At 37.9% G+C, this 144,179-nt stretch overlaps 1 protein-coding gene across 2 annotated transcripts; it reads right to left on the bottom strand.

The window, feature by feature from the left end:
- Positions 1 to 35,358: 35,358 nt before the first annotated feature.
- LOC149283296 (collagen alpha-1(XI) chain-like) lies at positions 35,359 to 118,981 on the bottom strand. Of its 2 annotated transcripts, XM_089497743.1 has the most exons (67): positions 118,873 to 118,981; positions 105,451 to 105,618; positions 103,605 to 103,818; positions 99,528 to 99,690; positions 94,777 to 94,905; positions 90,229 to 90,345; positions 89,061 to 89,147; positions 86,658 to 86,927; positions 85,953 to 86,015; positions 85,310 to 85,351; positions 85,116 to 85,178; positions 84,428 to 84,502; positions 83,786 to 83,869; positions 83,338 to 83,394; positions 79,624 to 79,677; positions 79,446 to 79,499; positions 78,910 to 78,963; positions 77,999 to 78,052; positions 77,327 to 77,380; positions 76,763 to 76,807; positions 76,456 to 76,509; positions 76,011 to 76,055; positions 73,508 to 73,561; positions 72,747 to 72,791; positions 72,311 to 72,364; positions 71,556 to 71,600; positions 70,779 to 70,832; positions 69,964 to 70,008; positions 68,010 to 68,063; positions 67,278 to 67,385; positions 66,618 to 66,671; positions 65,330 to 65,383; positions 64,782 to 64,826; positions 64,627 to 64,680; positions 64,360 to 64,404; positions 63,558 to 63,611; positions 63,390 to 63,443; positions 60,393 to 60,446; positions 59,954 to 60,061; positions 59,532 to 59,621; positions 57,963 to 58,016; positions 57,214 to 57,321; positions 55,742 to 55,849; positions 54,567 to 54,620; positions 54,248 to 54,301; positions 53,253 to 53,360; positions 51,300 to 51,353; positions 50,453 to 50,506; positions 50,317 to 50,370; positions 45,841 to 45,894; positions 45,372 to 45,479; positions 45,230 to 45,283; positions 45,037 to 45,090; positions 44,468 to 44,521; positions 43,858 to 43,911; positions 43,637 to 43,744; positions 43,409 to 43,462; positions 42,401 to 42,454; positions 41,682 to 41,789; positions 41,345 to 41,398; positions 40,948 to 40,983; positions 40,570 to 40,623; positions 40,092 to 40,341; positions 39,448 to 39,560; positions 38,792 to 38,860; positions 38,023 to 38,256; positions 35,359 to 35,505 (listed from the first exon to the last, which is right to left on the bottom strand). In XM_089497743.1, exons 1-67 carry the CDS (start codon positions 118,979 to 118,981, stop codon positions 35,359 to 35,361), a joined length of 5,433 nt encoding a protein of 1,810 aa, XP_089353869.1. The 2 variants fall into 2 exon arrangements, with proteins under 2 accessions (XP_089353869.1, XP_089353870.1); XM_089497744.1 differs by lacking the exons at positions 86,658 to 86,927; positions 89,061 to 89,147.
- Positions 118,982 to 144,179: the final 25,198 nt, after the last annotated feature.

The raw sequence follows: 144,179 nt of genomic DNA, 5'->3' as shown, positions 1-144,179 counted from the left end.
GACCAGCAACAAAAAAAAGTGCCCCCTTGAGCCCTTTGATCACTAAACAAAACTTTTTTTTAATAAAAAAGTTTTTTTTTAAAAACACTGGAGGGCACCTAAACGCAGGACATACCGTATTTGCTCGATTATAAGACGACCCTGATTATAAGACGACCCCCCAAAATCTGAATATTAACTTAGGAAAAAAAGAAAAAGCCTGAATATAAGACGACCCTAAAGGAAAAAAGTTTTACCAGTAAATGTTAATTCATGTAAACTATTTTTTTTAATAAAAGCTATGATTGAGAAAAATATTTTTTTTGTTTTTATTTCTTGTATTTTCCAACCTGTCCCCCAGTTACGCACATCTGCCCCCAGGCTTGCCACTCCAATATGGCACTGTGGCCCATGATATGCCTTTTAACCCTCTATATGCCACTGTGCCCCATGGTATGCCTTTTGACCCCCTATGTGCCACTCTGCCTCCAGAAATGCCTTATACCCCTATATGCCACTCTGCCTCCAGAAATGCCTTATACCCCTATATCCCATTCTGGCATTTAGGGGGTTAAAATGCATATTATGGGGCAGAGTGGCATATAGGGAGGTATAAGGCATTTCAGGAGGCAGAGTGGCATTAAGGGAGTTAAAAGGCATTGTATAGAGCACTCTGCCTCCAGAAATGCCTTATACCCCTATATGCCACTCTGGCATTTAGGGGGTTAAAATGCATATTATGGGGCAGAGTGGCATATAGGTGTATAAGGCATTTCAGGAGGCAGAGTGCTCTATTAAATGCCCCCTTAACGCCACTCCAGAAATGCCCTATGCCCCCATTTAACACACACACACACACACACACACACCCTATACCCCCATTTAACTAACACACACACACACACACACTCTCCCCTCCCCTCCCCTCTCAGCCCTCTCTTACCGGTGCTTCCAGCCGGGGCAGCGGGTTGACGTCGCCTTCTGCTGCAGCCGGAAGGAGGTGGAGTTGGCAGCGGGGGTTTGTATCCGTCCGTCGCGTATACTTTCCCCGGCTGTCAGAGATCAGAGTTCCCCGCACCGGTGCGGGGAACTCTGATCTCTGACAGTCGGGGAAGGTTTGCGCGACGGACGCAGACAACCCCCGCTGCTAGCCACACCTCCTTCCGGCTGCAGCGGACGTTGTCTACGCGAATCGCGTAGACGTCAACCCGCTGCCCCGGCAATACAGCAGGAAGCACCGGTAAGTGTGTGTATGATGGGGGGGGGGGTGAGACAGGAGGATCCAGGTCCCCTGCAGCGGTGCGGGGGATCTGGATCTTAGTCTCCTAATCAGACTCTATTTGAGGTCTGATTAGAAGACGACCCCGATTAGAAGACGAGGGGTATTTTTCAGAGCATTTGCTCTGAAAAAAACCTCGTCTTATAATCGAGCAAATACGGTACTATTACACCCTGCTTCTTCAAAGGTAAGGTACCTCAGGATGTAATAGTACGCCCAGCATTGCAAAAGGTTTAAATCACTTATATTTCTTTAAAATATATATTCATCCTTGTTTGTTATAATGTCCCATTATAGATCTGGATGTAGGGATTCTGGTTTTCTACAAGCTGCATCAATTAATGGATACTTTTTTTTAATTTAACACCGTTTCAATTAATGGATACTTAACTCTACAGAGACCCCATATTATCTATTTACTGTAAAACCTTGACTGTTTCCCCCTATACTTTAATTTTTTTAATAAAAATAAATCTCATTTGTTTTTTTATATGAATTCTAGTAACGAACATTTCTGCCTAAAAATAGTTTGTAATACCATTAGAAAAGAATTATGTCCATGAGCAAAAGACTGCATCTTATTATAATGCTCTGAAATATACCGTATATTATTTTCCAGGAATCGTACAAGCGAGAACGTAAAAAATCTATATGTTTGACATTTTTACCTACTGCACGCATTGTGTTGAGTGTCTCTTGCATCTGCGTGAAATCCTCTAATGGATGGTTTGGTATCATTCTGAAGTCACACTTCACATCTTTGGCCTTTATCATTCCTTGCTGGTTTACACAGAGCAATTAGGAGTGAGCAGTAGTTTTTATAATCTCACAGGGGTAATTTGTAATGAGCTGCTCAGAGAATCGGGAGCCTCGTTGTTTGCGTGAACGCAGCATTAATAAACAAAGCAATGAGATGACCCACAGCTTCTATGCATAGAGCAGGGCAAATGTGTCATATATACTGCAAAATTTATGCTGAAAGGTTAGTTAAACCCTACTGTGCAAACAATCTGATTACACACCGCTGATTAGTATAATTTGTTTCTAATCAGTAATATCACTGTAATGCAGAGGAGACATGCCCGCCCCTAAACAATATTGTACACTCCCAACTAAAATGCTGTAAAACTCTTTATCCCCAAATCCATCTGTAATATTCTTGCTTCTCAGAGTACTTCTGAAAAAGTGTCCACCCTCTCCCCCTCTTCTTAAATCAGGGGAGAGGGTAAGTGATCTGTGGTTCTGCCTTTTTTTGGCCTGGCCAATAAAGCTGGAGAAGAGGACAAGAGAGAAGAAGGAAGACAGAAGAAAAGAAGAAGTGGAGTTGCAGGAAAGAAGACAGAAACGCAGAAGAGGTCAGCTGAGAAGGTAGGGAGACATTGAGAGCGAGAGAAAGAGTAAATAAGTGTGAGAGAGAGTATGAGTGTGTTCGGATCACTATATAATGATAGGAGTCATGCTGTACCCCCATATGTGTCTGGATCACTATATAATGAAGGGAGTTATGCTTTACCACTGTCTGTGTTTTGCTCACTATATAATGATAGGAGTTATACAGTACCCCTGCTAGTGTCTGGATCACAATATGATGGGAGTTATGCTGTACCACCTTCTGTATCTGGCTTCTTATATCATGAGGAGAATTGTGGTTTACCACTGTCAGACTCAGTATAGAATAATGGGTGTTATGCTGTACCACCTTCAATATCTGGCTTCTTATATCATGAGGAGAATTGTGGTTTACCACTGTCAGACTCAGTATAGAATAATGGGTGTTATGCTGTACCACCTTCAGTATTTGGCTAACTATTTAATGTTGAGAGTTGTGCTTTACCACTGTAATTGTCGGACACCAACGGGCGCATGTAAGAAACTCTGCACGCTTTATGGGTGAAGAAGTTAGTCGAGGATCGGTAGTCATCCTGAGCAGAGCAGCATTATAGGATATGTGGAAGACTCCCTTACGAAAAAAATTACTGCAGTTTTTTGGACATGAAAAAACTGCAATACTGCACTTTTACTGCAGTATTACTGCACATTTACTGCACTTTTACTGCATTTGTACTTCACTGTACTGCACTTTTACTGCAGTATTACTGCACATTTGCTGCACTTTTTTTTTATATTGCAAACCTACAGTTGTACTTCAATGTACTGCAGCTTTATCGCATTTGTACTTCCGTACAAAAATAACTGCAGTAAAACTGCAGTACAGTGAAGTACAAATGCAGTAAAACTGCAGTAAATGTGCAGTAATACTGCAGTAAAAGTGCAGTATTGCCGTTTTTTCATGTCCAAAAAACTGCAGTATTACTTCAGAAAAACTGCAGTAATTTTTTCGTAAGGGACCAGTTGAGAAAGTGAGCAGAGAGAGTTTTGTAAATACTTGTGCATGTATATATATATATATATATATATATATAATCTTATAATTAGTTTTTCATTAACTGTGCACACTTCCTGTTATTTTTTTGCAGTTTTGTATAAAAATATTTGGCTTAATTTTAGACATAGTATGCTTCCAAGTATAACATGTATGCTAAATTTAGAATTACAGTAACAGCAAATCTTTTCATGTGGCCTCTTTATTTGCATAGGATATGCATCCACTGAGAAATGTCTTAGTAACTGAAAAAACGGTCTATGAATATTATAAAACTAGTCCTGTCCTTACCCAGTTAAATGTAATGGAAGAAATGACTCAGGTGAATTTTAGCACCTCTTCCAAGTTAATGGCACTTCTGCGGAAACAGATATGAATATTTATTAAATATAAATTGGCAACTAAGAAAAAGGTTGGTACGTCTGATGCGACAGACATCAATTGTTAAACCCATACTTGTTGGGAGAGGCCGGTTGTACACAGATATTATGTGAACAGAGATGTGCTGAAATGCTTCTCGGCCTATATTTTGTAGCTAGGCTTTTTGTTATTGAAAAAAAAACCCACAAATGTCTACGGGAACGATTCATCACTAATCCCCCTTTAGCACAGATTTTATTTTCGGCAGAACAATGTGTAAATAAAATAAAATATCCTGTTAGATTAAAAGAGGGATACAATCATGAACACAATTTACATACCTATAGTAGAGCATTAACCAGTACTATGCCATATTATATTTATCAAAATGTTTTGATTATATTTATCAAAATACCAGTTTAAAAATACCTATTTAATTTTGTGTATAATCTATGGGAGTAACAATGTATCTACAGTATATACTGTATGATTCAGCTACAGGTTTCGCATATATTGATTCCACTCTATTATATTGCTTAATGTTTTTGTTTTTTTTAATTGTATTTCATCCATTTTTCTACTTTGTGGTGGGAAGCCTGCCATTTTGATCAGTTTGAAAGGCATTCATATATATTCATAAAAACACAACATAATATTTGTCTTAAGATGACATTTGTAAAATTGATTTCATGTGAGAAAGCCCCTGGAAAGTGAGCATGATTTAATAAAACAGCTCCAGACCTTTTCAGGATGTTAATGGATGTTATGGCATCTAAAATAATCACAAAATGAATTTGCCAAAGGAAATCCAATGGACTGTAATGCAATGGCTAAGCAAAGATTTGCTTGGATATCAGGGAAAAGATTTAAATTATGGAATCATGGATTACTACTCTTTTCTTCTATGCAAGACAAGGCGCTTTATTATCTACCCTAATGTTCATATGTTCTGATCTTTTGTAGTCTTCCATATTTAAAGACTAATAAGTATGAAAACCTATGATATCCCCCTGCCATCCTCATTGGTAAGGAACAAATATGGCAGCAAATAATGTTTTTTTGTTTTTTTTGTGACAAGACTGTGAGTAAATACTTCTAGACTATCTCCTCTTTTGCTGGATGAGTACCTTATTTTTATCCAGGATCATACAAATTTGAGGCTATAGTAATAGAAGTAACTGGTTCATACCGTGGGCTTGTCAGCTAAAGGCTAGCTGTCCTCTTCACTATGCCAATGACTTGCTTCTCAATCATGACTTCTTTCTTCTTGCATCTTCAGGATTTCACCTTTACTGCACTTATTCCTGGGCACATCCCGTTCTGTCTCCTCGTTTGTCTTAGTTATTGTATCTTATTATGTTCACTGAAAACCCACCTGTAACGGGTTCACCAAGAGAGCTGTAGTAACTCCCAGGGATCACTCGCATGTATCCTCCTGTTGTCCCCAGAATCACTTCCAGCACCACCGCTCCTAAATCAACATCCTCAGGTGACCACGCAGTAAAATCAATGAAATCCATGGTCACTGGGGCATACTGTTGCACATGGTCAAACAACTCTTGATATGCCTGTTCCAGTTCCCATTCTTGTGTGACCAAATAATCCAGGTCAGCCCACAGCTCAGGCATGTATGGGATATCCTACTCCCTTCGCTCCTGGACGTCTTCCTCCCGACACTCCGATGCACTACCGAAGTCGGGATCCTTTTCTATAATTTCCAATAATAATCCCGGGCCGCCGAAGCCATAGCCTTCTGTAGGACCTTTATCCTCCAGCCCCAGGCACAGCTGTGCTGCGTACCACCGCAGAGCCCGATATCCATCATCCAACCTCAGCTCTGTCTGGACCAGCACCTCCAGCTCAGTCACCCATTCCTCTTTGGGCTGCTTCCCCAAGAACGGCATCCGCAACTTCCGCTGGAGCGAAAACCTTTCCTCAAAGGTTGGGAGGCTTTTCCCCTTGTACTTAATTTCCAAGTGGAGAACCTCCCTCCAGAGCTTCAGGCGGGTGCAATTCCTCTGGATCAGCTCTGCGTAGCTGACTTCCATTCTCTTTCCTGGAGATAGATCCCGGTGCAAATGAAGTGTCCCTCAGACTAGGAGGCAATCCCGCCGCTTGCCACCAATGTAACGGGTTCACCAAGAGAGCTGTAGTAACTCCCAGAGATCACCCACATGTATCCTCCTGTTGTCCCCGGAATCACTTCCAGCACCAGCCAGCATGTGCACCTTGGAACCCTGCTATGTGTACCCAATAAGTAGACACAACTACCTTGAACTGAGTACAGCAGGAATGAACAGTTTATTGTTGTAAAACATAGACTCATATAGCCACAGAACTTCATTAACATAAATTAACAGATACATGTATTCAACCCAACCTTTAATCCCCAGTCAGCAATCCTATTGATGGGATTAATTAAACAATGGAGTTCCTGCCTGTTTGGCAGCTAGGCTGGAGCCATCTCTGAGTACCTTGGGGCCCTGTATGACAGGTCATTCTGTCACACCACCTCTTCAGAGAAGCACACAACAAAGCCACCTAATACCCACAACCTGCATTCGAAAACACATCATCTGTTCTCTTATATCTTTAAGCTCTCCAGGCAATTGACTACTCCGTAGTGCACTCACTAAAGTCAATCAAATTTAAATGTTATTGATAACTTTCTGTTCTCCCCATTTATATCAGTACTATGGAAGATTCTCATATCTTGCAATTAAATCACAATTCTACATAAAACTAATAGCTTCATATGACCATCTTCTGAATCCCATTGCATTCCTGCATAGTATCTTTCCATGCAGACCTTTTTTGATCCAATTTCTTATATATACAGTAAATTAAAAGTATGTCTGTGTGGCAAAATTGGCTTCTTTTAGTGTATTTATAGAATATAGTTGTAGTCTCACCCTGAATGAATTGCCCTCTTCCAAATATACTTCTTATAACTGCACTAGAATATCACAATTCCATCTATCTTGTATTTTATACTTTCCTACTAAACATCTACTTGTCTAAATAAACCATCTCTTAGAAGCTTATGGAACCTCTCTGTAAAATCCCCCATAGTCACCATAGTACCTCAGTGTGCTATTCTCCATTACGTTAAGGATTTTAGATGTACAGATTTACCCAGAAAGGTAATCCTGATGTGTAATTAGAAGCAGAGTAATCAATTGCAACCACATTATCATTCAATTTAACAATCCATTTCTTTCTCTTGAATTTATAGCTGCTCATAAATAGTCTGTTTGCTCCCAACCTATTATACTTCACAAATGCAAATAACTGTCTCACAACATTAAAAATGAGCTGTTTTGAATGGCACTGGCCGGCATGTAACACATGGGCAGTTATGAGAGATGGGTTTGCTAGCATCGGATGTAGGTTCTATTAATTCTGTTACTGAGTTTATGGGAGGCTAAGAAACAGAGCATGGTGACGAATCTATGTATTTATATCAAATGAAATGAAGTGCATTGTAGGTCTTGTACGTCAATCATATGTGTAAAAGTCACTGGTTATTTCCAAAACTTACCAATGGCAAGTGCGTTGAAGATGAGACTCAAACCAAGAGGGCTAGATGTTAGCGGCCAACAGTCCGCTTGTCAAATTATAAAGCATACATGTACAGAACATATTGGTACGTAAAATCACTGGCACCTTGTGATGTTTTGCCAATAATAATTGATTTAAGAGTTATTTAGTGTTAATTCCCCTGAACGATGAAAATGGACCAGAAGTAATAGACCTAACACTTGATCAGGAAAGAAGAGAACACAAACAAAAGTCTGATGTAATCAATCTGAGTGAGGAGGATTAGGATGAAGAAATACAGCCTTTTGTGAGAAGCAACCTACTAACCAATGTGTGTCGTCACACCACCATCATCTCGAAGGCCCAGAGAGGGCAAGAAGACAGTGGCATGTGGAAGCTTCAGCAAGGTGCATAGTTAGAAGCCGTTCCCCGGTATGATCCCTTGTGAATCCTGTGGCTCTGGTGGATGAGACTCATACACTGCCACCCCGTTCCCAAGTTAGCATGGTGTTTCCAGGGGCAAATGGGAACAGTCTATTATGCAATGAACCTAGCAGGATAATTAAGAGGTGGATAATAGGGGAACAGGAAACACCTGAAACCTGCAGCATTTGCCTGACTGACCATGAGCTGCCCCCTCTTGGCAACCAAAATTACCATCACATGCAGGAGAGGCAAGAACCCACAAAGTTGATGAATAAGTCAGCATTGATCTCAAGTTTATTCTCAGGACCCCAAATAAAACATCCTGGTCCTACCAAGCATTTGTCACCAAGCTCTGTTTTGTGTACTCATCATTAACAGATGTATGCTTTCTTTAGCCAATAATTAATGCAATCAGAATCACCACCAATAAGAGAAAAAAATATACACATATGTGACAGCAAAACTGTTAATAAATAGTATGTCCACTTACTGTAATAAAATGTATTTTACACTGAAATCCAAAAACACTCAGTAACAAAGTTGTCCATGATTAAAATTTCGATCTCACTTTGGGTAAAAACTCTCTGGGAATGGTGATCATGGTCTCAGTCAAGTAATTTCTGTGCTTTTTTCAAAAACAGACTGCATCATTATAGTAACTAGAGTAATGCTCCTGCTAATTAGGCCATACAATTTGATGATAAAATAAACCAGACATTTTCTTTATAGACATAATTCCAAATCTTAAAATCATTGCATACAGATATCTAAAAATTATCACCAAAACCTCCTATTAATGCTCATACCATACATTATATGCTATACAAAAAGACACTTTTTTCCCTGTGATAATGCTTAAATATATATGTATTTTTAAAATGCGTAGCTATTTTTTCAATATTTTTATTCAATGGATGCCTTATTCCCATTTAATTCTTGGCTGCGGAAAGAAACAATTGTTTTTGTGATCTATCACAAACTTACACAAAATTCAGTTCATCAGATCATCGTGTTTAGGGGCTCTTTCAGATGAGTGCTAACTATCTTCTCCCAAAATAAAGACATTAATGTTTTTCTAGACAGAATCTAATCACCAGAGCAGAAAACTGTTTATCTACAATTGATTAAATATTGGAGACTGAATACTGGTTGCAGGGTTAATGATCTGTCCAGTATAATGGAAGAGCAAGATCTTAAAGTCATCTGAAACTCTGTGCAACTTGGTATGGATTTTGAACTAGCATGTAGTAAACTATTGAGTGTTAATGTTCAGAGCGCTAGAGCTCTCAACCTACTGTTTAATAAGTCATAGGGCCCATACGGCCTTGCTGATTTTAATGAACCATCGCCACTGTACCGTATGTAAGATGCAAACCTAAGATAATTTAAAGTGCCTGTCCTCGCCTAAAAGATAAATTGATCCTCATTTGTTATAACATCCTCTTACACGTCTAGATATAGCGATACTTGTTTTCTACAAACTGCATCAATCAATGGATACTTAATACATATTACATCTCTTACAGATATTAATGAGGACTTCCATCCAACGGAAATATCTACTTTTTCTGTAAAATATCCACTGCAAAACATTCACTGATTTCCCCCCATACTTGGCAGTATATTTCTTTTTTTTTTTTTGTAAAAGTAGATCTCATTTATTTTTTATTTGAATTATAATAACATACATCTCTGCCCAAAAATTGGTTTGTAATACCATTAGCAACCACTTCTGTCCTTGAGTTGAAGTCTGCATTTTATCAAGATCTGAAATATATATTATTTTCCTGGAATTGATAAAAGTAAGAAGGTAAAAATCCATCTGTTTGACATTTTTAACTACTGCACGCATCGGGTTGAGTGTCACTTGGGTCTTCGTGAAATCCAGATTGATCTCATGGATGGTTTGGTATCATTCTGAAGTCACACTTCACATCTTTGGCCTTTATCATTCCTTGCTGGTTTACACAGAGCAATTAGGAGTGAGCAGTAGTTTTAATAATCTCACAGGGGTAATTTGTAATGAGCTGCTCAGAGAATCGGGAGCCTCGTTGTTTGCGTGAACGCAGCATTAATAAACAAAGCAATGAGATGAGCCAAAGCTTCTATGCATAGAGCAGGGCAAATGTGTCGTCTATACTGCAAATTAACAAAACTTATGCTGAAAGGTTAGTTAAACCCTACTGTGCAAACAATCTGATTCCATACCACTAATTATACTAATTTCATTCTTACGACAATTAATTTCACTGTAATGCAACGCTTAACTTATTTAAATCTTGCAGAATTATGCTTTGTTTTTCTCTAGAAACATTAAATTTGGATAGACTGTTTACAGCAGTGGAAATAATATTAGGTTCTTACAAAAGCTATAACCCGTTGCTAGTATTACCTTCCTTTTCGCAAAAAAAAAAAAAAGCTTTTAAAGTGATATCATTTGTTTGCTCGTAAGTCATAGCCATACCTGGACCACTTGTCCGGGTCACCATGGAGCAAATTAAATCCTACATTGTAAACCTCTAGATGAGGTAGTAGCGGGGATGACACCACTGGTATATTTGTATATATATATAAATGGATAATTCCTGGCACTGCCAATGAGATAGCTGTGACAGTGATAAGTGAGTGGCTTACAGCAAGGATTCAGAAAAACAATACATCAGCATTAAAGAGCAACATAACGACGCTGCAGTCAATACAGAAACCAGCCCAAGAAGACAAAACTTGGCAAATGACCAAATGATTATCATACATACAGGGTGACCTATAACAGAATTGGAGTTTTTTTAGATTTGCGAAGCTGATAACCCAATGCAACAATATAATGCTTCATTATATTACAATAGGCGGGCAGTGAAAATGTAACAGTGACATTACAATTGTGATAATTGACAATGTTATTGACAACACTTTAGAATTTCTGGAACAAACTTGCAGTTGGCTAACTTCCAAATACCCCTAAAACCACCAGTATTAGCATTCTTATACCACTGAGTTGTTGACTGAAATCTCATTACTCGAGTTAAAGTTACTCTAAAGTTAAGCTCATCTACTAGTCAATTACGGTATTTATATGCTTGTGCCCTTGGTAAAACCAGAGATATGAAATGGGAGTCTCAATTTATTTTATCAATTTATTCACTTTGAGTAATAAGATGGGACAACCGAAGCCATATGTCTGCTGGGAGTCCAAAAAACTTGTTGCTTACACATCTGTCAAGCTACCACTGGCATTCTCTGGTTTAGATAGAATGCACAATCCTTGAAATCATATTTGTTTCTTTAGCAAGTAACAATCCATTTAATGTTCCTTATCTGAAAGAAGAACCAATTTGTGTTTCGCAAACTAAGATACACCACCGTCTGCTCCAGGAAAGCCTTGAAGGTCATTGAACAGATGCTTATTTGTCAACTGCGTAGTAATCACTATTTGTGGGCTGCTGCGTTTTATATGCTTGGGTTGATAATTTGATATTAGCTTGGGTTTGCCTAAAATCTTCTGGTTATCACAGCCTTTGGGGTGAATGGCATTGGATTCTGCCCTCTCATTGCCCTATTCTCCTTTCTTGATGCCCACTCATAAATTAAGGTGTGTAAATAAAATGTTAGTCTTTATGCCTTTATTACTTAATCGTCTATGAACAGGTGAAAAAATCTTGTAAAACCCTGTCTTTAGTCAAACTTATAATCTCCCGACTCTCACTTTCCATATGAAGTAGGAGGGGAAGGGCTCCAGAAGATCAACCACAGGTCTCAACTTTACTCCAGACTGGATCTGAGTGTGTTAACATATACACAGCTCACACAAATACATCCACGCATGGCACACACACTCTTCAGACGCAGGCAAGAAAATTAGAATTCACTGAGGGGGAACTAAATTAAGAAATGTCTAGAATAGCATGTGTTGTACTGATAATACCCTGGTAGAATTATGGATTGCCCATGGTCCTGAAAAGTGATAAAGGTGTACGTCAACATTCTAATATGTAATAATAAAGGGGGATATTGCATTATGGTATACAGTCATAGACACACATTTTATGGAATCCTATTAAATCCAAGAGCACTTTTCAAACGCTGATCTTTTGATGTTCAGTAAATAATACCATTAAACTCTGAAAGGGCCTCATCAGGGAAGGCATGAAATGGCACATCACTCTGAAATGAAATCCGAGACAATCCGACTTCAGAAACACGATAAAAATAGATAGAAACAGATATAAATCTGCAGATCTAGACTGAGGCGCAGAATTTCACGGTCATTTTGTGGTTGCCTGCTAGATTTCAGTACCATTTTAAGGTTTGAAATTTTCAAGTATTGTCACGGGGCCAGCTTTATACAAGGCACAATGATAATCAGGCTCCGGGGTCTGTAATTAAAGGGAGATATCTATTTATACCACGGAAATGGAATAGCGGATCTTAAGTCTCCAAATAGCAAGTAGCGCTACTGTGCAAAAAAAAAAAAAGAAAAAAAATTTAATACGACAAAGACATGAGAATGAAATTTAGTCTGTATTGTATATAGTATATGGAACATTACTAATCATTCCATATACTAAACCTGAAACTAAAATACCTCACTTGTAATATACATGTATATTATAAAAATACAGTATATATTACCAAGATATGGTTAGCGCCTTTCAGCAGAATCAAGTCCAGCCTTTGCTAAATTGGCTCATTCCATACTAAATAGAGTCCTGGAATGAAATGTTTTTTGTCTTATCATAGGCTTCATGATTATATAAATGTGCGCACCTTTTCCGCATTGCAGCTAATCCTCTGTAGTAAGGGAGAGTGTGTGTAAAGCCATGCAGGTATAACTGTATGTCATACCTCCCAAGTGTACAATTTCTATGGGACAGTCTTTATTTTCAGGCATTTTCCTGCTGAGCAGCCCAGCTGTCCCACTTTTGTGACAGTGAGCACTTATTCGACAAATTATCCTGCTGAAGAGCCGGATAATTGCACATTCACATACAGATTCATGTTCACACACTTATGCATACACATTCATGCATACAGACACTTATACATACACATTCATGCTTACATACACTTATACATAGACATGCTCACATAACTACAAACATACATACTGTACATAGTTGCTCCATCCCTTCCACCCGCTCCCCCCTTACCTCATCTGCAGCTTTAAGTCTGCTGCTCACACATGATGTAACATGACCCCTCTGGTCTGCCCGCGCTGGTTCAAAATTATCGTGTGGTCCAGGTCTGATTGGCCCTTTTTGAACAATTTTGAACCAGCACGAGGAGACAGAAGCAACTCTTAGGGGCAACTCAGCACTGATTTAATGTGTAAGAACCCAGACCCAGGAGAGTGTTGGCAAGTAGAACTAGGCAGCAATTCCTTCCTGGGCTGCTCTGATTTGAGAATTGTGGGCCAATGCCAAAAGTTTTCACCATATCGTGCCACCAGGGAGTGCAGAGTAGGCATTTAAACAACATTTACACCCCGACTGTATCCTTTATGTGCTACTATTATGCAGTACATATGTATTAGACAAGACTGGATTGTGCATATTGAGCATTGTTGCTCTGTTTTTTGCCACTATTATTGGGGCTGAATGGTGCCCTCCCCTGCCCAGACCTTGCAATACATGTTTGTGCTTGTTTAAATTAAGTAAATAGCTCACATTACAAAGCTTTAAGTGGTTCCAAAAATATTTCTGTTAAAGGCCAAATAAAAGGCCAAATAAAATCCAGCTTCTGTTACTCATTCCCCTTCATGCTGTCTCTGTACCCTCTCCTCGCCTCTATCTCTTTTCCGTAATGCCCGTATGTAACCCATTTCTGCCTCTTCTCATATATATATCTGTATAATGTGGATTCTGTCCACAGTGCCTGTCTCCTCTTTCTATGGATCTCTCCTCCACTACTAATGTTCTTTCCCTACAAATTATACTCTCCCACCAGCCTCAACAAATACTATCTAAGGTCCTTTTTTTCCCGCTAAGAAATCAAAACTATATTCAGCTTTCTCCTGCTCGTACATTGATTTTTCAATGAACAATAGCACCGAGATTACAAAAAAGACTGAAGATTGCAGCAAACTGGTGAGATTTTGTATTTCTTCAGTTTTTCAGTTTTTTTCTCTTTGTAATATGTAGCATCCTGAAGGAGAGATGCCTATAGCGTGCTCTATAAGAGGGGCTGCAGGCTGTGATAAATGGGGTACTGCTGACAAGGATAGGAGGGGTGCAAATGCCCAAATTAAACCCTTGGAGAGCTTAAAGCCCTCTTATTATTTCTATTGTTCACAAAGCCAGCCTATGAAAAAAAAAATGTACAGATGTCTGAATAGACCAGCTGAAAAGACTGAACAATCATATAATTTTAGTTTTGTATTCAATGTTTGTTTCTTGTGGCTAGCACAATCCTATGAATAGAGCCGAGTGTAACTTTACTGGAAAAAATAAACATAGAACAAAAATTTAAGCAAAATTATTTACATTGAAGGTGAAAAGTAGGTAAACGCATCCATTTTATTCTTCAGTAAAGCCATTCTCTGTGAGTCTATTGAGTTTAATTTACCTGTGCACCTAGCCTTCCACTATATCACCTAACATGGCTCTGGTTATTGGGAGAGGGAATTAGGGAGATTTTCCAGGTTATATAGAAAAGTGTCCCGTAGCTGAGTATTTAACCATTTAAGAGAACAGCTAGATAAATGACAGATACAATTTCATATTGCATGATATAAAGTAATGCATTTAGATTAGTTAGACATACATATGCTAATCGTGAGCTAAATGTGGTCAAGAAGATCATCACTTGAAAAAAAGATTTGGGGTCATTTTCCTCACCAAAAGTACCAATAAGCGCTACAAAATTAATAGAGGGAATGGAGGAATTTAAACTTGAGATTTAGCTAAATTGCATTTATTTACTCTAGAAAAGAGGCACCTAAGGGATGACCACGTGACAATTTACAAATACATTTGAAGCCTGTATGAGGCCCTTGCAGGAAATATCTTCACCCAACGGGCAGAACAGATGATGAGATGTTTATTAAGATTAGAGTCATGGTCATTCAGTGCAAGGACCTTAAAGCACTAGAATGCACCACCGATGGATCTGGTGACCACAAGTACCATGGAAGCTTTTCATATTAAACTGATTTGATTACAGTGGTACCATAATATAATACAAAAGTAAACAAAATGTTCCCTTCTGACCAAAATCAGGATGTGCTTAAGAGTTTTTTTGCCCTCATGATCAATATAAATAGAAAAGGTTGAATGCCTTTTTTTCAGCCTATGTGACTATGTATCTATGTAACCATTGTTTCACTACGATGCGTTGGAGTTTCTCTACATTGAAGTAAGAACTCTATGCTTGTCAAAGTCCTCTGCAGACTGGCTTTCAAGATTAAGAACCTCTTCAGCTATCTAATGTACCTGAGATACTGTGGAGCAGCTGTGTTGGCACGACTCAATAAGGATAATTCCTGCAAAGAAATAATGAATGCTGCGTGTATTATGGGTCTTTGGAATGAAACTATCAAGATCTCTGATTCTGTGTAGCATGAATAAGCTCCAGTTTGGGCACTTGTGATTCTTTGCTTTCTTAATATTGTTAGGTTTTGTATAAAAAATGATTTTACTCCAAAATTTGAATAGTCATCACAACAACTAATTAAATGGTCCAACCAGCACAAAACTTTAATTGGTTGCTGTACTGATAAGACCTCGTTCCAAGCGTGCCATTTTTATATGTGACCTCAATAAGTGTAGTGATATAAATGTATCTGCTGGAGTGAACATTCGTTGGTAACATTAAACATCACTAAAGTTCTATACTAAACATTTTTGTAGTTTGTCAATATCAGTAACTTCTGTTTCATTAACAGAAGTGTTTCACATGGTAATACTAAAAGGGGCACAATTAATTTTGCCCAAAGTGCCCGGGTCACTATGAATCATCTCCTGGATACAGCAAAATATGTACATACCTTGTAATTATTGCTCACCAAAGAGAATCTAATATTAGTAACTGCTGATTACATTAGAAGCACTTCATCATACAAATGATATGACTTATAATTGGCCTGGTCGATTGTAATCTCATCACGTATAGACTGTAAATTCATACCTGAAACCACACAATAGATTGACAAAGTATATGTTTTTATAGACTGCCATTTAGGGCATTCCAATGTGAATAATTATGTAGTTCAGTAAGATGGCTACAGATTAATTGCCGATGAGTCTTGTCACAAGTAAGAGAACATGCCAATTAATTACTTACTTCTGGTGAGTTATTTAATGCATACATTGCTGATTATCATATAGTAAGTTATCCCGCGATTCCTGACACTCTATGAGCCATTATATAGGTGATTAATTGTAGGTTGGCTATATTGGCATTATGAATCATTGAAGGCTTACTGACCCGAGTTGGTGTTTTTCGATGCACAGTGTTATGGATACTTGTGGAGTGAAGTTTATTCTATGTGTCCTCCATGGGTTACCTTATCTGGTCTGTAAAGCCACTGTATTTCAATGACCCAACAAATACCATGACATAAGTTATGGTGGGTAAAGGTGATGGAAAACCCTTCCACTAAAAATTAAGGGGTAGTAGAAGTATTATTAAACACTCATCTACAGGCACCAGACAAGCCAGAAGGCTTGCTGTTCCCTCAGAAATCTCATGGTGCTGCCACAACCACAAGGGATTCTGGGTAGGCTCATGTAAATAAAGTCAACAATTATCACCTTTTGCCTAAGTGGATATAGAGGCAAAAGGTGATAATTTTTGACCTTATTTACATGCGCCTACCCAGAATCCCTTGTGGTTGTGGTGTAACTCACTGGAATCGACTGATACTTCTGAGAAGGCCGGGTGCAGATGGATCTAGCAAGTAGTCAGGGTTGAGCTGATAGCGTTGCCAAAATATAATCAACATCAGTAATCTTGGTAGCAGGCAAGACCAATAATAGGTCACTGGCCACTGGTTAGATAGATATAAATAAGTAGTGCAATCAATTAGGCTTGGTAGGGGAAATGTGGTAACAGACGCCTGCCATCATTAGCTTCATAAATTAATCATCTTCTCGTGGCAGAAAAAAACCCAAGGGTTTTTTTCTTCCATTAATGAAAAAAACAGGTGCATAGGTGTAATTGTTTTATTACTTCTTTCACTTGGTTATGTATTATTTTTTCTCTACCTAGAATAAGATAGAGAGATGTTAATGGGTTTTATACAAGCGAATGGAAAAAGAGGCACAGTGGAAGCCGGATCTCATAATAACGTGTTCCCAGAACTGCATCTATTATCTGCATGCTGTAAATGGAACAGAGAAATAAAGGAAAAAAGTGATTCCAAGCTTACCAAAAGAATGTTGCAGTTCTGAGACATGTTTTATTTATTGCTAAATAACATTACGATTATTTTCATATTGCTTAATGCATCAAACTGATGCCTTTTCAGGTGAAAACAGCTTTCTACATACATATGGATGTCAATTAAGCCATAAATGTGATGATTTGTCTCTGCAACAATTTTATACAGTAAATCTCCAATTCTGTGCCTGTCAGTAGTGCAGGGGAACATTTTTTTTACTGGTAAAAGCACTGCATGTTTTTATTATCAATAGAAATTTAGATAGATTGATCTTTTTAATTTTTAATAATTGAAGGGAAGAATAGTAATAGTTATATTTCATTAATGTTTTATAACAATGTTATTAATGGTGATTCTACTTGTGCAAAGTGTGCTGTATTATATACAAATGTTGTCTGTACAATAGTAACATTAAAAAATAAATAAATGGTGGTCCCAATATTGTGCTATTGGAGACTGCATCATTAAATGGTGTAGATTATGCTTCCGAATATGAAAACACCCACAAATTTTCAGAATTGCTCAAATACACAATGTGCATATACACATTTCTTAAAGTACATGTTTCATGAATTGAACACTAGATCTAGAAATAAGAAATATTTCCAAATGAGGAAGTGACCATCAAATATAGTCTAAAGAATTGTGTTAATGATTTATTTGGCAAATTCTATTAATTATATGGAATCATGTTTTTATGCAACCACACATTACCGTATTTGCTCGATTATAAGACGACCCCGATTATAAGACGACCCCTCAAATTTTGGATCTTATTGGGGAAAAAAAGAAAAGGCCTGAATATAAGACGACCCTAATGGGAAAAAAATCAAAACCACTGTTTTTGTGTTTTTTTCTTTTTTCTTTCTCACCTGTCAGTGGGAATAGCAGATCTATATGTCCCATCAACATGTCCCATCAACATGTCCCATCAACATGTCCCATGCTCCTCAGTCACGCTTAAAGGGGTCTGGGAATCATGGGAAATGTAGTTCACTAGGTTGTGCCCCTAATTGAACCAGCTATGCAAATCATTCCTACCTGACAGTCTATGCTCCTCTTCACAAATTGTGAACAGGAGCACAGACTGTCAGGTAGGACTGATTTGCATAGAATCATAGGCACAAAACGTAAAAAACGAAGCTGGGTCAGGTGAGAACAGCGCGACCCACGTGACCCGCGCATCTGTTATGGTCACAGCTTCCGATTCGGCCGCATCGGAGGATGCTGAAGCCGCGGATTACGGAGGCAGCGGCTGCTGCCGCGGATTACGGAGGCGGAGGCGGCGGCTGCCGCGGATACGGAGTCGGCGGCTCCCGCGAATACAGAAACGGCGACGGCTGCCGCGAATACAGAAGCGGCGGCGGCTGCCGTGAATACAGAAGCGGCGGCGGCGGCGGCAGCTGCCGCGAATACAGAAGCGGCGGCGGTGGCTGCAGCTGATACGGCGGCGGCGGCTGCCGATGGAATTGTGAGGTATCGTGGGGGATGATCTGAGGCCTGATTACAAGACGACCTCGATTATAAGACGAGGTCGGTTTTTCAGAAGTTTTTTTCTGGAAAAAACCTTGTCTTATAATCGAGCAAATACGGTATTTAGTAATTCTTTTGACTTATCTCCATTTATATTGTTAAATAAAATCAACCCAGCGCATATAAACTGAACATTAGCACTCTATATGTTCGTCTTTCCTTTTGGTACGCAAATGTGTCTTTGTAAAGCCATTTACTACAGTGGGCCTGATCCATGTCGCAATGCTTGAAGTTATTCCACTGTAGAAACATCGGACCATGTTGACCAACAAAGAATTGGACACACTGACAAACTACCTAAAGACTCCACTACTCAGTCCTCTACACCCACAACATCCCAAAAAGGTATAATATATAATATTAGTAATCTGTTGTGAAGTTATTTTGGAACTGATCCATTCAGAAATCCCAAATTGGATTAATCTGTGCTCCAATTTTAATGTATTTTAGAACAGTACTCCATATTATACTACACTAAAAAAACATAAAAAATGTGTATAGTGAATTGCATTTTTATTTTAGCTAACCTTAAACTGACCATTACAATGTAGGGTAGCGTGAGTGAGTGCGTGAGTGAGAGTGAGAATTTATAAATACTGGGTACACATATATATATATATATATATACACATATATGTACACAGACCTCTTCCATGTGGGCCTCTTCATACAAAATCATTGTACAGTTCCTGCATAAAATAGTTAAACTTTTTTAATATAGAGTTTTTTTCCCAACTCGTTTGCAGCAACACCTAGCGAAGATTAACTCTGGGTGAAGGACAATCTTTTGAGAGTCAATGAAGGGAAAAATAGAGCCATCATTAGTACAAGGTGCTACATAATATAGTATATTTACCACATTTATAGAGTTTAAATAAGGTATATAGATCAGTTCGAGCTGGTGGATGAGTGATGGTTCTCCTCTGACAGATAAAGTAAGGTTTCATTAAACATTTCTCCGTCACAATGAAATTAGCCAGCAGGGATTAGAAATTTGGCACTAAACTGTAGCAAGGGAAAAATGAACTTGCATTACTTTTATGCAAATGATCTGATCTAGAATTGTAAAAACGATCAGAGTCATTATGTTTTCTGACAGCGGAGAGACGGAGCTTCTCATTAGGAGGACTGAGGCCTTTGCTTCGATCAGAGCTACTCTAACAGCACGGTGTGTGCAGAGGATGAGATACGGGGAGGGGAGCGACATTCTCTGGAACTCTTCCACGTCCTATTCTTAAAGAAATTCCTTTCTGAATTTCAGATGCACACTGATTATGGAACAGATTAAAGGGAATGTAATGAGAAATTTATCTTATCTCTTCATAAGAATTTTGCAAAAAAAATATATACAAATGCATTGAAATGTATGGCTCAGAGCAGATTTGCCATTAGATTTGGAAATAGGCATTTTATGATATTGATGAACAACTTCATGTCTCGTCAAACAGAACCAAGCAGAATTCAGACTTTACTAGAACTGGATATATGAAGTATTGTAATTCTCAGACACTTGTCCATGTCCTCTCTGAAATTCTGCTTGTTTACAATTTTATTTGTGGCTGCTGACCACCTCTTGGACATTACCATTACTAACATGTTCTACAACTACATTCACATATTCACAGGTAGCAGAAGGTACACTCTAGAGAAGCCCTGAAGGGGTTAAAATACCCCAAGGAAGGGCGACATGACTGTGGTTGGATGGGATATAAACCAACTGGTTAAGGGGTGAAAAGTTTAAGAGGCGTGTTGCTGGGCAAGGTGGGCTGGGCTCACTGAATGGCGGGAAGTCATGCTATTTATAGGAAAGTTGTCCCACCCTCTTTATATGTTACGTGTGGCGTGTTTTCAGTTTTTGCCCGGCATAGAGCACTAACAGGCCAGTTCTTGTATGGCCCTGATTTGGTGCACAAGCCTTAGGGCGTAAGTGCAGAACACTCCCTGGGCTTAGTGTTCCGGAGATAGCTGTTCGTAGCCACTGTGCCAGTGAGGATGCCAGTTGCTTCAGCAAAAAGTGTGGCAGCAGTACGCCTATGCCAGGATTGCTTGTTTAATAATGTTTATGTTTATTTTGTGCTTTTAAAAGCATCGTTATTTATGAGTAATGCATTATTTATTATATTTATGGTATAATACTGTGTTAGTATTTATTTAATATTTATTAATATTTATTCATTATTTATTGAATTTTATTAATTAAATGTTTGATGTGTCACGGTGGGTTGTAAATTGCCCTCCGTGACAATTTAATTTCCAGCAGAAAATAAAATATGTTAAATTATTATAATGTTGGGATATGTGTATTTATTTTATGGGGGGGGGTCCCTAGACAATTCATCAGCCAAGTCTGCGGCACATGTTAATGTGTTATGAAGCAAAATCATATTACACAGAATGAGCCTAGCGGGCAGTAAGGATCATGATCCAGTCTGGGAGGCCCTCAGATCTCCATGACTGACCCAGGTAGCTATTAAATAAATGGAGATATTTGCTGTAGCAGCACAAAGTACGTTGCAGCTCCCACATGGCCACCTCCGGGTGCTCTCCAAGCAAGACAGGCCCCGTGGACACTCTTCATCCCTCCTGCCGCACCCCTACAGGGGTCTCAGTTTGGGCTCTTGAAATGATGTGTGTGTGTATATGTATATGTATATATGATCATTGCATTTTAACTCCTTACAATGAATATCTTGATTTTTTAAGATAACATTTACTGAGCTGGCACGTGAAAAAAAAGAGATTTTTCAAAAGGTGAAATAAAAAGTGCTGTGTAAGTGAGATGTATCTAGTTTTTGCAAAGTTTCATTTCTTGGCCAGCCGTGAATATATGTAACTTTCAAAGGTTTCTTCTGTCACTTTCTTTGACTGATGGCTCATAAATCATAACATCAGATTCATGTTTTAACCCATATGGCTTGGCACTAGGCTTTTTTTATACGCACTCCATTTTTTCATTTCACATAAAGGGATATTTATGAATGTGACTCAGATTGTGACTATAGGGAGGGCAATGTGAAGGATTACCTTGTTGTTCCCAGTGCAATATATTTTTGGCTTTACTGCTACATTACGGACTTTACATTGGCGGTAAGGGAAGGTGAAAGAAAGAGAATAACAGTTAATGTAGAAAATGCAAACATCTGTTAAATCAATGCATTAAGACACATTGCCATTATTTTATATAATGGTTTGCTGTAAAGACACTTGACTTGTAACTGCATCCTTCAACTACATTGACATACAACTAGATCAGTAGATATGGGGGGAGAAGGCTGCTAATTATCTTTGTGCTAAACACATGTTATTAGGTTAGCTATAGAGCTCTCCAGAGCTTTTTTTGTTGCCCTACAGCTAGAGAAGGTACAAGCAGCATTGAGAGCTGATAAAATGCACCCATATTTTACACCATGAAGCTCTGTGACCCATGAGATCATGAGGAAAGTCAGGATTCCAGATGTTGTGGGACTACCATTCCCATAATACCAGGTTTTGCTAAGTTAAATGTCCACTGTGGATCATGGGAGTACTGATCGCCCAGGTTTTTGACAGTCAGGTTTTACGGCACTAGCAAAAGTGTGCAAGTATTACTAATATAAAAAAAATAATAAATAAAATGTATTTAAATAATAATAAAATCTGTCAAACATGATTTGTGAGGTTGTATAAAATGATATCCCTATACAATCCAATAATTGTTCCCCTTTAAAATCTCTGTATAGTCTCATAAAAGGTAGAGAAGCGTTGACACGTCAGAAGAAGTAGCATTGTTGGAGGTCAGAGGACAAGCCGTGGCGTTGGTCACTGTACTAATTCTTTCTGTGCTGGTATTTTGCTTTAGGGAGCAGTCACAGACGTTACTAGTGAGTGTGAAACCTCAGACTAGCGGTTTATGGACTATGACGTCCCTCGGAAGCCCAGAAAATGTCAGATCGGCAGCAGTAACAGAGATTGACAATAACTTCACCTTTCATAGCTCTAGTGCAAGTGTAGCTCTCAATAAAAACAAACCCCATCCACATTGCAATGAGAATTAGTATCCTTACTACACTACAGTAGACATAATTGAAATACATTATGTTGAAATATAGTGTACAATGATAGCTTAATTGAACAAATAAAACAGCATGCTTGTGTCTCATGTTCAAGTAGTATAATCTCACTTCAAACTAACATATGGGTATAGCAGAAATATGTACAATGCAACAGAAATCTAATTATCATGGCTGATCAAATGCATACTTGTATGAAATGCAAAGGACACATGTTTTGTCAAATTAGACACATGCTTAATAATGTCTCCATTAGACCATATACACATAAGTGCTAAATGGCATTTAGACGTGCGTCTTGTTATAATAGTTCGTCTATGTACTTATTGTTGGCAGATTACATGATAAACATTGAGAGTGGGGATTGTTATATTCAGGATGCGTTTGTAAAGATTTATTATCACGACATTAAAATCGTGAACAGATGGCATAGTAGTGAACATATCTGGATTTGGACTCTCCCTGCAGAGAATCTGGATGAGAAACTGACTGATGAATCATCATTGGAACCACAATGGAGAATGGCAGGGTTATAGACTGGTGCATATAGAGGGAGCTGTGTATAATCTGTATAACATTGTTTATTTGTTTTTTACTTTCGTTACACAACTAGATTTTTACTGCAATACACTGTGTTCATATTACAATTTAATGCCAATTTGTATTTCAATAAAGCTATCTGTTTCCCAATACATCTGTAAAAGCACTCCCCTAGAACACTGCAGTCTTTTCTGGTATTTGAAAGATTGTTTTTATGGTTTCTAACACTTTGGGATTATAATTTAGGGATTCTATGTGGCTGCTGAAAGGACTTGGCCAATGGAGCATTTTGCCGACATGCACTCAGCTGTTAGCAGGTGAGTGCATGCTGGCAGAGGAAGGCACAAGAGACACCGTTTGCTAGAGCATTTAAAGGACCATTTAAACATTGTGGATCAGGTATAAAATGCATATATCCTAAATCAGGTGTAAGCTAGGTGGTAGCATGAGACTCAGGTCCCTTTCATATACTTCTCTGGCCAATCCCCATCCATAAGTGGGGTTGAGACATTAGGATATATCTCTCCCCTTCTTCATTAAGCATATCTCCTAAGTGTCCCACTATAGGAGAGTGATTTATTAAACTCATACAAAAAGAGTTTGAGAACATCCCATCCAAGAACAGGTAGCTGCTCAGCATCCTGCCCTACGGTACGTCCTCACTCGGAAGTGTCTCAAATTTTAACTTCAGTCTAGAGCCGAGGGAACCGACAAGCCCAGACGTACGTTTTAGCCTTTATGGGCCTTGTCAGTTGAGTTGGTTCCGTAGGGCAGGCTATTAAGTGGCTGTCTGGTTATGGCTGGCATTGGCATGCTTCACCTTGGTTATTCAGATTACATGCAAGGCCAGTTTCACTGCACAGGAGGCAATGTTCTTACATAGCAACTGGAATATGACAGTTCATATTCTTGGCAGAATTCTCCAAAATCAGGACAGTTGACAAGGATTATTATATGAGACATAATATGCGTCCCCCTATATTATATATAATCTACATTTAACACACATATAGTGATCTAGCAAAGTGAGCTGCTCCTTCCATGGGCAGGCATATATAGAAAAGAAAATCTTCAAACAGAGGCCTAGCTCAATTTGAGCTCTTACTATACATAACTAATTCCCTTTCTAATCCAGGGGTAGTAAACTAACAAACCCAGCGCAATAAACATAGGTTTTCACCAACCTTTCGCACTTTCACACTCAGCACTGTCCCACTCCCAGCAGTTCCACTTCCATTCTCCTGTCTGTTCTGAGGTCTTCTAGTTAAAGCCCCAGCAGCTGCTAATTAGGCCAGGTGAAGGAGTACAGGCTATGGAGGATTCCTTCCTTCTTCTACCTTCCCATAGACTTTGTGTACGATACATATAAATATATGCTACAGACATAATTATATATGACTTTCCGTTGCTTACATCACAATTGACCATGTACAGTAGGTGGGCTTGGAAAGTAAACATAAGGGAATATAGACTAGAGGTAGTCTAAACCCTTCCAACAAAAAAAAACAAAACACCAGTTTTACACCTATTGTACTCCAAGTTCTGTAGTTCTTTTATTAGCTACACCAAACCAAGACTGTGCATCTATAAAGGACAATAGAAATAATGTTTTAGATAATAACCTTTAGCTCTGGCTACATGGAAGGAAGGAAAGGAAGAGACAATAAATCAACTGAAGGTGGAGGGACAATTAAGCAATGGAAAGAGATGTCCCTCAGCACCCCCCCCCCCCATTCTAGCCTACATCCATACATTCATCTTTGGCACTATAGAAGCAAGTGTCTTCACTGACTCTTTCAGCACCCAAATCTGTCTGACCCTCTTTCCTCCCCTAATGTCACATTTTTCTAGAAGCTCAGAATGTTTAGTGGGTCTCAGTGCTCTGCACCCCTAAAACTCATAAACTAAATAATGTATATAGACTGTAAAAGTGTGTTTATGAATTTAATGTCAAAATAAATGTAAGTTTTTTCTCTTAGGTAATTACCTATAAATAAGTTAAAGGTCTAAGTATAGTCCTGCCAAATATGAAGAACACTGTACTTAGAGGTAAGAGATGGATAAAGGCTGGGGCTCATGACAAGGCAAAGACAGAGATAAGAAGGTAATAGAGGATTGGGCAGGGCTCAAATTTAGTTAGGAATACAAATCCACAATCAACAGTCAAATTAACATAGAAGTATGCCCTATGTACACAAACTCATAAATACAATTGAATCCCCATGAGCAAGAGATGACACATGGAAGACACAGGTCGGCTACTTGCTCCCTAAGGGTGTTTTATTTCATTTTATTTAATAATAACTTAATAGTTCTCCTGGCTTTCACTGAATGTATGTGCAATATTATTAAGTGTCGGCCTGATACCATAGTTACTATTGTCTATTGACAGAGATGTATGCACACTTGGAATACTAGAGAAATTGTTTCCCCAAGTTTAGTTGGTAATATGCATGGAATCCCTTTTTGTAATTAATTCTCCTTTAGGTCACTTCTGAATGGGCTGATCTTGGTAAAGGTTTCATGAATTCAATTTTACTACACATTATGCAGGGCCAATCCAGCAAACGGTTCAGGCTTGGTATCCCATTGCTACAACTTTTATGTCCCTTAGAACCCCTTTCTGCTAATGGTGGAACCATCTGTTCTCCTACCTTCTAGATCTCTAGGCCACTAACTTCTATTAACCCCTTACTTCTATTACCCCTTCCCTTTGACCTCCTAATAGGGTGTAAGCGTGTGACAATAGAGCGCTCTTCTCCTTTTGTCTTACATTTTTCATGTTATTAGCAATATTGTATTTTGATAATTCTAATGTTGTTGTATCCCCCTTCACCCTAATAGCACTATGGAATCTGCTGGCTCTTTATATATAAAATGTTATTATAATAAAATGGGAAGGCTCATTGAGATTACATGCATAGTGAAGTTAGAGAGGTAAAATGTTCACAGACTTGTGGTTAGTGAATTCACTTCTGCATGTGACATGGGTAAAAAAAACAAATACAAAGCAGTTTTGGGAAAGTTTTTGTTCTTCTTGTTACATGAATACTTATTCCATGTAAGATAGTAATTTCTGACCAGTGTTGATGTGATACGATGTAAACGTGCTTTTGGGTAGCATGCCTTAATCCAGTAGTTGCCAGAAAGGATTACCACTGAATATCATTAAAGTCATTGTTGATTAATTCTCCTGCTGTCTTGTTCCTATAAGTTATGTAAATATTGCTATCTCTGAAAGTACAATTAGCTGAGGCTCAGGAACTGCAAATCTGTCCCCTTCAGCATCTGAGACATGAAATTCACCAGATTAAAAAAAGATGAACTGTATGACTTTGACCAACTAGCATGAAAGAGATGCCACATCAATGAAGATGGCGATTCAAATGCCTTACAGAGCATCTAGTGGTAGATGCATTTAAAACACACACATCTGCTCTTGCTCTCTCTCTCTTCCCTGAAAAGCTACCTCTATGCGACCCACCATACAATTTGGAATAATGTCAGTCCTCAGTTACTCTGTTTGCCGGTGGTGGAGCTTCATGAACAGGGCCGGCCTTTGGGGTGTGCGAGCTGTGCGGCTGTCCCATCACTAAGGCCAGGGTGCACGGCACCCAGGTTGAAGGAAGAGGAGGAGAGAGAGGGGGGCGCCGAGTGGTCGCACATGAAAAAGCGTGAGGCCTTGGTCGCAGGGCGGTGCTTCATGATGAGCGCCGGAATATGGTGTCATATCCTGACGCTTCCACCACAGGGCTTCACCAGGGTAAGTGAACTGGAAAGGGGGTAGATAGTGAGAAGGGGGAGGAGAGAGGGTAGATAGTGAGAAGGGAGAAGATAGGGAGTAGATAGTGAGTAGGGGGAGGAGAGGGGGTACATAGTGAGAAGGGGAAGAGATTGTGAGAAACAGAGGAGAGGGGGTAAATAGAGGGAGTACATCGTGAGAAGAGGAAGAGATAATAAGAAGGGGTAGTAAGAACATTGGAATAAAGAGTGAGAATGAGTAAGATAATGAATGAAGTAATGTGTGGATGAATTGTTTGAATGGATGAGAGAAAGAATGAATTAATGTGTGAATGAGTGAGAGAATGAATTGGTGTGTGGATGAATTGTGTCAATGAGTATGATAATAAATGAATTAATTTGTGGATGAATTGTGTGAATGAGTGAGAGTATAAATTAATGTGTGGCTACATTGTGTAAATGAGTGAGAGAACTAATTAATTAATGTGTGCGTGAATTGTGAGAATGAATTGTGAGAATGCATTTATGAAACTGTAAATAATTTGTGTGAATGAGTGAGAGAATTAATAATTGTGTGAAGGAATTGTGTAAATGAAAGAGTGAATGAGTGAGTGACTGTATACGTTTTTTGTGTGTATCATGGATTTGGGGAAAGGCAAAGATGGCACAAGCAGGTTGTTTGAGCTTTGGGGACCAAGATGGCACATGCAGGGTGTTTATGGGACAAAGATGGCACAGGACGGGCTGTTTGGGGACAAATATGTCTTATGCTCGGCTGTTTAGGGACAAAAATGGCTCACACTGGGCTGTTTGGGGACAAAGATGGCTCAGGTTGGGCTGCAATTTGTGTGTGTAATCTGGGTGCTAGTCAAGTTCTATGTGGACACCAGGTCTGGCCTTTGGGGTCTGCAACCTGTGATCTATTCCTGTAATTTAGGGCTTTCCATGTGTTTTTTTTATATCTATACCTTCAGTGCTGAGTTTACATGTGATCCCCAGTTGATCTATAAAAGCAAAGCTGGGTTTGTGTGTTATTCTGTTGGACTATACTTGCAATGTGTCAGGGTCCTACCTCACTCCCCCGTCGGCAGCACAGGTCTCCACCCGATGGTGGAGTCGCGGGACGCCCGGGACTTCGTCCGCGCACCACGCGGCCCCGTTGTACGCGACCGCGAGCCACGCGGTCGCGGCCTACTGCGGCCTACGGTAGGCCGTATCCCCGGACTCCAGTGCAGCGAATGCCGCACGGGAGAAACGCCACACGTGGAGTGATGGCGGGGAGGCGTGGCCGGCGTCTCCAATAATGAATTACTCCTGGTCAGGGGCGGGACGAGTAGTGATGGACAGTCACTACTCCATTGTACATACTGAGGAGGGGAGGAGCTGATTTCTAGAGGGCTATTTAAACCCACAGCTTCTAGGCCTCATTACTTGATTGTTCAAGTCTCTACCTACCCGTTTTGCTGATACCTGTGTTGAAACCTGTATGCTGTTACCTCTTTACTGGATTTACTGGACTTTTGACCTCGGCTTGTTATTGGACTTTGATATACCTCTCCTACCCTTGATCTTGGCTTGCTTAATGGACTTTGCTACACTTCACCTACCCTTGACCTCAGGATTGCTACACGGTACAGTTTATGCCTTTTTCTATTCTGTGGAATAAACTTGCTGATATTCCTGATATTGCCTGTTTTGACTCTATCACATATCTGGTGTCTCACTGCGCTACGCTCCAAACCCTGCATACCCTACACAATGCTATATTTCCATACATTATTATTGTATACCTGCACATATAGGATTTGTATGTCTTATTCAGGTGATCTATACAAGCAAGTGTTGTTTACATGTGTTGTTTATTTGATCTATACCTGAACTACAGGGGGGAGGAAAAGAGCCACGCGGTCGCGGCCTACTGCGGCCTACGGTAGGCCGTATCCCCGGACTCCAGTGCAGCGAATGCCGCACGGGAGAAACGCCACACGTGGAGTGATGGCGGGGAGGCGTGGCCGGCGTCTCCAATAATGAATTACTCCTGGTCAGGGGCGGGACGAGTAGTGATGGACAGTCACTACTCCATTGTACATACTGAGGAGGGGAGGAGCTGATTTCTAGAGGGCTATTTAAACCCACAGCTTCTAGGCCTCATTACTTGATTGTTCAAGTCTCTACCTACCCGTTTTGCTGATACCTGTGTTGAAACCTGTATGCTGTTACCTCTTTACTGGATTTACTGGACTTTTGACCTCGGCTTGTTATTGGACTTTGATATACCTCTCCTACCCTTGATCTTGGCTTGCTTAATGGACTTTGCTACACTTCACCTACCCTTGACCTCAGGATTGCTACACGGTACAGTTTATGCCTTTTTCTATTCTGTGGAATAAACTTGCTGATATTCCTGATATTGCCTGTTTTGACTCTATCACATATCTGGTGTCTCACTGCGCTACGCTCCAAACCCTGCATACCCTACACAATGCTATATTTCCATACATTATTATTGTATACCTGCACATATAGGATTTGTATGTCTTATTCAGGTGATCTATACAAGCAAGTGTTGTTTACATGTGTTGTTTATTTGATCTATACCTGAACTACAGGGGGGAGGAAAAGAGCCACGCGGTCGCGGCCTACTGCGGCCTACGGTAGGCCGTATCCCCGGACTCCAGTGCAGCGAATGCCGCACGGGAGAAACGCCACACGTGGAGTGATGGCGGGGAGGCGTGGCCGGCGTCTCCAATAATGAATTACTCCTGGTCAGGGGCGGGACGAGTAGTGATGGACAGTCACTACTCCATTGTACATACTGAGGAGGGGAGGAGCTGATTTCTAGAGGGCTATTTAAACCCACAGCTTCTAGGCCTCATTACTTGATTGTTCAAGTCTCTACCTACCCGTTTTGCTGATACCTGTGTTGAAACCTGTATGCTGTTACCTCTTTACTGGATTTACTGGACTTTTGACCTCGGCTTGTTATTGGACTTTGATATACCTCTCCTACCCTTGATCTTGGCTTGCTTAATGGACTTTGCTACACTTCACCTACCCTTGACCTCAGGATTGCTACACGGTACAGTTTATGCCTTTTTCTATTCTGTGGAATAAACTTGCTGATATTCCTGATATTGCCTGTTTTGACTCTATCACATATCTGGTGTCTCACTGCGCTACGCTCCAAACCCTGCATACCCTACACAATGCTATATTTCCATACATTATTATTGTATACCTGCACATATAGGATTTGTATGTCTTATTCAGGTGATCTATACAAGCAAGTGTTGTTTACATGTGTTGTTTATTTGATCTATACCTGAACTACAGGGGGGAGGAAAAGAGTGATGTGGCTTAGTGAATGAGGGGACAAAGGGACTCTGTACAGGTAAGAACTTTCAGAGTCACGATACTGTCAGAAGGAGGGAAGACTGCACTGACTTTCCCTTTCTTTTTTCCCTTTCTTTTTTGTCGAGAGAGGCCCAGAGAAGTAGTCCGCACATGGCACCTGAACGGCCCTGCTCATGAAACAATGTTTCTCACCCCTCAGCCTTCATGTTCATTTTATAAATAGGATGTAAAATCCTTCCCCATCCATTTTTATCATATCCTTCTAAATCATTAAACGTCTAGTCATTTTAATTTTTCCCACAGCCACTAAAACTGAAATTGTAGCCCCATTCCACTTACCTACACATCTCATCCTACAGGAATAAGCTGATACACAGTGGAGCAGAAGGCTTGAGATTTGTGTCTCTAATGACGCAGGGCTCGGCATGTAAAATGAAGGAATAAAACGTCCTTCAACAGAACTAATTTATTATCTCCCAATATGGACCAGTCTCTCTCTCAGAGTTTAAGCCTCTTCAGGCCATCAAAGCTACTTCCGTTCCATGCCTGCTAGCTATAAAACAAAATTAAAAAAATGTGAATAAACCTAGATGGTCAATTGTTTTACTATATTTCATTTATATAGTAACTAATTCTTACATTTCATGGTTTTAACTTCTGATGCCTATTGACAAGTGTTTTTTGAATACCTACAATGATTATTAAGACCTTTACTCAAGAATTACTATATTTGATGAAGGGAATTAGTTTGATATTGCACCATTCATTGTAGCCAAACCTTCGCCTATATCCATTTAAGAGAGCATAGAAAAATCCCTTGAAAAGCCTTTAGATTGTAAGCTCTTTGGAGACAAGCCTTCCGGCCCTGTGGCCTAAAGTCTGCATGCATAACTTGCTGTACCTCGTATAAAGTAATATTAGCTAGAAAAAGCTCAATACACTATTTTCTATAAATTCCACTAAAAATGAATACAGATCTTAAAAATATAAACTTTAACCATAGAAATGTTAAAGGTTAATATTAAATATTAAAGGCTTTCTTTACGGTTATTTTCTTTAGTAAATTACCCATTTTATAAATATACTTAATTTAGTTTTATTTACGATGGCATTATTAATGTGCTATATCACATTTGATTATTTCCTAGCTTTTATCATAATTTCAGATTGTATGTTTGTGTACTGGTTATGAATAAGAACATATGGAGTTCATTTAAGCCTGAAACCAGATTATTTTTCCCACATTTGTTTATTATTTGGTCGGAATGTGGATTGTGAATTTACCACAGAACAAGTGACTTGATCCATGTTAAAATGTCTGGCCACTACACGACCAGAGTTAGCATAATGTTTAGTTTGGTGGCTTTTCAACATTGTTTGGACTACAGAGCTAATCACCATGCTTGCAGTCTGACTAAAAGAGAACAATGAACTAATAACATACCAGCCAACACCATCTCTCTGCAGAAACGTCATAATTCAACATTTAAATAATCCCATTCCTCCTCTATTTAAATGGCCCAAATCTGATAATGACTGTTCATATATTAAACCACACAGACTGATGATCACTAGATCCCAAACTTTTACCTGCAGTAATATGGAGTAAAATGGAGTAATCTCCATTTGTGAACTAAATCTAATATGGCCTCTTTACGAGTTGGTTCCTCAACGATTTATTTTGAAGATAATCCCAGTAGGGAGTTTAAAATATCCGCACTCCGGGCCCAACCAGCTACTTCGTTTTTCGTGTTGACATCAGGAATGTTAATGTCACCCATGATTATAACTTCCCCTTCACTGTTATTTTAGCCATTTTCTCAATTAGTAGATTACCTAGCTCCCCTACTTGTCCTGGGGGTCTATAAATCACACCTACAAGAGTTACTATACCTTTATCAAATTGTAATGTAACCCAAACTGACTCTATATTCTCCTAAATTACTTGTGTTAAATTAGATTTTATGTTATCTTTCACATAAAGGGCCACCCCTCCCCCTTTCTTGCCCCCTTTGTCTTTTCTATACAAAGAGTACCCCAGTATTGATATGTCCCAGTCATTTTTCTCATTATACCATGTCTCAGTAACAGCCACTATATCAACATTCTCAGTTGCCACAACTGTTAAAAGTTCATGGATCTTATTCCCTAAACTGCGAGCATTTGTAGACATTGTAGACATTACCCTGTCCATCTTAATAATACAATACCCTAACACAACAACCTGCCTTGGCTTCCCTTCCTTCTGGATCCCCTCTACGCAAGATGAGCTGCTCTCCCTGATGTTAGTTGTCTGTGTAATCTAAATCGGAAGACCTCACTGGAGATTCCAATGATAACTTAATATTCTGGTGGTAAGACAATTTTATACTACCAACATAAACACTGATCCCTGGCCCAATTACCATGACACTACAGTAAAGTTTTTCAGTCAGGTTAAGGATCCCTCCTCCACCAGGTAGGTAGCCTTCTCCTGGCATCCGGGAAACCCAGGTTTGTCCATCAAACTTCCAGATTCATCACTCCAGAGAACACGCTTCCACTCCTCCAGTGTTCATGGACGGTCTGCTTTACACCAGCTGTTGCTTGTCAATGCACATAGCGATCTTTGGCTTGAAAACCCATTTCAGAACACTGTAGTGAGTGATGCTACAGAGGACAGGTGATTTTTACAAGCAATGAGCCTCAGCAATCACTCTGTGAGTGTAAGTGGTCTACCATGTAGTGGCTGAGTGCTTCCTCTTCACAATAAGAGCACTCACAGCAGACCGGGGCAAATCTAGCAGGGCAGAAATTTAAAAAAAACAAATGTTTGCCTAGGAAGATGGCATTTCTACCTATGTACTTGATTTTATACATTTGTCAGCAATTGGTATGGCTGAAACACCGACATTTTATAATGGTATATCATAATACACACATAAACATGGAATTTTGTGGCATTTAGTGCTCTCTGGAATTATTGTGGCCATCTAAACAGGCCGCATTGCGTAGCAGATGGCTAACTTGGTTTTGACATTAAAGCGATTATACCATAGAATAGAGTTTGATAATTAATGACAAACGTAGTAATAGGAATAAAAGTTGAGTTAATATTTTATGTGATCATTTAGAAATAAACAAAAAAGACGTTTAATGTAAACAGGATGTGAATTTATTGATAAAATCCTCATATCTTCTTTGCGTTGACAAACTTTGAGGAAAGGCGAGAAAATAAGACAAGATGGACCTTCGACAGCAAAAGAAAGACAAGTTTTAATCCTCTTCTCTGTTAATGAAATGTCACTGGGAAAATGAACTAGTGGGATCTGAGACCAATTAATTTAACAGTTTATTTATGAGAGTAACACACAATTTTCAAGTCTTACATATATTATGAAAATAATTACAAAAGAGATTTATTTTTATTTTATTTTATTAAAGTATCTTTATTTCCAGCTTAAACCAGAAAGGGGAGGAAAACCAGATGAAATTTAAAATCCCAATTAAAAAAGTTTGGTAGACAACTCATCTTACCTGTTTAATTACCAGTCCCTTTTAACCAGGTAGAATCACATGACCTAAACATTTGTGTGCATGGATCCATGTAAAACATTTTATTATGTATAAATATTGATGCCATAAAATGGTTTACACACAAATGCACAGACTTACAAAACATGTAGAAGTATATCTTGATAAAACTAGAAGGGCCTAGCGCTTCTCAATTATATCTGCGTTCTTAAAAACACGGATATAATACAACCACTCTTAAAAGTATCAGTAAACACCGAACAAATACATAAAGATCAGTTTTGAGTCCAATTTAATATTATGTGATTTGAAGATGCACAAACCTCAATGATACAGAAATTAAAATAAATTCACGTTTGACCATCGATTTTACACAGAATTGACAAACATCTAATACAGAAATATTCTTTTTAATACATATTTCCCCGACCACAAATAATAATTAAAAAAAAGAAGTTATTTTAGGTATATACATGCATGTCATGACATCCTGGAATGAGGTATTAGCACCATCAAATATTGCACCAAAATGGCATCATTTTTCAAAAACCTAGCACAGAAAAATTGGTAATTTAGACAATTTACCTACTTTGCTTTCCAGTTTGGCAACCTGAGGCTTAATTATATATAGATACTGTAAATATATATATATATATTTTCATTTGTTTAGCAACAGCAAATAAGAGAGGTCTTCCACATCAATATATACAAAGGGACTTTATTTGGAGTGAGAAAAATGGGGGTCGGTCCATGGGAATTACATTATTTTTCACAATACAGACACTGTATCCATTTCACACAGTGGGGAACCTTCCATGTTTCAATGATGTTATGAATAAGGCTCAAACCTTAGTCACATGCAAGTTTTGGAAAAAGGACATGCAAGCATTAAGTTAGGTACAAAGAAATGTAATATATGGAATATATCTGGTAGATCCATTCACAAGAATTTAATAGCACCTATGATGGACGAAGCTTGCTTTGCATATTTTTCCAGCACCAAAAAGTTTCACAAGGAAAGAAGGCACATCAGGCCCTACAGTATTGCATCTAAGTCCTTCATATTTTTTTGACAAATGCTTTCTCTGTTTAAGTCATGTGATTCTGCCTAGGTAACTCTATGTCTGTTTTCTTCCCCTATGCACCATCCATATTCAAAACTTGCATGTGGCCTACACGTCTTTCGAGGTATTCCCAAGCCTGACGTTTTTCTTTTAGAAAAAAAAAATATTTTTTTTTACACTTTTTTTTAATTATTTTTAAGCTGCTCGTCCGTGTGGGGGTCTCAACCTAAGAAACAGGTTGGCCCAACCTCAAATCCAAACTTTTGATTCTGGTCCCCAAAGTCACTGATCATCACATCTGCTATAGGCAGTTGGTCTATCTTCAGGGTGTTGATTTCAAGGACAGTCCGTGCATAGCCTTTCCTCAGCTGGAAGAGAGGGAATATGAATTTTAGTCTGCAGTATTACACAATAACAAAAATAAGTATTACAGCTGGATATGGGAAATATCGACAACTTATAAGTTTCTAGCATCATTACTATTTCTGGTTTCTGGGTCCATCTTCAAGTGACAGCAAAGTCAGAATTGACCTACTGAATGTAACATATCTAAAGAGCTTTATTGGAAACACTTAGTGTTTTTTTTTCTCTCACTAAACATCAATATCAGAAGTAAGAGCTGTGAGGTTTCTCCTAGAATTATTACCCTGCCTGAAATATAGACTTTTGACTACCTGTCGGTGCTCTCCTAACCTCTAGTGCACAGATAAATTAATACAAGGTATTATAACCTTAAAGGGAGCTGTGTAGCCTCACCAATGAAGAATGTATGTAAAAGTACTTTGTAAGAACTTTGATATGCATTTTTCAACCTGTAAAAAAATTACAGAGAAGCTGCAGTTCCAGAGCAGCCGTGCACAGTTCCCCTCTGAAAGCCTGTTTTTCGCTTGAAACAGCCAATCAGAATGAGAGAAGCAGGTCTATTGAAGTCAATGGGGCTTCTTTCTATGCATGTTAGCAGGGGTAGGGGGGTCTAACCAGCAATTCTGTTAAGCTGACATACATTAAAGTGACCACTCAGCTATCGCATGCATCCAAGTACATAGGATGGCTGGGCTGCTTATTTGAGCATTGACAGAATGCTTTTCATTCTTGTCTTCAAGTTTTAGAAAAGTGGTAAGTCCCACAGAGAGATACACAGTGTTTATCTTATTTTTATAATAATTATATTTCTTACTTAATTTTAATTTATTAAAGACCACATATCAACAGGGATGCCTTTAAATTTAAGGTATGTTTGTAAAGAATGTTTCTTTAAAAAAAGACATTCTTAATGGGCTGGTCAATCTTTATGCTGCTGTCAGTGGAAAGCGGTAGAAAAGCACAGCTCCGCACTGCTAAATGCTTATTATACGATTATAAAGCAGATGCAGCGCCTCTACACATAAAGCCGTAATGCCATTATTAGTCTCATATTAGCTACTACAGGCACATTTGGGCATAAATTGCCATACCATTGTTTAATAATAGACCCTGTAAAATAGTTAATGGCCCTTTATTTTTGCATTTGTGATTGCCAAATGATGTTTTTGCAGTCTATTAGTAAAGAATTTCAAGCCAAAGCAAAAACAGATAAAACGCAACAACTCCTGCAAAATAATTTCCTCCGCTTTTATGATATGTCTTTTAATTTTTTTATGGCGAGGCATCTGGTCTCATGAAAAAAGAATGCAGGCTATTGATGTTCAGTTATTTAAAGATTACATATTTAACAGTCTATATTATAATGATTTAAGGAAAAAAAGAAGGAAAACAAAAAGCCATTTTATCTAATACATGCTAAGCTAAGCAAAGCATGCCAAAGTATTGCATACTTTTCCCGAAAAATGTCCTCGTCTTTCTTTCAGTGGTCTTAACATTTGAAATATTCCCTGGCAATCCTTTACCCCGCATTAATGCAAATACCCTATGACTACATATTAGATTACAGAATACGTATGTCTCTGTTGGCTTGTGGATTATTGTATTGTGCATTATCTCCATCTTATTTCCACTAAAATTGTACTCTAGTAATAGAATAACAATTCTTCCACAAACTAGAATAGAAAAAACATTATGATATTGCTAAATATACACACTACTTTAGGAAATCCATTGGTCCTGCATTTCATGATACATACAGATAAAATCAGTTTAAAGGCGCTGTTCTACCTACCCACTGAGACTAACATTTTGAAACTAAATGCAGCGTTAGAAGCTTCATTCCTCGTACTGCTGAATGAACAAACCCTCCCCAAGTGTTATCAGCCTACTGAAACTTTGCCTTATTCAGAATATTTCATGGGAACACTTAATAGGCCGTTGTCTTACTTGGTAACCTGAAGATAAGACACTGAACTACAATGATCATGCTTACAGTACTTTGCATGTACTATTTCCTTGCTCTGGCACTCTATGATGCCAACATATCTTGGCTCCTTATGAAAGGTCCTCTCTATGAATGCTATCAGCTTTGTTGTTGATTGTGAAAATGTATTGATCGGTAAACACATTCGAAGTAGTCATGAATATGGCTATATCGGTACAGATCTCTAATTGCTTCAAGCTTGCCATAATACCTTTTACTGCTTCTGGAACTAATTAAACCAGAAAAGTCAAACAGAAGTAATTAGCTTGCCTAACTCACAGCTGGGATATCCGTGCGTCTCAGTCTGGAAAACATTCTCCAGTTTGAGGAATGAGAATAGATTAATCCAGCTCCTCAAGACTAAATATATAGTGTTTTTTTCATGATCTACGAATTTCATTCATTCAATAAAATCATATATAATCTTAATATTCTCAGTAAGAGTAGGGAAACATGTTGGTGTGCCATTTTTGTCATTGCATGGAATATACATTCTTGTTGTGTTGTTGACTTATTTATCATATTATTATACACTTACTGCACAGCCATCGTGAATTGCTCTGATGTACGGGCTGTTGTCGTAGGAAATTTCTTCATCATTAGATCCAAGGAACCTCAAGGCCTTGTCATAACTGTCGGTCACAGCATCGTGCCAAGCCACTGACTGGTGACAGCTGTAAGTGAAGTTTTGCCGAGCGGATGCACTGAGCAGTTTCAAGAAGGTCATCTGTACCTGATTGATTGAGTTACCCTCCACGTCCACATAAGAAAGCTGGTGAAAATACAAGATTGTTCCAAATGACTGTGTTGATACTTTGTATTATTATACGGCATGGTGATTACATTGTAAGAAATGATTATTCATACTTACACCTTGGAAATGTATAAACATGTTAAGTTGGAATTTGTTGGAAGAGATATTAATAAAATGTGTGACTATGTTATTGCCCTCACCACCCCATTTATTTCTTTCCTACAATCATATCTTACATTTTCTATAAAGTACTAAGAATAGGACAGCCATCAACACCCTTTTTCCACCTCGAGTCCCTTAATATTACCACCCAACGGTGCAAGTCAGGCTAGGGTTCATCAGCTATCACTATTCATGGAAGCAGCATCTTGTGGCTAAACTACAAGGATGGCTAAAATAACTAGAGTCATACAGCTCACCTACTGGTTTGAATGGGTGTCAATTAATATCTAGCTGGTGGACAAGTAAGAAAATGTGTCCTGTTTGAGAAAATGTGTGCTGTTTGAGAAAATGTGTGCTGTTTGAGAAAATGTGTGCTGTTCTTTTGACGTACCAGCTTGCCTCTCTTGAATTCACTGAACCAGGAGCCTGGTGTTTCTTTGGGCCAGGAAGAAATCCGGACCTGTTTTGAATAAGAGCACAGGAGACGAGTTAAAGAACGCCTGTTCTAGAATAAAGCACATATATGATATTCCGATATAGTGATGCTGCTGTGAATGTCTTTTCCATATACGCATGTGTCTGGCTATTTCAACAGGTCTGATAAATATACACGGTCATACTCTGTAATGCATTTTCCCATAAACCGGAGAAACATTAGGTGCTGTTTCATTACCTATCCCAAACGGTGCTGCACATAATGTTAAAAGTGCATTCACTTGTGAGCAGGTTATGATCAGTAAATAAATAACAAGAGTTGTCAGCTGTGATACTCATTCCAACCACATCCAATCATCTATAACAAATGGATGTCCTTATTTGCTGATGACTGATAAAAACTACATATACATCTAACACATATCACAATAATGTCATTGCCATCCCACTTTTCTAAATCACAGTGCCTAATTCTTTACAGAAATAATAACTGCCCCCAAACAGAAGGTCTTCCTTACAACCCTATGTCAGAGCAGATACCACATGCGAGGCACATTGATTCCATTAGCCCGGGGAAAACCATTCAGGTAACATAAGGTCTGTCTCACTCACTCCTTCAGATTTTTTGTCTGCATAAATACAAGTTTCTCCTCCAGCAGTGAAGTTACAGAAGACTTTGAATGAGTCTCCAGAGCATCCCTGGTTTGGATCGATCCAATATTCACCTGGAGGAAAAAGAGGCAGGTTATCAGACCTTTTCACTAAAGTTAAAGCCATAGAGAGAAAGAAATCCACAATCGTTTAACTTGTTTCGATCCTGTATATATCCTAGGTATGGAACTAGCTATGATCCTAAAGCCTTCATTTCCAGAGGTCAGATAACATATAGAATAATATCACTTGCATAGGTGGCACTGTAGCTAAGTGCAACTTCTTGTTAATGCCTAAAAGTAGCAAATTGAGTAGTCTCTCTCTCTAGTTTTTGCGCCTCAGGATGGGGATTATTTTATACATTGGCATAGTGAGTACTCTATGCACTGACCCCCAAGTGATAATTTTCAAAACATACACTGGATGTGTAATGTTAGCGGAGATAAGAAAATTGAGATTTGGTCGTTTTCTGATTGCAAAGCATTCCAGTGCTAGACAATTTATTTTAAAAGGTCTTTGTTGAACTAAAAGAGAAGGGTCCACAATTTTTCAGTTCAGATTATAACTTCTGCGTTCCTTAGTACAAAAAGATATGTTGTCCTTACCATCAGGGAACTCTGGGTGGCAGAGCTGTAGGTCCTTGCATGTCCTAGCTGGGTTGTTTTGAGTTCCCATGGGATACTTCATACGCTCAATGTCCTGCTTCAGAGAATTGAGAGATCCAAAGATCTCCTCCATTCCGTCAGTGTATTCTAAAATGTTGTCTCCAGCATCTGCCATCATGTCATCTGAGGATCTGCGGGTCTTCTTTGGTGTCTGGATGGGCAGTGGCTGAATGATTTCTCCAGGGGGACCCTGATAAAAGAAGCAAGTTAGGATGCTACATGACTACTGAGAAATATTTTAGAGGGACAGAGAGGTATCATCAAATAGGTTAAGCCATTATCTTACCTATATCTTATTTTAACATCTTACTAAAAGGGTGTATAAATCAGACTTACAATATAATTGTATTTTACTCCAGATTAAGTTTGTGTGTTTCCATAAATATGAAAAAATCTATTTATAATATTGAGTACTTACTGGTGGACCAGGGGGTCCAGGCACTCCGCTGTCTCCCTTCTGACCAGCTAGACCCTACAAAGAGGAAACGGAATTCACAAATTAATATAACATTAGTAAAAACCCAGAACAACTTTAATAACAGAAATGTTAAACAATATAGAAGTTAAGGGATCATTGAGACATAATGGTTTTGAGGAAGAAATATTGAGAAATCTGATGTGTGTAACATAGAACCAAAGATACAGTAGTAAAGAATGTAGCTGAAAGGGTGATGAAACAGCATGAACAACATACAAAGATGGAAAGGTCATAGTTTTGGGATGCTGGATGGAGTGGAAAGATTTAGGACACAGGGAAGCAATACATTAAGAAAGGACATAGATGCAGAATACTTACTGATGATCCCTTTGAACCTTTAGGACCTTGAGGACCCTACAAATGAACAATGGGTAAATCTCACTGTTATTGTTGAAAATGACAAGGCAGGAGATGGCATTCTTTTGGCAAGACCACCTCCTTTATACAGTTATACATAATAGTTACTAGTGGCTAGTAATTGTCACTCTATGGACAGACATACTGATTCCCCATGCTAATGCCAATTAGTGGAATGTACAATTTATATCTTTCTGTGCCACACAAAATAGCTTCTTTATTGTAGTTATACTTATACTACTCAGTTATATGTCTCCTAATACAAACATGGTTTGGAAAACTTTACTTACTGTATGTGAAACTGAACTTCAACTCACTGATGCATGCATAGTGTATAGAACAATCTTAATATACTTACAGGTAGACCAGGAGGTCCAGGGGGGCCTGAAGGACCAGCAGGGCCATTAACACCCTAGAGAAAAGACAATGATAACCATCAGAACATAGAAAAGACCTTGATACTAACAGCTGTTAAAAACAAAGGTGATCGCCATTCCAAGTATCAGACATCCACATGGACACCTGAACAGAATGTGCCACGTCTGTGTTTTTGGGATATTGCCTGTAACACATTATCATGTGCCAGAAACGTGTGAAGCATCTCGCTATCACAAAAGGAAGAGTGATCTTCTGTTCTCCACATGAACTCACAAAAAGAAAAAAACATATATGTGTTATAAGAACTTAATCCTTACGCCGTCTCCCTTGGGTCCAGCAGAACCTTGTGGGCCTGGAAGTCCTCTGTCTCCCTTTTCACCCTGCTCTCCAGGGGGACCAATTAGACCGATCAGACCTGGATGTCCCTATAAACCAGAAAGACACAGAAGTTAACACCAAGGATGCTGACATCCCCATAATAATATATTCACTGCAGCATGTTTCCTGTAAGACTGTTCTAGTTAAATGATCATTTACTTATAACTTCTTTTATTACTGTACTTCTTGTAACTCTTCCATTAGACCATGACGTCAGTATTCCTTGAATTTAAAACACCCCCTTATAGCTCAATATAAATCCCGGATAAGAATCCCTAATGCCTTTTCCATAACTATTCCTATCTTTCAAAGAGTGTTCATAACAATGCTCCTACTGCCGAACCTATTGTTTTTAATATAATGTCTGCTATCACAATGAAAATCACAATTCATATTTGGGCTTGCATTTGTTAGACTATGGTATTAATATGGCAACCCAGATCATTAACAAATGTGCCATAAATCCATCTACTGCTGTATATAACATCTCCAATGACTCCAGGCACCCTCACCCTATAAACACTCGCACCGCTCCTACAAACCCAATTTCAGTTGCGTTTTACCAAATATTAGCCTAATAAAACATTACATTTTCTTCCTACATGCAGATCAGTACTGGAAAAGGGAACTGTTGTTTCAAATCCCACAAGTACATTACCTTTTCACCCTTAGTACCAGGATCTCCTTTCAGACCTGGCAAGCCAGGAGGTCCCTGAATGAAAGAGACATTTAGAATTAAGATATACGCCTTTAATATCCCAGAAATCAACAGAATGTTCTCTTACTATAAATTCACGTAAAATCTGCAGTGCTTTCAATTTCTAGAGGGTAACCAACACTAGCCTCTAATGTAATGCAGTCAATTGTTCCAGGATCCTGCGATAAATCTAAAGCTGTGTATGGAATTTTCCTTTGCGGACACGTACGTTAATGACATAATGTATGTTAAGCAGTGCTGTTCACAGGGAAAGTGCCTATATTTTATTGCTCTGTCCTTCTAAGTGTTCTTCTAATAAATGTGAGTTGGACAAAGGGTGAAGGACACAATGACAAGTGGTGCTCTTTTTATGTTCATAATAGAAATAATTATGTTCATTATCTCAAAATTAAAGGAAAATTATCATAGAAACATAATCAATTTCCCAACATCAGGTAAACGCTAACTCCTTGGTAACAATGCGTGGTTGGTATGGGTACTGAAGTCTTGATGATCTGGTCAGATGTTGGCTTGCGTGTAAATAAGCATTTTAGCAAGATTGTGTTCTCATTCCCACGGTAATATAAGTAAGTATAAATAAAAGTAATATGGGACCTTTACATCACAACTGCATTTTGAACATCTATAAGGTACAGGCTCTGAATCTACATATCTCTGTGTTTATTTTTTATTCAAGTTCTTCATTTTTCAGAAAGGATGGTTGTTTTCAAAAATAGCTGAAGTGTCTTAGAATGTGAAAATATGTGGGATTATACGGGCATGTGGATTTAGCATTGCAGGAGTTATAGTATAGTCTTTCTCCTGCACCCGCCTTATGACACTTAATTCTGTAGGGTGGATAAGGACTAATTTTGATATTATTACACAAAGAAAGGACACTTTTTGTATTGCCACTACAGTAACGCTGTAGAGGTGGGCATGAAGGTCAGCTGCATGATGCAAACTTACCATTGGACCTGGAGGCCCATCTTGGCCAGGAGCACCTGGAAGGCCTTGTTCTCCCTACAAACATTAAAACAATAATTAGAGGAAAAATAAACTCAGCAGTCTATACGAGAACATTATTATACAACAGCATAATGTAGAAAGGTGTCATCTTGGCTAGACCTGGTTAAATATTAGCCCTTGTGGTAACAGGCAAATCGTGATCATACAGTGTCATTCATGTTTACTTACCACGGGACCGGGAATTCCTCTCAGACCTTCAGGACCTGGTTTTCCTGGAGGTCCCTGAGCTCCAACAGGACCTGTCTTCCCAGGTGGACCTTCTGCTCCAGGTTCACCCTGTAAGCAACCATAAAAACGTGAGTGAAGTCATGAATGTGGGGTCTCAGGTTTATCATAAGAATATCATCCAGGGGGAGGTTTGAGGCTTCCAATAGGTCAAGCGTACTCACCTTAGCGCCTTTCTCTCCTTGCCTTCCTTCTGCACCTTGTGCTCCAGGAGGACCCTGGGAAAATATAGACTTGTTTAAAATCACAGAAACAGATGACAGAAAATGATGTAAACACATGACAGTTTGATTTGATTCACTAAGATGTTAAGACAAAATAATTAAACAGACTGCGTACTAACACACCCATGTGATTTCAATTAACGCTTGGAAGCTAACCACTGTGTGAACACAGACACACACACCTATATAAACTTACACAAATATATACAGATCCATTCACGGTTACACGGTGGTCCCTATCTGTGATTTGCAGGTAATTACCTGCATTTGTGGCCAGTTACTTGCACTAGGTAAAGCTGAATCAATATCCCATTATACCATGCTATAATTATTCATCTGTGCACACTCTCATAGCAACAGCTGTTTAAATCTTGATCGAGCTGGGAATCAAGTTTTATTTTCATTGACATTAAAATCTATTTGCATTCCGGTTTATTTATGTAGATAAACAGCTTTTTTTTTTATTTAAACCTGTATTTTTAGCTCAGATAAATTTGGCTATAAGCTTTTACTTTAGCGATAAAACACAGTACAAGACAAAATAACTCACCCTCTTTCCAGGTGGGCCAGGGGGTCCAGCTTCTCCAGAGGGACCGGGTGGACCCTGTCATCAGAGAGGAACAATATTAAACTCAAATGAACAACAATCAACAATAAGTAATGTTCACGGAATTGGAGACTTGTCCATACAAAGAAGAGCCTACAACTCATAATCTTTTCCAGAAACAATTTACTTGGGTTTTATAATGCATTTAATGTTTTATCATTGAACATTATTGATATGACGTTATTCTCACAAATCGTTTATACAGAAAATAGCTTATTGTGAAAGATTTTACAGGATAAATGAAACGGCCAAGTTTACTAAAACTAGAGGCAATATTCTGAACCAGCTATTGGTGAGGAGCGAAAGGTAATTGTTGAATGTTCTTATTTTGGCCTAAAAAAAAAGGTGCCCTCCACTAATCAACATATTATAGCCATAAAAGCTAATTTTCTACATTCAAGGTACATAAATTGCAATAAAATGTAAAAAAAGAATAAGCTGTGAGACACTATTGTCTTTAGAAGCGTTATCATACATGTTGTATGCATCTAAATATTCAAATGCACACTTACGGGCTGTCCTGATTCACCATCTTCACCTTTGTCACCAGGACCGCCATCTTGACCCTATAAAGAAAACACAATGTATTTTTAGAATATCAGATCTTCACATGTATCAATGGATGCATACAGAAACATTATGTAATTGTAAATTATAGAAAAATGGACAGCCTTTAATATGTTCACAATATAATTTAGAACTTACACTTGGACCAGGTTCACCAGGAGGACCAGGGTCTCCGGGGAATCCAACAGGACCCTATAAAGTAGAAAATATTTTTTTAAATATGTAATTTACCAAAAGAAAAGAACACCTGACAACAAAGTATAACGATAAAAAAACTTACAGGATTTCCTTTGGGACCATCCTCTCCTGGTGGACCTTTAGGTCCAGCAGGTCCTGCAGCTCCTGGGGGTCCAGCCTCTCCTTTCTCACCCCTCTCACCTTTAGGACCCTGTGAAACAATAAGTATACATTACAAGATGAGCTGGCCATAACATGTTAGATCCTAAATTTGTGTTAATTTTTCATGGACAATGAAAACACTACACCGTGTTATATTCTAAAGCTTGAAAACGGATCCCCAAGCTTTCAAACTGCTATAGAGACATTGTTTATGTATGGAAAAAATAGCAACATTACTATAATCTATATAATGCATTTGTCCAAATCAAAACAGGGAAATAAAAAATGGGAAAAAAGCTTATAATATAAAGCTTAGATATCTTAAGCTTACAGAGATGTGGCTTATCATCACTGGGCAACAATCCAGATTTACAACCTGTCCCTGGAAATATGGAAGAAGCAAAACTTACGCCAACACCGACTTCTCCAGGGGGACCTGGGTTTCCAGCCTCTCCGGGTTCACCCTGCAAGAGAGAATGTGACACATTAGATTTTGTTTTTTTTAATAGATATGTATTTTTTAATGAAAATATTGCTTTCAACTCTTATGAGCAGAATACACGAAACCATGACTTGAACATCTTATTTTATGGCTTGGCTCATGCAGAGCTTTTATACAGAGATCAATACACATATGCACAATCCGCCAAGAGGCAGATACTCATAACAACTTACAATCTAAATGAAAAACAAAACAATGATCCACTTATGACTTAACATATTTAGTGCTTGAAGGTTGTTCAGTATAACATTTATTTGGCAATGTTAATGCAGGTTCCACAGCTGCAATTACAATTTGCAAAGCTTCTTAAAAAGGTTTACAGAATGTTTAAAAAAATATATAAAATTCACAATGTTCATTTTGGGAGTAAACATATCAAGGCTTCTATGCTGGGAGATTTAAATTTAAAATCCAAAGCACACACGAAATATTTTGTCATTATTTTTCTAGCTCAATGGACTGATCAATTCAGTGACATAATACTTGTATTGAAATAGTTTTTTTATCGCTGTGTGATATTAAAGCAAAGCATTATATACTATACCATCCATAGCCTATTTTAAAGGTGCAGTACCCCGTTTTTCACTTGGAAAACGAACACCAATCACAATTTTCTATAGCTACTACAATACTTCCACCGCCATTCTAACATCATCGGTTGAATGTACGAACCGGAAAGATCAGGAATTCATGCATACATCAAACCACTATTGTGTACATACACGAGCCCCTAATACATTTCTCCTGGGCTGTATTTTCAGAATTAGATGCCTGTATCTCTAAAGAGGTTAAATCATGAGCTATATAGTGCTCCTCAATATATAATTTCTATTATAAAAATGACAGCTCAAGTCACTACTAGCCTTAACAAAGCAGGTGTTTTTTTACGACACACTACATATTATAGTGGTTAAGTCGCTGATATTCACTTATCCTCTCATACTTCTACAATTGTAGATGTTACCATGTAGACCTCACTTATTTCTGCTCCCAACACAACCTGCAAATTGCATTTACTTTGTTCTGTGTCTCTGGACTCCATAACTTTTCTAGTAAAGTGTAAATGCCATTTTCATAGTGTGTTTCTCTGCTTCAAAGTTTGCAATTGTTTACATAAAGAGTACAGAGTTTAGTGGCATCCAGGGCAAATCTTCCGTTATTAATTACTCCCCTCCTCCTGTGACCTCTAATGAAGAGTGGGACATTTGAAGAAGAGTAATGGTGGAAATCCAGAGAAGTGTAGCTAAGGAAGATGCTCTTGATGGCATAAGACAGATTTATAGCATTTATACTACTAAAGTAAATGTGTAAAATGGACATGCCACTAAATTAAACAGTAAAATGCTGAAAAGGACAGATCCACTTTAACTTCTGTTCCATTTGTAGCCAGTATATTCAAGATAAAGACAAAGGATGTCCAGAAAATGGTTATATTCTTAGGGGTGAAAATGAGACTTAGGTTTCATTACTCCTATAATAAATTGATATCAAAGCACTGGCCTATTACAATATGGAGTGATATTTCATAGTCAGCACCGTCGGAAGTAAAAGGATATTGTTATTATAGTTTGTCTAGCTTTAGGTGCCCATCTCATAAAAACATTAAAGAGGACATGAAGTGAAAATCTTTTCTGTTCTGACTAGAGAAGTCCTCATCAATACAGATAGATCTTCAAACTGAACCACTCAAGCTATCACAAACAAATCTATCTACACACAAGGGTGCTAATCTAACATTTATCAACCTTACAAGTCTTCTGAAGAGAAAGGAGAGAATACTCAGCTAGAAAAATGCTATGGATCAGTTATGACATCTCATTTGTTCAGTTAAGTGCAAACCTACTGGCTGTCCCTGAGCAAAGGCTCGCTTATCCTTCTGATAAAGTAGCCCTGACCTACACCTGCATCAGCTTGAAAATCCTGTGAATCCAGAGCAGCACATTATCCATCAATGTATTCTAATCTCGTTAGGTAAATACCAACTGCTGTCTGGATGATAACCTTTAAAACAAAGAGGGATGGAAGAGGGAGAAGAAAAAGATGCGGTGGCGTAACAAATACAAGATGTGCGCCTGGATCTATAACTAATTAGTCTTATGCTGGGATGTTACAAATTGAGGCATAGACCAGGCAGCCAAATAAAGAGAAATGGAGTGCTCGGGACCTGATGGCACTCATTAGGTATCTGGAATAGTGGAGGGATCAAGTGGTTGGCATTGCTGGAACGTTTGCTTAACCTGTGCTCCACGTATCTAGACCATAAAACCATTCATGGAAATGTCATTGTTTTCGCAAATGCTAAGTTAATAGAAAAAATGATCAGGTATATTTTTTTCAGTAAATGCATTTGAGGCAGACTGAAAGGCAATGGATTATGTCTGATTTTATAGTTAAAATATGCCGATTAGTGGATGTGATTTATGAAGAAGTTCTATTCTTTCACTTACAATAAGGAGTTGGATAAACACCATTTAGTAAAAGTGATGTCCGCATTGACATTTTTGATCTTAATACTGATTTTTTTTCCATTGTTATTTTGTATAATCAAAAATTGGATCTTTTTATTGTGTAAAAAAAAAACCCATTAACATTTCATATATTAAATCTGTTCATTTATAAAAGGGTATTGAAGGGACATTTCCAATGCCGTTGCCTTGGTATCTCCACAAAAAGGTTGACTAACATCAAAATTATAGCGGAACAACGAAAATTGTCAGATAGAATCAGTATCAATTGCTTTATTATATGCCATGATTATATTTTTTATGTGATGAGTAAAGGGGATTTAAAATCCATTACAATCTCTGGTAACCTTAGACACTAGTCCTCAAATGGTAACCTTCAAGTATATTGTTGAGTTCAGGAATCTAGAATCTCATTGATGGAGATACAAGGGTAATGTATACAACACCAGGGATGACACACTAGACAACAAGTCATCACCTGATTCCCATTTCAAGTTCTGAATATGTTTATAAGAACTACCTGCACCAAAACCAAGAGGTACTACATCTAATCATAGTCCAACCACACAGTCATTGATTCTGACCGGAGTGTACCCCTTCCAAAAATGAATCCTCATCCTACAAGTATGATTAAAAGAACAGATAGATGGTGCAAAAACAATAGCGTGGACCATTTATATAAAAACTATCATAGCAACACTCACAAACCATTAAAGAGACACAAGTACTCAATAGCAGAATGATGGGGAGAATAGTAACGCCAGTCATCCATTGCCTCTGAAGACCAAAATATAGTAAGCAACATATGTAAAGCTGATATATATATAGCTTTTCTGTTCGATACTCATGTCCAGATACATATAAGTGCCACCTTTTGGTTTTGTTATTTTACATCTTAGTGCCATGTTTAGTGACACACAATCATTATTGTGTTTTATTTAGAGAAGTTATTTGACCTATATGCAAAACATGTCAGTCTTCCAAGAGCATTAATTCAAGTAATACAATTTGGAAGACAGAAAAGTACTTAGGATAAAATGTAATAACAGACTGCTTCCAGTCTTTGTTAATTCTTCAAGTCATAGCATGCTCTTTGGGTAATTGACGTGAGGTGTTTTGTTGTGTTCGATAGATTTGAAAACCCTTGTATACAAAATACAGAGATGTCTCATTGTGCATGCAGTTTTTGTGAATACAAAAGAAGAAGAGGAACAATCCATAAAAAATATTTCTATTTTGAGATTAAAAAAATAAAACCGCAGAGCTCCTGAGAGATAGGACGGCGCACTTCTTAAGAAAAGAAAATTCTGCATTTGCCTGATTTAAGAAGACAGCTGTTATTATATAATAAGTCTGTATGCAAACACGGCAGACAGAATCTTTTAATGTACAGAGACTCTAGAGAGATGGATAAAAGCACCGGCGACAGAGTGTTCTCACAATGCAAGCAACACCGAAGCAAGAAATGGATTTCTCTTATAATTCAGCTTGATAATATTCCTAATAAACTCTACTCTCTGTGTTAAGCCTTGCATTACTATATTTCACATAGAGTTCGGTCTTTGAATTTCCCCTAATGTTCCAACTCATAAAAACTAGTTTGATCTATAGCTCTTTGTAGCGTTAGTAGTTGTGATTATATCTCTACAGAGAATAACTGTAGTAATATGAGTGACATAAGTGTCTTAACTATTTTTTGTTGCAGGAAGTGTGTCAATTTGCAGTATTGTTGTGCAATACAGTCCTGACCCTCATACTCGGCCAAAATGGCTTTTGAAAGTCTGAAATTTGGAGATGGGTACAACTGAATGACCTATTTGGTTGTTAACTAATTCCAAAGCCTACAGTTGGATGGTGAGGAGCACTATCATGAAGAACTATTTATGGACAATTGTGTTAAATTGGCACTGCCGACTTACTTTGTCGCCAACACCACCAGGAGATCCAATAGACCCAGGAGGACCTTGGGGACCCTGGAAAGATAAATATAGTCAGAAAACTGGAGACAAAATGCAAGTGAGCCTCCCATGTAAATGCAAGATACATAATACTTACATCAGCACCATTAGGACCTTGAGGTCCTCTTGGACCAGGAGGACCAGGTGGACCCTGTTAAAACAAAGATGACTTTTGTTACAAGAGGAAGATAAAACTACCAGGTGCAGTACAGGGACCTAATGAACAAATAAATAATAATGCGTTTTGACAAAAAATACATATCGTAAACATTGAGAGAAGCAGGTTGAATGTGGGACATTAAACCGCATGTCTACCGTAACACCATTTTCTGAAATGTCTTTCATGTTTAGTATAGTGTCTATGTCTACCAAGGGACAAGAGGAACTGCTCACAAGTAAAATGTTCATGAAGTTTTTTTTTACCTCAATCAGATCAGTTATGGGAAAGAGAGGGGGTCATAAAGAAACTTCAGGGCTCATTAAATAGTTTCAGTCCCATTACTGTACATTTAGGAAGGGTATCTTTTAGAAGATAAAATATTTCTTATATCCTACTGCCATCGGTGAGATACATACAATATACCAGACATATAACTACATATTCAGAAGAGCGAGCATTAAAGAAAAGTTTCTGATTAGTAGGGTCCTAGATCAAAATGCTTCTTAGAACACAAAAGGCCACATGTTCTTCACTCAGACAAAACTAAAGAACAGCACAGTTGTGTTAAAATCATCTTAAAATAAATGTTAGAAGTGAAGTGAAGAAAGATGTGGTTTTGGGTAAAATTATGTATTATTTAAGTAGTGATAGGTCTTCATAAAAAAGATTCATTACAATGGAAAAAGTATGGGAATCAAGCACAATTTCAGAAACAAAAATGAATTATCCAATCTATGATTTTTTAATCCTTCTTTGTATCCAAGCTTTTATGTAATTTACTTACCATTGGACCAACATCACCATTTTCTCCTTTTTCACCTGGTGGTCCTGGAAGCCCCTGAAATCACATAAAATACATATGATTAAATAGTGATATGTAACTATGTAAGATAGTATTCATTAATGGGTAGACTCGTGGTTTCCCATTATGCTATGAGAAAGTTTATAAAGATTGTAACATTTAGCTCATTTAGCATGGCAGATTTTATTAATATATGGTGATGTGAGGTTTATGTCCAAATATGCATAACATATCAAGTCCATGTCCTTTCAAGTCCTACAGCACACAAATGGTTAATGCTATAAATAAGGAAAGGTCCCTGTTTTTCAGCAGGCTAGTGAGATAAATCATCTTTAGACTTTCTGCTTCCATCATTGGAAGCCTAAGACTAGGCTATAGCACCACGTTTCAGAGATGTTATGGAGGTGAGTGGGCATAGTTTGATGATGACTCCACTCCATCCATCTATACTTTATCAACCCATGGGTCTATGATCAGTCTACTTTCAGCCTCATACATTAGTTACTATTCTTATATGTTGTGAGGGCTACTTGTAGGTGTAAATCTTGCCTGTCATGTCTTCTGAGTACTATAAAAGAAAGTGTATGAGATAGAGGAAGAAAGGGTTTGAAATATTAAGTGTTTATTCCGAATTCATTTTATTTAAAATATTTAATAAACTGGGTGAATCTGATTATATAAAGTCTAGATCAGCCCTTTCGGTGTATAATCATCTAGTTATTAATGCATGCATTTTAGTTCAGATTAACTATAAGAATATCATTTTTCTGGGAGAATGTTGTCTGCTATACACAGCCCTTGTAGTGTGAGGACTGTTAATAATTTATACCCTGTTAGGCCAGCCTGATGAAATGTGAAGCTGCTACTGGCAATATGGAAAGGCCCATCATCATTCATCCTCTCTTACTGAAGACAGGGGACATTAATATGTATAGAAACATTCAAATGCCAATGTGTGCATCTGTGCTGTATGCAAAACAGCAGCGTGTGTAAAGTATCATAACTAGAGGACTCAAAGCCAGGTTTATAGTATGAAGCTGTGAACCCATAGCTGTCAACCTTCTGCAACCCCATGTCCTCATTGTCTAATGAGAGAGCCAGAGGTCCCTTCTTCACCCAATCTCTTTCCATGAGAGAAGATGAACACTTTTCCCTATTACCCTATGTAACTCTACATTGAGTCATCACGACATCTGAATTAAGTGAAATAAGTATTTACACTATATCCGGTTATAGGTTTTCTATGTAGTGCCTGTTAGTGAATGCAAGTTGGACTGAGCATATCGTGAGTGGGTTTAAATATAAATAATGAACATTGTGTGCATATGTTTTGAGAGGTATCCACTGTAACCCCTTCCCCAGATCAGTAACATCAGTGGCGTTCCAGGATAAGCACAGTGCCATAAGAATAATCCGTGCCAGCTGGCATCACACTGATCACTGAGCTGATAGCCTATTCATTCAGCCTGCCAGAGTCACTGACTGACACTCTGCCAGACTCATACCCTCAGATCTGAGCTCTGCCATCTCTTATGCATATGTTTCAACTGCTAAGGGCATGGAGCACCTCCTGTTTTCCTGTAGCATCTTCATCTGGTGTCGAGATGCTCGCATTAAAATGAATGGTGATGTATATCAACATACACGCATAACTAAAGACGCAAACACTGCATATATAAACTGTAGTATGTGTTTGAGTATGTAAAATCTCAAAAGGGTTACTCAATGCAAAATGCACAAACGTTATAAAGATTATAATAAAACAGTCACACCACGTTCTGGATGCTGTGGTACTTGCACAGAATGTATGGGACATATATATATATATATATATATATATATATATATATATATATATATGAGCTTTGTTTTGATATTAGCCAACAATTTCCCATCATCAAATGGAATAATGGAATGATTTTAGACATCACTTACTTGGAGACCAATTGGGCCAGGGGGGCCAGGAAATCCACGAGGACCCTCATCTCCCTTCTGACCAAACATTCCCTGCTGACCTCTGGGACCAGGCTCTCCATCCGAACCCTGTAAGAAAACACATAGGAAATTAAGATCTGAAACACATTAGCAGGTTAAATAATCCAGTAAGAATCTAATACAGCACCCATCACAAATACACCTTCAAGCTTCTGTTGTCATATGTAGGTGATGATTTACTAAGCTTGCAGTGATCAGAATAAGGACGGGATGGAATATGAATGAAATTGATCCCAGTGAGCACAGCACAGTGCTCTTAACTCACGCCAGTGAGTTATTGTATGTTATTGTAATGATGCAGCCCAATTAACCAAAGTAAACCATATTCAGCTGGATCTAGCGGTTAAACGCCTGAGACACAGCTGAACAGCCTAGTATGAGTGAGACTGAGTTCAGTGAGTGAACTGATAAGTTAGATAGCAGAGCCCATGGAAAATTAACCTACTTGGACACTTGTGGCTTCTGGTTACAGAAAGAGTAATTTTGCATATGTTAAAATATGTTTTATTAATATAATGATAATTTCATGATGAATCTGTAACACACTCCTCCTAGCTTTTCCTCTCTATCCTTTTTTTGAGCAATGAGGGCCTAAGCAGCTGCTTAATCTGCGTATATGGTGGCATCACCCAAAGATGTACCTTGCCTGGGAGCTTCATTAGGCCCGACCCAGGGCGGAGTAAGTTTACTATGGAGGCTATACCAGCTAAGGTACGGTGCTCCATCGTGTACATGGGCCTGTTACAACTGATATCTTTGATTTCCCCAAAAAGCCCATGGAACAGTGCTCTGCTGCTAGATGAATGCCAGGACTATCTGCGATGGATAGATTACTACCTCATGTCTTGACACACATACTACATATGCATGTGTCTAACGCCGTAAACCTTTGTCTGTATTTTGTAACTTCTCATAATGGATATTTAATCACTTACCGCTGGACCTGGTGCTCCAACTGGACCCTGTAGACCAGCTGGTCCTGGAGGACCCTAAAACAGAAGAGAAGAATATGTTTCATTTTCACTGGGAACTAATTTATAATACTGTATAATCTAAAGGGCAGAAGAAACATTTGGAAGCCAAAATAAAACATTACCCAGAAACATATCTTGCCTTTAGTTCTATGCAGGGATTGAGTAGGTTAAATGTTTCACTTTAAAGAGGCTCAAAGTGATGAAAGTGGACCTCTCGGGTTATTTAGGATAGCATAATATGCTGAAACCTAGCACCTTTTAAACATTTTTACACACTTACCTGTTCTCCCTTATCTCCCTTTCCTCCTTTCTGACCAGGCTCTCCAATTTCACCCTAAAACAAGAGAATAAGAACAATGATAAAATACATAAAAATAAAATCACAAGGTGATGATTTCTGGGAATTTCCCATAATCATAGTTAGGATGCAGCTAGAATTATGAGCATCGATTGCCCTTCATATGCTGACAGCTTAATCCTCACAGTGAATAACGTGGTACTCCTTGGGATTTGCAGAGAAACTCTTCAAGGTTTAAATAAATGAGACGGACTGAGAAGAATATGTGTGAGGTTGGCAAGAGCAGAGAAACAGAGAAAGTGGATTTACCATTGTCACAGATGCAGAGACAAATAAAGTAACCAAAGAATTAGCAACATAACCATTCATGGGAAAGAACATATGATGCCGGTCAGTAATTTTAAATGTATGAATAATACATTCAACTATATTTCAAATATAACATTCATGTAGGACATTCATGTGCCACCGGCTGCCCTCGAAAACCCTTAACATCAGATGCACTCAAAACATCTTCCTGTGCCCTATAGTGTCATTCCTATACACGCCATAAAGGCTTCCATACGCTCTCACATATACCCCAAACTTCTGCCCCCCACAAATGCTTCTACATTCAAAGCTTCCATGCAGAAGCACTGCTTCTCAGTGTACCATATACATTCATACCCATACAGCCTCATCACATACTATATTATTGGTAACTACAACTTTCCTGCACTTCACTATTATGTACAACAGTATGCTCTGTGCTTACACTACCTGATTCATCTCCAATACGATCAATACCACTGTTTGCTGAAACAATTAGCACTCTTTAACAAATTAGATATTTAACCTGACATTTGCGTAAAGCTTATTTCACCCATTAATACTCTTGGACTAATACTAATGCACTCAGCATCTTATCCACTCGGCGGTTAAAAATCTTGTATCCACACAACTCACATTTTTGGGGTATTTGTACAAATCACATGCTTCCACTACTCTCAATAATATAATGATATGCACTGTACTTCTCTCTAATGCAGCTTTCCTTCATAATATAACTGAGCAAATTCATTTGGTTCCTTGGAAGATCAGTACTGAGAGTTTAGATGAATGTGTTTATGGATCACAACCAGATCAGTGGTCCTATAGACCTACAAATATAGCCTTACCTTGTCACCATCTTCACCAGGTGGCCCTTGAGGACCAGCAGGTCCAGGAAGTCCAACAGGTCCTTGTACACCATCACGTCCAGCTGGCCCCTGAGGTCCTTTCTCACCCTGTGTTGGAGTAATAAGTGATCATCAGTGATTTTAAATACACTTAGTGATTACATTCCTTTTTTACATTGAATGATGAAGCTGGCTCACACCTGCCTGTTGTGTGTATCATAAACTGAACCATTATGAATCCTATTGACAACCTGGCAATTTGATAGGGCTGTTTATTGTACATGTTGACTAGGAACTTGGAGAGTTTGGTTTGAAATTGATTTGATGTCTACAAGCGTATAAATGTATCTTCTTATGCTTTGCAGTCTAAAATCAAAGCGTGATCTGTATTCCTTTATAAAGGGTTAAATACATCTATATATTGAAAGGAGTTAGACATTTTAGAAGCTGCCCTTGCTACAAATGTGTTTCATGGAAATCAATAAGTATTAACAAAATATGTGACTTTTGAGAAAAGGGGGGGTGTTAATGAGCCATTTTGTACTTGTTTTCTATAATGTGTCGGGGGGGGATAATGTGTATTTTTTACATCATTACAATGATGATCCTATTACCAATTTAGAGGCTACCAGTAAAACGTTCAATGTTGGAAACAATTCCAGCGTAACGAGGTCAATATACTTTTAAAGATAGACTTAAAAATCCGTACGCATCTTTTTGTTACACTGACAAACTCATATAAGATATCCGCCATTACACTGATGTATTCAGCGATCACCATATGATCTAGGAGTTCATTTAGTGTAATTACACTCTCTGTTCTTTGTAATACGAGATTGCATCATTCTGTCATTACAAGGAAAGGGCCAATAAAAAAACAACATTTAACATAATTAGTTATTTCAAGCCATACTATTAAAATAATCATGCTTTCCATAGAATGTATTGTCTATCACATTACCCATTTTAAGCAAAACTGACTGCAAGATATGGGCTTAGGACGAGACTGAAATTCTTTTGACCTTTTTACGCCACGAAGAGCCACCCTTTTTGAACAGTGTCCACAAAGGCCTATGACTGGTTCCTGCTACATATGTCAAGCCTGTGACTCCAAATAGTAACATAGTAACATAGTAACATAGTTCATAAGGTTGAAAAAAGACCAAAGTCCATCAAGTTCAACCTATATACATATTGTGTCCCTACTGTGTTGATCCAGAGGAAGGCAAAAAACCCTTATGAAGCAGATGCCAATTGCCCCATACCAGGGGGAAAATTCCTTCCCGACTCCAAATATGGCAATCAGAATAAATCCCTGGATCAACGTTCTGTCCCTATTAATCTAATATCCATAACTTGTAATATTATTGCTTTCAAGAAACACGTCCAGGCTCCTTTTGAACTCTTTTATTGAGTTTGCCATAACCACTTCCTCTGGCAGAGGATGAACGGAGGGTGACAGTTTAACTTACCGGAGCACCCTTCTCTCCCGCTGGCCCTGGTGGGCCCTGAGGACCAGGTCTTCCTGGCAAACCAATAGGCCCAGCAGCACCTGCTGCACCTCGTTCTCCCGCAGATCCCTGTTGTACACAAAAAAAACATGTCTGTTACTCATCACATACGGGGAAAAAGTAACAAGGGCATGGAACCCAGAGATATTATCACGCCAGTAGAGAGCCACTTTATCTTTACTATGAGGGCCACTAGAACAATAATCAAAAAGTAAATACAAAGCTAACCATGTAATGAAATATATTAATGCCATTACAAGATTAGCCTCAAAATGTACTTATTGGACAAGTTACATGTTGTATAATCTCTAGTTATACAATAGATATTGCAGGATACACCTTTAGACTATTAAAGTAGATCAATCATTTAAATCTTTGGGTGCATGCTACCAGACTACACACTTATCATAGCAATATGAATTTAGTTTATTTAAATACATTGTAACGTCATTTGTGGCGGTCTTGGAGCAAGATATAGTGTTACTTCACTAAACTTGTAAGCTTATTAAAGTAAAAGTCTCCTTTGGGTCCTTAGTTTGCGGAAGCCCACATTTCCTACTGCACTTCAGCCTAATTGTTTTACAAAAGGGCTGTTTAGTTATTGCAAAGTCTGGAGTGATTTTAACAGATTCATTGGATTATGGAAGGTTGTGGTATAAAAAATGACATCAGAGTGGAGGACAATGAATGTCCGCTGAGGATCTACTTACAAGAGGACCAGGTGGACCTTGTGGACCTTCTCCACCCTTCAAGCCTGCCGCACCCTGAGAAATAACAAGGTGATATTATAAACAAATTACAATATACATAACATATACAAAGCAGATGAGCCAAGAACACTGGCAAAGACAACACGTTTGGTGTCAATAGTGCTGTCAATCCTTATATCATGTATGTGTTTTTCTGGCATCTCAGGAATACAACTGTGAACACGTCCCAATATTTGCATTGATTGCATTCTGATTTTTTTATTGGTTGTAATAAGGCCTAAATGATTAAATGAAAGTGAAATAGAGAGTGGAGGATAATTAACAAAAACATCCACATTTCTTAGAAGGATTTTTATGGTGGATGTCTATGCATTTCGTTCATCTCAGCAAGTCATCAAGGATATAACAGTGACTTAAATATTAAAAAATTAAAAGTATCAACATATTCTATATATATAATGCATAGCTCTAATGCATTAAAAAACATAATATAGAAATAGAAAGTCATATTGGTATAAAGGGATAATAATCATTTTCTGTTGATATCATCTGTAGATGGGGACTTTCATCCCTTTTTATATTTAATTCACCAGTTAAATTAAAACTTTTACAAATGTACACTGCTTTAATGTAAAGATGAAGGGTTGTTTAATTAAATACATGTGATAGAGTCCCCAAGAGCCACATGGAGAACAATGCAACCAATCCTTAAATGTGACCCCACAACAAGCACGTTGATCATTTGGCCACAAATTGGATTGTCAGGCCAACTGACCATTTAAAATAATAATAATGTTTAAGCTGGAGTTCAAATAAAACAAAAAGAAACGCACAAAAGTGAGGCTGCTAAACACAATTTACCCTGCATTACTCTAAATAGTGAACATTTAATAAGACAAAGTATAAATAAAACTACAATATTAAATAATAGAATGACAATATAATAATTGTTTGCAAAAATGTTTGGATAAGATTGTCTACCTAGTACAATGACTAGCCTGGGAAACTGTGGTTACTGTTGTTATCGTGGTGGCTATTCTGACTGACGATTTTATGAATTACAATCTAACAACAGAAAAAGGTCTGCTATAATTCTGCCCCTGTGTAAACCGCTGCTAATCTATCTAAAGTAAAAGCCAGATAAATGAACAAGGTCCATAATCAGGGGTACATTTTCCTTAGAGAATCCACACTCTTGTTCAATGCTAAAAATAATTCACTGCTGGCTGACAATACAGAAACATATTGCCGGCCTCTTGGAGACAATGCGATGAAGATAAAGGCAGCAAACAAACGATACTGTCATTTTCTTTATACATAGATGTGTAATACTGACAATATCAACAAACATTTATGTTGTGGTTTCCACAGTGCCAGAAAGTTAAAATAACACGTGCCACGTGACATCTCTCTTATTTTTAGAGAAAGACAAAATTGGAAAAGTAATATGGAAAGTAATTAACTTAAAAGACACTGGACTGAGTTTAAAGAAGCTGCTTCACTTGAAAACCTTTTTCAACACTTCTGCTCTTGACACGAGACAGCCTTTCAGATGATTTTGAGTCTTACCGTAGCTCCAGGGAGGCCTCTCTCACCGGGGAATCCACGCAGACCTGGTGGGCCATCTTTCCCAGCAACACCTTGGGGACCTGGATCTCCCTGTAGAAGAATAGTGTGGTCTCATTATTCACCTTTGGATAAAATCTATTATATTGCAGAATTTTTACTACCTCAGACTGAAACATTTACCATTACCAATGGTGGCTAATATTAATATGATAGCTGAGAAATATGGGTTGTATAATAAGAGCAGAAGAAAAAGCTGCTAGCGTTATAAGCTATGATACACGTTCCACAAGACAACCAGTGGTAGGCAAAGCCAGTGTCAGGAGGAGCCTCACGATATAAATAGTTGTATAGATTAAGGTCTGAGTTCTTCTGACCTGGTTCACATACCACAGATCCATAATTTGCTTAAAGGGTATGCTTACCTTTGCACCCTCTTTCCCAGCTGCCCCTGGCAATCCTTGCTCTCCAGGGGGGCCTGGTGGCCCAGGGTGGCCTCTTTCTCCAATAGGACCAGTCTCTCCAGTTGGACCCTGAATGAGAAGAAGTCAAATTAGTATAATAAGACTGATAAACAATGAGATGTCACAGCATAGAAAACCTTCTGAAAATAAGAAAGGACAGTGAAGTGATGAGGGAAGAATAAGGGTAATGTGGGATGAAAAGGATATGAAGATGGGGAGATAAATAATACAAAGGATGGGGCAGCAAAAAGGTAAATGGCAAGATAAATTATAGCTGTAAGCAGATGCGACTGAAGTGGTGACATGTAGGATTTGAAGACTGATATAGGACTGTGAAATAAAAAAAGACTGACAGGAAAGTAGAATGGAAGTTAACGAGAAGAAGCGTAGGGACACTTACCTGAGGACCAACTACACCTCCGGGACCTGGGGGGCCAGTTTTTCCTTGGAAACCCTACAAATTTACCAATATAGTTAATTACTGTATAATGCAACACATAACAGTTCTAGACTTGTAATAACCAAGGATTTGGAGCAGGGAACCCTTCAGTTCCTAAAACAACCCACTTCTCATGAGCCAAATACAACAATTGACCCTCAACGTCTTGTCTATTTCGCCACGTCAGTAATGCTTGTCCCAGCATTAGTCTAACTTCTGCTTATACACAATTATTCATTTGGGTTTATTTACGTATGCGACTTGATATAATGTTCCCCGTGTGCCAGAGTAGATAGCAGTAAATCTCTATACAATCCTTGGCCGGCTCTGAAGGCTTACGGAGTGACATGTATGCATGCTCTTCTACTTACCGACTCTCCAACATAGTTAAAGTGCACACTAGCAAGCTGAAGCGGTTCTAGCTCGTGCCAAGCTGCATTAACACTTTCAGTGTGATGAACAGTGCAGCTCATGGTGTGAAAGGGTTAAACATAATTTTAAAAAGCATTAAATCCGCCTGGAAATAAGAGGTGAGGTTATAATGGCATGGAGGGGTGGGAGGGGGGGGGCACCCAATTCCGGAGGATGATGGATGATGTCTGCGTGAGGAGGGCAAAGCTATTCGTTAGTGTTAGAAAGCAATCAAACTAAGTCAATTAACTGGGTGCAGCATAATGAAGAAGCATAAAACCATTTCTCATTATATCGGTGAAGATTGGGCTACAAACACGATGCAACAACTTCCATTATTCTCCAGGAGACAAAATATTGACATTAGTCTTGATACCCACAGAAAGCTGTCTAAATATATTGCTACCTCTTAAAAAAAGATCTACAATTTTTTTGGTATAAATAGTTGAGGTGGAATGCCACATTAAAAACGACACAGAAATTTCCTTAATTTTGACCATTCCACCTAATACTGTCCAGTATTAAAATAAGGGGACAAGTCTTGTATGGCTCAGCTCTCTCCAACTTCATGAAATATATGTGTCTAATAAACCTGGGCTCACTTGTATATACATATAAAGCGGTGATTATTAAACCCTGCTCTGATAATGGACATTTTATAACCACAAGGATGGTGTTACTACATAAATTGATTTAAACGGGCCTGTAATCGACTTGTTAGGAAGGTTTTTTTTATGGGAAGGACAACCTCTACTAAAAGCAAGTTGTAAAATAAGTAACATATATCTCCAACGCTGCAACATGAAAAACAAAAACGCTTCTTAAGAAAGGAAATATATCACACTTTACATCTAGGTAGTACAACTGTGCGCTTCCAGCAAATACGCTAGCTCCAATCACCTCTGCAAACCAACTGCTGGCTGTGAGTGATAGGAGGTGTATTGTAATGACAGGTCTCCCCTATGAAAGTTCCCTGGCGGAAAGGAGTGCATGTGCTGGTCTTAAATCATATATGCTACGGGGTAATCTCATCAGGTTGAGCCCCCCCCATCTGTTATTATAGTAGATGACCTTTCTGCAATTGCAAATGAGCGAACCAAATTATGCTTGAGAGCCACACTGGTTTTACTAGGAATTCGTTGTACCATTTCGAATGAGTGGAAAGCAGTACAAGTGATTACATGATGCATAAAATACCTAATCAGACAATTCAAGCAGAGCAATTTATTTAGTGTTCCAAAATTGGAATTTCGGATGGTCCATTTAAACCTCAACACCTATGAACTCATCACATCCGCACACCGTTCATTGACAAGTGCAGGCAGGTAGCATATAAGAGTCATAGACGGCAAGGTGACTGAATTCAGTATATACATTTCACATAATGCCTTAAAAGATTTGCTTGCAGCCAGCCAGATTCGTAGAAGTCTTTTTTTTTTCAAAATGACCCTAGGTCAAATTTGATTTCTGGAAATCATCATTGAAGAATTTGGCAAAATGTTAAGTGATGGCTAATTTGTAAAAAAATAAATAAATCATTTTTTGGGCCAAACTACAGGTTCGCTCATCTCCACCTGCAATCACATTAAAGCACCAAAGGTCTTTTATTGTTGGAAAATGCAGTGATCAAGCAACCAAGCAACGCTTTCTTTGCATTAAAATAAGGTGATTATACTGCAGTTACACCTGAAAAGGAAGTGTAAGTTTAAAGCAGTAAATGCACATTATTGGAAAGCCTACGGTTAGTGGCATTTAAATGAACACGGAAATCAGTTTGCATAAGTGAGATGCATTAAGAAACACGGACAAAGCAGACTGTGGTACATTTTAGCTGCGGGTTTAATAGCCAAAGGCAATTAGGCATATGCTTTGGGGAGCAAGTAAAACATGTCTCTTTTTAAGAGTGGTAATCCATGTGCCGAGCCAAGATGGAGATACAGAAATATCCTGCCCTGTCGGGTTTTGCTTTCAGAAATGAATCTCACCCTGTGATGCTGAGATATACAGAGGGTGAAGACATCTGACTGCTAAATGGCACTTGCTGTTTTTTAAATTACTCATATGTTCTTAGAACTATACCGCTAGAATGTTTCAGCCAGCTGGTACCGTTGAATAAGAAAGGAGTGCCCACTCTCCTACTTTCCTCCTAGTAAAACTATCCCATATCTGTTATTTTGTATGTGATGGATATGTGGGGTGCTAGAATCTATAATGCTGAGGCCTTCCAGCACAAGCCAGCCATAGACCCCATACATATATGCACAGTATGGACATGGGCACATCTGAATGGAGGTATATGATTGGCTGAGTGCAAGAGGCCTCTTGCGGTACATAGGGTAAAATATGCAGCCATCTGACACTCATTCCTCTGAATGTAAATAGGCGTTACTTTCCATAAACAGGTCCGATCAGATATTAGAACACAGCTCTGCCATAAGTTCTGGAGCGTCTTCTCATACCTGATCAGAAGTGTTTGGAGAAACTAACTGTCAGAGGAGAGATGGGTGTGGGGTGGCTGCCCAGAATTTGAGGAATCTGTCTACTTACTGTTTCTCCACGTTGTCCAGGGTGGCCGGGCAACCCATCCTTTCCAGGAGGTCCCTAAAACAAAGCAGACCTACTTTAAGCAAATCATGTCATCTACCAATCGGTCCTAACACATTGGTATGGCGTGACCAATAATATTATTTTGTGTTTCTGTTCGTAGATACTTACAGGGGGGCCTTTTGGTCCTGGGAACCCTACAGGGCCCTGTGGTCCTTGAGGTCCCTGGGACACAAAGGAAGCAAAGAGTTTTGATTAGTGAGACAATCCTATAAAATAGCTGCAGTGGTTCAGTAGCCCAGCACCAGTTTGAGATCAACTACAGCCTCCTACTCTTGAGGCAAGAATAATACAATATATCCCATAAATATGTGGAAGGAACTTAATTATACATGTCTGTAAATAACAAAATAACTGAATTTAAAATACATTTACTTTGGATACACCATTCTTTTTGCGAAAATCACATTGTGGAAAAGGTCAAACGTGTAAAAATGTCTGGTTACTTATGAAAAACAAAACATTCAAACTATTTAGAGTTTATATGTGGATTCTATAAGTAAGATGCAAGATTAAGATTACTTAAGAATGATAAATACATTGAATAATTACCAGTAGATCTAGTATTGACTAACATATTAATAATCCAAAAGTGTCTCTAATATCGAAACAACTATTTTGAAAAAGCTGATTATAAAGCTGAAAGAATGAGTAGACTAGATGGTAATTATCTGCCATTGTAAACTATGTTTTGATTCCCTTTGTAATGTGCTTTTAAATAAGAGAAGCTTAATTTGGACGGTACAGGGTACTAGCCACGTGTTTTCAGGGCTAACAATTAGTGATGTTTGCTTTGTCCAGTTCTATTTAATTATATTAAAATGTGATTTTTGTATTGTGAACATGCTATATCTGCCATCTGGAATATAACAGTAGGGTTGAATGGGAAAAGCCAATCAATATCTACACTTACTCTTTCACCAGGTGGGCCAGGGGGGCCATCATTTCCAGCTGTGCCCTAAAAAAGATGAAAAGTGCAAAATTCAATATAGAGAAAAAAAACCACTTTAAGTAAAGAGTTAGAGGCAAACCTAACCACTATTTTGTTTTATAGTTCCACAATGGCTATGTTGTTAATACAGTATGAATATCTCTTAACGAATTGTAATTTAATATATGGTGGCTCAATATGTTACTCACATCTCTTTATGCAAAATCAAGACAATGGCTCAATATTTACCTTAGGACCTGGTTTTCCAGTAGGACCTCTTGGACCTCTAGCACCACGTGGACCCTATGAGAGTAAACGGAAATAAAATTGATGACAATTGTCCTGGCGTTGCAAGGCTTTTTACACACCCAAAAGAATTGATGACAGGATGTGTAGACACTTACCGTTGGACCTCGTTGTCCCCTTGGACCTGGTTTGCCAGCTACACCCTAGTGATACAGAAAAACATTTATTAAAAAAAGTTTAAGAAAGAACACTGCATGCTCATACAGTGAACATGAAATTCTCAGGGTTGTTCCATATTCTACCTATATCTGTTTTCATTCATTAGAAGCAATATTCATCAAAACTAGCATGTTTTTGTAGTAGCCATAGCATGCATGAGACGTGAGACTACATTTTTCCTTGTATGTCATTCAAAAACTGGCATTTTTTTTTACTTTGTCTTAACGCAACAGATGGGTAATCCAGACTGTTATGAGCTTTGCATGTTTACCAACATCCGTCAATGCGATATTTCTCTTGTGTTTGTTTTTTTATTTTATTAATTTAATTCAATTTCGATTTTTTGATTATTTTAATTTAGTGGATACAATTAAAATTGCAAATATTCTAGACCTGCAGGAGAAAATATAGGTTATTTCCATAAGACTGGAATATGATAATGATTCTAGCAAATGCTCTAAGATCTCATTTTGACTATATATCATACCCGTGCTCCTTTCTCGCCGTTGGCTCCATTAAATCCTGCGAAGCCTGTGGAACCCTAGTGGAAAACAAGAATTAGCAAGTATTAACAATCGGTAATGCTACTACGAAGAAAAAGGTTTATATAGATGGAATGTATCACTAGGTCTTCTCAATATATCACAGACGGTATAATAAAGTTCTTACCAGAAGTATTCAGATCCAGAAAGCATAGAAAAGATCAAAATATTTTATCAGACTAACTGAAATGCAACAAATGCTGCAGCTATCCTAATAAAGAATAAGGTTCTACAGAACATTTGTGGTTTGGTTTATTTCTTTAAATTCGCCTCTGTGTTTCTTCAGTTCCTCCGGACAGACCATGATTTACATTTCAAGTCCCACTAGATATAAAGGACTTACCTTGGGGATAAATGTGTTGGAAATCTGTGAAAGCTGATGATTGGCGGGGGAGAAATTGTACTGCAAATTCACCATTCATTGTGCATAGCCAATGATTTTAATGGGAACTGAACTCGCAGGAGCAACTTTCTGGAACTCGGAGAACCAGACTTGGTACTTGTGAGTTGCTCATCTTATTAAACATATAAAGAATTTTCATGATGGACAGGGTCTGGACTTAGATATTTGTGGGTTTCCTGAGATCAGAATTTTATATACATAGAATACACCACAAAGCTACTCATTAATCCTCCAACGCATAACTAGGTTTTCTGACTCCTTCTGAAGAAGGCCATAGCACACCCTCATCTCTAGTCAATAGCAATACTACCCTATGCTATTTTATATGTAGTGTGGAATTAATCCCCAAATTAGTATGATCTCCCCACTCCCACAGATATCATGTATCTACTCAGTAAAATATGAAAGAGACTTTTGATCTCAGGATGCGACAGGAAATCTCTCCAGATGACTAAAGAACAAAGTCATGGTGGAAACCAATGAATCCGACAATCTAAACATGAGATGGATTTGCGGTGGGTCGGAAAACACCAAATTGGTACGTTTATAGCAAGGATTCAAACAGTCGAGCTAAAACACTTGACCTTTCTTTCTGTATTCTTTACCCTATCGATGCCGGAAAAGGGTGCAATTCAATGCTTGGTAATTGCTTGCATATGTATCCTGAACGTATCTATGGAGAAATTTAGGTCTGGCTGGGTGATTCCATGGAAACAAGGTAAGACTGTCAATAGGGAACCTAGCATACTTTGATTGAAAAAAAATCGTTTTTTAAATATAAGTGTGTAAAGAGGTGTTGGAGTAACTCCGGTAGTCTTATGGGTTTATACCTTGGGACCTTGTCGTCCGGGATATCCTGGTAATCCTGGTACTCCGAGCTTACCCTAAAAAAACAAATAAAATAAGAAGATAATTAAACACATCTAACCCGACAAGAAGGCAATGTTTGTATTGTATTCCACATTGCTCATAGATGTACAGTACTTTCACAAAGAATCCAGTTGGCACACAAGAGCCTCTATAGTAGATAATATAACTCTGAACTGTACACATGGCCAGTTAAACTGAATCGCGTAAATCAGACTCTCTGCGCTAGTGGCCCTTGTTCAGCTACGGATTTCATATGCATTTAAACTATAACTGGAACTGTTATGGTTATATTTGGCCTATGTAATGATGATTGTACTATATAGTCCCATATTACTACAGAGTGTTTAGAACAAAGGTGTGTTAGCATGAACGTATTGACCTAATGGAAACTCTTCAACCTTCCATTAGAACAAAGTTCTAGAGAAACCCGAACTTGTCAAAGGAGAATGTCCTGTGTCGGATATTACATTTTATACCCGACCTAAGTTGTTGTAATGTATAATTTCAAAGTAATGTTAGATATGTTTATTGTGTTTGAACCAAGTAATACAATGTTTTGGCAGATGGAAAATATAGGATATAATTTATACAATAAAATCAGAATCTGCAATTGTACTAACCTTTTCACCAGCTAGACCAGGAGGACCTCCATCACCTGTTGGACCAGATCTTCCCTTTGGACCTTCTGGGCCATCCTCTCCTCTTGGACCCAGAGGTCCAACCTCACCCTAAGACAGAACCCAACATCACACAGAGCAAAAATAACTCTTCCTTTCTTTCCTTCCTATCATGGGCAACACTAGAGCAATTCAGAGCGGAGTGCTAATTTTGGAGCAATCACTATGTTCAACTCTCTTCTATAGTAATTGATCAAAATTATGCCTTCTCCAGTTGTGTCTAGATAAATATGAACCTCTGTAATTTGGTCTATGGTAAATCCGCCATTATATGCATAGAAAATCGGTGATGTGGATCACAAATCTACAGACACAAAAATTTGTTAACATTTTTTTTTTTACATGTAAATTATAAATGTCCCAGTACTGTAACACAAATTTGATTGAATATAATTTTTAGCGCAAATGTGCTTAAATTTCACTATGTAGTTTGTTATGTTTAAAGGTATTAAGTTACCGCAGGCTCCCAGCAGTGTAATGGTTAAGCCATTACCATAGATATGACTTGGGAAAATTCTAAAACATTCATTTGAAGTGCAACACACACATGCATATAGTGAATTTAGATTTATTCAAATAATTCAATAGAAATATATATACGTATTTTATATATGCTGAATTGGGTTTTTTAAAAATATTTCTGGATACAGTCCACAAATTTATCTCTGTACTTACCCGGTCTCCTTTCAGTCCCATATCACCCTTAAATCCTGGAAAACCGTCCTCCCCCTGTAATAGAATAAGAAATCACTATGAGTTGTACCCACAGAGAAAAACTATGTTGGAATCGTAAATTCTCCTTCACAGTATATTGATTTTATAGTGTCATCACTTATAGCAATGCCACGGGGCCCGTATTTCAGTTGGTGTTGTTACCTGCTCTTTGCATGGGGTATCAGAGAACGTAAATATGTGGGCGAATTTCACCTCTAATACTAGAAATAGCCATATATAATGGCATCTCCGGTGCCAGGGCATGCCTCCTGGATGGCACATATATGAGCTCATACTAAAAATGATCATGGCTGTCACTTTAAGAATGTATGACAATGTAGCCCCAAATAGATTTTTCGTATCCACATACTGTGCCTTGGTTCAGTTAAAAAAACGTCAGTCTACAAAGCGTTTAAAGAACCGAAACTGCTCACGCTAAGATTCCTGTGCACTGCTATACAAGCAGTAATAATGCATTTAAAAATAACTAAATGAACAAAAGCTGCTGAATTGCTGCAATCAGTTTTCAATTGAACTTGATTTAATTATTCTTAACTCTGACAGATCTGAAAAGCATGCATTAATATGGCCTTTGGAAAACACATACAGTAACCAGATGTGGGCACACACTTGCCAGGCTGGCCATTTAAACCCTAACACCAATTAATTGTACATGACACCATGTACAATATTATCAAAACTGGGGTGGGGGGGGCAGATCACGCTCTTGGCCGATGACGCCCCCGGTGTGTTGCTAGGCCAGTAACAAGAGATATCTCTGGCCTTCGCCAATCCGCCTGTTGACACTATGAAAGACCGTTGTCGAAGCCTCCATGGAATGCATTAAAAGGCGCTGTGTTCACGGAGCAAAAGAACATGACATCATATTCCGGCTCTCCACAATGGCGGGGGCAGCTTTGGTCAGGCCTAGGGCAGCACCCAAAGTTAAATGTTCCACTGGTCAGGAGGTCAGGGTCAAAAATAAGACCTCATCCAAAAGGAGAGGATAAAAGTGGGAGCAATGACATTCATTTAGATGTTATCTAGGAATTATACGAGAATCACATCTGCAGCCATACTTAACATACCAATAGATGGAGCATATTGCATTATTTATCCCTAGTGTCAAAGGCTCATGCCGCAAGGTTTGTGATTATAATAAGTTATTAGCACCTTTTATATAAAGCAAATACATTCTGCGGCGCTGAGGTCCGATGGAGTGTATTTAACGGGGTGGGATTATGACAAGATGCTTAGATTTATGAAAACGGGGATGAGGACAGAGACGACATGAGCTACGGCAGGATTATGTTCTGTTTGCTCGTGTCTAATGGCCGATTGTAGATGGATCAGGGCAGCGGATCATGGAAGTGCTGCCAGCCTCGCAGAGCCCATCTCTGGATTAATTGTTATTTGTTCTGCTAACAAATGGGAGATCTGACATTGTCTTGAATTCTAAAAGTGAATCGCAAAGGGATAGAAATCTCCCCATTCCTCCATATACTCGATGCTCACAAAAACTTGTTAAAGTGAGTGTGCTTTGCCTAAGCCAGGCATGCCTCGTGAGACCGGCAATTTAGATTCGATTTATTTCACTAACTTGCTTAAAATTATATTTAGTTGATTTAATAATAGATGTTTTACAACAACTGGCCACAAAATTATGAAAAGCTATATGAGTTTTATGACTCAGAGAATGTTTAACCATTAAAGGCGCTGTTCCACTGTTTTATAAAAACATGAACAAAAGTTGCGAATAACGAATGACCTGTTTCCTCATGGAAAATGGTCCATCTGAAGCGTTTGTTGGTAAGAGAACTATCCGTTATATTTAGTGACTTGTAATTGCGTCAGACTTCATTTAAATGTTTAGAGAAGGAAAACACGCACTCATATACATAAAGGTAAGACATACCTTTTCTCCTTTGCCTCCCTTCAAACCACGCACACCATCTGCTCCCTGTGGCAATAAAGGACACAGTTAGTTAGACAGATATACCGGTATATCCATTAACAGGAAAAATGAAGAAACTTAAACCAAAGAAAAGAAAATGCTCAAGCAATTTGCTTTAATCATAAATGATTGGCTCTCGGGACCAGACGTAGAGCACCAAGCTCTGGGGGACATACTTTCAAGTTCTGCCATTCCAAGGATGAGGGAATTTAGTGGTGAGATGGCTTTTCTGATTTTTAAGTTATTTGATGAATATATAGCTCATACGGTTACTGTTCTCTAAAAATATAGGAAATCTCTCAGGGTACAATCAGGATTCAGTTACCCACTTATGAAGCCTGTTTGTTGATCATATTTCTGTTCTGCTTATTGCAAGTGACCAAACCTAAATTTTGCTAATTGTTAATTCATCCCCAACTCTGATAGGAGTTGCCTGTTGTGGGTTCCATTCACTATGGGCCAGGTTTTCTTGCACTCACTACCAAAGTGCAATTATCAGTTATCACTGAGATGACCCAATTCTAGCTCTGGAGTATTTCATCAAGTTTGCACTTTATAACCTGGTAATTCAAACAATTCAAGTCTACGCTGACAATAATAGAGACTCGGTTTGATTCGGTTTGACTTTGCGTCAAGATTCTACATACCTGGGTTCAACTTGAGGTTTAGTTAATAAACCCCACGTAACAGGACTTTTAACAGAAGAACCTTTCAAGCGCCCAGCAAATAAGTTTACCCCAGAATAAAAAGACTGTCATACAATTTAAAGAACATACCTTAACTCCTCGAGGTCCTGGGTAACCAATTGGTCCTTGAGGGCCAGTGGGACCCTACAATAACAGAAACAATTGATTTCATTATTAAGCCAAATAATCAATACAACAAAAGTGTGTTGTATTGATTTTAAGCAAAAAAAACTATTTTGCTTAGGTGAAGGCTACAAACATTCAGCCTAATGTACCAAATCCAGCAAAATTGGCCCAGTAATAAAAAACATGAAAAAACACATTTTACATACCAAGTACACACTCAAATCAATAAACTATCCTTGAATGTACCATATCTCACCAACAAGGACACATCTGAAGCCCAATAAACACTTTTCCAGATATTATCCCAAGTACCCTGTGGTTACATTTTTCATATCAAAGCACATCATGGAGCAATAACTCCTTATTCTCAAATTGAATTCCTTGTAAACTCTAATTAAAAACTCTAATTCTTTCATAATCAGGTTGCTTGTCAATGGGGTCTATGAAACTAAATTTTGTAAAATTTCAATTAAAGATTTAAATCAAAGTACAGTATGTTGCTTGATCTCTATCACATATATACTGTATATACTGTATATATTTATGGTGTCAATTGTAAGAGCCAGGGGCTATTCATTGTGGAGCTAGATACTTATCTCATTATGCATCTATGAATAAAACGTTGGTTGTGCATCTGTCCTAGGATTTGTACAATGCGGGTATATACAGGTATCATTTTTCCTCCACAAAGACTTTAAGGACTATGCCTTATTAAACTACAGATCTGAATTACAAACTTACCGCTGCTCCCTTTTCTCCTGGAGGTCCTTCCTTACCAGGATGGCCCTAAAATAGAGCAATAATGTTATTTCAGGTGGAATTCGTGGAATTTCGATTTTTTTTATACACAGTAACCTCCGGAACTTGAAATAATTTCAACTCATAATGCAACATATGCAGTTTTTCCTAGGGGCTCCTTAAGGGGCTTGCCTTAAATCTCAGAATTCAGGATGAATTGACAGATGACAGATGATATATGGTCGTGCGATTCCAAATGGTCAGAAGGTAACATTTAAAACAGAAATTGTGTTTAATGTACTTAATATTATATATTATAGTTATATATATATATAGTTTTATATATATAGTGCCTTGAAAACTGTCTCAATATGTCATAAATTGCATACACTAATCCCTATCGCACACCACAATTACTGTAGTTTGCTGTCTAAATGTATTCAATATTATTAGCAATAATAAGGATAAATCATCTGAGAATTACTTTGCCATTAGTCACGCGTTTAAAAGCTGAATGTTCTATGGTATCCATGTGAATTTAACAGGCTATTATAAATAGAATAGTATGATACAAAAAGAGAATTCTCCTAATTCTTTTTTTGTGTCATACTATTCTATTTTTAATAGAATTGAAGTCTGTTACAGGAATAAAATAGACCACATTGTCAAGTCACAGAACCCCGATGACTACGCATTTAGCCCAATTACCGCTGGTATACCACCATTTGTTGACTTGTCAGATTAACCCAACTACTTACTGGGGGCCCATCAGATCCAGGTAGTCCAGGAAGACCGGGCTTTCCGTGTGGGCCCTAAACCGAGACAAAACATACATTAAGCTGACATACACCAAAACTACACACCGTGCAGAATATAAAAAAAAGTCGGCAGCGAACGCCACAAAATGGTAATAGAATGGATACTGCAGTCGAAAAAATGCTTATTTTTGTGAAACTCCTACTTTCCATTCAGTAAACATAAAAACAGCAGTGGTTCACTTTAACTTCCCAAAATACTGCTATTAAGGATAAATAAAATGCTTCCTGTTACCGGGCTCCTGTAGCTTATGACTGCACACTGTGTAACCTCTCTTTCCCCCTAGTATGTTTATTTGAAATGTTACACATGAAAGGCAGACGAGACGGGGCGGCTATATGGTTAACACAGCAAACTAGCGCACAGAGGAGTCTTTACCTTCTCACCAGGGGGACCAATGGGGCCTTGTGGACCAGGGAGACCCTGCAGAGAAAGAAAACATTATATCTCAGGATTTCATTCATCACTGTGAGTTGAGAACAGACGAGTATTTTATGCTACAGCCGCCGTGCCGCATTCCTGAACTCACACGTGGCAGCCTGGAGACTGGCTCACAATTGCTCATGAGTTCTTACTCTAGCCTCTAAAAGCACAGTACAGACGAAGGTTCTATTCTGTACTTCTCATTGATTATCATTAACATTATTAATAACAACATCAAGTACAATTATTGTAAGATACTCCATAACTTTCAAAAATAATTATTATGGCATGCTTTCCTAGCTGTATTTACAAAGTAGACCCTATGTCTGTATATGCTCAGGAACTGGGAAGACCCTTCCCAATATTTTTCATTGGGTTTTTTAATTATTATTATTTAATACTGTGTCCCACAAGACCAATTTCCAGAAGCCCTCAAGAAGTTTAAAAAAAAAAAAAAAAGATACATTGCTGTAGACAACCGAGGTTTAGCTGTGGTGGTCTTCCTATAAGCTCGCCTTTTTACTACTGAAAGGAGTTGAAAATGTTGAATACCATAGTTTTTAAACTATATAAACTATATAAACCATGTGAGCACCAAGAAGAAGACATATCATCATCTGGCATATCTGAGGATGCCTAAGCCTGTGTCATACATTTCTCCCTAAAAAATACTCGAACAGCTTGTCTATTCCCCAAAAGATCTATGCATGACTTACTTGAGGACCAGTGATTCCTTGTTGGCCAGCAGGACCTGGCTCTCCTTGTGGGCCCTGGAATGCAAACAATTTAGGTTAGAAGATACAAAATTACAGAAAACAAGACTTAAGATCTTAAAATGTGTCACTACATATTAATCAATCCATAGGCAAAAAGGAGACTCTGAGACATTTCTTCTGCCACTGGCCATGCGACAACACTTGATAGAACAGTTGTATCCACCTGCGACTCAGACAATATGTCTTTGGTATTCTTTCTTATAGTTGTGTGGGAAAATAAAGTTCATATCCAACTTCACAACAATAACACGGCCATCAAAGTACTGATCCAAGTATATTGTTCCCTAACCTATTTCTTTTCTATGATCCAGCAAAGAAGTCTCATCCTGAGGCTGTTTCAACTTAAAAAGTATCTCAGCCCGCAGAAGGATTGTTTAGAGAAGGTGTTAGGTATGGAATTTACTGTCAAATACATTTTGATCCATTAAGTAAAAACCTTCAAAAGACATATGAAACAATTGTAGATAAATTCAAGGGTATAGCAGTTGGACTTATATAGGTTGTGGGTATATTATCCTTTACCAACTTCTCATTCTGTGGAGGCTATCTTGTCCTATGGTAAGAGTATCATCCCTGAACAACCATCAGCTACAGTACCACGTAAAGTTCCAAGAATAAAACCATCTTTTTTTCGCTAATACTGATTCATTATTATGAAAAATGCTGAAACCATCCAACAATAACTGGCTTTCCCACTAACCACTGCTTATGTGCCACTTTATAATGTGATTGTACAAAGTTTTAAAAAAAAAAGTAACAGCAGGTTTTTGTTTTATTTTTTTTTACTTTTTTGAAGCATTTGTTCAAAAGACTGAAAAGTACAAAAGAAGCTAAACTAATATATGCAAAAGGAAGGAGCTGGAAAATTACCATTACACAGCTTAATAATCAATACAATGGAAGATGAACTGCTATATTAACCAGAACTTCTTAAGCAATGCCATTGTCAACTAGGTCTTTGGGAGCGAGATAATAATAACCCGGTTAGCTTTGAAACAGCAAGGACTCGCAGCTGTGTAGAGCAAGATAACCAGAAGGTCATAGAGCAGTAAAGATGATGCACACTGAAACAACAGCTATTTATATAAAACATAGTCGAAGAGGGCAGAGAAATAGAACATGCGGAGTAAAACGGCAGGTTTGGGTTATACGACAATGATGTGAAACAAACGGCAGGGAATGAAATGCCAGCACAACAAACGGGTGAGATGTAAAAAAAAAATACTAAAAAGGCATGAGAGAAGAAGACACGAAAAAAACCATAATAGCGCACAAGGCAGAACTTAATTAATACAACCCTAGAATGCTCCTTAGCTCCAGAATGTGCTAGGGCAGGATGGGGATTTTTTATTCTGGGGTACATGCAGACACATGGATCGTGAAGACGGGAACTACCCTCAAACACTTGTCTTCAGACTTAACAATACAATGTGATCAGCCCTGTTCAATATTCACCGACCTGTGGATATATGGAATTGGTGGACAACAACCTCTATCAAATGTGTTTGGCGCTAATACCTGCTCTGCCAGCTTTCCAATGAATATTTTATATGGTGCTTCTTCTTGTACTTTTGCATCTTAAAAGAGTTTATTAGCAAAAGAAGGAAAATACTGTGTAAACGTGTTTGAGTTTTCACTAGTGTAGAGCTGTAGACTCACCAGATGCTCATTTTCAGTTTTGGGAAATGAACTTAAAATTAAATTAAAATTGAACGTTTGGTTATGTTCTTGGTTTCCAGATGCTCAATTACTATAAGGCTGACAACATAGTTAGAAATAAAGTCCTTGTGGTTCTGCTACTGCAGGTTGTGCAACAGGTTCCTAGTTATAAACTTTAAATAACTTTACTTTGTAAAAATGAAAAATGTGATTCTTCTAGATAGACCGCTAAGAAAGTGATGGTGGCCTATTTTAGTGGCCCTTCAATCTATTGCTATACCACAGACAAGCTAGCATTTTGCTAACACAAGAGGGGATTGGCACGAAGGATGGCATGGTACTAAATCAAGTCTGAGTACTGAGCACGGCACTCAATGCCCATCATCAGGAGAATGTTTGTAATATTGTCCTACAGACTTCTTAAGAGCTCCATTTGTTATGTGTGTTCTGAAGCCCATAGTAAGGCCATTCTGTGATATTTATGGAGTGCCCTGATATTCCTTAGCATGGTACCTTTAATGCATACTAGGAAATATAGTCTAAGAACTGGTATCTAAACTCCTGAGATTTTATAAAGGTTGTAAGCTTGCGAGCAGGGCTCTCTCCACCTAATGTATCGGTTTGTCTTAGTCTGTCAATTCCCATCTTGTCATAGCCCTTGAATATATGTATTGTATTAAGCGCTGTGTAAATTGTTGGCGCTATATAAATAAAAGATCATAATAATTATAATAATAATAAACATATGGCGGTGTTTTAACATAGGATAAACAGAAAGACTTACTTGATTTCCTTTAGGGCCTGGGGGTCCATCAACACCAGCAATACCCTAATTGATGAACGATAACATAGTCATTTAAATCAATTGCTATATTAACAATTTTTATTAAAATAAAGTACAGTAAAATACTCTCAAAAAGAGACGTTTCTGAATGATTACTGTGTTGTTGGGTCTAATGTATTAAACTAAAAGTTTAGAAAATAATATGGAAGTATCATGATATTATGTTAACATTTAAATGATGCGATAAAATAAGCAAATTTGGCAATAATTCCATTCCTATGGGTGTACTTCTAAGCTAGTAAGATTTTAAAATCAATACTACAAATAATACATTAAAGCTTTGGTCCTTCATACATTATTTTAGTATTTGGAGAAATGTTCATAATCTACTGTGATTTCAATGTTGGCAAGTATACTTAGACACTATGTTAATAATTTTACATACATGTTGTCCTGGAGGTCCAGGGGATCCTCTTGGTCCCAGCAATCCTCGTTCACCCTAAAATAAGTCAAAGAAAATATAGGTAGTAGTTATTCAGTGCCAAGACAAGATTTAATGTTCTCTGAATGTTCCCAATAGGACAGATAATAAATGCAAACTAATATTAAACATTTTGTCCCTTAGATTTAACCCTCCAAGAGCATAGTGAGAAAACGGAGGCTGAGACTCAGTGACCCTGTACCGTACACTGTGAAACAGCTCCGACATAGAGAAGTGAGTTTTGTACACAGTAGATTAATGTGCCACTTACGGGTTCACCGGGCAATCCTCTGGGTCCAACCTCTCCATCTTCTCCCTGTTACAAAAAAGAAAAAGCGTGTTTCATAACAAATAAAAAGGATGAAGGCATCAGCAGTACGCCTGCATATGTCTGTATGTATACATTCAACCTGTTACTTTGGCATAAATATTTAAACATAAAGCAAGGAAACTAAATAATTGTAGTCATTACTGTTATATGATATTAGACACAAGTCTAGTTCAGACAAAGTAGCATTAATGTGCCCCATACTACAATAGATAATAGTTAAAAAAAATTTATATATTTTAGATATATTCGTGATCAATTATGCCCCTGGTTTTGCTTGATCTCTCCACCAGATTCTCCCTACTCTGTGCAAGTAGAGAGCATCATAGAGAGTTTTGGCTCACTTCATACCTTTATGGAGAAAAAAATAGTATTTCTCTTCAGGAAACAACAAATGGTCCCAAAGTGTTTGGCCTTTATGGGCACAATGAGCATACATACATACGCCTCTTTAATAAACTGCTACTACCGCAACCAGAAAGTATTCTAATTCTCAGAAGTTCTTACCCTCTCACCATCTTCTCCTGGTGGCCCTGGAGGACCTTGTGGACCTTTGTCACCCTAAAATAATGCAAGAACAAAGATATGTTAAAATGAACAATTACATAACCAATATATTCCTACCATGCTTTGGACTCATCCTGTTCAAATAATTTGACAGTCTATATACATAATGTCATGAGCTGCATTGCTTATATCTCCCAGTAACAATATCCAACAAAGTTAGTATATATAAAAACCTTTCTTTGGTCATACATTGAGGGGATGTATATGGATACCTATATGTAAAGGGCAGACCTGTGTCTATATCTTACCGAAACATGCCAGAAAGAACCATGCCTATATGTCACTTAGTATAACAGCAGAGGGTAAATAGATACCGAGCAGCTAACTAGACCTATGCATATGCTCTAAATGCAGAGTATATGTTATATTTTCAGATACGTAAATCTGTGGATTATTGGTATATGCTGATTGCACTTAATTGGCTTTGTGCGCAATCGATTTCTTTCTAACACACAAAATAAGCCAATTAGTTTTATCACATTTAGAATCTGCAAGAAGAAAGAGGCATAGCGCTCTCTGCTGGCCACATAATAAAACTGTAGCCTTAAAATGTGGCACGGATGCTGATTTTTCTTGCAAGGTCAACCTTTGCTCACCAAGCAATGGACTCACCCTGTGTCCCTTCTCTCCGGGCAGACCTGGAAGGCCATCAAATCCTCTGTCACCCTACAAAACAAATGAAGCAATGTTACAACTAGTAAAAAGGTAAAAGCACTCACGTATGTTATAGTAGTGACTAAAAATACATTCCACATTCTACGATTCTTTCTTAATAAAAGGTGATTATTATTCTGTAAGGCATGTTCATCAATTAAAGAAGGGGATTGGCCAACTATGTTTCAAAATATGCAAGTTGTAATATATCTTTAGCATATTTTGAGAATGCAAAGTTCAGGTAGCACTATTTTTGTATATGAACAAGGGCTGATGAAATCAGGACGTGGACAAAGTCACAAAGTCTAAATCTATTTTTATGTATTTTGTAGTAAAACTATTTGTGCTTTGTATGGATTTGTTTCCTTCCAACATGGAGTGGCAGGAGCTAGGATTCCCCATTGATCATAATAATTTATGTTTATGGTCATACTGTAAATACAATATCTGTGACAGTATGGATCGTTAATTAGTGAAAGTGTTTAATTTTTTGTGAAATTACTTAATTCAATTCAACACTCAGGCATTCAGCAGCTGCTGGATGATGAGTAATATGTTAGCTCATTTCATTATTGAACACTATTTGTAGCTGACTTCCCATTTACTTTACTAATTACTCACCCAGAATATTGTTGACTTTTTTGTTCCTGCCCAACTAAGGCAAACAGCTGCTAATGCTCTACAAGGCCCACAATGTGTCACCAGTCAGACTAGCCATTTAACTAAGCATTATAAGTTTTTGATTTTACCAACAGTTTGAAGGTCACACCTTATCCCCTAACTTCTTTGGATCATCATAGTCCATCATAATCATATGTAACTTCACTATATGTAGTATGTTAGAAAATATTATGTTAACAAAACCCCACCTTGGCTCCAGGTTCTCCAGGCATACCACGGGCTCCATCAGCTCCTGAGCGTCCCTGAAAATAGAAGACATGGTTGATTAAGAGATAACAGAAGGGCATCCAAACCAAAGGTGTCTAATAATTTCAAAACATCCCCTACAAGTACAGATAATGATACAGTAATAGAACAGAATCATAACATGTTCTATATTTAACTTACATCACAGTTCTGCCGGTTTGTTCAGTATATTGACTAGTTACACAAAATGCAAAATGCAATCAGGGAAATCCAAAAATTGTGACCTGATATTACACAAGGTTGTAATCTCTTAATATGTAGTTTATGTTCTACTACCTAAAGTTGAATTAGTCCACGCATTGTAATACAACCCAACTGTATAAGCTATCATCCACACTGCCTCTTCCAACATAATAGGGAATAACATTATCTAATGGCATGTTAAAGTTGCTACTTGCTATTCTATTGACAGAATGCTACTAGCTTCTGTCTCTTCATTTTGTGTGTATTAAGCAAGGTCACTGGCCACAAAACTTACCCTTTTACCAGCTTTTCCCATGGGCCCTGGTGAACCCTGAATTCCTCTGGGACCCTACAGAGTAACAAAAAAAACCCATGTCAAGAAAGTTAACACAACAAGAACATAACTACCCAGAGATACTTGCTACGTGTAACTGTTTCCTTTTCAAGACTACATTATAAATGAAAGGTCTTACCTGAGGGCCTGGATCTCCGGGGTCTCCTTTGTTTCCTGGTCCACCAGGTTGTCCCTGTTACAGAAGACATTGTGAGATTACCAATAATGAGATGTTATCTGTGTTACTATACAGATAAACCAACAAAGGCAAAAATTGAGAACCGGTGCAATCTTAGTGGGTCGGTGGTAGTATTATCTGACGCTAATATTTGGATTCTGAATTGGATTTCAGGAAACTAGTTCATGGAGCTCCTGGAGGTCCCGTAGAACCTGTCATGATGCACAGCTATGCAGAACAGCTAACTAAACAATAATTCTGATATTAGACTAGAAATATGTTCTAAATAACACTGCATTTTAAACTAGGTGGGCATTACATAAAAAAATTAATATTGTAGTTATTAATTGGCAGTCTTGATGAGAGATGCGTGTGGGATTTTCAACAGATCACCGATCCTGTGATGCTCACTGATTAGGAAGTACGAATCCAACTCCAGAGTCTGTCACTAACCAGAGAATTTCTAAAGGCCAGGAAGTTCCACTGATGTAATTATATTAATTGTTATTTGTATGGTTCCAAAAAAACCCAACTATTTTTAAAAAAGATGTGATGATACATATTGCTTAAAAAAAAATGAGCAGCTTTATTAATTTACATTGGTGAATTTCGTGATTATTCTGTCCTGCCTTGGTAGCAAAGGGGTTAACGTGGTTTTTACTTACAATTTATAATGTATGAAATATAGCATGTTGAGAATTCTCTGGAGTATTTCTGCTCCCCCAGTAAATGATGGCATTGAGCTTTATTTGCAGTGATACCGAATATAATTGCTTGACATCTACAGCCTCCTTGTGGTGTGAAAGACAAACAGCTAGCACGGGGACTCTCACAAGTTTAGAAATGTCTGTTAACCCCTTAATGACAAACACATTGTTTTCAATGGGTTTAGGGACCCCCCATTGTCCTTAAGGGGTTAATGCTCAGAGTCCTGAGAGTAAAGGTCGGGAGCAAATGAAACGTTACAAAGGGGGATTTCTAACACCACAAACCCTCTTTAAATTATATAGATAGACCTCAATATGAATGGCAGATCTCAACGATATCTCAATGAGTTTCTTTTTTTTTTTGTATGAAATAAAGAGACAGCTGTTCATGTACTACCAAAAAATAAAATGTATTTATGACCAGCTACACAGAAATAATTCCAACAGCTGATTTTATGCCTAGATCCACTGCTGAAAAAATATCCCGGTAATGTGTCTCATACAAAAAAAACTTCAACCTGCTCCTTGTGCAATATTGATAGCGAGTTCACGACATTTAAGCATATATTAGAGATAAGATTAGAGCTGTGGGTCGAGATTTAGAATGGGATGTTGATGTTGTGAATTCTTAAATTTGCCATAAATGACACACTAGAGCTGTCTGTCGCAGATAAAATCAAGATTATCTGTTTTAAATCCGTAGTGTATATCAAATAAGAAGATAAGAAGTGTGCTATGGTCTAGACCTCATCGCCACAAACCATTCTACTACAATATTCTCAGATGACTAAAGGTGAATCTGCCAAAAAAACAACAACTGTGATAAAATCTTTAGAAGTGGGAACAGATATTGTATTATACATACACTCTGACTCCGTCTGCGGCAGGGGGTTTAACGTGCATAGAAAGGTGAGACGTTCATTTACTCCTCGTAATACCCTTTAATCCTATCTTCTTGATCAATGGACTGTGACTGTGTTTAGATGGCACACAGTGTTTCCTGAGCTCACTGGTGAATTCTTAATACTAAACTTGGAGGCTTCTAAGGTTATATATAAAAAAGCCAATCTGGTGCAAAGTTTGAAAAGTGGTCGTTTCACCATATTAACCAATGAAATGTCCATGTAGCTTGTAGACCAGTTTCAATTGTTGCACAGAGTCAACAGTTGACAACATGAGTTACACAGACTCTTAGGTCCACCAGTCCTATCAGTTGGTCTTCTTTTAGAAATCCCTGTATATAAGGTTGGTCAAAACTAGGTCAGACTCTCCTGATCTATTCCGCATCAGGCAGCCACCTTCTAATTACCATCATGCTTTCCTGGTCAAACCTGCGCCAGTCTTATTTACGTATGTATGTAAAACCATTTCCAGCTACAATAGTCATTTTTAACATTACTATAATCTACACTATATTTATGATCCATTTCATGTTATTTTAATGGACAGGATTTGTTTTTCTTTCAAAAGCAAGGAAACCCCAAAGTGACCCCAAATGTTTGAGCAATAGTATATATACTAATATGCATGAGAGACTCTTGATCTGCACCAGACGGCCCCAATATATATAATTCAATAGTTTCCACACCAGACATCAGACATTCCCATCTCACATATTCCAGACGTCACACTAAAATCGCCAATTCAGTTTTAATTTGCCCCAGAAATATATTCCTTGGCAGAAAACCCCAAGTACAGGGGTACAGTCATGAAGCTAAGTTAAGCAGTGGTTTAGCCTATATTACAAAGTTCATAATGTGAGCGGAAATGGTGGTAGATAAGTGGAAGAGCTTCCCAGCAAAAGTGGTAGAGGCTAATACAGTGAGGGAATTTAATGGATGGGATAGACATAGGCTTTCCTGAATCTAAGATCAGACCAAGGACTGATTAAAGTTTGAGTCCTCGTAACAGGAAAAACTGGCATACTATATGGGCCCGAATGGTTCTTATCTAATGTCAAAGTTTTTATGTGTCCTATTTATGAATCTTTAGTACGTTTGGGAACCTCAACTGCAGAATACAGAAACCCGAAATATAACCTATTATTTGATTAAATTTTTATTATTTCAATTTTCTAAATCTAATTACTTTGGTTTTATTACTATTGAATTCCTCGTCTTACTTATTTTAAGCGCTCATACTTAATTAGGCAAGCTGGTTAATTATAACACTGTAAACACAATCAATACGATCCACAAACCTCTTTAACGACTCATGAATTAATTTTCCATAAAATAGATTTCAGCTGATTAAAGGGTTTTGTAGCTTGAGGTTTACCAAAGTGGTATTTAACAATAGCATAAAAAATTGCATTTTATCCGGTATTAAACCACTGCAATCAATACAAGTCTTCTGAAAACAGGCGATAAGGATATGTGTAAATATAAGGTTTTATTTTTTAAAACTACTATGAGGTATGGAAAGCTTCCATAATATTATGGTTGCTACCCTTTTAAGTTAGTGGTCAAAATAAAACATACTTTTTACATTTCTTTTATATTCAGTGAAATGTAGATAATGGTGTTATCCAACCATGTTTGAAACCATTCCCAAAGAACTACACTTTCAATGGCGGTCAACCAGAATTAGAAAGAAAATCACGACTTCCATTATCAAGTGGAGCGTGAACCTGAGTGCAACTTGGCATTTAAATCCAGATGATCCCGGTTGTGTTCTGAAGTTCACGGTCAGCTGTTGAATGTAGGCAAACTTCACTATGACATTGTCAATGAATTCAGCCGCTAAATTTGTTTCGTGAATACTAGTGTAAATTTGTTCATAAGATATTAAAAGTTAAAACTAAGATTAGCTATTATTTGTTCTTTTTGACAACCCTCTCAATTCAGTTTAAGACATTGCCTGGGATCCTCAGTGTAAGAGAATGTCGGGAAAGGTTTCATTCTTTTTCCTCTGACCTTGATGTATCATGCCGCAGGTACTTTCAGTATTAAATAAATGCTTTACTTACCACAGGGCCAGATCTTCCAGTTAGACCCATTGGACCAGGAGGTCCCCGCATTGCAATCTGAAAGAAAACAGAATCATTGTTCTTATTATTGTAAAATGTGTAATAATACACAATGGGATTTATTCATATAAAAGGTCATTCATGGTAAATGTTCTGGCAAGAAGACCTGCGCTGATCGACATAATATGTTTTATGCAAGGTCAGAATGGGTTGTACAGATTCCTTCCGTGCAATCAGCATTAAAATGTGTCTTAATCAAAGATGCAATTAAATGTTATGGTTAAACGAAAATGACTTTGACTTAACTTCACTAGCAGCTTGGAGTATCAGTTCTGGACTTATGAGAAGCATTTATAAGTAGACTTGGGTTACAAATTCAAAATCCTACTGGCATATGTGATACCAAGGTAGGTTATGTACTCCATGTGTAATAATATATAAGGATTACCCTAGCTTGTTGCAGAATGGCTTGAGCCTGTGCTTCCTGAGCTGAGACTTGTGGTCCTTTTTGTCCATCTCCTCCATAACGGAACTGTAATATAAGATGAAGATAAAGCATGAACATGTCCTGGGATGCAATACTCATATACTGGTATTTACAGGTTTAGCACACTATAATTAGATATGGATATCTAAAAGTTACTGTATAACCATCTTTTTCAATCAACCAATTTTTCCCTATGCCCAAAATATTAAAGTATTTTTACAATGTGGAGAAAGGTGCCCACCACACTTTGTTTAATTTATGTTCTCTGAAAGAACAAGTAATAGGTAGAGGCCAAGTACTATGTTCTAGGGGACACATCAAAATTGAAATCTTGTTCTATACAGTGGGTGTATCTATGCCTTTGCTTTCTTCATCCATCATATCTTCAGTCTTTTAACATTAACTCATATACCTGAGTCATCAATGTATTTATACTCGTTAAGATGAATTCCCTTAGTGTGCTCAGTTCAGTTACACATGCTATACTTAAGCAAATGACATTAATTCTATGAATGCATATGCAAACATGGCCGCTATACATTAAGGGATGTTAACGCAGCTTTAATTTGAATTACAAAAAAAATAATTGTGATATTTGCTTACTGGTAGCATGAGCATGGTGCCAGGGGGTCCAGGTAACCCATCAGCTCCAGGCAATCCAGAGCGACCAGGAGGACCCTAAAAAGTTGAGAAGAGATGAATTAAGGTAAAACTTGTGAGCAAAAAAAGGCCCAGAAACTCTATAGAATGGAGCATTGGGCAACAAAATAAGAAACAAGGAAGAAGATATTTCGTAAAAATAAAAATAAGTAAAAAGATGCGGTAAGACAGGTACAAGAGCTGTCGTTATGAAAAACATAGGCGTTTATTCAATTTCAGCAGTATATAAATACGGTGATATAAACTGAAAGACTGGACGAACAGAGTGTGCATTGATGAGAAGAGGGTACAAGAGGTCAAATATGAAGTACGTGCAAGAGGAGCACTTTATAGATACAAACAATGTTAGCAATATAATAATAAAAAGAGGATGATTAAAATGTAAGGGAAACGGAAGTAAATGTGCTCTTTACCATCATTCCAAGATGTGTCTGGGTGGAAGGTTGTTTCAAGGCACACACATTAGCATTGCTTTTAAGAATGTCATATTGTGGAGATCATCACACGAAGGCCATAATCATAAAAATCTTTTTACATTTAAAACTGAAAATTATAAAATGTACTTTGTAGTGAACAATAAATGTGGAATTTTTGTCAATTAACCTAAATGACAGGCTTATACTATACTCACTCTCTCACCAGGGTCTCCAGAAGGTCCAGGAGGTCCTTGTAGACCAGGAGGACCAGTAAGACCCTACAAGGAAACAAATAAATTTACAATAATTAACATTATATCTTTATATCTAGATATAAACAACCACATGGACCCTTTTGCCAGATCTATATGTTATCCATTTTGGGTATTGCAACGGTTTTGATACATACCGCAGGCCCTTCTAGTCCAGGAGGTCCTTCTATCAACATACCCTTAAAAAAAACAAAACAATATCCCATTACTATGAAACATCAAATGAATGAGTCAGCAGTCTTCATAAAGATGAATAACTGTCTTGTGCTATTTTAATTCAAAAACATCTGCAGATGTCAGGAACTAGAGGTGAGAGAAAAATCTATAAAAATAAGGAAAAGGGTTGCACTTCATGTGGCTGACATCATCAGGCTGAACAGATGGATTCTGCCCACATTCATGCTTATCATTGTGGGATTTACTCTGGAAGTAGGCAAGAAATCCTGCTTTTTGCAACATATCTCATGGAAATCACTTTAAAGTCCCCTTGTTGTAGCTCTATTAGAAAACCTTTCAAACAAGGTGACCAGGAACCAATTAAAAACTATGCGGTCAGAGATTGTCTCTTGGATAGGAGACACTTGGCACTTGAGAATGCTATCTTGGGGGCAGTCTTTCTTTTGATAACACCATAATAATTTACCGTGACTTTAACTTCTTTGCATCATGTGTGCCCACTAATCAAAGTTGTATTGTAACTTTGTAATCCTACTTCACAACACTGGAATATTTGTTAGTATGTGGAACCTGGTATCCAAAACTGATCTTCTATTGACTCACCGGCTCAATCACAGCAGGTTCTCCTTTTTGGCCCTTTTCACCATATCCACCATAATTATTCACCTGCAAGATCATCATGCACCAATTACAATTCACACTAGAATCCAAAAGCATTGCAAAGCTTGCAATAGGGGATTTAGTCAAAATAAACTAAACATTTTTAGCATTGGAAAGAGCTCTTAATGTACATAAAAACGAAAAAAAACCTCTTATTTTAAATACGTGGTAAGTAAACCATATGTGCATGCCATCCCCTAGAAGCCCTTTCTGCAAAATAACCGATGGCATAAAATGTTGGTCATGCAATGATCAAAATTGGAACAATTAATGATTTTATACAAATTGAGTGAATATAAACAAAATCTGGGATCTCTATGTCTGACTATTAAAAAATTGTTTGGACTATCAAGTTGAGTAGCACTCAATCAATAACTTCTTTGGCAGAAGAATAACCTGACGTAAAACCTTAAGTAAAAAAAAAACATGAGTATATATTTTCGAATGGCCAAAAGAATACCAAATAAAAAAAAATGATCTGTGACTTACATCACATAAAATAAATCATAATTTATAAAGTTGTAACTATACTTGGAAGTTCCTTTGTTCCTAAAACCCCCTAGGTGTGCATGCCCAACAATATCCCAACCATCACAGTGTGATGGTTGTGCTTGAGTACCTGATGCAGATGCTACCACCCCAACTTACGCTGGTCTCTGTGACATCAGTCTCGGCCGGTACCCCTGGTCCGAACTCATCTCCTTTGGCGTTGGTTGGTTTATCTTCGTATTCTTTATACTCTTTATAGTCATACATATCATATTCGCCTAAATCTCCTCCTACAACCGTCTCAGTCTCAGTGGGTGTTGGGGCTACAGTGTTTACCCCATATTCTGATTCCTCAACCAGCTTTTTCTCTGAATCATAATCCTCTCCTGTTATGTACTCTTCCACAAAGGGTTCCTCCAAAATGGATTCCTCCTCAAAGGTCTCCACAGGTGCTGGCTATCATTGTCAGCGTAAGAAGGAATACACGTGTTATGGTTAGTGAAAGCCGTTAGGTGCATTTAAGCCATGAAGCATTTTGAGACATCATCTATATATTGCAGTCACTTAGTTGATACTATCTTTTAATTACATTTAGCAAGCATGGATTGCACAGATCTCTAAATTAATTAAAAGATAGCACAAGTGAAAATGAATACTTCAATAGCAGTATGAGTAAAAGTTTACATAAATAGACATTTCATTTTAAGACAAATTACAGATTATATATTTATAGCTGAGCTTATATGCGAAACATTTTTCTTTGATTCATATGATTATTAAAATAGCTCCTCTCAAATATAAGGAGTAGCTTTTCTTTTTTCGCTATATTTTAGGGTTGAAAACGTTAACTTTTACCCAATACTGCTGCTTTCAAAAGCAAAACTCAAAACCTTTTTCTTAGCTTGCTAGGCTTGTAAAGTATAACATCACAGGTCTATCCTGTATGATGGAGGTTTAGAGCATAATTTAAAAAAAAAAAAAATAAGCAATTAAAGCGCTGGCAAAGTAACTGTACACTTTCTAATTGTTTCAATGTGCATTCCATTTTGAGGCATTAAACAGACTAAACATTTTAAATGTGGTGTTTTCGTCAACAATAAATTGACTTAAATTCCAAATGAAATTACCTGGACAAAATGAATAAAAAAACAAATAATAGGAATTGCACTTGAAACAATGATATTTAATATGCTGTGCAAAATCAAAAAGTAAAATCAATGTGGGTACAACTTTTATGATCATTTATTTGATAATTGAGATTTTAGTGTTATTCTTTTCTTTTAAAACGCCATCATTCTTACAAATATGACATAATAATACCAATACCATACTGTCAATTTAAGGGTATTGGTCAATGTAATAGTGTTACATCAATTTCAGTAAGCCTATTAAAGGGATCATACATTAAAAAGTAAATATACACATTTTAGTGCTCAGCAGTAGGAATTATATTATATGCAGCATATACACCACCTTCTTGTACAGGCAGGGTCTGCAAAGCATCTTTGGTGTTTGGCTGACTAGGTGGGGGCCGTTTAGTGGCAAACACTTACATATAGGTGATGGGGACCGTATACCTAGGATGCCAGAAACACTAGGACTGGCCCTGGCTGGTGGCTACTGAAATCCAGAGTAATGTCACATTTATAGCGTTGTCTAGGAATGCTTTAAATAATCTCATTCTTAAGTAGAGTAGTATTTCGTTCTGCTAAACATTTTCAAATATATTTACTAGTTTGTATTTTTTTTATTAAATAAGAGGCAACCACGTGCTTACATATTATCAGTATATGTTAGTTTGTATGCTGATAATTAAGCTGGTTGTTGCTGTAGCTATTTCAGCTTTTTCACAATTTCCAATACGCAGGTGTATATATTTAAAGGAATCATCTCCATCTAACAGTCATGATAATACTAAATGTATACCTTCAAAAATTAACTGCTCTTCACAGTTTGGAATAGCTATATATATATATATATATATATATATATTCACTGATATGAATTGCAATTGCTGTCAAGCTGATAATGGTGGCTTTAAAAACAAGTACTATGCTTATATTGGATTAAAATTGTAATGCTGATTTTGTTTCTACCCAGCTTTGCATTAGGTAGAAAAAGGTAGAAATCTAGAAGCAACCATGTGTATAAAAATGATTCCTCCACATGAGCTTTGTTGCGATGTTACTAGCAGTAATATACCGTAATACGATTTTCATGGCGCAGCATGTTAAGCAAATTTCGAAACAGTAAGCGAAAGCTAGCGGCGGATACTATTCTACATTAGGTAGTATCAGTCTGCAGCTTGGTGAGAACACCGGTTCCGGCACTCCTTTACTCTACAATTGGGGGTGCTTTAAACTCAACCTATATTTCTTTTTGAATGGCCCCTATGCCTAAGGCTAAAATTTTCAGCAAATATCTTAATTTCCTAATGACTAAAGGCTGATGACATAGAATTCTTTAAAAGAGATTTGTTCAGTAGATCAGCCTACATTTGTCACAGTCATATACTTCTCATTTTACTTACTTCCCTTTCCCATAACATTGTGTTTTTTTTACCTCATTGGGTCCGGTAGTAAGAGCAGGGGTATCCGTCTGATAGCCATAATCGCCATACTGTTCTGGATTGTATTCCACTACATTGGCCTGGGAGAAAAAGTGTGTTTCGTTAAATTAACAATTTTATTGAGAAACAAACGGGATCAAAGCAGAAGTCTGGAAATAGTCAGGTTATTGTATTAGCCAGAGATATTGTAGACGTCAGGGTTAGGGCAGGGGTAGTCAATCTACAACTACCCAGCTGCTATGTGACTAAAGCCCTCATCATTCTTAGAGAGCAACTAGCTGGCTGAGGGTGATGGCAGCTCAAGTCCAACAGCAGGTGGGTAGTCAAAAATTGGCTACCCCTGGGTTAAGGCGTTTCATATCTCATGATCAGAGATCTTCAGGGCTGACCCTACTGAAGATCTTGATATCTGCTACCTTTACCCCTATTCTTTTTCTTGCTGACGCCTGGTAATCGGTCCTGCCCTTCTTCTTCTTAGGTGCAATTGATTTTTTGGGCGTGACCTTTATGGGTTTGTTCTTTGATTTAGGGGGCACTGGCTTCTTCTTCGTTTTGGTATTGGCTTTCTTCTTCTGCAAAAATGTGGTGAAAGACCGAATGGAAACCATAAATGAAAGAAGGTAGAAGAGGAAGCAAGGAGGAGGTTTAAGGGCAGGCTGTACCCATTTTGAAGTCGTATTTACTATTCAGTGCTATACTATGAAAAGTTATCTTTAACCTCAGAAACAAGTGAAATGAGGCTGATCTACTGCATAGCACAACAGTAAATAGACAAAATGGCAACAAAAACAGAAATCCAGACAACCACTGGGCACACTGAATAAAATGTAAAATAAAATTATTGGGATAACTCTGTTTCCATAGCAAGAGCTTCACCTACAATACATTGCAGGTAATGGCACAGAGGGTTCATAACTAAGGAATCTAAGAATATCCCAATGACTTTATGATAGATTTCATTTTGCAAGGATGCACTGAAACACATACACTGTACATTAACTCTGTTCATTGCCAAACACAGAAGAAGGGTTGCCTGCCTTTAAGATCATCCGACTTCCAGAATTGGGAGATCACAGGTAAGCTGGAAGGAAGGGTCTGAAGTTAGAGGTGCATTGATGAACGACAGAGTGATGAGACACACAGCACACAGAGTTACTGTACCTCTGTCTGAGCTACATATTCTTCAGTAAGTGAGGGTGCCTCTGTTACAAGCTCAGTCTCCTTGTAATCTGGTTCCCCATACTCATAGTCATACTCGATTAGCTCTTCAGGTGCATACTACATTGCAAAAGGGAAATTTGTTAGGCCAGGCTAGGTTAGTTAGCGGCTCCTGTCAACAAAAAGAGGTCAACCAGATATTGTCTCTCTGCAGTTGGACTAATACTAAAACGTCTAGTCATCCACAATATATCAAATGTTAGTTAATAATGAGAATTGTTGTTTAACACCATACTGAGAGAGACAGGTTGAACGCCCCTACACAGGAGAACAGTTAATAAGCACATTTTTATGTTAGAACGACATCCACATACAATGTGCCGACACAATATTGTTGGCATCATTGCTGAGATGGCGGACAATGTTCATTGTGACATTGTAGGGGCAAAAAGCTAACAAAAGCATAATGAGAGCGATAAAGAGCATCAAAAGTCTAGCCTTCAATCTCCTGTGGTTCAAATCTTTCAATGAAAGAAAGGTCTATTAAGCACTGATCATCAACAATCACTAGCCATGTAGATCTTCAGCATGCTTTCTTCACGGGTCGTTGTCTCAAAAATACATTATTATTAAAAATCTTAAAACCCTGAATTTTCACTAGTGTGCTTAGCAACATTCCTGACAATGAAATATTTAAACAGCTTGGTTGAAGACAACTGATGCTCGTTCCTTAAGACCAGAGATAGGTAACCCATATGCATCTAAACTACCATGATCCTCTAATACCCCATTGATCATGGTAGTTGTAGTTTGCCAATAACGGTCACAGGTCACGTACCCCTGGTATACAGACTCTCCTTTCCCACTGAAAGTCATTAATGCTAACTTATGGCAGGTGATGCCTAGGGGTCAGGTTATTAAAAATCTTCAGATCTGAATACCAGCACAGGGAGAAAATACATTTCCATATAAATTTGCAAAATAGGTCATGGCTTTTATAGTTTTTTTTTAATTATTATTATTTTGGTGAACTTCTTTTTTAAATGGTGAACTTAAAAGTTGCAAGTTTTGAACTCTGTTTCCATTCTTGTCCTCCAAGTAAACTCAGAATAAATAACTATACACTGTAATGCCTAGGTAATAATGTGTTAATTTTATGTGTTATGGAGGAATCCCAGACCCAGGTTTCCTTCATTCCAAATAGTAATTGTGTTTAGAGTGAGATTATATTTCAATGCTAGTGAATTCTCTGATGGTTAAGTAAACAAAACATAGTATATCAAATAAGGTCTATAGATCAGTTTGTATAAAATATGATAACGGAGGAAAATCTTAAAATACTTCCTGATGTATAAGGGTAGAACTTTACATATCCAAACTAGGTCAATAGTTACAATAAGTTTTAAGTTGTTAAAGTTTAAAAAAGCAATATTACATACATGTTATATTTATTTATTCAAATATAACTATACGAAATATCCATATCTTCCAAAACCAGAAATTATGACAATCTGAAGTTACACAGTAAAACCTAGATATGCAAAAGTTGATTTTATTGGGCAAACACAGAAAAAGACGTTATTAGGTCCCTTGCCTTTACTGACACACTTTTGCGGCAGATTCCATTCTTTAATGCTCGGTTGCTGGCTGCACAGACATAGCCGCATGTGGCAAAAGTTTAAAACTGTGGTGTACAGCCGTATGTAGCCACTGGACGGCCACACATCATGGTATTAGTCAGGGTATTAGTCGGCTCTTGTCTCTTCTTCAGGTGGCATAGGTACATGCCAACTGAAGGTTTCCCTGAGGTCCTGAAAGCTTATGTATTTTGTATATATTTTCTAGATTGGCCCAAGAAAGGATTCAGATAGCCAAAGTCACAGATTATCGAACAAGGGTAACAGTGGCATCATAGTTACAAACCTGTAGTGCTCAGACCAATGCGTCAGTGCATCTTCCAGTACTGTAACCTAAGACCTGTCTCCCTGTGTATATTGTAATTGTTGTCCAAAGAATGTCTGTCAATGGCTATTTTACTGAATAAAATTGACATTTCCAAATCCCACATTTCTAAGTACCAAGTTACTTATGTGGCAACTAATTCTGAGATTGAGCTGGACAGATAAGCCTTCTACTTGGGGAGGCATATTGTGAGGCAAACTCCAAAAGTTAACCACAGAAAGCAAAAGGTAAATCGAAAAAACTGTGATACATTTTATCTCGGACAATAAAATACAGACCAATCACAAAAAAATCACTATACCAATAAAAACGTAAAAAATTTGGTGCAGAATGTAATCTTATATTGTATTTAATATATAACATGTATTTAATTTAGAAACAAAGCTTAAGTCTGTGGCCTTGGTTTTCATGGTGTATAATTATTAATGCCTACCTAGTAAACATTGGTAAAAAGGGTTAAAATATCTGAAGCCACAAATTACACCAGTGTAGAGATGTTCTCTGGAAAATGCATTAGAGGTGAAGGGTTTTTTGTTTTTTTTTAAACATATATTTTCTCAGTATGCCTCAGAATATTTCCATAATGATCTCAACACTCAGGTTTCCACACAAAGCAGCATTATCGTGTTACACAGTAGCTCTGAGGGATGTTTGTATCAATGGATTGTATATTTTAGAAGTAGGGGCCTCCAGAGAGCTCTCCCAGGGCAAGGACACATGGTTTTCATTTAGCGTACAGAGCAGCAGGACGCCATTGAGCAGACACAAAGGCAGCATGGGGTCTTGTGGTTAAAGTACTGCTTCCCCCCCCACACCTCTAGTATATTTTTCCATTTGGAGCTACGACAGGAAGTTCTCCTGAAACATAAAGTTGATTTAGCACTCTGTACAAGAACTAGTGATCTACCAATTCACACTCATACATGTGATAAGTGACCATAATTAATATTGGCTCTCAACTTGATAAGGTTCTAGAGTTCTAGAGTACTGGCAATTGTGAATATTTCAGAAAAGGACCTCATGGTCATGCTTGTGGCCTATAATGGCTTCATATCCAGCAATCTAGAACTCAGTTAACTCTGCAGTCTAATGCAATACATAGGTGATTCACAGCCATTGTGCAGACACATTTTTACTAAAACCTGCAAAATATATGAAATAACACTGTTTTGCTTTTGTGTGGAACATGTTGTCTCTATAAAATAAGGGAAAGGCTAAATAATAATTTGACAACATAAATCCCTAAAAGCCAGTTAAAATAAAAAGGTGTCTTTCGCCACACTAGCACTAAAGCAGATCTATCATCATTTATAAATGGTCAGCACATATATTTCAGACGGATGATTTGGGTTAATTGGGGCCCCTGTGTGCACAGTATTTCATTCATTCATATTTCATAAGTGCCAAGATTGTCTGTTTTGTTTCTTTAGTTTGGGCTTTGTAATTTTCAGATACATAAACACCTTCGCAGATAGATGTACATAAGAAAAAAATACTGTTTTCACTGCAGTTTAGTTCTTGCTAAGGAAAAACTTTAGATTTTACTTTTTTTCTAACAATGGGTCTCTATTCAGATCTCAAGGACTGCAGTTGTATAGCTCTGCGCAATGTAACCAGGATCGTAAAACTTGCTGTTCCGTGTGTTCTGCTGAATTCAAGGATTGGTAATTAAATGCTGTTCTAGACCGCATTAGAAACATCATTCCTGGTAGTGTTGAATGCCCAGTCCTTTCCCTTAAATAACGATTTATTCGCATAAGATTTTGCTGCATGACACAAAAAGCAGGCACTGATACGTTGTAAATGTTGGTAAAAGGTTTCTGTGTTGCTTCCATTTGATTAAACCCTCACAATAAAAAATAAAATACCTGAGGTCTTCCGAGGCTTGTATTGAACGTCACTCTGTTAAATGTAGCAAAGAGCTTACAAAAAATAAGAGGTTGCCCCTCATTAGTGCCAAAGATCAATCTGTACTAGATGAAGATAAGGTAAACAGCAGCAGTAACTATAGCTGCTAAAATGGCATGTGTTCAAGTTAAATATGAATTTGTTCCATGTGTTGACACCCTGGTGGCCCAAGAAGACCAATGATGGTAGATCTGGTTTACTTAGTTGTTAAAATAAACATCAGTAAATAATTGGGGCCCATATGCAAGATTATAAACAGTGTAGCCTTTAATGTCTTAATTTGTATTGTATGTAAGTGTTCAAGACTGCAAGATTGGACAGGAACTGAAAGTTCTAACCAGGGGCCTTCAGTGCTTTTTGGTAATATTGCACATTGGTATGTCAACATGTTTTGGCTTGAGGACCTGCTAGCAACAGGCATGTCAATTATGTCACAGATCGTGTCTCCTACTACAAATATATTTTCAAAATAAGTATCTGTTGAAGGTGAAGGTGCTAATGAAGATCTTTTCCTCCATGTGCATCCTGAGTCACATCACTACTAAACTCAACATTTAACATAAACAACTACATACTGGAATTGGATAATAATGGTGAGTTACATAATTAGTATGCTAAAAGGACACGTTCAAGTTTATTTACCTAGGAGATGGATTCTAAATGCCCATATAACATCCTTACCTCATCCACTTGTGGTTCTTGGGCCTGGGGTTTGTTGGGAGCTGGGGTGTCACAGTCCGGCATGAAATGTTCACAGTAGTCATAAGCAGCTTTGGGGTCATCGCTGATCAGTAGCTGCTGGATGTCACCCTGTATACACATATATACATAATTAGTACAGTTAGGATAAAAATTTTGGTTTTAACCGTAATGAATGAACACATGTTGGATGTATTATCAATGCTATAGTCAATACCTATAAAAGACCCAGGTTTGGACCCTTATCACAGAGCACCAGAAGAAGGTTAGTGATCATATTACACAGCACAGAGAATGCTTACCAGGTGCGCAGGACAGAGCACCAAAACCAGGTAGGTACAATTTCAGAGAGCACTACAACCAGGGGAACACCGATGTCACACAGTACAAAACACTGGAACCAGATCCATACTGACTACAAAAACAATGTTAGTACCCATATCAGACAGTGGCTATTACAGATGTCATTGTTTCGTTGTAGTGAAACTACAATTTCCATGATGCTCTACCTACAGCTACAAACCGGAGAGCGTGATGGGACTTCTAGTTCCACAACAGCTGAACAGCTACATGTTTTTTTACTTCTGCGCTCCTGTATTACGGTAATAGAGCTAAGGATGAAAGGTAGTTGAAGCTGGGAGAACAAGGTTTATGCTTGTGATCAATGAGAGAAATAAGAAGAGCTTTAGATATAGAAATGTCCTAGATCTTGTTGTAGGGTTTCTGTAGATGTGTTACCTGACATGCAGTATATTGAAATATACCCATAAGCATCTCGTAAATCATTTGTGGCATTTAAAGCGGTACAAATCCTTCAGGAATTTCATCTATGACACATGGAAGGCTCTTATTAGATAAGATCTTTCAAAAAATACATTGGTCATTGTACTGCACTTAGATCCCCTGCTACCTAAGCAGTAAAAAATTAGATTTTATATTCTCAGAAACCTTTGTCTGACAATTTGTCTAGCTGCGAGGAAAGCTCCCTTGTTGCCTGATACAAGTGTTACTAATCAACAAAACATTGCTGTGACAGCTGGTAAATTGAATCCAGAAATCTGCATACAATGCAAAAGTATGGCTTCACACTCCTTCTGGCCCGAGATTCTCAGAGCCAAACCCTTAGTGATTTACACATAATGTGTTCTGTTTATTTGTTACTGTCAAAGGAATTACTATACTCGTTAGTTTACGTTTGAACAGCTTCTACATGGTCACGTTCAGAGGCAACAAAGGTCAGGTCCGGTGAGGAACCAGTGGTTGTCAGGGCACAACTGGTCATGTATCCCAACTTCCATCATGCCAAGTACCATCCAACACACATAAAATGAACGCAGCATGCATCAAGTACAGCTGTTAAAGTTGCCTAAAGCCCTTGTTAACCCTGGTGGCCATGTGTGAAACTGCAACAAATCCACATTATAAAGTTGCAGGTAGTGGCCCAAAATCCTAAAGCAGCCTAGGATGTAATTCAGCTTCCACTGGCCTTTCCCTGTACCAACTAATTTTAACTCAGGTATCTCTTACAGATTTTTAACCTCCTGCAACCTGGGTCAACATTTATTTCAGATCTAGGTGGTCCAGCGCAGCCAAGTATGGGCAAGTAGTGAGACGTCATTTTGAATATTGTGTCCGGTTATCTTCCAATTTACTCTTATCAGTTTTGATTGTGGTTCTTGCTGTACTTCCTGGACCTTTTTTTATTTTTGGGGTGCCCCAGAGCACTACGGCCACTGACCTTCTTACTAATCTGCCCCTGGAACTGCCAAAGCTTGCCATTTATAAAATATGGAAGCAATGTTAGAAGGAAATGGTCCATTTAACTCCAGATGCTATGTTTCAGGCATACATATTTTAGAGAGACTTCAAAGAAAAACTAAATTGGATATGTATTCTTGATAACTAAACATGGCACAACAGGAAGGGCAGTAGATACCTGGAACAGACTTCCAGTAGTGGGCAGTGCAATCAAACTTAGCAAAATAATTCAGGATGTGTATAAAAACCATCCTAAATAAGTAATCAGATTTAAAAAGGGAAGACTAAGCTGGTTCTTTCCTGCTGTCTATGTGGAAGAAGGGCTCATCTATGTCTATATGTCATTATTGGTACAGGTACATTGTGGTCCTGTGGGGAGTTACGTCTTTAAATCCAACATGTGCACATTGTTCTCTCTCCGTTATTTCTGCCCTGCTGCACTGAGTGGATTAAACCTCATCAGGAAGGAATGTTACAGGACAGAAATACAGGAAAATACTCGTCTGAGACCTGTAAACTTCATCTCTGGGAAACTCATTACTTGTCCCTGCTCTCTGCAGCCGTGCATTTGAGTGCCCCTCTGTGCCAGAATGGAGACGTTAAAAAGAAAATGCTAGACAGGATCAAATTAACACCTAACTTGCCAGGTAAACAGGATCTTGGGTAGAAACTGCAGTTAACTGTTCGAAAACTGGAACTTCTACTAGAAACCTGAGATGGGAGTAAATAATTCCCACCCAACCAGCTCTTAACATTAATGGATTGGCTCTTCAAAACTTACATTATAGGTTTACCCGTACAATATTAAGCTGATGCAAGGTGGCTCTCCCCTTACTCTATATTGACGCAATCTTATTGAGAAGGTTTTAAACTGATTTAAGAAGAGTTCTTTATGACAAAAAACTAAATCGTGATGACTACTGGCTGACCTCTGTTAATAGAGTACTGGATCTCCTTTGATTGGTTTTATGGGACAATATGGCCTGGGAGAACAGGGACCAGTAAATCTCTATCGCAAATAATGCTGTTAATCAAAGAAAATAAATCTACCTCCCTATAAATTATCAGAGTATATTAAATCTCCTCTGTATTACCTGTGTAATCAAACTGCTGAAGCATACCATAGTAATACGTTTTAAACAATATTAACTAATCAATCATAACATTTTAATGCATCATATACCTAGGGGATATCTGCCACATCAATTTTCACGAGTGAATCCGTTTCACTGCACATTAATATTACTGCACTATCCAGAGATTATGGAATGGGCCTTTACACCATTTCAGTGCTGTCACACTAGTGGCATGAATAATACACTCTATTTAACCATTTCAAGACCTTCGTCATAGCCAGGAATATACATGGCAGGCAGGTTATCCCATGAGTGACACAAGGTGTTGGCAATATGGTGCTTTCTAATGCATACCACCACCCCAAGGCACTTAAAAAATCTAATGAGGCTTAGGCACTGTATATTATGAGTGCTTTGTGCTAAAACAAGAGTAGTTATTGGTCTAAAAAACCAAAAGTAGGGAATGTGTATTTGTCATTTCAATTTTGCTTTTGAGGAGTAATTGTCAGACCAAGTTGTGACGGCTGCCTTCACAGTGTGTGTGAAATGGGTCCCATCTGGAAGCTCCACTGAATTCTTAAGCTTCGCCACAATCAGAAATTTCCACGTAAGACCTCATAAATCTCTGTTATAAACACCCGGCTGGAGGCATTTGGATCCCAGATTGCAGCAATATTATAAAGTAAGATGCAGATGTCTGTGCAGCGTTCCTTAAATGCCCCACCATGACAAGCACCATAATTACTTGGGTTACCGAACCTAATTAGAAGTCAGTGACTTATGAGCCGTACCCATTTCATATAAAAAGAGAAACCCACTGTCTTTTGTAAGATTAATTCTTTTCACTGGTGATATGATTTGGTGAAACTGCATTAGAAATGAAAATTAACAGTCTATTACACTGACAAATACATTTGTTTGGAACTGTGATGCAAGGTTTAGGGGGGGTTGGGGTTTACATTTAGTGAATTAAAATCATTTTGGGGGATTTTTGCAAATAATGATACTGTGTGCAAACTTTTCCAGTAAAAATGAAGTGTGCAATAGACAGGTATAGAAAGAGAATGTATAAGAAATCTTGGGTCTTCTCGGCACAATTATTTCAGCTACAACCATAGTATACACAAACACAATTTTGGTTTCCCTAAAAGTTGACCACAACTCTCAACTCAGTTCATGCTATATAAATACATGGTCTTCTTTCATTTTTACCTTCTTTTACAGGTCCACGTACTATTTCTTGGCTAATCCATGCATTAACCACACCACTCAACCGTCAGCAGGACAGATTGATATAACAGGTCATGGATTTCTAATACTCCTCCCTTTCAACATTCTTTTAAATTCTGCCCTTCCTTCAGGCCCACCACAACCCTATTTATTCATGTCAGACATAATGACCACCATTTGCCCCATTGGGCCAACCCCCTTACACTCAGGGCTCTTTTTTATATACTTTCTGTTCCATCACAATTTTTTATCTTCCTCTAACTTCCCTTCTCTCTACAATCCCACTATTTCATTCCTCTACAATTGTGTCTATGCCATTCAGTAAATATCCAAAAGAGAGGGAAATAAAAGCTTAGGTTAGAAAAAACCTATGACGTAGATTATTATTTATACATTGTGCCATAAGAGAAAAGAAGAGGGCGGACTTCACTATAAAGGTAAAGATAAAATTTGTAAAGACTGTGATAATTATGGTATATGATAAAAATGCCACAGGTTGACCTGATTGCTAAGTGAGGGAAGATTGTGTTAAGCACAGTAAACTCTAGAAAGTACTCCAGTAAACGACAGAAGAACTACATGCTTGGATGTTGAGTTCCTCAAGGTTTTTACGCCAATTAAATCATAGGGTCTGGCCCAAGAAAGCAGTAAATATCCCTTTGTCCTTACCTCAAACACCTCTTCATCTAGGATACGAGTCCCAAATACAGTGATGCCTGTGGGATCCACAATAGGTTTGTCACTTCTGGGTAGGGGCTTTGTGGTCTTCTTCTTGCAGTCCACAATCATCGTGACTGTCTTCTTTTCCACGCTGATCGCAATCCGGTGCCACCTGTTTAAAGCAAAAGAGTCACAGAGGAAAATCGATGAGAGAAACATCAAATTAACTTTTAGGCGTCTGTATATTCATTTTTTTTTTATTTTTTTTTTATTCATATTTTAATGACAGACCCTTGAAATATACCAATAATGGTCATTGGTTTACATGCAATTAAATGTATCTATGCGTTTCAGATCATATTTCAACTTTAGGACCCCTAAAATCCTACATCACTATGCTTGCCTTTGTTTCATGGTGGTTTTATATTGGTCCAGAGCATAATCAATTACTTTCTCACCTGTGTTATTCTAACTATATCCACTACAATTTCTGTAAAACATCATCTCATAAATTACCTTATTATGTCTTTTTTATCCAACACGTTCTATGCCAGTAAAATAAGTTAATGGAATGGTAAGTTTAGTGTGTCTTGGCAGATGAATACGTAGGCAGCTTTTGGAGTGCATAATGACTCCGTGTGAAAAGAAAGTCATGCCCAGAAAGGGTAGCTAAAGTACCTCACCCTCTACGAGATAGCCAAATAAGTCACCTAATTTGAACTTTGTAGAATTATTACTGCACGCACCTTCAATTTGATACTTTTTAGGGGAAAAACATTTTACTTGCCCACTAGAACTGTAGTATTAGTGTTAGGTGTCCTTAAGGCAGCAAGAGTGACCTAGATTAATACCTAAGGAAATTGTTACATCTAGAACATCCACATTCAGTTTGCATACAAGAGGAGTGACTTGACATGGGACATCAAGTTGATTGCTAATATATATACCCACGTCTAGTGTTAGTCTGTAGACATAGCTACATAGTTGTTTTTAAGTATATGGAATGATATGGAAGTGTAAGATTCTGGAAAGAGAGGGGACAACTCATGGAACATATCTAACATTTTGTCACCTTGATCCAGTTGTACTAAGCATTCATTACAGGGGCTAGTACAAATGGTGTGTAAATAAAAAAAACATGCATTCACCCCCTGTGCAGTTACAAAGCACCATGGGAAAGTGTCATTTATGAAGATCAAGATAAGCATATTGGATTAATATTTGCAAAGAGGTAAGTCAAGTCTCCCCAGGGGTTTGAGACAATTGTAGATTTAGGGATGGAAAAAAAACCCAGCATAACTTGAATAGCGGATTTCATGTAAGCTTCTGTCGGGAGATTCTCTGGAATCTGTTTTCACTTACTGACATATTGGCTCACTTAAATATTGTATCCAATTACTAATGTAGTGTGATCAAGCCATGTGAACAACTATATACTCCCTGTATGACAGGCAATTTAAGAGTAATATTTTACTTAAACAGCAGTAGAGACAGACATTAGAATGTTCAGGAAAATCTACTGTATGTAAATTACAAATTAAACCAAAGGAAGAACGTTAAGGATAATTTACTGTATATACTGTATTAGAAAAATTACAATAAAAACCAATAGAAGAATATTTATTATCATTTACTGTACTGTATTAGAAAATGTTCTATATTAACCAATAAAGGAATGTTTTGGATAATTTAATGATAATTCTATATTAGAAAAATTACAATATAAACCAAGAAAAGAATGTTCAGGATAATCTAACAAAAAATACCTGGAGAATTTAAGGGAACAAAAGATGATAAATCTAAGACATTACAAGAAACAATAAAACAATTAAAATACAAGCAAATAATAATGTTAGATCATAATGTTAGATCATAATGATTAAACCATTAAAGAAAAAGACTAGACTATGAAGAGGGGTATAGATTTTGTTATATTTTTGTCTACTTGGACACTATGCATGCCCCTCTGTCTTAGTTCTATAACTGGTGTTCTTCTTGCTGTCCTAAAGCAAAGCATGTTTTGTAGAAATGCCTAAAGAAAGTGATCTCTTTACACTATTGGAGTAAAATTCCAAGGGGAAGACTTGGGCTAAACGCATATGTGAACACCCCGTAACATTTGCCAACATTTTCAGATTTCTTTCATGGGTGTCTCATCTAAGGGGCTGAACTCACAGCACACTTCCGGAGATATAGCTGACGATTCCCATTCACATGAGGAATAAATCACTACCCAGAAAGAAAAAGAAACACATGTTTCTCATGTTGGTCAAATGGATGCCAATTAGTCTACCGGAATCAATACAGTGAAAAAAGTTCAGCATTGGTGGCAATCTACTAATGAAACTCTTCTATGGTTTATTGCCTTTACCCTGTTTTTGTGCCATGGATCTTAAGCTGTTTTTGGACCCTGAAAGGCTGCGATTTGAGGCTTATGACAGCAGCAGTTCATATGACCTATAATCTCAGCTTTGTTTAATATCTGTCTCACACTTACAAGTTTCCAAAACATCTTCCCATCTGTCCTAAAATAGTAGCAAACAAAAGTCAACAGCTCGTATAAAACATGGAGTGTGAATCTTGAACAGCTGAGGTTCCTGGCAAAGCCACAAGAGCAACTTTTAATCAAAAGAGCAAGCAAAATAGTAAAGAAAACGGTTATTTTAGTGAACAGCAGGAACGACACATTTGTCCAGGCTGATTACAGTTAGGATTTGTTGTTTTTTTCCGGGTTGATTCCAAGTCTTTTCTTAGACAAATGCTTATAATTAAAAATCAGTTCAATATTGCAAATAATGTATTTTCAATGTAACCGGATTAAAAAAATATTGTAAAAAAGTATTATGTCATTTCTGGGGTAAGTGTTTTTTTGCAGACAGCACATAGTGTCTACAATGTAACTATTTTCATAGTTATGACAGTTCAGGATGACTCTTCAGACACCTACTTAGAAGTACAAGCATTGGAGGGGATAACGTCTACACAAATCTCTGAGAATTTGTAACTTATTCAAAAAGAAAAGGTAGAAATCGGGTTATGAAATTAATACCCTTAATTTGGATGTTTTTATATTGGGTAGAATAGCTGAATATTTGCGCCAACTTGCCCTTTAATCCTAGTGAAGCTCAAGGACGTACTGGCATATCAAGCCATCCCATAAAGTCCGAAACCAAAAACATACAATTACTCAGCCTTCTTCTAGTGTCATGAAACAAGGAGAAGATTTGAGTGGCTACATGCATTTATAATACTGGTTTCCTTTGGATCTAAGCTTTGAGCAAACACCTTCCAAAAATAAATGCAAAGCAAATGTTTTTATTGGAGCTTTCTATGATCTGGAATATGATTTTTTTTCTGCTGGAGATCTATATATCAATGAGTGCCAGAACCATGCTTATCTTACAAGTGGCCTTAGGGTCAAAGGCTATGGACATTCCTAGTACATTGTGGAGTAGGCTTTGAAACAGATATTCATAAAATGATCAGGGTATACATGATGAGAACAGAGCAGGGATTTGTAGAGTAGCACATTATATGCAAGAATGGGGTTCGATATAGTTAAGCCCCACCAACACATGGCTAAGTGAGAAATATGGCCCTGATGAAGGCCCCTGATGGTTGCCCCCTGTCTTTGTATGTATCTAATGAAATAATGCTATAGACTGACTCTTATTCACTCACACCTATATCTGTTTATATATGCATACCCTGATGTGTCCATGGAGCTCCTCCTTTATCACTAACAGAAAATGTATTTTCCTTGTTATATAAACGGGCGTTTCTTGGTTTTGCACATTTACTATACTACATGTTTTTCTATATTACATTTTTCAGCTGCTCCAGCAGAAAAGCATTATAAATGAACAAGACCGTAGAAATGATACAAGTGTTTTAAATTCTGTTGGAATTTGCCCTGCCCACCAGAAAGAGCAGGACCTCCAGCTTTCCACGATGCAGGAAACAGCAGCACAATTGTTTTTTTGTCTGCTAAATTGTCTAAGTATGTGTACAAATGAATGTATTAATATGGATTTCAACTATTTACTAATCAATGACCAATTACGAAAACCCACATGAGTTACTTACTTTCCGTCTGCAATGTTGACAGTGCTAAAAATGGGGTATTCTTCAGGGGTGGGTTTTCCATGCTGATCTTCATAAAGGAAGACGGGGGACCTTCCGACCTCCACTCCCAATTGTTGTACACCCTGTTCATTGTAGATTGACAGAATGAATGTCTGCAGGCCTTTCTTTGGCTTGACTGTAAGCAGGATTGAGAAATCTTTTGGGAATGATCCTCCTGGAAGAAAAAAAGAGGCAGAAAGTGTCAGCTTTTTTTTTCTAAAACAAAGCCCCCGTAAATACAAGCTATGACTTCTTTTAATTTGTTTTACATTGAAGGGAACAGTGTCCGTAACCATTTGGTGTAAACTGTGTATTACTTTTGCCTTTCTATAGAATATGTAATTATGTTTGGCACACAAGCCTACAGAGAGGTTTACTGACTAGTTTGCCCAAAATGAGCCCCGAGTTCAAAACTTGGCCTTGAACACAGACAGAATTAGACGGGGTCCTTAACTCAGGTTTACTGTACTCTCTAAATGTCATAAAAAAGTATTTTATGTTGGTATTTACACTCTAAAACGTAGGCCTCGCAAACGAATTCATCAACATATGGCCTGCTCTAGACTTTTGTTGATACTAAATGGACTTGTTTCTTTTTTTTTACGGTGCTCATACTGTATACTGCCAGCAAAAAAAATCACAGAACGGATTTCAAAGTGACCTGTCAGAATGATTAGTAAATCAAGCAACACAAATCCTCGTTTCAGGAAACAATCCATGGATTATACAAAGTTTATTTAGATGAACTGGAATCTGTTGCATGTGATTTAACCCACTAGAAAAACACTGTGATGCTAATGATCACATTGTCGATGTTTATTTGTTACACTTTGTGACAAGCTATGTATTTTTGTAAGGGTTGGTGTTTTCTGCCAGTGATATGTACTCTCATGTTGTACCCACAGGCATAATTCAGAAGCTTTTAATTGTGGGCCTACTACTGCTCTAAGGACACACCGCATGGCAATCTCCTCCTCACAGAACCCTATGGCTGACCCATCAGTACGTATAAAATATGAACGTTGAGTCTTAAGGTGTAGTTGATATATTTTATAGAGCCAACATAGAAAAAAAGATGTATAGATCTTATTAATGGTGGCCCATGTCCCCATTGCGTAAATCACCTCTGAAGTCTGATGGTCTTCCATTAGTTCTTTCATTAGAGGATCGTGGAAGCACTAACTATATAATCACTTGGTCAGTGGGCTAATTCATGATTGTCAATATTAAATTGACGTCACAAAAACAAAAATGGAATCCAACTACGTAATATATTCCTTTTTTGTAATATACACATCTGTGAGTCGTACCCAAGTTGAATAGAAAATATCTGGAAATCACATAGTTTGGGTCATGACATCTCACTTCCTATGGGGGACCTCACTTTTCTAATGTTTATTTTCATTAAAAAAAATCTCTGTGGTGTAATCCTCTGGCGTGCACCCTGCAATTTGGTCTTTGTTATTTGTGTTATAGAAAACCACAAAAAGGAATAAGATAACCTGTGCTCCTAAGAGTGTCTATTTCACTGATATAATAATAGACTAAGTCTCCTCAAACCAAAAGCTCAGTTTATCCTTGTGTGTCCAATACCACGTGATAATTATATGTGACACTATACCCGACAGCACAACTGTACGTGTTATGTTTGTGTGTGTTGTTTTTAGAATTAAACAAAAATCTCAGTATTTTCAGACCTTCCTTTAAAAACCTCTGACCAAAGCATTCATTTCTTATTTTGTGACCAAAAAAAAAAAGTTAGTCTGCAAAAAAAGGTGGAAATAGAAATGCCAGCGGCAGTACTTACCTGGGAACAGTTGCTTGGTGGGAGCACTAAGCTGGGCATGTTTCTGGACTCTGTATGCTGTGTCTGCCCCTTTGGATGCCCTTCTGTTCGTGCAAAACCCTGCTGTTCTTGACACACCTTCTGGTGAACTGTTAAATTCTAATGCTCTGAGTACATCGACTGGTCCAGCTGGAAAACAAATTAATACAAAGTGTCAGGAGATGGTGACGAAGCAAAATAATTCACAATCACTCTTGATACCAGCTGTATTATAATGAACACTGTTAACATACAAGAGCAGATAATGGCTGGCAAGGGGGCCCGCTCTGACCTGGATTGGGCCACTGGTGGTGGGAATGCAGCAGGTCAGTGCGATGTCAGTCAAAGCCAGAAATAAAGCGGGGTGAGCAAGGGTGAGGGAGTAAGTATGTATGTATGTATGTATGTATGTATGTTAAAGCATGAGTAAATGTGCAAGAATGTGTATGTGAAAGTGAATGCGTGTTAGCATAAATGTGTTTGTGAATGTGAGAGGGACAAGGGGGCCACATGGCTTTGTGGTGCCAGACCCCCCTGTTAAATATTATTATATTGTAGCACAGCCAACTCTTACTCTTGGACATCACTCTAGCCATAATTGAACTTTGACTTCCATGATGCTTTTGGCATACATTATACACTCATGCCCATCAAACATTCTGAGCTCCTTGTAAAGATGCACATCAGAGGAGGAAAAGGCAACAATGGGAGTTGTGTCCCAAACTTTAACTGCCCCTCCTAAAGAGTGGTATATAAGAGGTATGGTATTGCTTCCTGACCTTATATTTTACACAGGACAGCAACGAAATGCATTGCTCCCAACATTTAAAATTGGCCATAGAGGGAGATTTTTTTCAGGTGTGTGCAAGAGCAGAAAGAAGGACAGAGGGATTAGGGTTCCAATGAGGGAATGTCCCTCCTACAGAGAGACACTTGGGTGGTATGGAAACTTATTGATGAGTGCTAAAGAACCAGTTTAAGGTAATGGGACCAAATATTATAAACTGAAACAAAAAAGAGTTAGTATAATTCCTAAGCTTTTCCTATTTTATGCCGGTAAGGAGACATGAAGGAATATATGCCTATATAAATATTATTTTATATGAATGTGTGTGCGTTTAATGCCGTAGATTATATTACAGCAGTAAAGTATTTTCAGTCTTCTCAGCTCACAAAGCATTATCCTCACAGAAATCAGATGTTATTTCCCATAGATGGGAAAGAAAATTACATTTAAAATTAAATAAGGTTGTGAAATTATGTCTGCAATGTCATTTTTCAGGAGGTAAAATTAACCTATTCCGATCAAATCATGGAAATAGTCTGTTATATTAGGAGTAGGTTTTTACAGACACGAAAGTAAATTGTGTCCCTGATTGAAATTGGTTCTTTTTTCTTATCTCGTTAAAGCGGAGACAGTAAAATCACAGCTTATGTTTCAGTATGAAATTAAGTAAAATATCACAAATTCAGAAAAGCGGATTTTTTTTCTATTTTGGCGATCGGATAAATGTCAAAGAATTTAGGGATTTGATTTTACATACCAATGACTTACAGTAAGGAGCAGGTCAGCACTAAAACGGTTAACTGAAGCATTTATAAATTTTAACTATTTCCATTCCGGTTTGGAACATTGTGTGTGGGACATATAGACTTTTGATTTAACAAGCATTAAATAATTGTTGGATTGTTCCTGATGTATAGATTTTTGGCCTCTCTACATTTTAATGACACCATACTTAACATTTTGGCCAAAATATTGCCCCATGATAATATTTGCATACAACCAGAATAATTAGAAAAATAAGAAAACCTATTTCACCAACAGTTATTATCTTATTCACATAGGCCATTTCAAAAAGGTCCATTGGAAGGAGCTAGCAATAGTAACACTAAAAAGAAGAATGACAGAGATGTCAAACAATGGTTAAATCATTCAAGAAAAAAAATATTTGCTACTAGGATGAGTTCTGTATAATAGTGCCCATGTGCCCTGGATTTGGAAGGACTGTCTTATTTTGGGACAAACATGTTGCCATCTTTAGTTACTTCTCATTGAAGCGGAACTAACTAATATGCTTATTATGGCTCATTAGCAGGCTTCGCATTCTGTGCCAGCGTGTCTAGCTGAAACGCCTATTGGAAGGCTCCCTGGTTTTCCCCCATTATCCATCCTGACGTTGGCAAGCAAGATCATGGCGATGGCATATTTAAACGTACTAATGGCCCTGGCATGTTTAACCTTAAAAGTGCCAGATGTGTTTGCAAAGCATTACTAAGAGAAGGGCTATTTATTATTAATATAGGAAAATAGGACAAAATATTTGACACCACAATTTGAATGCCATTCTTAAAGTGCGGAATACAAAGAATCTGTTTGTATGAATCTAGATCCAGACTTCCAGACTTAGCTCTGCTTGACCCTAATGTGTTTTTCAACAGTAAGCATTATTTCCCCATAACATCAAGCGGAACAATGCGCTTCATTTATAACAAAGACAAATCTTTTTGTCTAAAAAGCATTACTAATTTATTTTAGATGTGGAGTCTGGCCTTCTGACCTGCGTGAGTTTAAAGTGAGTTGTACACAGATCTGTAAGAGGTGATCTTGTTGTGATGCCCTTTAAATAGCCCGTGACCCCTAATAAATAACAGTCTATTTGTTCTGAGTGCATGGGTCATGGGCTGATTTATATGATGTTTTAGGGGAGTGGAAATTAATATACTGCTATGAGACCGTTTGCCAAATTTCACTAAAACAATGCACAGTTCCCAACTGTCATAACTTTTACTGGGGCAGTCACACAAGCTAAACATGAGATTGTGCTTGCCTAAAGCACAACTGTCCTATTAATGCATGTAATCTGTTATACTGCAATTTAATTTAGCATATTGAGATATATTTTGGGGTATGTATGAATAGAAACTCTAATGCACAGGAGCCATCGGTTGTAACATTTCATTGATTACACTATTTTTACAATTTTTCACCAGGTCTCCCTTACATGCCCAGATTGTTTGTCATTCACATAATCATAGCCACTTGCTGATGCAGGGAAGGTAGCTGGAGGCTAAGATTTCACTTTTCAGAGCCATGGCGCCCCTGGAAATGCTGGATATTATGTCGTTGTGACCAGCCATTGAAATGTGTCGCTTCTGCAGAATTGATTTCATGTACGGTATATTTTTTTTTACTTGTAATTCCCCAAATGGCCACTAGTTTCTCCTGGAATGTATCAACATTATAAGTAACATTTTACACCTTCCTGTTCTTTCTCTGTGGGTTTTTACAGTGCGTTGTTAAAAGCATATCTGGAATCTTAACCTATATTATGTGTTTGTTCTATTGTGTAGTGTAGTATATATCGAGCTTCCTCCCAAACTTAAAAGTTACTAGTATTACCGTTTGGCCTAAACCATAGAGAATTAAGTTGCTACATGTTCTTATTACAGAAAATGGGATTTATTAATTGTCTTATTTCTACTGGTATAATTTATACAGCATTTTGGCTGATGATATAGATAGCAGCAAACTATTGTAATATTATTGTATCATTTATTTATAAATCTATGTGATCTGTTGTATAATAAAACTGATAAAATATATTATTTATCTTCACATTGTAAACTACAGAAGTAGAAAGAGTTCTCTTGTTCTCCAAATCAGTTCTAACGTGCTACAGGTCACTGTCTCTTTCTTTATTCGGCTGCTTTCAGAAATGACACTGCAGGAGCTTAGCAATAAGTGTTTGATATGCTGGACAAGCAGCTGGAGACCAAGAGAGGGAGAGGTTATTTCTTTATCCTGTGCCAGAGTGTTTGTACAGTAAACTTAGTGCTGTGTCCAGAATGAGCGGCTTCTAAAGAAAATATATTTGTTCCCAGAGAGATCATTGGCACCATGTTCACTCCAAACAGCTTAAAGACCTTTTGTAGGGTGACCACATTGGCCATGTTTTCCAGGACACATATCATTTATACATAATGCTGACCAGCCCAGGTAAGTGTATGCATCCCACATAGCGTAGAGCAACGTTTTATCTGGGCTGGTCAGTAATATGCATACATTATATGTGTCCTGGAGAACATGACCAATGTGGTCACCATGCCCTCTGCTACTCATTGAAACCCAAAAAGGCACTATCTCAGTAATAACTCTTTCTAAATACAGCTGTCAATCATCAGTCAACCTTCATATTTGAGGCAAACTCTCACATTTTTTAATGGGTTTCTTCAGCGTCAGAGGTGTTTAGGGTGAGTCCTCTTTAATATTAATATATTAAAACAGTTCCAAATGTTCATCATGCATTCTGGCCACTGTGGTCTATCATTCCCGAGAGCTCAGAAAAGAACGCATGGGAATTAGCAAAAGGTTTTCTCGATTTGTGTACTAGCTCTGCCTTCCTCCTGCTCCCATTTGTACCCCTTTACATTTAAGCCCTCATTTTTTAAACATCATCTCACACATCAGAAGAAATATTGTCAGAAGCTAGCGAACGTTCTATCTACATACTGCCAACAGATGTACGGCTCCTGTGATGCTAAAATGCTAGCAGTAAATTGCAGATGAGTTGAAACATTTCATCTTGTCACTAAACTATGCATTATGATGGGCCAACTTAACTTCTTCATCTCATCTATACACGTTTATTGAATAAACCCACCATCTACTACAGATACATTAACAGATGCTGTCCATGCCAAGTCTTAATTTCCATTAATATTTCTGTTCTTACATCTATTCTAACTCTTAATTTATACAAGATACTATTTGATTGCTACATGTCGCTGCAAAATAATCCTGACGAGTACTGAGATTATCCCACTTCAAAGCACAGGTTGTGAATAACCTGTTTTGTCCACCACTTTTTTAGAAGTTTTTAGAACTGAACATTGTGCCTGGAGGTAAATAAGATGGATACTTTCAGGATAAAATGACTTGTTCAAACACGTCTCACTGTTCCAATAAATTATCTGACAGATGAGGGGAAAAAAACATTTATTTCAAGCATGAAGCTGCTCCCATGTGTAAATCTTAGCTCTGGTTCTTCAAAAGAGAAGAACACAAATGTGGTCTTTTTTTAACCATCTCCAGAAAGCATCTATGATTACGGATTTCTGGAGAAACAATATCAAAGTTAACAGAAGTGACATTGTTACCAATCTTACCAGTGCCCAACTCACTCTAAAACTCATGTCTAGTAGAGATAGTCTTTCTTGCTGATCAAGACACCTGTTGATCCAAGGTGCCCCAATCAGGAGATATAGAAGCCCAATGTAAGGTTAAGCATAAATGTTCTGTGACTATAACCCATACAGACATTTTAAAATAATCTATTCTGTTTCGTTTGGCTATAACTGTATCTCAATTGCAAAACATAGAAACATAGAATAGTCCCTCCCTCTATTAACCTGTGCTACTTCTGCTGGAAGGTTCCATTTATCTACTCCTTCTTTGTGAAAAAAAAATCTTAGACATCAATACAATATGCACATTATTAATGTAGACAACAGAGCACAAAGGTTGACCTCAAGTATTTACAAAAATATTATTAGTTGTTTTTGAATTATCATCAGTATGGTAGCATATATTGGTGCATTGGCAATTGCATTGATTTTGTAATAAGGTACACAAAATTGTGTTTTTTAGAGGAACACTACTGCCATCAGGTGCAGTTTAACATATATGTCCCCTTTAAATCTTCTGCTTGTCACTGCACACACATGCTATACTCACTGCCACCAATGGACCTAACTAGACTCCTTGTGCGCATGCACATAAGGAGCTTCTGCTGATTTCAATGGGCCCTTTCTGCTTCAAGCCACCAAAAGTGGTGCAAAAATGGGACCAGAGAAAGGACGGTGTGATGCAGCTGAACAAAATTAGAAAACCTTTTAAAGGCTGGGGGAGTAAACAGCTGTTAATACAAAGGAGCAACAAGTCTATGACAAGGTGAAAGATTAGAATACATTTACAGGCTTTTTTGCCCCAAAAATACAGTAAAAAAAGATCTGCATGGCTGCCCGCCCTCCCAATAATTATAGCCGTTGTGTCGCTGTTATGTGTCCGTAATACTGACATCACAGCTTCTCATGCGCATGGAATCATGCCATGGAAATTTGATTGGATGCTGCTATGAAAGCTGTCGGGCTACCTTTCTTAGGAAGAAAACTAAAGGAAACTAAAGGTTTTATCCTAAAACTAATTTCAGATCTGGCGGCTTGAACAAAATAATCCATAAAACATGCATTTACACAATACTCTATTGAAGTGTCTACAGTATGGTTGCAATCAAGCCATTTTTGAATGTCACTAAGCAGTTTTACCATATACGATGTCTTCATGGCTGACTGCTGATTATAATGTTGTGATGTCATATGGACTAATAAGGATAACACGATAAAACAGCAAGTATATAAGGCACAGGATTGGTTAACGGAAGGCAAAGTTAGAATGCCTTGGATAGTAAAAGACTACGTAAATGAAAGAGTTCAAATATATTCAAATAGGCTTTCATTGGGCATCGCACACTTCTAGCTAGAACACCTCAATTTAATGTATTGTCTAGGATTTGAGATTATCATCACTATGCACACCTTTCCCGATTGCTAGGAAGCAATTGACGGTACGGTATTGAGTAACAGAACTTATCTATGGATCAGTCTGATACCAGCATCATTTTGTGCCCTTGTCATGTAACTTAGACAAAGCTACCGGCCATGCCTCTGTCAATTTATGTCTTCCAGCCCATTATTGACTAATATACTGTACAGTAGTTACTGATGTAAACTGATGTACAGAACTTTACTCCTAAACACTAAACATTGAGGAGGGTTTACTAAATACCCCAATGGCTCAACTATAAGTACCCTTAAATTTGGACATGTTTGGAAAAATAATCTCATTTACAGTATGCTTAGTGAAGCTTTGATTATAAGCCACAGAATATTTTGTTTATTCTGTCTAATTTGCTATTTAACAATCTACTATAAATGTGTTTTGCTCTAAATTAAACCCACTTTTTTAATTTCATGCTTACTAAAATCTGGCATTGAGCACAGAGACAATAAAAAAAGTACTTTTTTTAAGAAAGCATTCTCAAATATCTTGAACACACGCGCCAATAAAATGTATTTATTAGTACAAATGGAAAAATAGACCATATAATTATAGTGGAAGTTGGAAAAGGGGAGTAAATGACTTCATATTGTATTTTTTTAATTTTTCTGCTGTTAAAGTAACAATCTAGGCTACCAGGTTAGTCCTGATGGTCTTATGGTTTGGGGCATCTATTGGCTTCTGGAGGTAAAAGATATACATACTCACTTTAGCCCCTTCCCCTTGTCAGAGTAGGGATCCAAGTTTTCTTGTCAAACCTTGGGGCATATGGGAATTTCTTCTCTCCTGCTGGGATGAAGATGTCTGCAGCTACCAGAACCAACCTCCACTATCCATGGTGATCAGTTGCCTACTCATTTTAATAAACCACATTTCCAATTATTGGAGGTATAACTCATATTTTAAGGTGAAATATTCTGTAGTGATTATTTTTATTAGTAATTGCTTCTCAAAATAATAAATACAAGTGCTAGACCAGATCTGACTTCTTCCCACCTCTATTACTGTCTGCTTCTGAATATTGCAAGAAGTACATTATAATTTGTATTATTTTTTTATACAATCAATTTATATAAGTTCATATGATGAATTAATGACCAATGCTTATCTATTTTTCAAAAGACAATATAGACAACACAGTTGGAGAAAAGAGTCAATGTACCCAGTGTTTGCGGCCTGGCAATCAGCTACTATACCCAAAGTCTCTGGGGCGAATCCATGGAATTACCAGATACATCATACGTGTTATAGCACACAACACATAATAGAGCCTGTTTAAATGTATTTGGATATGTTGTGACATATATTTGACTCTAAAGATTCACATCTAGGGACAAATCCTAAATATACTAAGCCAGAGCAGATTGTTATAAAAAAAGAATATACTGCTCCCAAATTGACACAGATGGCTGGATTTGGTCTTTACTGTATGTGACATATACAGAACAGTTTGAGATATATGTTTCCCAAAAGTCTTAATATTGGCTTAAGAGAAGTTCCTTTGGGGGAGTACTGATGAAGTTACATAGCTCATGTGTTGTTAATCATTTCAATGACGGATGTCCAACCACAGTGGATGGGTGAACCTCACAGGGAGGCTTTTACATCAAGGCAATGGCCCTTACAAAACACATTTTGAATGAATTATTGTGTGAACCTAAATCTTCCTCACAGTAGGTGATTACTTAGTGCCTCCCGAGACAGGCTGAGACAACATGTGTTTACTTTCTCTCTTTCTTTTCACGTGTCAGTGGCCTAGGCTTTGTTGGCTACCACCAGCAAATAGCCAGATGGACAAACATGAGACACAGTAAAGACTTTCTACCTTATTCATAACATTCTAAAAATAAGGAATCCATAAAAAACAATCGTTCCATTGTTTGTCATGGCGATTGCAATGGTAATTGTTTGTAAATCATGGTATCTAATATTGAATGTAGATATGCTGAACATATAATTACCACTAATTTTATAGTGCCATTAAATGTTGATTATTCATAGAATTGCATTATAATATACATACATCAAAGCTGTGATTGATGCTTGTATCTTATTTCTTAAAAATTAAAATATTAAATTAGTTATTAAATGACATTATAGACAATTACAAAGCATGATGGATGAAGAATAGGGGTTATGAGGATGGCCATACATCTGATGTATCTGTTCTTAATCTTGGTAAAGAAGCTGCTAGTTCTAGTTCTGGGGTAATAAGGGAAGGTGGGGTATATCTGTCAACCCCGAAGTTCCTATGCCCTGGGCCTTCAAACTGCACGAGGACCAAAAAATATGTCACTTTCTCCATCTGCATAAAAAATGTATACTCTACAGAATTATATCATTGGTTTTACAAGGTATCTCTTTTTTAAAAAAAATAAAACTTTTTTTATGAGCAAACCAAGGAATAATGGGCTGTATCTAAAATTATGAAATAATATAAAATTTTATAGGACTATTAATAAAACTATTGTCTATTGGAATCTCCGACACATGATATTCCAATGGGAATCTGTCATCGTGTGAAGTTAGGGTTTGTGGGGTCTGTCACACCTGGTGGTTTCCTTCAATCTAAACGTCTGTTGGGCAAATGTTACCCATACTGAAAAGTCATTAAAGAACAGATCTGAGCAGCTTTGTGCAGTGACCAAGTCAGGGATATTTCTCAGTAGCTCAGACAGGCTCATAAAACACTGATAAACTAGAAGAGACTCTCCCATGAAGCTGTCAATTTTCCTGAAACTACTGGGGAAAAAAAGAGAGAGCGCTCTTTTTTCCCCAACTAAATGAAGAATGCTTTATCTGCTCTGCCATCAATGGACTTCACTGAGAATTCAGCTCAAAGGGACATTCTAAAAACCCACATAGCATTCATACCTCTGTGTCAGCTACAAGTCAGAGGTGCAAGGAGTCTTAAGCACGCCCCAGAGCCATGAAAGGGGAGACAGGCAGAGGAGAAAGCCATGCCCTGTTAATTCTGTTTTCTTAGCAAACCTTGAGTGTCTATTCCTCAGACAGTCGAACCATTTCACCTGCTGATCCTTGGGACTCTATTCAACTCAAACTCCCTAGCTACCAACCTTTCTTCGTTGGACAGAAGTTTATTTCATCATTTTGTTTCATTCCGATCTGATTCATTCCCATGAAACAAAGTACCATTTGTGTGTGATAGTCAAACTTACATTTTTTTTACATTTTCTGTTTGGAGGTTTTTTTTTTATTCAAAGTACAGTTCTGGTAATTCTACAACGGTATTTGGAAACCTTACTGTGTTAAAATGCCTAGTGTAGGTAGGAATAAAACTTGAAAACATTCCATATATTTCAAAACCATGTTATTCAAAGCCACAGTATTTATAATAGACACTTCACCATTTGTCTTATTTAACCTATATTAAACCTCTGTAAAAGAGGCAGATTTTAAGTTTGAACTACAGTGTAATAAGCGCATTCATGTGTATAAAATAAAATTTTTAAATATTTTCTGGCTCCCACTGCATTTCTCAGCTTATACAAGTATTTCTAAAATAATTTTTCTTCTTCATAAAAAGGATGATATCTTTTTCATTTGTGCGAATGCCACCGGGGATTTCCTTTATGAATAAACCCTTGTATACTCCAAAGCACATTCAAACCCATACTATTTGTACATATAATATATATATATATATTACTTTGAATGGTGATATATAATACCTGCCTCCGCATGTCTGGGACCCTAAGGGGCCCTAATGCATGCTGCTTGGTATTCCAGTTTTAGCTCAGAAGTACTTTACCAACTTTTTAGCGATGAAAAAATTTACTTTTCACGTAAATACATTTAATAACACTAAAAAGTATCTCAAATATGAGTTGGGGCCCTTGATGCTAAATGGCTGATGCTTTTTTTTTTTTTTTCATTTCTGGTGAGTAAAATAACTTTGGAAAATAACCGTACCAGATGCCAGTGATTAAAGTCACATTGTTCTACAGTTTCATCCAGATTGAATTTGAATGAGGTAAGAAAATGTGTAACTGGCCAATCTGGCAGTGAAATGGTTAACCAGCATACCCTTCATACTGCCAAAAAACTGCATCTTTTTTCCCCCCAAAAGAGAACATTACTTTAACATAATCTGTAGAAAAACAGATAAAACTATAAGAGTCTTCAATTCTATGCAGGTTTGATCAAAAAGAAAAAACAGACACCTTTAACTTTTGTCTCAAAGCAATTTCTTGAAGGAACTGATTTAATGGCAATGTGAGTATTTATTTCAGTGTCTTTGCAATTCTGCCTCTCTTACCAACTCCTAACATACAATTATCCACTCAACAATCCAGGGAAGTTTCTAAAAGTAGCAGTCAAAAGGAAATGATTCATTTCTCATGTGTGCGTGTACATACAGTATCCAAAAATATACATATACATTTTAAAAATATTTTTTTTTATGCATACTTTTAATAATTGACACTACTTATAATTAGTATTGAATTACTACAGTGTGGGAAAACCCTGGAATATTCACATCACTTTATGGATTATCTAATAAATCAGTTTTACAAAATAAAAAGCGCTAATATTTTCAATGAATTAAGGAATGCGTAAACTGTTTCAGCTTTGGTACAAGTTTAAGAAAGCAGTGAGATTCTGCTTAATTACCATGTTGGTTATATAAGCAGCACTGTATACAAAGAATGCTCTATGCTGAAGGTATGTTAGTCCTCCTGCAATATGCAGTTGGCATTCATGAAGAGCACAGAAATGTCCTTGTCACACTCAGTTCAGAGGAGTTTCTTCACTTTCAGTAGTATAAAGAATCCTTAGTTCACCTTTGTTGGTGCTTTAGTGAATTTAAAAGACCAGAAGAGGGCAATATGCAAACAGTTCCCTTATCTCTGCATTTTGTAAAGCACTCTATAACTTGCTGGTGCTGTATAAAATAAGTTATTTTAATAGTTTCCCTGCAGTACTAAACTGTCTGCCACTTACAGTCCCACTTTACTCCACAGAGACATACATGCATGGATTTATTATCTCAATATTTCCATTGACCCAAAGTAACCAGACAGCTACTAGGAGGTGTTTGCCAGGAATAATCTCCAACTAATGTCTCCATAAAGCCAGCTACAAATGATTATAAGAGACGGCCCCATACAGTAGAGTGTAGCTATACATAAGACCATACATAGGTTATGGTATATACTTGCACATAGGCTATTGCATAAACTGCCCCTTCTCTTGGCTAACACTGTGGATTGCCCCATAGACTACTGCACATTAGTGAAGGATCAAGTTTATACCTCATGGCACATGGTAGCCTTCAACTAACAACAACCATGAGACCTGGCATTCACTAACCCATTACTGCACAAAGCTTGGCTAACAACACCTATATTATGCCACAATACTCCCAACTACCCAAAGTCAGAGATATAGCAACCAATTCTACATTGTGCCTGGCACACATCATGACCAACTGAAGAGCACTGCAAGCTAAACATAACTCCTACACAAAGCCTGACATATATGCTACCCACAGAACCGGCCATATAACAGCACTCATAAAAATACATAGCATGCTTTGCCCACTACTACATAAGGTCTAAATAAGGTCTGGTATACAGAAGCTCTTTCTAAAGAAACTGAGATACTGTACCCCATTAGAATGGAATATGGTGGTCACTGTTTCTGATCCTGGTGTGCACAAAAGCACATTATTTAGCTCATATAGAGACTCCAAAACTAACAGCCACACAAGTGGTCCTTCAGACTATTCACGAGGCTTCCAAGCCAAAGCTACATAACTGCTAGGGTTATATCCTTGGAGACAAGTTGCCCAGTTGTGTTTTCCCCCAAAATATTGGTTTAAGTTAATGAATCCCAATACGGGATCATATTCCATATGGTTTTACTCTAGATATATTTCTCAGTTTACTATACTTCTCCTTATTTAACCTTTATTGGAGACATTGAGCATCCATTAGTAATAACTGGGAGTAGCAAAACATCAAGTTAAACAAATACTACATTTAACTAATAATATCATGAGTAGTTAAAAATAATTACATTGAAATTAAATGTATATAAAATAATCAGCACTTGAAGTAATCTGAGAATTAGTTAAAATTTGTCTCCTGATATTTTTATCAATGCACTGTTCTCCTTTCCATCAGATGGTGTTTCCATGATTTACTCTTTGCTTTTAAGGGATAATAGTTTGCCTTAGGGTTCCATAGGGAAGGTGGAGGGGGTCTGTGCGTCTTGGCCCACCCCTCCCATAGACTTGTCTGAATGTGACATCCCCTGGGGGTGGAGGAATTCCAAGCACAGAGGGAGCATTTGAAGACATTCCACCCTTCTAGCCCTGTCCACAGACACCTAACGGACCACAGGTCGTAGGAGGAAGACATCACCTCCAATGCCTACCTCCCAGGTAGCCTTCACCAAGGAACCAGCATCTTCTCAAAGTTCTGTGCTTTGTGAAGCATCACCTAAAGCTGCAGGACGTTTTTTTGCAATCAGAATACCTGAAACTTATCCATACAGCTATTAAAAAACAGTAATACATTTCCCTGATCTAACCCCTTAACATCTTTTCTTTTCAAACATTATGACAAAATTCATAGTGAGCAGGGAAAATGATGAAGACTACCAGAATTGCTCTTGCCATCAACATGAAAATAAAGTTGGGTAGTAGAGTGCTATCCTGATCAATAATATTTTTTCTTTCTTTGTGAGAGATTGTCTGGGGCTTAAGCTGGAGGTTAGAACCCCCTCTGCCTCATTAGTTACATTTTTTTTTCTCTTACCTCCTCTGACCTCTGCAGCTTGGAGAAGGAAAGTCAAAGTGATGAGAGTGAGGGAGCTGAGGGACGAATCCCACAACCTCCGTTTCGTTTTCCACCTTGTGCTCCACATCTCCAACAACTGGGAACCCCCCAGAAGATAAGAAACCTCAGGATTCAATCTACAGCACCAACTCCTTCCAATAGTCCGGGAGGTGATCACTACACAGCCATAAGGAGGAAGAAACCCAAAGTCTCTCAGGGGGAGGGGGGCTTTGGTGGCTTTTTCTTCTCCTTTGCCCTGCTGAGATGTGTTCCTCCCCAGTCCCCTGCCTACAGACTGAAGAAGGTTTGTGGGCTTTAATGAAAATGCAAAGCTCTCTCTCTCCTCCTAAAGTCCCACCGTCAGAGGGCTGGGCTAAGACCCCACTACTGGATCTTTAAGCCTTTCACAGCCAGCAAATAGTATGCAGATTCCAAAAATCCACGACCCTCCCCAAAGAAAAGTCTGTCTCCAGGTTGGTCCGGCCCCCTCTCCCACCCTCCCAAAATAGTGGGCTTCTGCTATATTTGTGCAGCAGTTTGGGAATGAAAGGAATGGCAGGAGAGGTTGACAGCTTCACACTGGCTGCTGGTTCTCCTATGCAGTGTCCCGGTCCCGACCTGTCTCAGCAATGCTCTTATCAGCGGATCATCTTGAAATCTCACTGGACTTCTGCTGGTGCTGGAGATGGAGCACCCCCCTTAACTGCTGTGTCAGGATATCATTCAATTGTCACTTGTGGATGCAGCATGTAACCCACATACTGTCTTGTGTGTCATGGGAAGCACAAATCCTATCACCCACATCTACATAACCCTTAGGATCCCACTTTGAAGCAGTAGTGGGCGCAGCACTTAAATATTTATCTGCAAATGTATATGCATATTTTAACACTGCTATTCCACCTACTGAATTTAAGTTTTATTGTACAGCACTACAGAATATGATGGTGCTATATAAAACAATAAATAATAATAACTAATTTCTATTTTACAGACCTCACTCCTAGTATTCTTGAATTCCCAAAACTTTCACAGACATAATTCCATAGTCTTATAAAATTTTGCCTTGCTCCTTTTTATTTTGCATGAATGCTTAATTGTCACATGATGCAAAGAACGCACCCATAGTTTGTTGCATATAAAATGACAAAACATCTAAAACGTTTGTGTTTTTTTATGTGAGTAATATATAAAAGGATATAATAAAAGCACGGGTCTGCTAAGATTAATATAGCTCCAATAATGATTAATCAAAGTGGGACAGCACCTTTAAGTTGTTTTGTGGTCAATATTATAACAATTCCATATACATACATTTCAACACATACAGGACATCCTGTGCATTTAATTTATTATTTATGTTTCATTTGCACTTTATTTATGTTATTTATTATTATTTATTTATTATAAATATTATTATTTATTGTGCTCTGCTTTTAAAAAGCAAAAGACTGGAAGTGAGCGGCATTAATGACGTTCAATGAATGAAAAGGTGCAAAGTTATACAGTACATTTAGCTAGGTTTCTCGTTGCACCGCACATGGTTATTGGAGACAAGGGTTAACACTTACACAAAAGTTAAGGGGTTAACACACAAAATATACATTCAAATGCTTAAAACAATCTGATATTTCAGCCACACACACACACACTATGAGGGGTTAAGAAAATAAACCATGAAGGAATTGCAAGGAAAGGGTTAATAATCCAACAGACAGACTGCATTTGCAAACAAGGGATTAACAATCAACCGAAAAAAAGGAAAAGGGTTAATATATATATATATATATATATATATATATATATATATATATATATATACACAATGATGTAAATTGGTTAAAAACCCAAATACCTAAAGCTAAGGGGTTAACATGCACATAGCACCCCCAACACTTACCCAGAGAGGAATCCCTATTACAGAGAGAGTCTCTACTTTCTCCGTAATATGTTGATACAAGCAGACAGTGGCACTGTGTTAGCTATGGAAATACAGGAAACAGAGTCAAAGTGATACCTTTAGAACAGAGTAGAGTGCAAGCTTTGAAGACCACATAGGCCTCTACTTCAGGCATGTTACAAAGTTGATTTGAGCTTTAATCTTGTAACACACCTAGAGAGGAGACCTATGTTGTCTAAAAAGCTTGCACTCTAATTCTACTTAGCCAATAAAGGTATCACCTTGACTTGATGAGCCACAAACCTGTGCATGCTGTCACTGCCTTCTGATTACAGGTGTCCTCACCAATGCTATGCCTATGGGGTTTATATAAAAAATCTGATGCAAAGTCAAATAACCATAGCAATCTACAGAATACCCCTTCTAATTGAATCATTCAGTTGTTTCACTTTATCCAGATACACTTTATATAGATAACTTACCACTTAGTATTGTAAATGTCTAATGAATGTACCTGTGCAAAGGTACATTTGTGAAAGTAAAAGAAAGAAAAGGTGTGTATGTAGCTTGTATGTATGTATGTAGCTTTTCCCTTCTTTCCTTTCCCAATGTTCCCTTTTTTTAAGGACTACAAGTTCATCAAAATCAAGGGTCAAAGCTCCTGAAAGCTCAAATAGCTCACATAGACATTGTTAGGATAAATACAGCATCATGACACCCGACCAGCAGACATAATGGATTGGCATGAATGGTAAATTATACATTCCCTAAGTAAATGTATGGGTATGAGGGTACTGTACAGATATAGACACAGCATACATTGCATAGTGGCAAATGAGACATTCCATTACTTGTTATGGCAGCATCTCATTTGCACAGGCTTTGTTGGGAGCCTTGAAGAAAAAGAGGTCAACGACCATTGAGAGTAAGCACTTTTCTTATCACTCTGAGGACTATTGCCAGAGAAGCACATAAAGTGTTTTATCGGGGATGCTTGGTGCCAATGTGTTGCATAAAATGCTTTGTGGCAGGCCAGGAATTTTTTGATGTTGAGGAGAGAGTGGGTTACACTGCATGATTGACCGCTTATCGATAGCCTTCTTAGGGATTACTCCATCATAGATACTTTTGAGGAGGAAGTCTAGCTCCACTTCCTACAGTTAATAGTTTACAATTCTTGGTAAAATCCTACCATCTGAGCCAGAGCCTTTAAACAACACCTCCAAAAACAAAATTGTCCCTCAGTGACTATTCCCAATGACCCAATTCCCTGGCAGATTCCTCTATTTAAACTTCAGGTCTACAATTTCTCATTGCCCTTTGTTGTGTAACCTATGGATTCTTTGTGCAGTTTTTGGTGAGCACTTCTTGGTTCCTGACTCTACCTGTTCCTGTGACACTGACTCCTGTCTGCTGATTTGGCTTAGTTCTTGTCCGGTGTGCTTTTTGGCTGCTGACCTGGCAACAACTCACAACTTCGCTATTGCTTTGCTGATTTGGCTTGGTTCCAGTCAAGTGTGCTTCGGTTGCTGACCTGGCTACGACTCACAGCTTCGCTGTTGCCTACGGTGTCGGTTCTGACCTTCTCACCCACCAAGCCTTGGCCTGGGCATCTGCACTCTGGGAGAGGAACACGTCTCTGGTCAACAATTATTCTGTATTTGTGTCAGTCTTCAGGCAAGTTACACAGCTACACAGCTTCCTCAAGCATCTTCACTCTGCAACATTCACTCTCGCATTACATTACATTGAGTTTCAGACTCTGGTCACAGAGGTAAACTGGAACAACAAAGCTCTGGTGGCCGCCTTCACTAATGGACTATGTGAACGACTAAAAGATGAGTTTACAGGCTGAGAAATTCCCTCTGATCTAGAAGCAAGGATTGCCTTCGTCTGATGCATCAATCTTCACCTCCAGGAATGTTAAACCCAGCATCAGCAGCAGAAGAGACTTCTCATCCATTTCTTCCTATGTTTTTCCGTGTTTCTGAAGAAGAAAAACAACTCCTGTGATAGGAAGGTCTCTCTTTACTAAAGGGGTCACTTTGGTCACTCCTGTACTCAGAATCCAGGAGACTCAAACGCCTAGAGAAGATAGGGGACCCAGTCTGGGTATATTTACAACATCCTGCGAATCCAGGGACATTGGTATGTATGTGTCTATATCTCTCTCATTCATACTACAACACCAATTGAGCAACAGGAGTTTTTATTGATGATTCATTTTGTCTTCGTCAAGGACTGCCTCTCATTATTAAGTCTTGTCCTCATAGCTTAGAGGCAATTTGGCATACTCTGCATCCTGCCATGATGACCCAAGAGACTCATTGGGGCCCTCCAGACCGAACAGTAAGTAATGATGTAATTCGCATTAGCGCATTACATGAGGAAGTCCTGGAATCGGGCCCACCTACAGTATGTTTGTAGACAGAGTAAGTTGCAGGCGGACACCGCAACTGGGGTAAGTCCTACCACATATGAACTAGTGCACACACAGTTACGCACACACTCTCAAACACATGCATACATACTCCAACACACACAAATGCGCATGTACACTAATATACACTTACATTAAAACATACTCTCAAACCTCAGCCTTACAGCCACTTGCACACTGTTTTCACATGATAAGTATCACTAGTAAGAGCTTATGAAGGCATTATAACATGGGTTTTACCAGGAGACTACTGGGGTTTTGTGTTCAAGAAAGGGTTCACATTGATATAATTTATCTTGGCATGTATAATCACCCACCATTTATGTAGTGACATGCAATACATTTTACCAGATAGAAATATTCCTAAATTCTATAGGAATAGCCGAATTCCCATGCTTATACCACAACAATTGCATGGTCTCTATGATAAACTGTAGCCCCCTGTTTTGGTAATTACAACCAGAAAATTGCTAATAACTGGAAGTCCTCTCCTTACTGAAATCACTCAGTCCTTCTAATTCAGCCAATTGCTTCCAGGTCTAGCAGTCCAATAAATTACCAAATTGTAGCATGACCATTATTTAATAATAGTCTGAAACTCATAAACACTCGGCCTCTAAACTTTAAAAACATTATATATACTCCTATAAAGAATAATGGGTCATTAGGTTTTGAAAATGTTTCTGATTAGTCCATATGTTACTGTTTAAAGTAAAAGATCAGTTATTAGGAGACACAAACTGATGTTGAAGGGTCATATTGCTGCCACATTGAGGGTTTATTGCTTTGTCATATAATTGCTGGCAGGTCTGAATTTTCAATTGGGACAAATACCCAACTGTGATTTGATCACAGAATGTACAGTACCTAATCAGATCCATTTAATTACCAATATTACAGTAAATACTGTGACTAGGTATAGCCGAATTATGTTTGAGGGACTCTTCCCATTTTACATCCCATCTTAGCAGAACATGATGGTCATCTTAGAGTAAACATGACTGAAGGGAGCTGCTGGATTTTCTCTTGTGATTTCCTGTCCATGGCTTACCTTGTTATCCTAAAATACATTAAGTTACATTAAAAAAATGTCAAAGCAAGACACTAAACCATGACTTTCAGATTAGAACCAAACCTTATTGTTTTGAGGTAGCTAAGAAATGAATCAGGTCTTAAATTGCCCTTTTTAATAACATTAATTCATACTCCCCAACATTGCAGGTGGTCACATCAGGACACCACTATTTCAAGGAGTGGTTATAGATGAACAGGATCAGGGGCACCTAGTGATGCATAAGACTGGGATATGACATCATATCATGGAGCAAAGCTTCACTACATCACAAGGGGCCACATGGGAACTGTGATTGGTATGTGCTGCGACAGCACATACTTTGATCAATATCATGGCTCAGTGGGCCAGTCAGGGGGAACCAGAGGATCTCCCTTACATGTCCATAATTTTCCCCACTTTTGGGACAGTTGGGATGCTCGGAGGGGCAGTGCTGAAACCCCCCCCTATGGAAAATGGGGTACTTGGGAAGTAATGTATATTTGTTATGTGAAATAGTCAGTGGAATCGTATTGAAGTGAGCTGTAAACTCTGTGAGACTCTACGCGTATCTGTATAAGCGCCCGCTCACACCTCTCTGCTGTCTCACTTTGTGTGTGCACTGGATGCTTTGTCTTTCAGGATGTGTTTTTGTATTTTTTTCATTCTGTGTCAGTGGGGTGGAAGTACATAATGCTACAACAGTTGTTCAGTGAATCAACACTTCACACTTTTAAAACTTCTCTCATTCTGTTTAAGGCCCGGCCTGGCAAACTAGGCAAATGCCCATTGCTTATCTGCTTACTGCTGCTTGTGCTGCATTTCTGGTCCTTGAAAATAATGCAACTTTGTGATGACGATGTAAAGCATACCTTCCAGGAGTACTTCTTTGGAAGGGACAGACCCTCTTAGGGATCTAAAGCCCTCTGTCCCTCTTACCTCCACTGGTTTCTGGTAGCTTGGAATGGTGTGCATGAGTGCAAATGTGTTTTACAGCCCTAAAAGTCATAATAGTGTGTAAAAAATAAGAACAGGTTTATGTATTTAATTTATGAAATAAAAAACACTATTCTTCCAAACCCCATACTCAATTGCAAAAATTGCTCATCATATGTTACAAAGTCCCCCGAGCCACACTCCTTAAACATTTGCAGTGTAAGGAGGTATGCTGTAAAGATTTTTTTAGCCATTGGCCACACATAGAGACATTCTGTAAATCCGTTCTTGGGTGTAGTTTTTCAGAATTTAAAAACAAGATGCTGGCGTTGTGTATGCTGTCTTTGCCTATGGAAACCCAGTAGCTAGGAATCAATTCACATAAACATCAGGTCAAATCAGGTACCAACACATTTATTTAAGTAAACTTTTTAATAGTCAAAAATGTATCTGCACTTCGGAAATTAAGCATAGTCATCCTAGCAAAAACACGCCACTATAGCTCATTAATACACTTTTATGTTTTAGATCCGATAAGTGTAAAAAATGAAGTGAAACACAACTGTGTAGAAGAATTCTTATAAATGTTTTTTTAGCCTTCAGATCTTTCTGTGATGAGGCTAAGATTTTGAGTGTAAATTAACATTACTGAAAGTCCAGGTCAACACTTCTGTATAAAATAGATTCAAAAGCTCTGTGTGACTCCGAGCCAATATTTCGACCTGACCACAGCTCTGCACTGGCCTGGACGTATGTTTATATTACCACAGGAATGAATGTGAGGTCTTTCTTTTAGTAAAAAAAAAAAGTTTCTTAAAATACACAGAGCATAAAACAACATTTTATTGAGCAGGGAGAAAGGGGATACTCAGTTCAGGGAATGCTGTACAATCCTTATACGCTGTTTGGTAAAAAAAAATCCCCCCCCACCTTCATAAAAAGAGATTAATGAGTAAAATCAGAACACACTCATTAAATATCATATTCAAAGTAATCTCTTAATATATTTAGTGACTCATTTTTTTATTGTATTTTTAAGTTGAAAGAGATAGTAAAGCCTCATAACAAACTACCTAAAATACAATATATATTGTTATATACGTGGGCTTAACTCGCTGGATGTCTTCAATGTTCCTCTAATCTTTTCAAATCATGGGAAACCAAAAAATCATGAAGCATTAGATAAAAACATATTCTCAACATTGATGCCCTAGAAGCCCAAACCTTTGCATATTAGATATTTATTATATTTAGATGTCACTACTGTGTCAGTTGATGTAGGGCCCCCGCAGAAAGTGAAAGACATAAACTCATGTGCAGAAGAGTATTCTGGCCTAGGGAGGCAGGTCCCTGTTGGGTCATTGGGCTACCTTGTGGGCTGCTACTCAATGGGCTAGGTGGGGAGAACTGCTTTTTAAACAGCCCCTCTTTACTACAGTGGTTGGTGCCCAGCTGGCGCAGACTTTAACCTTTAGGGTCACGTTGATCATCCAGAAATGATCATTTGTCATGTACCGTGTTACAATAATTGTGTTTACAGCACCAAACCCTACTCTAGAGTACTCTACATAGTCAAGACACAGCATACAAATAGTTGCTGGCACTACAAGCCTAGACACAGTAGGGTCTGAAAGGAATGTCTAGGTTATTGCACTTTACAATCTGGAAGAAGCAAGGGGAAGCTTATTTTTAAAATGCACCTGTCCTCAAAAAAATCAAACGTTTGGCGTACAAAACATACAATTTGATCTATATATTGTGGTACCAAATGTACTGAATAATATTATGCTCTTAATTAATGTTTCCGCTAATTTTTCGTGGTTTGTTTGCTCAGAAATCTTATGTTGTGCATTTGTTTTCCTGCTACCAAAGTAGGTATGCACTGAATTCTTGTGCAAATGTAAATCTGAAATTGTTTCAAGATTATTGTTTCATGACTAATAATATGTTAATAACATTTAAATATAATACAAATGTAAATCCAATCTAGGAATTTGCATTTTTAGTTAATATTTTATTCTACACTTTGAAGTTGGAACTACTTTGTTCAGTTTGTTGTTTTATTAAATAAAACATCAAGGAAAGTTTTCCCAATGTCCATCCACTTGTGTATATATATTTATGTGTAAGGTGTTAGAGTGTGTGTGTGTGTGTGTGTGTGTGTGTGTGTATGTATGTATGTGTAAGTGTTGGAATGTTTTGTGTATGTAAATGTAAGTGTATAACCTTTGAGTGGCTGTGTGTGAATGTATGTTTAAGGTGGTAGAGTGAACACGTGTTTATATGTATGTATTGTAAGAGTAGAGCTGCCCCTGTCCATCATCATACCCCTCACATCATAATTCATTCACATCCCCACCACAATCATTAGCCTCCAACCACCAAGATCACCATCCTCCGTCTTAATGCCCCCTAACATAACTTCTATTATCTCCATATTCCTGTTTTTATATGAACATATGTTTAAAAAAACATATATACACGTAAAACAAATAAATGCATAGTGATACATAGTATTTAATATTAGGTGAGAACCATTTGGCCTGGACTGGGAATAAAAACCAGCCATGGAAATAATTGAAGAGCAGCACCCGAAAGCATTGCATACCAGCCCTATTGGCTGATTGAGAGAGCACTGCTATAGTCCAAATAATGCTAAAAGCTTTTTATTTGTATGACATTAACAATTTCCAAGTTTAAGTAAACTACTGAAAACAAAAGGTTTTTTAAAAAAAATAAAACCCACAGAAATCACTTTATCTACCATCGTAGATCAAATAAACCTGAAGCTCTTCTAATAAAAAATAAAGCTAAAATGTAAGAGTGAGGTTGGTGTAGGGGGAGTGGGTGATCGGGGGGGGGTGAGCATGTGTATGTATCTATGTACTGTATGCCTAAGTGTATGATGTTAAAGTGGCTGTGTATGTAGGTATGTGGAAGGTCTTAAAGTGGCTGTATGTATATGTCTGTGTGTATGTGTAAGTGTAGAGCTGCCCCCGACTACCTTCATATACACATACCCACACCATAATTCATTCCCATCACAATCATTATCCCCCTACCATCATATTCTTACACCCCGCCATCATTTTCATCCCTTACCGTTATTACCCCATATTGCACCACATATGGCACAGATATTTACACATACTCTCACTAGACACAATAAAACACACACTCATGCTAACACGCATACTTACAGAGACAGTGTGTGTATCTGTAAATACACTGCTCTGCCTTAGATTATTTTGTACATCTCGAATGTCTTGTAGCGGCATCTTCAGTGTACCTTTTCCCATACAATTATAGAACAGCTATGAACATTAGGTTCCTTCCAAAACAATGTCTATTTTTAATAAAGTATGGCTCTCATATTTATTAATAAAATTCTGATTTTTATATAACTTCAGTCACGTAGTCTGCATTTTTGTCTGGTTCAAAACCGCAGTGTTTGGTTTTATCGTTCTCATCCTGTCTTCCATCATGGGATTGTTTTAAATAAAGGAGAGACTGAGAGCTCAAGGTCCTCCATTTAATATTATAGATTTCTACATGACTTCAAATGGAAAATTCTTAGACTTGGTGCTGTTTTCTAATACGGTATAAAACAAACACCGAAAAATAGTTACCTGCGCACTATCCCAAACACCTGTGCTTATTTAGACAGATGGAGGTTTTTAGTTTCACTCCAATGGCCATTAAAATGGAAGCTCGCCTGCCACGTCACGGCAAACCTCTTAGACGAGTCCTACACTAAACAATTCACCTCGCTGCTGTGAGCTAAAGGTAAAAATCTCTAATGAGACAAAGAGGGGTATTCTCTAAACCCCTACACATTTATTAGCCCTTAATAGGGACCACATGGGGTGGGCGGCAGCAATAGCAACCTGGCTGTGAGATACAAAATTGAGACATAAACACACAGAAGAAAGCCCTGCGCTCAAACTCCCATCACTCTTGGGCGGCAGCAACGGCTATAGTATTCACCAGCCCAAAATACATAGAACAAACACCGAAAAATAGTTACCTGCCCACTATCCCAAACACGGTATAAAACCTGATGATTTTTTCAGCACTTTCCCATTAAGTGATCAGTGCTAAATTTATAAATTGGTCCTCGTTATCCAATATTTTTCTTTTCTTTCATTTTATTTTCAGGTTCTATTAGCTGTGTATATGCATTAAAGAACATTGATTGAAAAACAAATACACCTAATATTCATCAAAATATGTTATTTAATTACTGTAGACTCTCTGTATAATACTCTTTTCATATTTTAAGGCATCCAAAGCATGGCTCAGTATTATAGACGGGTACGAGATAAGATAAGGCTGTATATAATGATCTCTTGTACCTCTAAATTAAGCCTGCTTTTTCTACATTGGTGTGTACAGTAAGAACATTACATTAAGAAGATGTCAGCTTTAAATAACAATATTTTTCCCCATTTAAAAAGAGATATTTCTATCGCATCCTTTATTTTAAAGCTATAGCTACACTGTTTTAAACCAGAATATTTATGATTTTACTCCAAAATAAATTCTAATGATAAATATTTGAGGGCCGTAAATAATTTAGTTAGATCTGAAGAAATAATCTCTGAGGTCTTAATCTGATTAAATTGTAGCCGAAAAGTGTTGGTCCACTAAACTATATCATATATATATATATATATATATATATATTTTATACTGTATTTTGAGCAATTAGTCAATCGTGTTACAATGCAGAAGGCAGAATACACTTTTACAGCCATTAAACTCCACTGAAACTCAAGGCTTTGATGTTTGGTATAGTCTTAGCAGTAGGTATGATTTTGCCCACCCTCGCTGAGCATCTAATTCCGCTTGTCAGCTGGTCGGGGGCGTTTGAAGGTAACCTGTAATCACGATGTGTCTTTAATTATTGCAGTGGTCACAAAGTATATGTAATAAACCGGGAAGACTCATGAAAACTCTCCGTCTCCGCTCTGCTATTTTTATTGCCTGAAAATTATTTTCTGTCAGAACTAATTGTAAAAGGCAGTCAGTCATCCAGAAACATAAACTTCTTTGGACACTGTAGGTAGAAAGGCTAAGGAAATGCATTATTACATTTGTATAGCGTACACGTACATAAAACATCAGAAAGGTGCCTCCATTGCCATAACATGGTAAAGAATATAAGAGACTTGAAAGAAGCTAAAGAAAAATCCCTATAGACCACCAGAGATCTCATAATGTTAAGAGACAAGTCACGTTAGTTATTTGAAAAGTACGGGTCGGTAAATAAGGGTCCAGCTTGGTGAACTTCACATGGTGGCTTTTATATTTTTTTTATACATTAGATTATTCCATATACTTGTTGGTAACCTACCAAGGTCATCTTAATGGTCAAGTGGTCATACACTCTGGCCACATTAATAGTTATCAATTAGGACTTAATACAGTCCACTCAGAAATGATGTTTAACTGAAAATATCTCGCCAGAAGAGGTGAGCACCTATTTCAGTGGGCTTTTATTAATGAAAAATAAAAAAAGATGCTAGCAATAGACTAAGTATGTTATAGTGTTACCCTACAGGGCAATATACCAGAGATTGTGTAGTCACATTTAGACATAATGTTAAAATGTCATTGAAGGATCTCAATCAAAGTAGAAAAGAGCCTATTTATGCATTATTCATACCAAGATACCCTTCCATCTACTGCATAATCTTTTTGTTGTGGTCTATTGGACATCATGAATGTTTAAATGTTCTATACTTAACGCAATCTTAAAATTTGCTGTGGAGGGCAGCCAGGTCAGGACTAGCCATCTGGCACATTGGACAAATGCCTGGTGGGCCGCTGTTGGCCGCAGTATTTCGGAGCATACGCTATTTGAGCATAAAAACGTAACATGTAGTAACATCAGGTGGTTGCTGGCTGTAAAGTGTCAGGGCCACCTCGTCATCTCCAATCCAGCCCCAAGGGTTGCACTGATTTTGGAAACATATCAAACTGACTATTATTAATGATACTAAAGGACTCAACTATTAAAGTCTGTTTAAACAAAGACATTAAATAACTGCTGTAACACACAATATTAAGTGACGAATAAGCAAAGAAAATCCCACAAAAGAGACCTGAAATGGTTGTGCACTATTGATCTTCACAGTCCTCTCCATTTTCATTGGGGTGACTCCACTCTACAGTACACAGTCGTCTAATGGCACCTCTTTCTCTGCACTGGGGACAAGTCCATTGTTGGAGTCAACGTGTGCCAGATATGATTTCCTGTCAATACTGAGAAATGAAAAGAGAAACAAATGCATATACCGTTGGATGGCATGTGCCTACTCATTTAAACTGTGCTGTACTGTAAATATTGGCACTTCTGTATCGACATTAGTCATCAGGATTAATTATTTATTATTATTAGTTATTTAATTGGAATACAAACTTATGGGTAAAAACTAAAATATTACGTTATTAAATATTTTAAATATTTTGCCAACCATATTAATTAACTTAATAATGGAATGCTATACTATACCAATATAGTCGACAGCCTGAGTTTTTTCACCTTTTAAAATAAAAGTAAAAGTTTTCTCATTTCTCAGCTAACAAACCCAAGTGACGCTTCAATTACAACTGACTCACCTATGACCACCTAAAGAGAGTCTGGAAACAATTACAGTTGGGGGTATTTGAGAACCATAATCAGAGATTCTTGTGTAGTAATATTACTCTAGGGTACTAATAATAATCAGTTATTATTAATTATTTTTTATATAGTTCCAAGAGCTTCTTACAAAACTGGAACTGGGAAATTAAGACAAGCTAATAGAGAAACATATCCTTAGTACTTAGGTACATATGGATAAACTGTGTGACATGTTTGTAATTTATAAATCATAATTAAATTATTTTTGTTACTTATAAACTAAATAGTTATACTCCTTACTTATATCATGGCAGGCTCACTTTTTCCCTTAAATATCCTAGTTTTTAGCTTTCCTTCAGCGTCTTTGAATGGTGTCTTTATCCAGAGCAGGCTCTGGCGGTGAATTAATTTTAGGAAGTTTCAGCAGATGAGAATAAGGCTTTCAGTGTGATCATTTGAAGAGTACTCTACAGGTCTGATTGCAGGTCTAAAACGAAACACAAAGGTTTCACTGTCTGAAGTCCTTTCAAAAAAGCCTTGTTGTAACAGTAGAGTTGGCTTAGAAGAGAACTTGGGTCAGAGTAATACGTGGACATTTTATGTAATACAGTTCAATACTGCCACCTTTTACATGTTACAAACTAAACATCCAAATGGAACATTAAAGTTGGACCGCCTATAACAAATGCCAAACTCTCTTAGACCATGGAAAATGTGATGGATCATACATAACTCTCAGAGTAAATTCCTTTACAGGTACCTGACCAAACTTCTGATGGCAATTTGTTCTAATGCTTCTCTTCGTTTTACAGCCTTGCCTTCTGTGGGAAATATTCAAAGGCAGAAAAACAAAGAACGTGGAAGAAATCCTAGAGGATTCCTACGAATATGCAGTCAAATCTGTTCTGAACTAGAAGCAGAGGAGACAATATCAACTAGTTTGTGTTAAAATGTGCAAATTAATTACATATCCACATTCTTTCAGTTTTAGGATCATCCTACTAGTTTTTTATAACCCCCACAAGGTACCACTTTAAACTCGCTTTCAGAGAAGCCTGAAGAAGCCGCACACTGCTCTTCTAGCAATGCTTAAAAAACTACAAACGTACATTCACAAAACACATGTTACTTATACAACGTATACATTGTGTGCAAAGCTGATGGGGGCCTCCATCTCTGCAGATCATAATTATTACAGCCTATAGGGAGGGCCACACTTGATCCATGAATGAGCACACATTTTTTGTTCATAGAGCCTTCACTGACACGTCACCGGTTTCTTCCTTTCCAGTCTTGGAATATCTCTTGGGCTGGATGGGGTTTGTGGTGGACACTGTGGCCTCAGTTGAGAAACACAGCTCTAGAGTAAATCTTGTTTTATATTTTTTTTCTTTTGCTTATAAGTATTTAAAGTTTGTTTATCTAAGCAAGCATATTTTGTGTTCTTTCATTTCAGGTGAGCCTCACTTGATTATGTTGGGATTCCACATTATAGTTTGATATTAGAAAACTCTTTTATGAGATAACATAAGCATGTTGGGGAATACTATTGACACAATACTTTATGTTTTTTAGAGATAGGTGATGGTTTATGTGGTTCTTATTTAACACCAGCTGAAGATCAGGCAAACTTTGCAAACTTTTTCAGAAGGTAAATTTTTCTCTTCGTTAAATACTGCAGAAGAAAAAAATATCACGATACAATGAATTCATTTTTTCTTTTCTTCTTTGAATACAGGAACTCTGTGTATAGAGAATATGATATCGCCATTTCTGTTTCTGCAGAGAGACTGTCAGCAAATGCAAACTGTGAATTTTGACACTGGAATGATAGGTCACAAGTGGGTGTTTGTGGAATACCATGCAGGCTCAAAGCCAGGCAGATGATGGAAAACAAATTTGAGAAGGTTTCAGATTCATAAAGAACAATTGTCAAGACTGGTGGAACTATATATTCAGTCTAAAGAGACTGTAATCCCACATTATATTATTTCTGCCCGTTTCAATGGACTGTGTTGTAATTTTATGAAGTATATCTTTTAGACTTTTTTTTTAAAAAAATGTATCATCCTTCTGGGGGGACTTTGTACCTTTAAGTATAGTTTAATACTTTGGGCATTAACACTAGTTAATGATATAAAAATGCACACTGGCTATTGAAATGCTCAGATCTGTGATTGTTTTAAATGCCATGACCTTTAAAGCCCACTTTTGCCATCCAAAATCAACCCTTTTTAAATCAAAGTTAAATCATACAGCATTCTTAGAAGGTTTACGTATGCATCATTCATATTGGCTCTTCGAGTCGAGGAGAAGCTGATGGTTCTTTCTGTTTAATTAAGCTAGTAAGAGGATATGCTTCATCTTAAGAAACATGCCTCGTTTAATGGTGAACTTGTTTGTATCTTCGACAAATAAGCAACAGAAATAACAATAGAATTCAATAAATATGGGAATTATTACAAAACGAAAAGCTGAAAAAAATCAGTGAAATATATATTTACTGCATCAGCAGTCCTGGCTGCTGCCATGTGAATAATCCTGATCTGTGAATTGAGGCTCACTACTGGGAACTATATTTTCCAGAAGCTTCTGAATGTACTGATTCATTTTCCTTCAGCACTGCACATTCCATGAGATTCTTGTTTAGTCTGTTCCAGTCTTCCTTTTAAAACAATCTAGCTTAATGAGAGAAAGGAAATCCTGCATCCAAGGTGAAAAACGTAGCAAGGTTTGTCACAGGAGAAAAGATTGGGAATAATTTGGTCTGTCTGAGAACTCTTCTTGGCTACCCCAGACAAGGCAGGTCTATACATGTGTCACATTTGGTTAGATGAGGGAAGAAAGGAATTTATAATTTACAGGTTTTCCCCATAGCAGGATCCTGAACAGTTACTTTACTGTAGACGTCATAATTCACACACTGTGTTGGCAAGAATCTTTCTTATCTCCTACGAATCTAGTCTTAGGTACTACATGAAGTCATACCTGAGTGCAAGTGGTTGACAGGTAAAGTGTTCAAAAAACTACCTCGTAATTAACACATATACACTACATGGCATGCTTGAAATCTAAAGGAACAAAGTTTTGGCATCACTGCAGTCTCTGAAATGGCACCAAGCCTTAAAAAGGCCCAGAAAAAAAGAATAAGAAATAAATTTTTTTTCTCTTAGCATAAATAAAAAGAAATTACGTTATGTGAAAGTATAATAAAAGTAACAAAATAATAATGTCGGAAAAGTTATGTAGTTGTAGTTTATTGTAGCTTATTTATTAGACTATTCATTGTTTTGAAAATTTTGAAATCCCCAGTATTAAGGGATATATTAGTCTGAGTGAGTTGCGCCAGGTTTTCTTTATTTTCTTTCTCATTATTGCATGGGACTCTAAGCTATCCTTTTTAATACGGGTGTCATATAAAAAGTTCCATGTTCCTTTAAGAGAAGCAGATGTGCTCATATAAGGTGTGCACGAGCTCAGACGGAGAAGAGGGAAATCAGAATAACACCTGGACGGGCTAGAAGATTCCAGCATCCGCATTTCAATGTGCTTATTTCACTGATGGCCAATCACATGTCGATGGCTGCATTTAAATGCAACAGATGGAAATGTGCTATCCAACCAGTTACCGCTGGGAAAGTTTGTACATGCACCAGTGGGACCCTATATATGCGACGGCTGCAGTAAAAAGTATCATATTGTATAGTCTGAAAATGCAATGTACAAATGTTCGCATCGAGACAGTTTGGTTTGGTGTTAATTTAGTGAATGCAAACTGCTAATAAACATATTGAGATGGGGTAAAATGATCAATTAAAGAGGTGTAAATTGAAGCTTTTAGAGGGAAGTGTGAATGTTATATAAACGTGTCAGCAGCTACACTAGCCAGGATCTAAATGTTTTTAGTAGTAGTAGTAGTAGTAGCAATGGTAGTAGTAGTATTAGTAGTAGTAGTAGTAGTAGGCTTTATATGGAGTAATTTTGAGTTGTTATAGCAGGACTGTCCAGTTTAGTCTTGCTGCTGGTGCTGTTGGAGGACAACTCATAACTTAATTTTTAGCCTCAGAGGCACCCCAGAACGCAGGCCTAAAGCAGCATGCTAGTGACTTTTTACCAAGGGTAAATCGTCGTAGCTCAGTGGGCTGGTGGGAGAGATCAGAAATCTTCCTAGTAATCTGGCAGAGACCTTCCCACTATGCCTCGCACTGCATGATCTTCTGAAACACAGAGCAGGGATATTATCGTATTTGCCCGATTATAAGACGAGGTTTTTTCCAGAGCAAATGCTCTGAAAAATACCCCTCATCTTATAATCGGGGTCGTCTTATAATCAGACCTCAAATAGGTCTGACTATGAGACTAAGATCCAGATCGCTAGCAGCGATGCAGGGGACCTGGATCTTCCGCCTGTGTTATGCCCCCCCCCACTTACCGGTGCTTCTGAGTCCCCGGTGCTTAGTCCGGGCAGTGTGTAGAGCTCTATGCAAATCGCGTAGAGCGCTACACGCTGCCCGGACTAAGCACCGGGGACTCAGATGCAGGGGACCTGGATCCTCCTATGTTATCCCCCCCCCTCCAATTTACCAGTGCTTCTGAGTCCCCGGTGCTTAGTCCAGGCAGCGCGTAGAGCTCTACGCGATTCACGTAGACAACTTCCGCTCTAGCGCGTAGAGCTCTACATGCTGCCCGGACTAAGCACCAGGGACTCAGAAGCACCGGTAAGTTTGGAGGAGGGAGAGGGAGGGAGTGTTAAATGGACGGGGGTGGGCATAAGGCATTTCTGGAGGCAGAGTGCTCTGTGAAATGCCTTTTAACCCCCTTAATGCCACTCTGCCTCCAGAAATGCCTTTTAACCCTCTATGCGCCACTCTGCCTCCTGAAATGCCTTATACCTCCCTATATGCCACTCTGCCCCATAATATGCCTTTTAACCCCCTAAATGCCAGAGTGGCATATAGGGGTATAAGGCAATTCTGGAGGCAGAGCGGCACATAGGGGGGTCAAAAGGCATATCACGGGGCACAGTGGCATATAGAGGGTTAAAAGGCGTAGCATGGGGCACAGTGGCATTTAGAGGGTATAAGGCATTTCTGGGGCAGAGTGGCAAGCCTGGGGGCAGATGTGCATAACTGGGGGGGGGGCAGGTTGAAAAAAATAAAATAAAAACAAAAACAACATATTTTTCTCAATCATAGCTTTTATTAACAAACAATTGTTCACATAGTTTACATGAATTAACATTAACTGGTAAAACTTTTTTCCTTTAGGGTCGTCTTATATTCAGGCTTTTTCTTTTTTTTCATTAATTAATATTCTGATTTTGGGGGGTCGTCTTATAATCAGGGTCGTCTTATAATCGAGCAAATACGGTATATCTTGCCCAAATACTTGCCAAAAAAAGACACACAACACATGGAAAAGGACCCCTTTCAGAAGGTAGGGGGCATATGGGGCCCTGCCCTAGATCAGGCTATATGTTCAGATACAGCTATAGGCACAAGAATTTCAAAATGAGTTATGAAGATATGGAATGATTATCAAATGTCAGATTAGAAGTAACTACGATTAAAATCTCATGACTAGCTCTTCCATTCCAAATGAAAATTTTACAGAGTGAATCAAATTCATCTCTGATCAAAATGTCTGTTTTATTTAATAGCTTTAATTTGGGGGATACCAGGTTTACTCTGTCTAGATATTTGCCCTTTAAAGAATAGATGTTTCTTATTTAATTAAACAGTGGTGTTTATATACTTAAGGGACCATTCAATGCTCCACTTCACTTTCCTTTACAAATGGCAAACAATGGCATGTTTCTCCTGCAAGAAGGGTTCAGCTTGCCCTCCATAATGCATATTTCAATGAGTAAGTAGACACTACTAAATATCACTACTTTACCTGTATATGAAGCAGGGTCTGTCAAGTTTTTTCTGCACAGAAGCTCAGCAGGGTTAGACCTTCATAATGTATAGTGAAGTCAAGAAGTTGAAGCCACAATTCTCCTTCAACCTCTTGTGCCAACTATCCCTTTAGTGAATAAACCCCGAAATAACAAACTATCTGGCTTTCTGCTGATTGCAAGCACACATTAAAAAAGCCAGACCCTCACCTAAATGGCCAACTCCATCACACCATACACACACATTACTCACTCATTACATTGCATCTATCAGTAAAAGTCACAATATCCCACATATAACAACCTATCGCTATTCACAAAAATAGCCAAAGGGCACTGCCAAATTTAAAAAAGATGGAAAATGGAAGACATGCCTTGTGTTTTCGGAATTAAAAGTGAACATGGCCTTTGTTTACATCTCCTTGTTTTACTCAAATATCCATATTTACAGATAAATGTAGCTAGTACAAATAAGCTTTTGGCTACTCAGCATTAAACCTTGGAGCATTTGCATCTCTTCTGAAAACCAAATGTTGCTGCATCATATGTTATTTATTCCGCACATATATATGATCTTCACATAGATTGCAGTCCAAGAGAAAACATTTATATTTTTGAAATGTATGCAATACTACTAATAATAACAAATTATGAATGATAAATCAAATGCAATGTGAATGTCAAGATCTAAAAATAAATCACATAAAAAAACAATATTCGTGGAAGAGATATTACCATTAGTAAGTGTGGTTTTAATCTGTGATACATAACACCATGTTTGTAGTTCACAGACAGTTTTATCACCCTATATCTTTTGTCTGTGATGACTCAAGCCCCCATACCTACATTCCATATTAAAATACTTGTATCTGAATGTACATTGGCCCCCACTGCTGGTGTTGAATTTCTTTGACGTAGCCTTCTCATGTCTATTCAGCAGTCAGCTAGTGTTTAGCGTGATGACACTGTTGACTCACCAAATGTGGCTGTTTACCAACTTCCCATTTCATGTCTGTGCTACTATCAGAAAACTGAAGAGTCATTTAAAAGTCAAAGTTATGGCATGTTGAGATGTGTCCCACAACCAATTTTATGGCTTTAGATAATGCCTTTAGATATGGGAAAATAAACAAAAAAAAAAGAATATACAGGGACATGATTTGTTATAAGGGCAGGTATTAATTATAGCTTGTTTATCAAGTGAGAAATAAGATTTTGTAGTCAAGAAGCATTGTTTCTCCTTTTTTTGGAGGCACAATTGGAAATAACTTTAATGTGGGTCTTTTTTGCCTTTTAATACACTCCTGTCTTTATTTTCCAACTTAAATGACTACATTACAACAGTAATTTTACCTAAAACATGCAGTTCTAGAAATGTTGAGGAATTAAGAATAATAAATCCAGAAGATCGCAAGCTCTTTGAAGTCACTGACATAAATAGAACTGGCTTAAAGGAAGATCAACATAAGATTATTTTATATTAGAGAATTAATATGTTATGTATGGGATACATAAATGAAAGGTGTTACACTTTATTTAGCTGCATCCTGGATATTTGTTAGAAGCAGAAGAGAATTTACCTTGGGTGCTGCCATAGGCCTGACCCATGGCAGAGCCCTCTGTCAACACCATTTTAACTGCAGTGCTCCATGACTTAGAGCTGTGGGCAATAGTCTATAGGGATCTCCCCACTGACCAAGGACAAACTTGGAGATCTGATCTCCCAAGAAAGTAACCTGCCCCTGTTTTGGCGGCAGCGGGACTGTTGGCCTAGGCCACAATTTGTCACTGCAAGCTAAGGTTTTCCATCTAAATAATACAATTATTTTCCCTCCTTCTCTCAGAACACAGAACAAGAGGGAATGTATTTTCACTATGGCGATTAGGGAACCTGTGTTAATTTAACAAAAGACTAACTGAATGTGTGCAATACAAGCATAGTGACAATATAGATAAAATAGCTGTTAGTGGAAATATCTTTGTAACACTACATGGTAATTCAGAACACACCAGTGCTGTATAAACCGCTATACATATATCTTTCACTGTTGGTAATGGAGAAATGATCCCTTTTTAGCAAACCCGTATCTATGGTGTTTTCTCCCTTTTATTATGAACAAGAATGGGGTAGAAGAGCTTAACAGTACATAGACAATGCTCCATCCCTAGTGACCACACTGATACTGCTTTGTTTGAGGAAGCGTTCTAAATATTTAGAAAACTAAATTGCCTTGTTACTCCGTAGTATGGTCAAACAAATAGAAAGTTCATGTGTTGAAATGCTAAAGAACCCTTATACAATAGGGAGGCTCTAATGACACGATATTGTAACTTTTTGTAATTGTGCTGTAAAATAAAAGTTTAGTAGTATTTCTTTTTAACCCTTTTTGCGGTCCAATTTTTAGCCTTGTACCATAGATCCTGGTTTGATTCTGGCCACCAGTGTACTCTGATCATTTCCTGTGAGTTTTTGAAAAGGGGTTCACTAAATAATCTAGTAATGGAATAAAACGATAATTAGTTCCATCATTGTCTTCCTGTTCTTGACATTAAATCCAGATGTAACTTTGGTCTATAGTCTCAAAGCAAGTGAGTTTATGGTTCTGGGTCATTTGCTAAACGACAGGCCTATAATAATTTGTTACTTCTACCGGTCTGCTGGTTTTATGTTAAATAGGACACATGAAATACATGAGCGCTACATGGCGTTTGAATTATCTGAACGTGTGATTTCATATAATGATCTAGTAATCATATTACAAAATAATTCAATCTTGTAAAGGGTGGTTTATAATACAATACTATCATATTTGAGAAACATCCCTACTAGTTAAATTGTTTCTTTTTTAATCTGATTTATCTCATAACTTTGGTAGTGAGAGAATTCAACACATCTCTCTAAGACAAATATTTTACCCTCTGCATAACCTCTGAATTATAATTGCAGGCCCCAGTTTTTGTGGAGTACAATGATGTTGATTTTAAAAAACAATTAGCACCAAGTATACAAATATCTCTGCAATGGAAAGCAAATTCCTGACAAAGCAGGTGAAGAGACACTGTGACAGACAAAACAATAAATGCTATAGAGGTAAAAGTACCCCTGTTTGTTCAGCTGGAGGGCAGCTTTTTACCAGAAAAGACTGTATATTTACTCCTTCAATGGGAAAGATACAAAGAACTGAAATGTGTTGGCCTGCTGATGTTGGTATCATCTCTTACCTGGTAAGAACGCTCAAGATTAGAGCAAAGAGTTTGCAGTCAATACATGGAAAATGCATAAACAGCTTTTAGCGATGTACATTCTGGAGCTGCTTTTATTGTGCCCTTCACCGGAAATGATTGTTGTGCAGCTACTGATTAATTAAATTCAAGAAAAAAAGATGATTAGCCTGCCTTAGCATCTCTGCTCAGGATTGTCTCAAGTTTTAGGTTACTTGTGCTGTTATAAAGATGGACAAGTCAGTCTGTGTCCATCCATCAAAGACAGTTCAGATCCAAAATGCAAACCAAATGACACAACTGCAGATATGCATTCATATTGTAGAAGACATAGCAAACAATAGTTTCCTGGCCTTTATCAGTGAGGTATGGTTTGCATTTCTCTAGGTAAAAAAGAGCAAGAAGGCTCAACTCAGGGCTCTCCATTACAGTTGGGGTTAATGTCAGGATATCTCCAAATGAAGACTTTGTATATAAGGAGGTCTGAGACCAAGCATGTGCCTAGAAGGAGACCACTCCACTCCACTGAAAAGGCTAATGAAGGCAAAAACATTTGTCTGGCGTTGTTGGATTCCTTGTGTAGAGGAAATTGTCCTCATATCTTGGGTCTGGACTGGCCTTGTGGATAGGATTAGACTGATTTGTCAATGGATTATTTTATTATGAAGTTCTTTGGAAAGTAGGGAAGTGAGTTTCATAGGGCCAACGGTTTAGTTTTGCATAATGGATCATAGACTGTAATACACGGAAAATTATTTCAAGTTGTTAGAGATCAGGTGGATGGATTGCAAAGCTTGGTTTGTTCAGGGAGGCTATGTTTGCCAAATAGATATATGCAATACTCCAGGATAAGCTGTCCATATTTTACCCATACCACCACATCTGGGTGGTAAAGTACCCTTCATTTAATAGTAAAAAGAACAAGAAACTAGTGCAGTACTTAAGCTGGATTATCTCTTAAAATATACATTTATTTTAAATGTTAGTAATGATGTATACAAATTGCCAACTTATACATATGGACAACTTATACATATGGAAACTATTGCATAAAATGACTTCAGTGTAAAGTGTGTTATAGATGCTTGTGCAAATCATCAGCATGCGTGTTGTTAGGATGAAGGCAAAATATGTATGAACAATATGTGATTCTGATGATTTGAACGGAACAGAATAAAATCATTTGTATAACAGTAGCATGATCTACTTGCATTAGTAATGTCGACTCTATGGTTCCATAGCAAGGGAATCCAGTCCAGGACACATAGCAAAAACTCAAACACACTGACTCCTGTATAAGACTTTTACATAACATAGGAAATAATTACAAATCGGACAATATGTATGTAACTTAATCTCACTTTTAAGCAATTCATGTGGTGCCAACTAGCGTACCTAGCGGGGAGCGGGGGGGGCGGTCCGCACCGGGTGCCGCTCATCAGGGCGGTGCCAACTTGCCGGCACCCCTCCAGAGACGGACAGCAATGTCCGCCGCTGGAGGAGCAGGCTCGCAAGGGAGCGGTATCGGATGTCTTTAGCAGACCTCCGGCTCCCTTGAGTGATTTTAAGCCGGGTTCAACCCTTGAACCCGGCTTAAAACCACTCAAGGGAGCCGGAGGTCTGTTAAAGACCTCCGATATCGCTCCCTTGCGATCCGCGCGGCAACAGCTGCTGTGCGCTGGGATTTGTTGTCAGATCCCGGCGCACAACACTGAAGCCGCGCCCACTGCTGTCCGTGCCCTCTGACCCGGAAGAAGACAGAAGAACTGAAGAAGAGGAGGAAAAGAAGCTGTAAGGAGAAAAGAGGAAAGGTAGGAAAGCATTCAGTGAGTGAGAGTTGATTGGTATGTGTGTGGATTGGTATATGTGTGGATTGGTATGTGTGGATTAGTATATGTGTGGATTGGTGTATGTGTGTGGATTAGTATATGTGTGGATTGATATGTGTGGATTGGTATATGTGTGGATTGGTATATATGTGGATTGGTATGTGTGGATTAGTATATGTCTGGATTGGTATATGTCTGGATTGGTATATGTGTGGATTGGTATGTGTGTGGATTGGTATGCGTGTGGGTTGGTATGCGTGTGGGTTGGTATGTGTGTGGATTGGTATGTGTGGATTGGTATATATGTGGATTGGTATATGTGTGGATTGGTATATGTGTGGATTGGTGTGTGTGTGGATTGGTGTGTGTGTGGATTGGTGTGTGTGTGGATTGGTGTGTGTGTGGATTGGTATGTGTGTGGATTGGTATATGTGCGGATTGGTAAATTTGTGAGAGTGATGGGTGTTACGCTGTACCATTTCCAATGTATTTTTCATTATATAATTATGCTCTAGTACATCATAACTCCCATCACTCTGTTCCATACAGTGGCAGAGCTGGGAGACAGAGGCCTTGCACCCCCACTGCAGGACTCCTGAAAGGTAAGTGAACTTCAAAGTGGGAGAGGGTAGATAGTTAGGAGGGGGTAGATAGGGAGAAGGGAGTGAGACGGGGGGATAGGGGGGTAGATAGGGAGAAGGGAGTGAGAAGGGGTAGGTAGGACAAAAGTAAGTGAGAAGGGGTAGATAGGGCAGTCATACTCCTATCATGCCAAGTCTGCGAGTACATCATGGAATCTGGGTATGCCTGGGCATGATAGAAATGTGATTGCTGTTAACAATCATATATATATATATATATATATATATATATATATATATATATATATATATATTAATATTGTTATTTAATTGTTTTGTCCTATTTTGGTGTGTTACTTACTTGAAATAAAAGTGTTACATTTTTTTTATGGTGTGGGGGGGCCCATATTCGGTTTCGGCCAGGTAAATGCTGCATTTTCGGTTTCAGTCCAGAATTCGTTTTGGTGCATCCCTACTACTAATGAAGTGGTAGGCCTACACCACATCAATGTTTGGCTTAGTATATAGTGATAGGAGTTATGCTGCACTATTGTCAATGTCTGGCTCAATGTATAGTGATAGGGATTACGCTGTACCACCGTCAATGTGTGCCTCAGTATATAGTGATAGGTGTTATGCTGTACCACCGTCAATTTCTGCCTCAGTATATAGTGATAAGTGTTATGCTGTACCACCTTCAGTGTCTGCGCCGGTATATAACGGTAGAAGCTATGCAGTTTTAAAGTGTGTGGGGGGGGTGCCACATACAGGATCCGCCCCAGGTGCCAAATACTCTAGGT

The sequence above is a fragment of the Sceloporus occidentalis genome, unplaced genomic scaffold, assembly GCF_023333645.1.
Source record: "Sceloporus occidentalis isolate IW3139 unplaced genomic scaffold, rSceOcc1.0.p SCAF_106, whole genome shotgun sequence".
NCBI classification, from domain to species: domain Eukaryota; kingdom Metazoa; phylum Chordata; class Lepidosauria; order Squamata; family Phrynosomatidae; genus Sceloporus; species Sceloporus occidentalis.
Note: the sequence above shows the minus strand (reverse complement) of the source record. Positions and strands in the feature narration are given on the sequence as shown.

Excerpts from the sequence above, each read along its gene's own strand:
- LOC149283296 (XM_089497743.1), bottom strand. The coding sequence starts at position 118,981 with ATGTGGAGCACAAGGTGGAAAACGAAACGGAGGTTGTGGGATTCGTCC. Across the intron at positions 77,381-77,998 it reads CCGGAGAGAAGGGACACAGG|GGTGACAAAGGTCCACAAGG; the intron begins GTGAGTCCATTG and ends GCATTATTTTAG. Across the intron at positions 41,790-42,400 it reads CTGGTACTAAGGGTGAAAAG|GGACATCCAGGTCTGATCGG; the intron begins GTAATGTACTTG and ends TCTGGTTTATAG.